Source organism: Coloeus monedula (genome assembly GCF_965178545.1).
Source record: "Coloeus monedula genome assembly, chromosome: 2".
Lineage (NCBI taxonomy): Eukaryota > Metazoa > Chordata > Aves > Passeriformes > Corvidae > Coloeus > Coloeus monedula.
In genome coordinates, this window is record NC_138782.1 from 34,694,560 (window position 1) to 34,834,961 (window position 140,402).

Below are 140,402 nucleotides of genomic sequence, written 5' to 3' on the forward strand. Positions count from 1 at the left end.
CATATGAGGTGCAGGAAATTCTGGGATGTTGGGGAGCAGGAGCAGCGGTGCTGTGTATCCATGGGTGCTGCTGGCCCACCCAACACAGACTATGGGATAGGTGTGAGAAAGGCAGAAGTGGGCTGGGCTGGCTTTTCCTGGCTAGTGCCCATCCCACGACAAACCCAAAGCTAAGAGCAGTTTTGGTCACTTCTGGCCCCCTTGCTACTCACCTCACCTCAGCATTTAAGGCCTCTGCTGGGCATCTTCCTTGTCCCTTTTGCAATGAGGGGGATGAGCCAGGCTACTTTTAGTGGCATTAGCTGGCAGCTGGGGCAGCCCCTGCCTGCTGACCCCTGCTGATACTGGCCTGCCAGCTGCCAGGGCCGGCGAGAGAAGGGATCTGCCAGCTGGCACCCGCAGGGAGGGAGGGAGGGGGCTTCTGGTAAGGCTACGCCAGGGGCACCTGTCATCCCAAAGCCAGGGTGTCACCATGCCCTACAATTGGGCCTGTGTGTGCGTGACAAAGCCCTGCAGCTGGGACAGCCCTGCATGCCTGCACCCCTGTTCTGTCCCCACCTGAGCCCTTGCTTTGCAGGGGATTTGGGATTGCACAGAGGAGCAGGAAGCCGGGGCTGGCAAGCCCTAAGGTACTCCCACCCCACAGGGAGGCAGCTCAGCTCAGAGGTAGTCAAGAGACAAGCACAAGCAGCCCACCTCCATCCAGCCCTTGGGAGGCTCTATAGGAGAGGGCAGCCTTGTGAGGCAGCTGGAGGGGTTGTTTTGTCCTGCTGGCACACCTCAGCTCCTGTCCATGCTCTGAGCCAGGCTGGCTTGCCCCAGAACTCTGTGCTGCCCCACGGTGGGGACACTGGTCCCAGAGAGCTGGGCTGGTCCAAAGGGCACCCATATAAGGGATACTGAGATGCTGGGATGGATAAGTTATGAAAGGTCGCTCCTCTTAAAAATGCTGAGCACCCCTGGGCCATCCAGGCTGCAATGTCCTTCTGGAGTGGGAGCAAGGGGCAGGATGCACAGACAGCAAGTCCTGCTCTGAGCCATGCTATGAAAAGCCCCACCATGCAGCACTCCACTGTCATTTTCCTGGAAGGCTTCTGCTTCTAGCTGTACCTGGCATGACCCAAAGGAAGCAGGGGAAAACATTCGCTTCCCACAGGATCTACCCAGGGAAAAAATATACCTCTTTTGATCCCCTTCCAGGGTCCAGAGTTCCAGGCTGCTCTCCACTTCCACCAGCTCCGTAGTTAACTCCATCCTATCCAAGTGGATCTTCTTTCCCCAGGCTCCACAAGCCACCTTTCTTTAAGAGCAGTGCTCCCTTCCCTCTCTCTTACATAGTGCTGCCCCACGTGTCAGCGTTAAGACACCCATGCAAAGGAAGAGGTGAATTTCATAAAGTCCTAGGAGATGTGGACATCTCCAGCCCCTCAGCAAGACCTGCACCTGGTGGTGCTGCTCCATCTGTACCCCAGGCTGGGCAAGCAGCATGACCTGGGCTTGGCTCCGCACCAGACCATGGTGAGCAGAGGGAGGACGCAGACCCCACATCACACCCAGACCACACGTCTAACAGATCTGTTTATTCCTGGAGAGCACAGTGAGCAGGGTGAGGAAGCAGAGCTGCCGGGCAGGCAGCAGTGGTTATTGCTGCGGGTGCATCCTCCAGTGACAACAGGGGTCTGGGGGAAGCAAACTGCCTGCCTGCCTCTACAGGGCAGGGGACGGGCCCTCACCCACTGCCAGGCTGGAGCCACCCCAGTACCCCAGAAGAAGGGGAAGGGAATGGAGTAGCACTGAGAAGTGCAAATATGTTGGCACTGGAGTCCATCTGCACTGGGCAAAGGAGCCCAAGCTAAGAGGAGAGTCTAAGTGTGGGAGGATGAGGGACTGGGAGAAAAAACCCAACTGTGTGCTGAAGACCCCCCCCTAAACCACCACCCCCTTCTCTCTGGAGGAAGGCATTGCCTCTTGGGTGCTGTACCCCCTAGCCCTGCTGTGGGCCATGACCAAGGGCAGCAGATGTCCCAGGAGATCCCAGGGATGGGAGGGGAGGCCAGGCTGCTGTGACAGTGAGGGCATCGCTGTGCCCATGTGGAAAAGAGGAGCTTCAGCTGCTGCGCTACAGGGTCACATGTGTTCACATGATGGAACATTCACATTCAGTGCTTGAGTTGTAGGGCTTGACCCCGTGGTGGGCATAGGCAGGGGCATGGAGGTGGGAGGGATGTGTTGAAGGCCACGCAGAAAGAGCCAGCAGGCTCCATGCTTTGGTCGCGTTTAGTGGTGACAAGTACAGTGCAAGGGCTTCAAGAAATCGAGTATGGCCATTCCTCCTCCCAGAAGGCCACTCTGGCTCCCTCAGGAACCTGCTGCTTGAGCAAGGCAATACCTGCTGATGCTCCCAGGTGTGGGTGCAGAGATAGGCAACGTGTACCAAAGGGGATGGGTCAGCACTAGAGCAAGCGATATGAGTGTCCTCCCCCTCATGCCCCAGCAGCTGCCTCTCCCTGCTCTGCAGCTGGCCCCCAGCCTGCCAGCATGCAGGGATTTGTAGGTACCCCATGCTGCTTGCCCTCCTCCTGTTCTGGGGTGAGGGGGAGAAAGGGGGAGTGGAGAGAAGCCCAGCCCAGAAGAGGAGAAGGGAATCCCCTGCCTGCCTTGACCCCTGGTCCACTGGAGAAGATGGTGTGAGGCTTGCCGGAAGGCAGGGCTGGTGGCTCAGTGTGGGATGGAGCAAGGGGGGAAGAGTATCCTGTATCCACGGATCCAAGGGGAGGCACTTGGAGTAGGCCTGGCCCATTGGGGTGTTCCAGCTGCAGCGGATCTGTTGTAACTCCTAGCCACACATCGTCAGCAGCAGCCACTGGGAAGGAGTGGGAGAAGGGATGAGCAGGGTGCATTTTTGGCATGTCCTCATGAGCCAGTTTTAACAGCCCTCCAAGAAACACAGAGCCTGCAGTGGTTCTGTTTACTCATCTTGATCTTTTATGGGTTCTTTCCCTACCCAGGGGGCTGGAGGGCTTTCTACCACCCACCCCAGGTGCCCCATCCACCTTAATGCCACGTCCCCTTGTTTCCCACCCCACCTTCCACTGGGCTGAGCTCTCACCTCAGAAAGGTTCATGACAGCAGTGCCAGTGCCTTCAGCGTCCATGCTACGGAAGAACCCTGCAGGGACACAAGCACAAGGTGAGCAACACATCTTTCTGTTCCTGCCCTCCCTGCCCCAGGGCCATCACTCACTGAACATGGTCTCCAGCTTCAGGAGGCAGCAGACAAAGTTGTCAAAGTCCACGCCCATGTCACTGTCTGCATAGCGGGCCACCACTACCTGATGAAGCTTGTTGTTCAGCTTGAAACCTGCAAGGCAGAGAGCAGACAGCCCCCCAGGGAGGCAGGAGAGCAGGGTGTAGTTGTGGAAGTCCATACACCCACACAAAGGGTCCACCAACCCACCCAAAGAAGGGCACTGTGTCCAGCCTCAATAGGAAGAGGGGATGCTCTCCCTGCAGCCATATATGACTAGTTAGCTCAGTGATCCACCCCAGGCCTCTGCTTTGCCAGGATGGGATTTTGCAGGTCAGAGGAGGACAGAGGCTGGGACCATCTTGCATGCATCCCTAACTGAGGCTCCAGCACTTGGCACAGCTGGGATGGAGAAAGCCTGGTGCATACATGGGCCACATCTCACTACAACAGGTTGGCTTCAAGCATGCAATATAGGCTGCTTACACCCTTCTCCTGCTATTTGGAACAGGACTCTGCCAGCAGGAGCCCCCTCCCCAGCCTCCAGCCTAGTCCCATCCTTCTCCAGACCTACCGGCTGACTCTAGAGCCATGCGCATCTCATAGGAGCTCATGGTGCCTGACTTATCCAGGTCGTACTGGCGGAAGATCGTCTGCAAAAAGATCACAGAGGACATGAGGGGAAGACTCTCCTTTGGCCTCCACCCTGGCTGTCCCCTCTCTTTGCTGCCCCAGGAGGGGGGCTACCCCTGTGCAGTGCACCATGCCTCCTCTCCTCCTCACCAGCCAGCTCCGGATCTTGTTCCACAGGATCTGGAACTCCACCAGCCCAAGGCGGGCACTGCCGTCTTTCTGGGGAGCAGAGGGTCAAGGAGGTCAAAGCAGCCAGGAAAGGGGGTGGTGCAAAGGCAAAGCTCCCAGATCCCAGCCACCTGAGGCAAGAAAAGCCTGGACACACTTGCTCTGCCCAATTTTTCCTCCAACCTTCCCCTCTATCCTGCAACATCGGCAAAATAAGAGACTGCAATCCAGCAAGGAAAGGGAACTAGCTGACATGTCATTCCCTGGGGCCAGCTGTGCTGCTGCTGTAGGAAGCATATTGCTGTGCTGTCCTTGGACTGAAGCTGGGCTGGCCTGCAGCAAAAAGGGAAGTTGTAGGGCCAGGCTGGAGAAGGGCTCAGAAGTGCTCCTTGCCTGACCCCTCAGCTGCATGTCCTTGTGCAAGCAGGACACCAGCCATGGCTCTTGTCACTTGACACCTCTCATCCACAACAGCTGGACAGGATGGTTTGGGGTCAAGAAGCCCAGCAGTCCTTGTTCCCTTCCAGGAGTGCCTCAAAGGCTGGGTGGCACAACAGCACATCAGGCTGGGGAGCCTGTGGGAAGTGAAGCTTTTCTTTGAGGTGAAAGTAGAAGGCATGGAATGGGACCATGCTGGGCTTTTGGTGGCAGAGCCAGGGCCCAAGCAAGCAGGGGAAGTGATCGCCCTTTCAAAAAAACTTGCTCCCGAAGCCAAAGAGTATAGAGCAGGCAGCCCTGAAGCCATAAGGACCCCTTCCTTTCCTCCACCGGTTGAACAGCTTCGGCACTGCTGGAGAGCCAAGCCCCAGCTCCAACAGAGAAGTCTTGTTTCCAGCAGGCTGAGCACCAGGAAAGCTGGCCCCAGCCCACAGCAACAAGAGGATACATCCATCAGGTTGACCATGTTGCGGCAGGAGTCCAGGCTGAACCCATCTGTTTTCAGATCTTTGTCTGAGGAGAAAGGAGGAGGTTGAGCACATGCCTCAAAACCCAACCTGCTGAGCAAGCCTGGGCTGCAGGGAGCAAGGGGTGGGAAGAGTAGTGCTTACGTCTAGAGATGACTCTGTTCAGAATAGTCCGAAGCTCAAAGACACTGATTTCCATGTCCTGGAGCAGAATCAGAGTTAGCATCACCCCCTGCCTGCTCTCCACCCCACTTGTGGCCATTGTCCCCCTCCTGCCTAAACATCTCTGCCTTAGTCACAAAACATGAGGATGCCATTACATTTCTGGCACACCCAGAAGAGTTTTGGTCACAGCTGGATGCTCTTCCCCAAATCTACCCCTGTCACACCATCCCTGAAGGCAGCTGGGCTGAGCAAAGATGGACTTGTCTGCAGGATGAGACTGAATGAGCACGGGGTGGGCTGGAACTCCCACGGCCAGGGGTTCGGTCCTGTTCCCTTTCCTCCCCTCCCCAGGGGGCCTTCCAGAGCTTGGCACAGCCATACCCACCTCCCCTGCCAGCTGCTGGAACATGTTCTTGAAGCTGTCCTCTATGTCATCCTCAGTTATTTCCTCCTGGGGTGATGCAAACCAGAAAGAAGAGGTTAGTGGTCAAACCCAGGCTCTGCCCTGCCTCCCAGGCTCAGTAAATGCCAACTGGAAAGGAAGCTCTTCTTTGTTCATCTCATCTTTGTTAATTCCCACATCCCCATCACCCCAGCCCCTCTCCAGCGACAGTGACATCCCAGACTCAGCCGGCCATCCCCGGCCTGTAGCTCCCCCTCCCAAGTCCCGGAGCCTCAGCACCAGCCGATCCAAAGTGGCGGCTCCTACCTCATCTGCCAGATCTGCTGAGATCTCCTCATCCAGCTCCCTGGGGCAGAAAGGGGAAAACAAAGTGATGAGCAGGGTCCCCAGCCAGCAGGCTGCCTGCAGTGGGAAACATCGCACTGCTCACAGACACGGGGTGTCCCTCCCAGGCCAGGACTCACGCCGTGTCCGACTGCTTCTCGGTGAAGACGCGCAGCACGAAGTCGGCCTCCTTGTGTGGTTCAAAGGTGGAGGGCACAATGATGTACTCGCCCGGGGGCAGCCGGATCTGGTTGCTCACTTCCCGCAGGTTGATGAAGGTCTCTGACCGTGCCCGGGACTGGTTTCGCAGGAAGAAGTCCTTCTTCAAGTGCACATTCTGCATGCCCTGGGCCTGGGGGAAGGAATGTTCTTGTGGACCACAATGGGAAGCACCCACAGGGAGTGGTGGGACCAATGTCAGCCCCATCAGGTAGGACAGCCCTGCCCCTGCCCATCCAGTAGGAGCCACCCCTCTGTCCCACATGGGGGTGCCCAGCACCCACTGGCACCCTAGCCATGGAGATCCCATGCCACTGGATGCATCAACCCATTTTTGCCAAGTCTTGTGCTTCCCTCCAAGACAGTGTAGGCTCTGACAGCTCAGGACGTACCTCCTCAGGAACCTGCAGATAGAGGGAAAAGGGGAAAAAATATCACAATCCCAGTACCTGCCCCATCCCTTACAGCTGCAGGGAGCACAGGATGGGGGCATTAGCCCACAGCTGGCCAAAGCTGGTGGAAAAGGTTTCCTTGAGGACTGGGGTTGAGGCGGGACTGGCAGGGCTGAGCCTGTCCCAGGGAAGAAGCCTTGGGGCGGGCAGGGGTTACCTCGTAGACAGCAAAGCCGATGGTGTGCATGTCACCTCCCACCCGCCGCTCCCGCCGACGGTGCTTCTGCATCAGAGCCACCAGGAAGCTGCAGGCCACCTCATCGTCCCCAGGGTCATCATCTTCTTCCAGCAACTTGATCTTAAACTGGGGGTTGATCCAGAATGTGGCTGGGAGGAAGGGGATGTGTGGATGAGATACCTGGTTTCATCAAGCTGCCAAGAGCACGGATGTGGAGGCCAGAGGTACCTGGGTGATTCCTGCAGCCCCCAGCAGTGCTCCCCCGGCGCCACGTGCCCTCGAACACCTGCGTGTGCCATCTGCTGAGCTCATCCTTGGTGAGGGCATCGGGGGTCAGGTTGCAGATCTCCAGCCTGGAGAACTCCCTCATGAAGTCCCGGAAAGACATCCTGTGGGAGGCAGGTAGGGGCTGAGGCCAGGGCACTGCTGTGGGGAGGGAGGAGAGCGCAAGCAGCTCTGGACCCAGCTAGCATTTTAGGAGAATTAAGTGACAGTAAAATCTTTTACCCTAAACACTTATAGCTTATTTAAAGCCTAGTGCTGGCTTTGGGTAAGAAAGGATGTTTATTTTGCATTTAGTTGGCCTAAATTTCCTTCAAGAGAGGAAAATTATTAACTAGATCAGATGAGAAAACACTGGCAAGCTCTCCAGTGCTGGAAAGCCAGCTCATAAAGGCAGGTCATGTGCTTCAGGTGAAGCATGATAGCAGGATCTCTCCCCAGCTCCTCTGCTCATTCCCAGACTGGCTGCTGAAATAGAGCAGCACTTTGCTCTGGCACTCACCAGAACTCTCCATCCTCCATCTTCAGCTGCAGCTCTTCCCTCTCGTCGGGGTCAATGCTGTTCCACTCAGAGGAGCTGGAGTAGTAGGAGAGAGACAATTAGATAGGGACTCCTGAAGGGGCACTGAGAGCAGTTCAGAGCTGGCCCTCAACTCCGCTCTTTCTGATGCGAAGGGCACGGCACACTGTGAGCTTCCCCTCCGCAGTGCCCTGTGCCCGACTGCTGTGTGTGCAGCGCTTGCTGGCCTGACAGAGCGAGACTGCCATCCCTCCTGTCCTGCTTACCCATCACTCCAGGCTCCAGTCCACTCCACCTGACCCCAGGGGTTCCTGATGCGGATGAGTTGTTCCGGCTGACCCCGGTAGTTCACCTGCCAGACACCAGACACAGGAGGTGGAGCCCATGCCACTGTTCAGGCTGTAACTGCTAAGGAATTAAAGTCTAATCTAGGTGACTCACATCTCTGAAGGCTGTGACAGAATAGGCATGGCCCTTCACCAGCTTCTTGAAGGTCACTGCTTCCATATCGAAGGCACTTGTGATCTGAGGAGAACGTGTAATGCTCAAGTCAATAGGATTGAATTAATGTAGTCCTATCCCTACCCCTTCCCTCCATCTGTGGAGAATTCTTGCTTTGCACCGCTCCAGCCAAGAGAAGTAGCAGGTAGCAGCTCCCTGTGCTCAAAGGCTGCTGGCTGTGGACAATTTAAAGACAATTTCCCTAGCACAGAACCCCGAAGATCCATCAGGGAACCACCCAAACTTCAGAATTTAAAAACCATGCTCCAGGTAATTTGCTGATGCAAGACATGGCCAGAGTCATGGGCAGTCCCTTGTCCTGCACTTGAGATGAACAGCCCCGCTCCATCCAAAGGAGCCCATTCACAGCAACTGGGCTGCAGCACCACGTGTTGTGCTGCAGGGCTGCCACACTGCCTCTGGAAAGGGTGCTGTGGAAGAGGGAAAGGAAGTAACCTCCCATGCAGTGTCCCAGCGAGGGGGCTGCTGATACAGCCCTGGGCTGTGAGGCCTCACTTTGGCCAGCGCAGAGCCCCGCTGGTCCCGGCACACCACTTACGTCGATGGAGCAGCCCAGCAGGGACCCCCTCTCCAGCGCCTTGCGGATGATGTGGCCCATGTTGCGCGGCGGCCGCTTCAGGTCGTACATCTCTGCCACGCCGCCCGTGAAGTCCTCAAAGCCCTCGGTGGTGCTGCCCCCCGAGAGCGACTCGTAGCAGCCATTCAGCCTGAGGGGTGCGTGAGGAGACAAGGAGGTAGCACACTGCAGCTGCCCAGCCACCCAGCACAAGCAGGGACAGAGACAGAGGAGCCTCCCTTCCCTCTGCCCTGCACAGTGAGTGCCCTGCCCCCCACCCGCCCAAATGCCCACCACGGGGGTACCCACTTGGCATAGGCCTTCTCCAGCAGAGCACTCCAGAACTCGGTGCACTCTGCCGAGTGGACAAACAGAAGTTCCCCATCCTTGGTGGGCAGCTGGTCATCCACCACCACATCCACCCACTCACCAAACTGCCAGATCTGGGGAGTAAGGAGAGAGCGGGGTAAGGTCAGAACACCACATGGCTTGCTCATCCCTACCCCAGAGGGATGGCCTCAACCCACCACCCTCACTTCTGCTGCAGCCCACCACCTGTGGAGGGCCAGGAGCTCCCAGCCCACCTGGAAGTGAAAGATGCCAGCATAGTCCTCCTGGAAACTCTGTCCGTGGGGCACCACGCGGTGCAGGAGCTCCTCGTTGAGTGTGAGGGAGCCAATGGCAGCCAGCAGCCAGCAGTCGCCTAGGGAAGGAGAGGAAGCTGGTACCCATCACCTTCCTAGCTGGAAGGGTAGGTGATGGATGTTTAGGAGCCCACAGTGTGCTCTCCTTGCAAATGTTTGGGGCTCCCCAGCTCAGAAAGTCCATGGAAAAACCAGAGAAGGTCCAGCAAGCAGAACGCAGGGATCCAAGCTTGCTCAGCCTGCCCACAGAGAGAAGTATTAGCTCAAGGCAACAGGGAACGATCCTCCCTCACCTGGAGCCTGTGCCCCGGACACCACACACAGTCAGCACCAACAGCCCCCTCCTGCAGCCATTTATCTAGACCCTCCTGGAACTCATTCATATGACTGCCCTCCATATCTCAGACAGCAAGTTCTGCACCAGAATTACACTTTGCATGTAAAAAGGCCATTTTATCAAGCAAGCAGTTTAATGCTGCTGCCCCCGCTTCTCAAATTGCAAGCAGCACCACCTCACTTTTCCGAGTGATCTTAACCACAAGTGCTGCTCCAGGCCAGCACTGTGCTTTAAATTCTTTGCCTTGATTTCCTTTTCTCTTTTGCCTTTGAAGCCTTTCACACCTTAGCCTTGAGCCTGGGTAATATGTAACTGGGCTGTGGTTTGACAAAATGCCATTTCAGAGTTTTTAATGACCAAGTGAACACTACCACAGTACTTCAGGCTGTTATGCACTCCAGTTGCCACCTCAAGTCTGTCCTAATTACTGGATATATTAAATGTAGTCAGCCCTGAAAACAGCATGCTGTATGTGCTAAGGTATACAGTACTCCCCATCAAGTGCCCTACTTGCTCCCAATCAGGGCAACACTCTCCGTGGTACCAAGATCTGTTTCTGATGACCACAAAATCCCAGCTGTGATTCAACTCTTCCAGCCTACCCAGCCCATTAACACTTTTCTCCTTGTCTCAGTGCCTTTGCCTTGGGAGACACCCCTGGAGAAATGACAAATCATCACTTGTACACCTCTCGATTCCCTTCTGCCACACCACATTGCTTGGCAAGCACTTTGTCACCACCACCACCACCACCTCAGTTTGCTACTGTCATGCAGCTGCCATCCCTCACCATTTACCAAGCAGGGAGCTCTTTGGAGCAGCTGCTGGCATTGTTGTCAGGTATAGATGCACCCAGAATCTCCCCTGATCTCGGCATGGTCAAATTGTTGCACACATCAACTCATTTCCATGAAGCCTTAACCTAGAGCTGCCAGGAGGAACAGGAGGACCTCTGACTTGCAGTTTCCACCTCACCAAATGGAAAGGGCCAGCCACCCAACCCTCCCCAGTCACTACTGTCTGTGCCAAGGTCCAGGGACAAAGCTTCAACACGTACCCAGAGCCCCCTGGCAGATGTCCGTCCGGGTGGCACCGCCAACGATGAACTGAGGGTTATCCACTAATTCCTGCAGAAGGACAGAATCAGATGCTGGTGCTGGATCTTGGCAGGGCCTGGGCATTAGCAGGGCTGGCACCCACTGCAGCTCTGACTCGAGAGAAACGGTATATGGTCCCTGCAAGATGCACCCCACCTGCCCTCTGCTAGGGATGGCTGCTTGACTGCAACCCCAGGGCCATCATGGTAAGTCAGGGCAAGATCTTCGGCTGTAGCCATGGGAGGACATGGCTGGATGACATTCCCCTTGCCCTCATGGCACCAGGGGTTATGCACTCTCAAAAGCCCCAGTTACTGAGGGTGACACATCCATGCCATGACACCTAGAAACAGCAACACAACCCACCTATTTTGAAGCCCACAGTCTGCTGCCCAGAGAAAGCAGTGCCTGCTAAACACAATGCTTTTCTGAGCAGACACTCATGGGGAATGGCCCTGGCCCCTTGGGAAAGTGGCTCTGCAACATTCCAGGGACTTTGAGCCCTGAGGGGTGCCAGCCAGGGCCAGTCTGCAGCTCAGCAGACCACATCAGTGTGGATGTGCAGGGCAGGGATGCCAGCCCAATCTGAGAAGAAGCAAGCCCAGCACTTACCGACGGACGCCTCCACTCTATTCCCCGTGTCTTACTGGAGTGTGGCCCCAGCTCCTTGAATCCGAGGGCAGAGGGGCCAGCTGGGAACTGGGGATCCCTGAAGAGGGTGCCACTCTCAATGCACTGCTGCTTGAGGGCCTCGTAGTCCTGGCTGAGGTATTTGATGGCGTTGTTGTGCTGGCCAAGCCCCTCGGCTCTCAGGCGGTCTCTCTGCACACGAGCAGCCATCCCGCCAAAGGGCATCATAGCCGGGCACCAGCACCGCTACCTTCAGCTCCGCTCCCTGCAACAGAACAGGCATGGCCAGGCTGAGGCAGGGCCCGCTACCTTGCTCTGCCCTCCGGGGATATCAGCCATCACACAGAGCCAGGCTTGGAGGCTGAATCCCCAATTCCCCACCACTCCCATAGCAGGGACCTTCTCCAGCAGCACTGGCCTGGTGGAGTGAGCCCAGTGACACACAGAGGTGGGCACACACATCAGGAGAACCTCCCAGACCGCATCCCCAGCAGCAGCCCCGTTCTGAGCCCTGTCCTACAGCCTGGCCGTCGCAGCCGTGCCGTCTTTAGGGGACACCGAGCGGGCAAAGCAGCATTGACAGCTGGCTGGGAGGAGGCAACCCCCCAGCACCTAGGTCATGGGTCCTGTCCCGTCCCCGCTACGCCAAAAGGCTGTGCCCGGAGGAATTTCAGACGCTTTCCAACTCCGTCAGGCTCTCCTCCCGGCGTAGTTTTCCGGGTTCTTTCCTCGTCCCGGCTCCTCCTCACCCGCTTCAGCCGGGAGGGCGTCAGCGGCCGCCAGCAGCTTCTCCCATCCCCCGGGGCCTCTCCCTCTTCTTTTCCCTCTTCCCCGAAAGCCGCCCCGGCTTCCTGAGCACTGAGTCAATAGGGCCGGGTAGGGAGGAGCCCAGCGGGGGCAGATAGCTCTAACTATGGGGCCAGAGAAGGACAGGGAAGGGAGAGGCGGGACAGCACACGCACACACAGGGAGGATGACTCAAGTCTCGTCGAGTGCCAGTGGAGCAGCCTGCTGGGAGACACTGGGCAGGGGTTACGGAGTGCAGCGGGGCACACCGGCACCAGGAGAGCGGGGCAGGACAGACACCGCAGAGCCCGCACCCCGCACCTTTCCCCACCCCGGCTCCGGCCCCGTCCCGGGGGTTTGACCAGCAGCACGGCCAGGAGCTTCGAACCAGCATGGCACAGCTGCCAGGAATGTCTGGCCCCGCAGCCCTGCCCCACCGCGTCCGCTGCGGTGAGCAAGTCCCAGCTGCCCTCCCGCCGTCCAGCTGCCCTCGGCCCTGCCCAACACCATGGCAGCAGCCAGCGCTCACACCCACTGCACCGCTCAGGCTGGACGGGGCTCTGGGGCCGTCTGGTCCAAGCCTCCATGCAAGCAGTGTCACCTGCAGCAGGGCCATGGGGCAGGTGCCACCACCATTAGCCCACTGGCACCTGCGGCTCACCCTGCCCCACTCCCCAGCCATCTCAGCTCCTGCTTGGCAGGGCTGGTGCCGAATAGTTCAGAAGTTTCTCCATGTGAGAGAGTGGAGTAGTCCTTGGGTAAATAAGCCAGGAGCCAGCAACTCTCTCAGAGCAGCAAACTCGAATGCCAGTGCTGGCCCGCTCCCTCTGCAGCACCCTATCCCAGGGGAGCAGGGTGCAGCCTGGCTCCAGAGAGGCTGCTTTCCTTGTCCTGAAGTGCTGTGATAGCCAGAGGGAAGGCAGGCAACAGTGAGACGGGTGCAAGCTCTTGGCAGATGCAGAGGGCATAAACTTGGCTGCTAACCCATGGGGCTGTCCTAGCCAGAAGCTTTTCAGAAGAAAAATCTACTCTTCCCCATTACTCTGCCTGCTCTGGGATGCTCTAAACCCACTATCCTTCTCCAGGGCAGCGCCAGCCCTTCTCTCCTCTGTGGTGGTCCCAAATCTATGGAGGTCCTCCAACAACTCCTGCAGCCCTGGCAGTCTCTCCCAGTGGCAAAGCACTCGGTGCCTGCAGAGCTGGCAGGATGGCTCCTCCAGTCCCAGACACTGCCCAGAACATAGGGGGGCCTGAGGGAGGAGGAATCCCAAGTACAGCTGCCCACACTGCCTCCACCTCCCACCTCCCAAACTCCCCAGCACAGCCTGACAATGGCCACGAAACTTCCCCTGCCTGTAGCCCCTGACAGGTTCCCTGCACCCTTTCCCACCCTACCTACCGGCACCGGCCATGGCTGCGGACATGGGGAGCTGTGTGCAGACACAGGCACCGTATGAGTTATTCTTAGCTCTGTGGCTCAAAATACTCAGGAAGGCTGTGCTCAGTGGCAGACGGAGGTCACGCAAGCGCAGAGCAAAGAAAAGCATTTCAAACCCCAGAATGGGAGAGGAACCACATGGGTCTTTAAAGCAATGGGGTCAGCTGCTGACACCTCCCCAGGCTGATGCTGACAGACACTGCAGGTCCTCCACGGAGGAGGAAGGGGTGTGATGAGACAAGCCAAGCCCCCAGGGCACTTTTCCACCACGAGTGACACCCAACTGATGCTTTCCAGTACTCGAGGCACCTCTGATCCCTCCCAGGTGGGAGCAAAAAGTCACACTGGTCCCTGCAGGGTCCCTGACACCTTGTGCCCTTTTGCGCATACTGCAAAACCCTACGGCAGCATCATTGTTGAAGTCCAGCCAAAAATCTTTGCAGACCTCAGGTTTGCCAGCTGCGCTTGAAGATCAACGGAAGTAGGGAGTTCCCTTCCCCAAAAGCAGCCCTGACACACTGTATCCTGCCGCATACTCAGCTCGGGGCAGGACGCCACAGCCGCCCATGGCATCCCACAGTGCTCAAGCAGTTCTCAGGCCCTTTCCAGCCTTCCGGATGACAAAAAACCTCGTTTCCCGCAGGCTCCTCTTTATGTTACCGCATCCCTTTGACGGGATACGGGCTTGGCTTTGGGGTCGGCAGCGCATCCCGGGAGGCTGAGCTATACAGCTTACTCGCCGCCCCGATTGAGAAGCCTCTGGCTCTCTGCGGATGCGTTACCTAATGCAAAAATCCCTGCTGACAGAAAGGGGATGGGAGGGATAGGCAAGCCTGGATAAGCTTAGAGAACAGAGGAAGCAGCCGGGGAGGGGGAGACGGAACGGACCTGCAGCCCTGCCCGCCCAGCTGCGGGCTCCCCCCCGGTGCTTAACCCCATGCTGGGGGTCGGATAAGGGTGAGGATGGGGGGGATGGACTTACGGAAGCCGCTGCTGCCACCGCCCTGCCCGCTTCGGCTCGGCCCGGCCCAGCCCAGCCCAGCCCGGCTCGGTACAGCCCCGCGGAAGGTGGAGTTTCGGCGGGCAGGATGTGCGAGCAAAGGCGGGAGGGCAGTGGGAGGGGGGCAGTGGGAGGGGGAATTAAAGGAGCAGTGACTGCTTGCAGACACTGGGAGGGGATTGATCGGGACTGCTGGTGAGGTTCTGTCTGCTGACACCCTCTCCCAGCTCCCAGGGATGGAGGGGTACCGCCGGGATGGGCGTACTCCTTCCACCATTGTTCTGAGGAAAGGGTTGGGTTCCCACGGAAACCGGGGCTGGAAGGAAAAGAGGAAGCAACATTCCCCTCGGAATGGATTTGCGGGTGACTGCTCCACACTGCCGGCACCCTAGCTTAGCTGGGTGAAGCTCTGTACTGCACTTTGTCCCCGGAACTTGTTGACCTTCTGCTGCCACGGCTGAGTGCGGTGGTCCCCGCGGCCACGGTCAACAACGCTGCCAGCAGCTGCCCCGGCCTCTCTGCGTGCCCCGGCTGGCACCCCACCTCCCAGCTGCCCCTCGCTGCTGGGTGCCAGCAGGGCCCTCTCCGGGCAGATCCCACTGCCCCGGGGCTTTCCACAGCCACATCGGGGCTGCCCCAGCATGCCCTCCGTGATTCATGCTGCAGCTATGCTGGGTGGTACTGTTACCAGTGGGCATGGCCACAGCACGGCTTCGCACCGTACCGTGGAGCCCTTCGTGGTTCAACATGGCTTTGCCTGGCATAGCATGGTTCAGCATGGATTGGCACAGCTTGGCCTGGTGTGGCTTAGCCCAGCATATCTGTCGTGGCTTGGCCTGGCATGAGCAGCTCAGCTCAGCTCATCCCTGTCCCAGGAAAGAAGCTCTGTATTGCCATTCTTCTGGTGCCAGAGCTGAAAAGGATGATCCTAATGGGCGTCACCAACCCTGGGGCTCCTCCTTCCCTGGTGCCTGTTTGCAGCTGGGGAGGCTGTGCCCATACAGCCTCCCTGCAGCAGCTGGCATCGAGCCTTCGGGAGCCTAGGCCGCACAGGGCACCTGCTTTCTACCTCACCCCACCTTACCCCAAGGGGGTAAATCCGTCCTAAGCAGGGAGCAAGTTGCACATTGGAGCCAGGAGCTGTGTCCCTTGCCTAAGGGAAGGGCAACCCAAACATTTAAAACCAGCTGTAGCATGGTCCTGCTGCTGCACCCACAAGGGACCAGTCCAGTCCTGGCCAGCACCCACTAGAACTGCCCTATCCCTATATAGGGGACTCTCTTACAGGCAACTTGTTCTGCCCCCCTTAGTGCAGAGGAGGCCTGGGGTCATTATTTAGCTCTGCACAGAACTGCAGGCAGCACTGTGCTTTCAAAGAGTAAGAGGCCTATAGTGCCAGGGCTTGTTCCTGCATTGGGTTTGTGCCCATCCTTGTGACCCCATTGTCCTGTTCAGCTCCTGCCTTATTACCCTTCAGTGGCCTCCAAAGCTGCTTTCACAGACTCTCCTGGGGCAGGAGACAGCTCCTCAATAATCCCGTGACAAAGGCTGTCCCGTGTCCTTCCCCCTAGGCACAGAAGCAGTTTCCCTAAAACACCTGCAAAATCCCTGTGCAATTTCCTTGTTTCCTTCTCTCAAGCTTTCCTTTGCAGTGATTGCTGCAGGGACTTGGCAGCAGGCATGGTTCTTCTTTCAGTCTTCTTTGTTCTCAGGCATTGCCTCTTCCCTGCCCTTTGGCTACGGGGCCCGGGCATCTTTTGTCCCCTGCTGAGGCGGGGACAGAGCTGGAGTCATTTGTCCGTCTCCCAGCAGCCCACGCCAGGCCTCGCCGCTCCATTGTGCCATCCTCCGAGCAACGGCCACTGTGCACAACATAAGGGACATAGCATACAGCAGTCTCCCGGGAAGCACGCCAGCTCCAGCCTGCACAGAGCGGCAGGGAGCATCCTGGGGGCTGGCTGCTTGCTGGCTGCCCCAGCACTCAGCGGCTGGCTGATGTATGAGCAGCATCGTGTGTTGGGAAAGTGCTCCTCTGTGCTCCAAGGGTCTAGCACCCCTCACTGCTTGTCCACCCAAAGCAGGGGTCCAGGTTTTGAATGGATATGGCAGGACTGGCTATGTAACTTGCTGTTGGAACAGTAGGGGTGGGCTGACATCTGGCATGAGGCTACCAGTGAAACTCCCCTACCACATCATTCCCAAACCATCTTCCTCCATCCCAGCCTCAGTGCATGCAGCTCCCCATCTTATCTCTTAGCAGCAAAGTCTCTGATGCCTCTATAAGTCAGAGGGAAAGCCATTCATGCTGGGAGAGCCTGTGAGCCATGGCTGAGCTCCTGGCAGCAGGGCAGGGCTTGCGCTCACTCACGACTCCCCACTCCTCCTTTTGCACTACGCATGCTCCTGCAGCCCTGCAGCAGCTGGGGTCCTCTCCTCCCAGGTCCCAGCCCCCAACACACTTCACAAAGAAAAGACTGCAAGAACAATAGCTCTTTTTTTTCCTTTTTTCTTTTGTACACAAATATATACAGGGTATTATACACATCTCTACACAGACAGTGCCACTCAGAACACACAGCTCTCTGTGGGCAGGGCCCCGACAGCCACAGAGGCAGCCCCAGAGCATGGCCGTACCTACAGAGACCATAGTATCCCAGCCCACCTGCTGGACCAGGAGCAAGGGCAGTAGGTGGGTGTGAGAAAAGGGAAGAAGGATCAACATTCCTCCCACCCCAGCCTGAGAGTGGACTGGGAACTCTCAGCTCACAGGCTCATTTCATTCCTGGCCGCTACCTGGAAGGGAGGGGCAACTCTCACCATGCACCTTCACAGCCATGTGTGCTCCAGCCCCAGCCGAGCCCTGGAAGCTGGGGTGGCCTGCCCTCCCCATGCACTGAAGACCCACATCTTTTCCTTCCACCCTTTTCTCCAGGCCTGGGATTCCTATAGAGGAGGTGTACAGGAAAGTCAGCTATGTCCTCCCTGGAGCAGGCCCCCACCTGCTCTCTGTGGGTCTGGCCCCCTTCCTCTAGTGGGAGGCACAGGGGAGAAAAGCCATAAGATGTGACCACTGTTCCCAGCAGCTGAGGTGGGCAGGGCTGACACTTCACTTGTTCTGGTCTGTTAAAGTGCTTGGAGCTCCAGGGCCAGCATGGGTGATGGAAAAGGTAAATGACCGTCCCCCCATTCACCCGGCCCCAGAGGGCACAGCCCCAGGGAGCTGCTGCAGCACCCACAGATGACAGGCAAAGGGAGGGTGATAGTGTCCGCAATGAGCACCAAACAGGATGGTGGCAGGGTTTGAGGGAAATAAATATAGCTAAATAGCAGAGGGATTTATTATTTTCCTTTACATTTTACACAAGGGGAGGGGGGAAGCAATTGAGGGCAACTGATACTGACCAGAAGCCTCCTCACAAAGTGTCTTTAAACAGGGTCAGCCCTTCATCCATGTGCCAGGGGCTCCAGTCCACTTCTCCCACCCATCCAGTTCCCTGCCTGCCTCTGGGACACAGCTATCAACAGGGAGGGAGCAAGGGCAAGAGGTAGGAGAGGAACAACCCCCCTCTCAGGCTGGGTGATAGCAGAGGAGCCTACACCAGTCAGGGCAGGTGAACAAAGTCAGCATAGCCCCATGAGGCTTTTGTGCTCCTGAAGATGATGGTCTTGGTTGGAGAGGGCTCCTAGGGGCTGCTCTCCCAGGGCTCCCCCTCTCTCTCTGACCACCTCATCTGGGGGAAGACCCTGCAGTAGCTCAGGGAAGGAAGCCCATGGGGCCTCACTGCAACCAGGCAGTACTCATCTTGCAGGGTGTTGAGGGCCTGTAGCCTGAGACCCTTTCTCCCCTCTCCCTAGCACCCAGGAGACCCCCACACAGCCCCCCACCCCCAAGCCTGACCCTGCTGTGCAGACACAGGGCAGCAAAAGGGGGGCTGCAGTACCACATGGGGGTCAGGTTGATTTGTTTGAAAGAGGAGTAAAATGTGCAAAGAAAAATGCCACTTTAAATGATGCTGCAAACCCCTGCCTGTGCCCCTGGGGGAGGAGGGAACAGGACCCTGGGGGAGAGGCTGCCTGTGCCTCCTCCTGCCCACAAGAAATGCCCTCAGCACCCCTCAACTCTGCGAGGGCCTGTCTAGCTCAGTGCCCCTTCCCCGGCATGATGCCACCCTTGACCACGAAGCCAGGCTGTCACCATCACCACCCCTGTGGTGAGGGGGAAGCCTGTCACCATCCCTGGGCCTGGACCAGCTCCTGGGATGCTGCACCAACTGGATGCTGAAAGTGGTTGAGAAAGGGCACACGCAGGCACAGGGAGAAGGTGCAACAAAAACCAACCCCACCCTGGGTGGGGTTTCCAACAGACTGACCGAAGTTTTTCATTTATCACCTTCCTGTAAATCTAATAAATTATTAGTGTTTCTCACCAGGAGGACAGGGGATAAAGTTGCCTGCTCAGAAGACCCCAAATGTTCCCCTTATGCCCCTTCCCACAAAGCACCCAGCTCTCCTCCTCCCTGCAGGTCCAGGGCAGCACCACAGAGGTTACGGTCCCCCCTCCTCCCCAGCCTCTGGGGTTCTGGGGTCCAGGGATGCGTTGAAGAAGGTAGCAAGTAAAGAGCATGCCTGCCGAGCAGCCGGGCTGGCGCAGGGGTGGAGGGGCAGGGAGATGGAGAGCTTGCAGCAGGGCCCCTGCCCTCACTGAAGGCAGCGGCCCTGGGGGCGGGAGGGCGAGGGCAGTAGCCAGCACCCTCGGGTGCCTCTTCCCAGGTCTCCGTGCGCACAGCCTGCCCTGCTCCTGGGCCTCCTTCCCCTCCCGCCCTTCGAGGTCCCTACTGGTGGATCTCATTCTCTATCAGGCTGTCCTCACACGACTGGAAATCTGTGTCATTCATGCCATCTGCATTGATGAGCTCCTCATCCTGTGATCCCTGCTCCTCCGACTCTGTTGCTTCGCCCTCCGGCGAGGAGTCCTGCAGCACTTGGGCGATGTACTTCTGTCAGGGCCAGGCATGGGGCAGCCAAGGGGTGGGGAGAGAGCAGAAACACATGTGAGTCTAGGGAACTTCTCCAGGAAGCAGAGCACAACACACTAAGCTCCATGCATGAGGCTGAGCGTGGGGATATGCTGGGAGGGCAAGGAAGGGTCCAGACCCCATGGAATGTACCAGGAGAGGGGCAAGAGTGGGGCTTGGCCCTGAAACACTCGATGTGTTTTATAGGCAATAGGGTGCCTGGGCTGGGAAAAAATGTGGCTTCTCAGGCTCTTTGGAGCCCATGTGAACTGGAGGACTGCAGTGCCTTTTTTCCTAGCAGATGTGTCCTCGCTGTGCCTGCCTCTTATAGGGATTCTCCTTTTGGCAAAATGTTGCTGCCCTTGGGTGTCTGGAGACTAGGAAGGACTAGATTAGATGTGCACATCCCAGCCCTGCTCTCGTGAGGAAGCAGGAGGCTCTGCTTTACCTCATCTCTGCAGCCCTATGTAGACCCCCACTACAAAAACAGTGTGGAAGGAAGGAGTTGGAGTGAGCCAGTGAGCCAAGGTGAAGTTCACAAAACCGACTCTGTGGTCTCAGAATGTTGGAAAGGGGAGAGAAGAGTCCCGAAAGCACTTCCATGGCCTTCAAGGCAGTGTCCACGGAGACCCCTTTGTGTTGGTGCTACGACAAGCCTGGTGGGTGACAGCCTCTGCTGGCGTGCAAGCGTGCAAAGATGCAGAATGAGAAGGGAGACTGACCCGGCTGGATTCACTGTCCCAGCCGAAAGAGAGGTGGAAAGTAAATGCACAGCATCTGAGGAGCAGTGGGAAAGAGGTGTGTGTGTGGGGGTTACACTTCATCACCCAGAGCAGGTGAGTGGCACAGTGCCCAACAGTTGCCTTCCACCCTCACTGGGAGGATCCAGGTGCTGACTCAGAAAAATGAGAAGTGAGGAGTGAGGTACTCAGACAGGGAGTTACCTCCCCCTTTCCAAACTCAGGTAAGGAGTGTGCCAGGGCACAGAGATGGGGACAGTGACTCACAGCTGATTTGGGAGCTGGCAGATTGGTGGCAGGTCTCCCATTCTGCCTGTTGTCCATGGCATCCACTTCTGTGTGGTCAATCTGGAGAGAAAAGGAGAAATTGAGACTGCCACAGCAACACACTTGCCGTCCCACCTCAGGAGCAGCATACAGGCAGCAGGGACAGCCTTGGGACTATCCCCTCTGTGAAGCCAGGGTTGACAGGCTCTGCTGAACAGCAGGCTGGGACCCCCCAGAGCCCCTGCTGCTTTGTGGTTGAGCTGTGCTACCAAGGAGAAGGGTCCTGCACCCACCATTCTGCCTCACCTTGTAGTTGTGAGCGCTGAGGTATTTGAAGTGCCCAAAGCAGACGTGACACAGGCAGATCACAATGGTGATCACGAGGACCACAAAGGTGAACATGGAAGTGGGGGCCAGGAATCCTGGGGCAAAGGAAAACCAAAGTGGCGGTGTCAAAAGGACTGTGACCGTGCTCCATGGCTAGAGGCTGCCAGGATCAGAGCCTGGCCAGGGAAGTGGCTCAGTAGTAGGCTAAGGGCTGGCATCCCAGCCCAGTGCTCACCTGTGCGCACAGTGGAGAAGAAGAGAAGCCAGAAGAGGCAGAGGATGGGGGCTGCCACTACCTGATTCACAGCCCCTGAATGGATCTTCTTGTCCAGCTTGGCAGGCAAGTAAGCATAATACAGGTTGTATCGGTCCACCAGGTGCTTAAGCAGCATGTACATGAGCCCTGGGAGAAGGGGAAGAAGATGAGTGGGGCATCAGCTGCTTTCCAAGGCTGAGAGGGAACATCTCCCCCACATCAGCCTTCTTGCCTCCCCTCCATCTCTGACACAGGGAGGCGGAGGGGTATCGCTTACCAAAAGGGACGATGATGGGGCAGGTGATGCTGTATGTCATGACTACAGTGAAGACACACATCATCCAGGCGTAAGCAGCCCCAAACTGGAACTCGTAGGCCTGGTGCTGCAGGAGGGAATGGAGACCCATCAGCAGGAGGACCCTGACAGCTGAGTGGGCATGTGCAACACACCCAGCTCTACACACAGCACTGGGTGAGCCCCACTGCAGCACTCCCCTCCCTGGGTGCAGGCCACAACCCATCCCCTCAGTCCCGTTACATACTCGTTTGACGTTCCTCCGCTCGGCTGCCGAGCGGGCCAGGCAGAGGCGTATCATGTACATGAGCAAACCAGGGATGCGCAGCAGGTCCATGGCATTCCCGATGAAGGCAGAGGCGATGACGTAGTTGACGAAGAAAGCCCCATTGTCTGGCAGGAACACACACCTGGGGAGATGCGGCAAGAGCAGGATGCAAGAGGTGTTCCCTCCTTGCAGGGCAGCATTTGGGAGCCCCCAGTACCTTTTGATGCCAACAAGAACCACCTCCCATTGTAAACAAAGTCTTTCTGCTCAACTCCACTTACTCAAATCGCACAGCAGCCTCAGCAAGGAATTTTTTGTCAAACAACCAGCGGAAAAATACATCCAAGCTGTGGGGGAAGAAGGCAAGAAGAAAAGATGAACCATCAGAAGCAGCGACAGACAGAAATGCACATGGCAAATATGTTGAAGCTGCTCTAGAAGAATCCAAAGCTCTGACCATAGACTGTTTTGTTCCCTCTTTGAGTGTCACCAGCAATTATGTAAACTGGACACTGGAAAAAAATAGAACAAAACAGTGCAACACTCAAAAAGGGATGTAAAGCTTCCCACTCATGTGTGTTCTTATCCCTTTACCCTGATCCTATCAATATTTTTCCTCTCTCCTCTGTTTGGGCGCAACATCCATGTAAGGAACAGGTGACTGACTTTACAGAAGAAACTGGTTAGCTACAAGGTACCCTCCAACAAGACTTTTAAAAAATCTCTTAGGAAAAACAAATCCCATTTTCCTCAATTCTGATTTTTTGATATGAAACCATCCAATCCTCTGGAAGTGGTGGAGTACAGACCTCCACAGGCAACAGCAGGGGGATTGACTCCTCAGAAGGAAGCACTTTATGGTCAAAATGCAAACCTTCTGAGAGCATTCACCTGCCCAAGATGCAAGTTTACGTGCAACAAGGCTTTTTAAATCTGTGTTGCAAACACATAGCCAGTGGGATGAGGGACTATTGTTCTGCCACTATCAGAGGGTTTGTCTAGTCTCAGGAGCTGCCTGACATCACCACTGAGGGGTTGTATCTCAAATATGGAATTTAGATGGGCTGCAGACAATAATATCCTAGAATGGCTTGGGTTGGAAGGGTCTTAAAGATCTTAAAGATCCCTGATCCCACAATGTGTAAAGAATGAACTAGCACAGTTAAGAGTTCCCTGTCCCACAATCACTCCCTAGTTTTTTCTTCCTCACACAGTTCCCTTACTTGGCCCCTGTTCAGCACTAGAGCCCACACCAATGGCTGGCAGGTGATGCATCAGTGTTTCCCAAGGGGCAATTCTATAAACTCTGCAGGAAGATTTGAGGCATACACCCAAACAGATGAGTACTACTGTACCCACACTCTCCCACCCAGCTGAGCAGGGCAACTTACTCAAGTACTGGCTTAAAGGGGGAATTCACTAGTTTTGTGTAAAATTTGGATTGCACACTGAGCACAGAAGTGGAGAATGCCTCCTTCATCAGCAGACCTCGAGCAGACTTTTCACACGTACTCATCTACCAGGCCAACTTTTGCTGCGTTATTTGTAACACCACGGCACATGTCAATGTGTCTGCAGATTGAGTCAATGAAGTCCTAGAGACCCAGTCACGTATGGTCTAGCCTGCTCTCCCTCAACCAAAATTAAAACACCGGTCTCCCAAGGAGATGGTGGCCAGGCCATCAGCGCAGTGAGGGAAGGATGTTGTATAAATAAGAGAACAATCAGGAGTGCACCTCAACCCTCCCTGTGCTCCACATCTCTACTTGTCTTCCTTTGCCACAACCCCTACCTGCTCAGGCCCAGCGACGGCAGCAGCAAGACCATGAAGATGAGGAAGGTGTAACACTTGTGCATGGTTGTCCTATTCTCTCCAGACCTGAGGGCAGAGAGGCTGTTAACCTTTCACTGTCACCCCACCAGCCACACAAGCTGTGCTCCCATGGCTTTTTCATCAGTAAGCACTTCCCAATATCTAACCTAAATCCCACCCTGTCTGTTACTAGTACATGAATACGTCCCCTCTCCCTCCAGCATATTTGAAATCTGTTATTGAGTCTCCTTCTCCCTTGTCTCACAGGCTCTGCAATCACCTTCCTTGACCTGCAATCCCAGGAGCTGGCGACACCCTCCCCACCAGTCTCTGCAACACAGACCACAAAACAAAGTTTACATTGCATGTCTTGTGGAGAAGTGCCTCACTAGCAGCACACTTCTAGTTCTCTGGACTTCAAATGCTTTCCCTGTGGCCAGAAGCCAGAGCAGCTAAAACGATTTTCCCTTGGAACAGCTACATCTTACACATGATACAGGCACACCACCCCTGCCTGCTCACCTGAGCCAGGACTTCCCTCACTACTAGCATTTCACATAGTGACCAGCCCTAACTCTTCCCAAGCTTTCTTCTTGTAGACCTATGTGAAGCTCTGCTCAGACAACCATGCTGCACAACAGCAGCTAAAGACTGGCAGAACAGCTGTCCACAGCAGTCCCCAGGTGCCCAAGAGGTGCATGCTTGGAGTGGAAGACAGAGGTTCAAGCAGTAGGATCCAGCCCGTAGCTTTATGTCAGTAAGAAGTATCTAGCAGCCAGTCAGCTCACTGAGAAGGTAAGAACAGGTGCTGTCTGTCCTTACCTGGTCCAGTGTGCTTCAAAGAAGGCAGAGTAGTATACAATGGTGGGCAGAAGAGCAGAGAAGCACCACAGCAGCAGGGTGGGGAAGAACTGGGTGATGATTGGGTTCTGCAATAAGGTAGAGAAGAAATCACATGTTACATGGTGCAGCAGCTCTTGTGTCAGCAACAGGTACAGTTGCCTTTGCTGATGCCAAATCCCCAGCACTGCGACTGCCACCGCACCCCGTCCAGGCTCAGCACCTCCCTCATTGTCAGGCTGACCAGACCTGGGGATCAAGGACAATCTCTCTCCCTATCCCCAGCCTTGCAGGGGATGTTGTGCCTTGGGGTGGTTCCTGTGTTACCCACCCTGCACCTGTCTCCAAAGTCCTTACATTGAGGTACTCCACGGGCTTGGTGACATTGAACTTGTCCATCGTGGTGATGATAATAGCAGGGGTGGTGAGAAAGAAGAGGAGGATGAAGAGGACCACATTGATCACAAGGCAGCGGATCCACCATATAAAGCCCCGGATGGATAGGTGTTCCCTGGGAGGGAGAAAGAGAGCATCAGGATGGCTGCACAGGGTAGAATACCAGGTGTAGGGCTTCACATGCACACCACAGCCCAGCCTGGTGAACAGCACTTGGGGTGCCAGCCCAAGGCTTTCCCCCTCCCAGTCAGATCAGACCTCTAGCTCAGCCAGGCTGGGCTTCAGCAAGAACAACTCACTCAGTTACCAGAGGAGCAGATGGAGAGGGAGAAAGGGAGGCTGCACCCCTTTCCCACTGGCAGGGCCACTGAGCCCTACAGAGCTGCTCACCAGTAGATGTTCTGTGGGTCAGGTGCATAACTGACAGTCCAGCTGGGGACATGGAGGGACTCACTGCAGGAGGAGGCTCTGGGCTCCCCACGGCACGCACAGCCCTGGCACTTACAAGCATTGAAATCTTTGAGGATTCTGGACAAGAGAAAGAGGGACATGCTGACACAAAAGGCTGGCAGGCACAAGCCAAGAGGATGCCTTAGTGCTGCCATTCTTCTGATTTAAGGCAAGGGCTGGGACAAATCACCTTCTTGGGGAGGACAGGACCATTTACACTCACATGGCTGTGATGGTCTCATTGTGGAAGGTGACAAAGGCCATCCCCAGAGGCTTTTCATTAACCTTCTCCTTCTCCCGCTTGTAGTCATCTTTGAGCTTCTCCTCCAGCTTGGTATAATACTCGATGGCCTCCACCTGAGCAGGAGGACAGAGGTCAGAGGAGAGATGATCTGGGGACCCAAGCCACAGGACACTCAACTGCTGCCCAACACCTCCAGCTCTTCCCTACCTCCTCACAGCCCCTGATGACACAGCAGCACAGGTGGCCACAGGGCTTGGGGTTGATCATGGATGGGGTGTTGTCCTTGCTCTGCAGGTTGGTGAAGTAGACTCGCCCACGCTCAGCTTTCTTCCTGAAACACGAGAGTGGAAGAGAAGGAAGAAAGGAAAGAAAGAGGGTGACTTGAGGGGGGCACCAGCAACATCAGCCCACTCTGCCTTTTCTCCCAAAATAGAGGTTACCTCTCTGCATCTAGGAACATCAGCCGGGCAACATCATAGCAGGGACGGGCCTCCAGGACAGTGCAGTTGGCATAGGCCTCCCTGTGGATGAGATACATCAGTTCATCACAACTGGCACCTACGGCTGTACCCCTCGAGCAAACTCCAAGTGTTCAGGACTTCTCTCTGGCCCTGAAAAGAGTGTCCTGGGCTGAGTACAGTGATGCATACCAAGAGTTTGCAGGGGAGCCTACAGGCTCTGTCCCTTGTAGAGGATGCAAAATACAGGGCAAATGCTACATCCTTTAGGCTTTTGCACAAGAAGCCTTTCTGGACTTTTGCCCTCTAGCAGCAAGGAGCCTCTCCGACCCCACACTCCCTCTCTATCTTCACAGACTTGTGGTCAGAAGGAGGCAGAAGAGTTCCCAAAGGGTACAAAGCAGTTCTTTTCTACCTGTGGTGCTTCTAAACATGGTCCTGACAGTGAGATTCTGACAGAAGAGAAACTTAATTTTCTTGTTAAAGAGATATACTTTCTACAAGGACTGTGATCAGGGCAGCAGCACAACATCCCACAGTCACTGCTCGAGCACCTCCTGCCTGTATCTCATCTGCGAACTTAACTACATTTCAAGACATACCCTGTCCGTTGCTTACCACACTGACCCCTATGGCTCTGCAAGAAATAGCTGGGCATATACCAAGGCACAAAACAAAGGATACTTCAAATTCAGATAAAAAGCATAAAAGTAACAGTGAGAGGCCCAAAATAAAGGTATTCACTGATCTTGCCTAGCTGTCTGCTCTCAATGCATTATTGCCATTCCAGGTAAAATTAGTACTACCCTAATAAAAACATCCCTGTTGCAGAGCAGTCTTTAGGGACACAGTGAGACTTACTCAAAATGCTTCTTGATCTTCTCTGGCTCAGCATATTTTGAGATCCCATTGATGAATAGGGTTCGCTTAACCTGGAAGGAAGAGAGAAAGGAGAGGACAGGCAGGTGTGGATGGTGTAAGAGACCAGAAGAGAGGTTGCAGCTTGCAGCAAGTCCCCCTCTCAAGACCTGCATCAGTGATGAAGAACGGTGGCCCCATCACTTCTAGCTACCAGGGCTCCCCCTCTCCCGTGCTTGTGCTAGGTGTTGTGATCCTGCACTCGGGTGCGCTGCAGATTGACAGGCTAGGGACTTACACTGCAGGTGCCTGAACAGAAACAGGGCTACCCTTCAGAAATGAAGAAGGCAAAAGCAGCTGGAACAACCCCTAAGGAAGAATGGGGTCCTTCCACATGTTTACCCAGTGCAGTCCTCTCCTGTTTCCCCACAAGCAGTCACAACTACTGCTCTGAAGATGATCTGCCTTTGGCCAGGCAGAATAAAAACAGCCAAAACACAACAGCCCTAAATTGCTGTGGAAATTGAGGTGCTTAGAATTTTCTCCAAGGATACCTGACTTGACCACAGGGCATGGGAAAATGTGCCTGGGAGAGTGGTCAGATCCTGCTCACCAAGTCATCCTCTTTGTAGCGCATCTTGGAAGTGTGCCGGCGCATGCTGTACACTGTCAGCAGCAGGTACAGGAAAGCAAAGGTGGTGTGCAGCCACAGCAGGTTGTTCCTGTCACAAGGGAGACCACAAAGGTCAATGCAAGGTTGCCACTACAAGTCTGTGTAACGCTGGTCAGGCCCTGAAGGCACTGGGGCCATGAGTGTAATCAGCATAGCACACAGATGCCCTACAACCAAATTCCAGGAGCTCAGCCTGGAAATTGGAGCAGGGACAGTAGCTTCACAGCAAGGGCAGAAATACAACCTTCAAGGAGATGAGGCTCTGCAGCAAGTGAACATTTATAAAACACCCCTTGAGGGCCTCAATTATCCATCCCACCCCTGCCCACACATACCCAGACTTCAGGTTAGCGATAGTTGTCCTCCCAAAGCTGTAGGCATTGTTTTCTAGGGAGAAAGAGGCAGACACAAGCATGTTCAGTAATGCTGAGTGGGACAGAGCACTGTAGCTCACCACTGTAGAGTGAGCTACAACAAGAGTATCACCTGCAGAATACCTAAAAACCCAAGCCACACAGGATGACCCTGTGGATGCACTACTCTCAAAGCGAGACAATAGTTAGGGTTTGTCTCTGTTAGTCCTGTCCTGCCCTCCACTGCTACCCACTGGTCTGGTACGTGGTGTTGAAAGCAGATGCCCCAGCCCAGCCAAAGGCTCCTTCTTCTCACCTAGCAGGTCCCCTGAGAAGTTCACAGGTAACACGATGCCCACGGAAAGCACACCCACGACCACCAGCAGCCCAATGATGTGCCTCTGGAAGGACAGGTAGTGTACTGCATCACCCCCGCATTTGTCCCGGATCTCATCATCCCTGCCAGGGAGAGAAAGGCTGTCAGGCAATTTTCTACATTTCCTCAAGTGCTGGGAAAAAGTACAGGGTCACAGCTGCCCTCCTGATCTGAGCAGACACAGTACCCCTGGTTCTGCCCTACAAAGCTGTAGCCAGACTCTGGGTTTGGGAGCCCAGCACTCAGCCTTGAAGCAGCCTGGGCACAAACCTGCCTATGCAATGGTTACCCAGCCCTGCTCCCCCATGGCCCTGCCCTCTGTCACCCAGGAGAGGCAACAGAACACACCTTATACCCTTCAAGTGGGCCTTGCCTTCTCTGTTAAGATACAGGGGCTGATGCTATCCCACAGCATTCTGAATAGAAGTGCTTGGGAGACTACTTCTGTGCATCATTAAGCTGAGGGCATCTCCTTGCATTCTCCAGCCCCCTTCTCATAGCCATTCCTCAGACAGCAGTGCCCCTAGCAAGAGTGCCAGGGAGATGAGTATCTTTGCAGAGCAGTGGACAGTGTTTCTGAAATGGGACTGAGGTGGGGCAGCCATGGGTCTGGGTTCTCTCCTCTGTCACAGACTCACTGTGTGACCTTATTTTGACTTTAGGACTCCTCACGTAGTCCCGTCTTTGCTCTTCAGAGAGGGGGCTGCAGCAAGGGCAGAGATTTCATGCAGCTGTACTGTACCAGGCATCCAACAACCCTGCACTGCCCCTCCTTCCTCATGTGGGTCCCCCATGCAGGTCCTGGGACACTTACTTTATCCTGAAGATGGCTGTCAGCCAGGAGCAGAAGCCCTGTGCAAAAAGAAAACAGGATGGTTTCACATCACTCCGTGTCCCTTTATCCCAGCTCCTTCCTTCAAAGGTTCCAGGGACCAGGCTGGTGTCTTTGCACCTCCACATACTTGGCTAGGGAAAGGCAGACCACAAGCACGCAGATGTGGAGAGCCACAGATGGGCCAAGGTAAAGGAAGTGACAGTGCTATTCCATGGAGCACAACACAGGTTGGACTCTGCTGTATGGCTGTCCCCTACCAACTGGCAGCTCAAGCTTCCAGGCAACCCATGGGCTCCTGGCTAATATGGAAGCTTTCCAAAGCCTAGGCAGACCCAGAAAATTCAGCATGCAGGTACTTCAGCCATCATGCTGGACAAGAAAAGCTCTGTAGGGACTGGGAAGGTAGGCTGGGCCAAGGCAGTGCTCCTCAAAGGACACCTAGGGGAGCTTCACCCTCCATCCATCACACCCATTATCCTCCCCTTCAGCGAGGAAAAAACCATTAGAGGTAGACCACAGTGTGAGGAAGAGCTGGCAAATAAGTATTGTTTGTAACACTGAGATTATAGGCTGGACAGATGTCTGTTAAGCCACAGTGATGTAGAGCCTATTTATTTAAGCACATGTCTAAGAGCTGCATAGCTCCTTGAGCTCTACTACTGCACTCACACACTGCAAGATGTGGGACTTAAGGGCTGGGAACAGGCCAAAGTGTTTCTTGTGAAGAGCCCTTGGTTCAGCCAAGCTGTGGGTTCCTGGCCCCTCAAAGGCAAAGCGTTTGACTCTTTGGCTACTCACGTTGTCCCGCTGGTCGAAGTCCACAGAGCTGGAGACAGAGGTGAGGCGCTCGTAGCGGTCATGGTTGTCAGAATGCAGGGCGGAGGCTACGCTAAAATGACAAGTGGGAGGTGAGGGAGAAAGTTAGAAGATGCGAAGAGGCAGCCTGGCCAGGAACCAAGAGCACCCAGGAGACGAGAGGTTAATTCAGGTCAGTTTGCACCAGGTGAGATGGAGAGAGGTAAGATCAGAGGTAGCAGTAAAGAGAGAACCCTCCTTAGATGGCATGCTGAGCCTGGCAAAACCCATGGGCTTAGCCCATGGATGTTACTCGTTTAGCAACTTCTGAAAGGCACCCATACTATGTGGCAGTCCCTGCAAGGAGAGGCTGGCAGAGGCTGCCACAGAGGAGAGGTGAGGTCTGTTTAGCACAGGATTTAGACAGCAGAAAGGAAGCAAGAGCTGGAGGCTGTCACAGTTCCTCTGGCTCTGGCACGGCTGGAGAGGCACTGGGAGCAGCTCCTGTCCTGGAGGACCTCACTCATCTTCAGGAAGAAGAAGAAAGGAGTCTGGTAGGCTGCATCCTGCTACACCAGTCCTCCCCACCCTTAGTGCTTCAGTGCAGGAAGAAGAATGCAGCTGCCTGGAGCCAGGCTTAGTGCAACCTGCTTCCCAGCCACAGCTGAGCCTCCAGCCTGGAAATCCCTTGAGCAGGAGCAGGGCAGACAGCTAGAAGTGAATGTCTCCATGCTAAAGGACAGGAAAGCAAAAGGGGTGAATATCACAGACCACTTTACTCCAGCCAGAGGCAGGGACCTAGATGAAGAACCTGCAGCAGAAGCATCCAAGGCTGACAATAGCCCCCACTACAAATAGAGGCAGAGGGCAGCTGGAAAAGGAGGCAAGAAAATGGTCCAGAGACCTAAATTAAATAGCACTTGCAAGATGACAACAGCAGGCTGGGATCGCGGAGGTGCAAGAGAAATATGACTGATCTGAAGGCTAGAAACAAAGGGAAAAAACCAAATGAAAATATGGACTCCCTGTAGGCACCACAGGCTCAAGGAGGGAAAGATGGGCAAGAACACAGAGAAACAGCTGCTGAGAGACAAATGCTAGAGAGGAGGTAGATGACACTGTGGGAAGGAGAACAAGCAGACATCCTCATGAACATTCTGAAAGGAAGTGGATGAGACACATGGCCTCTCTCAGAGCAGAGTAGTACCTGCTGAGTCCTCAGTTCCTAGCACAAAGTAAGAGAGACAGGGGAAAGGAGATTAGCTGAAGGTCAGGGGACTACAGCAGGGCAGATTAGACAGTGGTGTGCAGCCTTGCCACTGTGCAGCCCAACACTCTGCTCTGCTGAAGGGACAGAGACAGCTTGGACCCAGCTCTCAGACCTTCAGCTCTTTATAACCACAGAGGCCTTGCAGCTGGGCACAGGGAGCGAGGGTGAATTTCTGCTGAGGAGAAATTTCTGCCCTGAGGAGAGCCCAGCATGATGACACCATGAGCTTTTGGCTTCTTGGTACTGAAAAAGTAGAGGGCAGAACAGAAGCAGCATTGGAGGGCACAGCTGAGAGGAGTGTCATGTTATGAGATGACCAGGATAACTCAGCTCTGTGCAGGGGGATGCAATGACAATAATCAGGATGACCTGAAGTGTTGAGAAGACAGAGGATGTAAAACCTCGCCAAAGATGGAAAGCTGAAGAGAGAGCTCCAACAGCACCTTCAAACTGGATGGAGACTTTTTAAAGCAAAGCATTGACAGTGCAAGTAGGGGAAAGCAAGATTGCCCCAAATCACAAGATTAAGGTGGGACCCTGCATGATGCAGGTTTGGTGGAGGCCCTGCCAGGGAAGGAGAAGGACGAGGTCCGAGGCACAGCTAGCCTCAGACCAAGGGAATCACAGGCTCCAAGAGGGCAGGCCAGGCATGCCGTGGAAGGGACTTGCTGTGGTGGGAAGCTGGAGGTGGCTGCATGGGTGGCAATGCCCACAGGGCTCTGTGATCACTTCCCTCATACAGGTGCAAGTGGGTTGCTATGACCTCTCAGTGCAGACTGAGCTGCCAATAGAGACTTGATGGCTACTGCAAGCTCTGACAAGTAGCAGGACAAGGGCACTTGCTGGTTCTCACAGAAAGGGAACACATCAGAGGAAGATGCCCTCTCCCACAAAGAACAATGTTGTACATTCAGGGGCTGGGAGCACCAGGTTTCATACACGTGTTCCTAACCCACTACCTGTCACTGCACCCCCCAGGAAAGAATAGCTGGGATGGGAATGTGCCATTAGCCTTGAAGGAACACAGACAGAATGAGACTTCCTCACTGAGTCCCACAGGTTTTTGGAGGCTTCTGGCTGCTAACACTGTCACAGGACATGCAGTAGCTTTGGGGGTGGTATTTGTGGTGTGTGTGGAGCAGATAGCTCCAGCATGCTCAAATGAAAAACAGGAGCAGGAAGAAGTGGCCCCTTGGAGAGAGACTAGCACTTGTGAGGATAAATGAAGTGGCTCCCCTTAAAGATCCTCAGAGCATGATGGCTCTACTACCTTTGCCTCACTCCCCTCCACAGGATGTTAGCAGTGAAAAGTTGCCACACACACCTGAAGCAGGGCCAACCGCTGGTGAAGCACTCAAGCACGAGCAAGAGGTCCCCTCTGTGCCATGTACCACAGCTACCATCGGTTCTGTTTTCACAACTTCAACTGCTCTGCTCCTGAGGGCAAGGATCAGCTGCAAAAACAGGCACATTCTTGTACCCCCACAAGGCAGTAGCAGGCCCCTGCTTTGCAAGTGGTAAGGCTTTGCAAGTGGGAAAAGGAGGCTGCAGCTTGCTGCCCTGGCCTCAGACACAAATCAGTGTGGCTGGAACAACCATGGCAGGCTGTGCACTGCCAGCTGATCGACCCCTCTGCAGCATATACCACCCAAACAGTCGGCAAGGCATGGGCGATAGTCTTTTCTCACGCAAAAAAGAGGCAAGAAGGAGGTAAGAACAGGGAGGACAGTCCATGGCAGGTCTTAATCGGCAACACCAGGCCAAGGTGACGAAGGACGCTTTCAGCAGCACTGGGGCAAAAGGGGAAGAGAGAAAATTAAAGGTGCTGCCTTGCTGGGTGTGGGTTTAGGTGACAAGGGACAAAGGCTAACAGTTACCCTGGTCCCAGCAGCCTCATGGGGTAAAAGGGAAAGACAGAGTAGTCTTGCCAGATCTTCTTTGTGCACCTGCCTACCCTTGCAAGTGGCGAGGGAATGGCTCTTGTTGCAACCTGGCACAAGAAGGACCAGGGAAAGTAGCCTCCTCTGCACCTGGGTGACCTGAGCATACGGTGGGCTCAGGCAACCAGGTTTGTTTACTTCCATCATAAGGCAGGATAGCTGGACACAAGCAGATAGTGCAGGGCATGTGGTATAACACCCTCTGCCCATGTCAGGACTGAGAGTTCCCTGGCACTGCTGCTCTCAAGGAGAATTTAAGGGCTACTAGGGGAAAACCAGGGTGCATTCAGCTGTGGTAATGGATGACACAAAGGGGAGGGAAAGAAGAACACAAATCCACCGGGAGACACAAATTCATGCCCAACTCCCAGCCATTTACATTAGTTCAGAAGCAAGACAGCTGCAAGAGAAAATGAGAGAGAGGTTGTGAGCAAGAGAGAAGAAATGAGACCCTGAAAAAACAACATACTATTCCCGCTCCTCTCTTTCCGTCTCCCAGCGTCGGCGCCTGGGGGCACAGAAACAGAAAGGGACAGGTTACAACGACGGGAGTAGGTGCTGAGTTCTCCTCTTTTGCAGGGAACTACGCATCCAACGTGGCTCCCCATCATCCTGAAGAAGAGAAACCTGCCAATGGTCAGGCTGGAGAAGACCTTCCTTCCAGAGCCCAGCAATGCTTCAAATCACAGCAATCTGGAATACCCACTGGTCCAGGGGCAGAGTGCTTTGCTGCCACCAAGGGAAGCCGGCTTCACTGGGAATGTGACCAGGCTCCATACCATAGACATTGCAGGGAGCTCCTGAGTGACGGGGTCAGGTAGGAGAGACTATTGGGACTGGCTGGCTGCTATCTGAGCTCCCCTTCCAAGGGGAGTATCTCCTCCCCACCCAGGGAACAAACACACATGCATCCCTCTCCCCTCGAAACTCTCATCCTACCCCATGGATGAGCCAAGCAGCATGGGCTCCTCCCTGCAACTACAGTCCTGTTGATCCACAGCTTGATCCAAAGCCATGCTGTCCCTCTCCCGGTGCCTACCAGCTCTCCCTCTCCAAACAGCTGGCACCCCTCTGCCTTTCTGCCTACAGCCACTGCTCACACTCCCTTGCACCCAAGGTGCTCAAGCATTGCCTTCAAGAAAGTTCAGCCCTCTCTCTCCCCTGGAGGCCAGAGCTGTGGCTTCCTGCCAGCATCTGGATCCAGACTGCTTAACCCTGCTGCCCTCTCCCCATTGGGGTCTCCTATGATTACTCCTTTCTTGTTTTTTCCCTTCTACTATCTCTGTACAGTTGATTTCCCCAGACAGAACAGGAAAATACTGGCAGAGGAACCACAGGGACACAGCTGCTTATCTAACCCTATCCAGGACCGCTTATTTAAACCAGAATTCCTAGTTTGGTGCTGGAAGAAAACAACTCTTTCCACTGTTGTGCAGGGAGTGCTCCCTCTGCTGTGGAGCTGCCATCCCCAACAGGCCCTGGCTTTCACTGACAGACACTGTAGCCCACAAATGCATTGGGCAGGAAGGATCGACACCCAGACCAATTCATCAGCACTTGGGATGCAAGCTAAGCTCGTGTCGGCACAGCAGTACCACACCTGGAAAAGCAGCATACTACTGTCAAGTGCTCTAACAAGAACTGCATCCAGCAGAGTCACAAAGACACCTTCAGAGGCTTAACAAAGCCTTTACTGTGGCAGCCCTCACCCTTCCTGTGACCTCTTGTTCCTCTCCTCCCTCCATCTGCTGTTCCTCTGTAAGGGCCCCTGCACATCTCTGTCACTGAAGGGACCATAAGCGATATGGAGCCAGCAGGGACCACTCCGTGTGTTGGGAGAAGGATGCTGTAACAAAAAAGCCAGTACGTGGGGATTTCTTCCTATTCCTGGAGCTCAGGGGATGCAACTGGCACATCTGCCTCTCCTCTCCAGCTGCTCAGGCACACAAAATAGGATTTATCCCTTCTGCTTCACAGCAAAGAAGGGCACTACTCATATCTTATTCCCCTGCCACTCTCCCACTCTTACCTGTCAGCATCAGTCACCAGGGCCAGGCGTCCATAGTCCCACGCAACTTTACGCAAAATTGAAAAGACAAACAACAGTGCCTGAAAGAGACCAAAAGAGAAGCTGTGAGAAAAAGCATTGTCCAACTCTGTCCTTGTCCTCTGCATGCAGAGCTACAGGAACAAGGAGGGTAGGAGGGGACAGGGTCCTCAGTTAACAGCACACTGAGACCACAGGAAAGCACAAGTTCCTCAGGACTGTTAAACCAGACTATCTGGATAGCTGTGGGAGGCAGAGGTCCAGGATGCAACACACAATAGCTAAGGTAGCCCCACAGGATCAAAAGGCCCTGAGGTTCCTAGAAGCCAAAATTATGGCTGTATCATTTGTGGTTCCATAGCTTCTAAGGAGGAACATGCAAAGCCATTGGGTGGATAAAGCTGCAGGGACTTGGCAACATAAGTGGGAGTTTTGGGACGCAGGACCGACCCAACATCAACCCCATCCTTATGGCTGCAACACCCTTCCATGAGGCTCAGTGTGGTGGTATTGGAGCTAGGTCAATAGTGGCTAAGCCCACAGTGCCTAGGAGACACGATCAGGGCCAGAAAACCAGCAGCAAAGTCAGGGATGGCATTTGGGGCCCTCAACCCTAATTATCTGATCACCGTCCTTGTTTCATGGTTAATTAGGGGAGAAGGTGGCAAAGCAACAGTAGGTAGACTTACGAGAAAGCACATAAAGTCAAGGGCTAGGACGGTGGGCACTCCACCGAAGGGCAGCCCCTGCAGCACAGTGCTGCGGATGCGTGCACTGTAGCAGTAGTCCTTGGTAGTGCTGTTGTTGTTGCATGTGGGAGTTTTGCAGGGGGCCCCTACTGAGCCCAGGGTGGCAATGACGTAGGGAAGCATCTCTACAGCTTCATCGTCTTCCCTGGGGAAAGGAGAGAAAGAGCTGGTTAGACACGTGCCAGTTCGATGACAATGTAGCCCTGCTGGAGTTAGGGGCCAACCATTCCTGCCAGCTCAGGCTTCTCTGTGCTACAGGATTTTCCTGGGACCAGTGTCCAGGGACAAGGACATCTGAGAAGCCTGCTGAGTTCAGTGGTGCTAGAAGAACCCATATGCTTCAGCAGCTGCGGTTCCACCATGCAGCCCCAGAACTCCCTTCCTTGTTTGCCCACTCTCACACCATTTAGGTGCAGCTGTCTCACAGACTACTTTTCTTCCTGAGAACATGGTGTCTCAGCTCCCCCTCCTCAGCAGGGAAAGCATTTAGGCACAGGAAAAAGTGAAAGGGTGGGGTGGTGGGGGCATGAAGTCACGTCTGAATGATAGAAAACTGCTATAGGACAGTTGCTGCATCATGATCCCACAATTTCCTCTGCCTGGCTGCATAAAGCCATTAGCTTTATTAGGCTGAATCATCACCCTCTCTTCACTGCGGGCCTCAGCCTCCAGCTCCCAGGGCACCCGTCAGGGGCTGGTCACACCCCCTGCTTGTTTTCTTTCCTTCCTCTGACTTGGACGCCATTTAGATGCAACCACACAGGGTAGAAAGGAGGCTCAGGCTCTACTATTTAGCTGGTCAAATAATTTATTTATTTCAGTGCCTTCCCCAAACTGTTACAAGACCCACAGTAGCATGCAGGTCAGCATCACTGCTTGGACATGGGGAGGTCCTCCTCCTGTGCAGAGCAGCTCCATAAGAAACACAGATATGGTTATGGTAGCAATGGAGAAATGCAAACTGAGTAACTCAGAGAGGGACACGCTGACAGCAGAAACACAACCACTTTTCGGAACAGGGGTGAGAAAATCCCATCAGTTGCCAAAGAAACAGTGATAAAAGGAAGATCTATTCAGGCTTTTGATTCCTCTTACCCAGCATCCACAAACCACCCCAAATCCTTCACTACTACCATGAACCATGCAGAAGTATCACTTCTGGGCAATGCCCGGGGTTTTTTTTTCCCAGAAATGCCATCCCTCTGGGCTGGGCAAAAGAGCCATCGCTTGCCGAAAGGATGAGAAAGCTGCCAGCATCACTGCCCTTCAAGCCCTGCATTGTTTGGTGACATTAGCAGAAGGGGTGCAGGGCTCTTACCTCCAGCTCACGGGTATAATCCTGGCCATCTCCTGCCTGGCTGCAGAGATTTCAGCATCGCAGCACAACGCTAGCTGGATAATGACCACAAAACAATTCGCTGCGGTGACCTAGAGAGCTCTGCTTCAAAGTGATCCCTCCCAGCTCAGCTCGAACGGGTGCACAGCTGCAAAACAGCTGAAGCACCGACGACAAAGGGCAGCCCGAGAAGCAAAAGCCCAGCTGGGTACAGGCATTGAGAGGGGGTCAGCCAAAGTGGAAAAGCCACAAAGCGGCGTGTTAAGACATAATTCACAGGTACAGAGGTGGAGCAGGGCTGCCTAGAGCAGAACAAGGAAGCAGAAAAGCAGGAGCAAAACAAGCCAAGACATGAGATCACAGTAGGGAATAAATTGGGAAGATAGGATAGTTCACCCTGGCTGAATTAACTAAAGACTCAGAAGCTCTGGGGGAGTGATGGGAAAAAATGATGGGATGAGACTCAAAGGAACATCACACACTTTGGAGCATGAATGGTTACACCTCTCTCTTTTTGGGAACCTTGTAAGCTTTTAGGTTGGAAATAGTATCTTGCAGCAACGAGTTCCAGATTTTGAGAAAGAATACAATCCTGCTGTAATACCACAGCCTTGAGTTCTCCTTGTATAGTGAAAAAAGGCGCAGAAGAAAAGCATTTGCATTTTCTAGATCTACTAAGCTCACTACTAAGTGCTCTCTCCTTCCCAGGACATAAGATGTCTTCTAGCTCTAACCACTCTCCCTCACATCCCTAACATATCCTCTCTTCTGACCCTATGGAACAGGTGACCAGAACCACATACAACATCCTGGGTAAGGGAATGACCTTGACTGCCAGAACAGCACCCTGATGCTCTCGGCATCTCTCCTTATACTACTCCTCACGTGGCTGAGCATTAATTTACTTCTCTGATGGCATCTTTGCGTATTGAGGAAAAGCATCTCTACCATCAGCCTGCAATCCCACTGCCCTGAGTAGCCAAGGTAAATTACAAGCCAGCCAAGTCCCAGAGCAAGTCATTCCTTCCAATACACCTGGCTGCATGCTTCTCATCTTCTCACACCACTTCACTACACATGGTGTCACTTTGGAGTCGCTTCCTCTTGACAAATCTGAATGACTCCAGGGTACTGGCAGATTTTAGGGACCTCGCTACACATTACCTTTTCTGGGTCATTAGTAGTGAAGGACCTCATCCCTCTGCTCTTGTCACATTAAAATTGCTCGTCCACTCCTTGGCTTTGTTTGTGGAACCTCAGCCAATTTCTGATCCAGAACTCTACATCTCCTCCAGTAGACAGTCTTCTGTGAGAAATTTCAGAGGTTTTCTGAACATCCAAGCAAGTTACACAAGTTTGTAAAATGCTACCTATTATTTTACCACAGCATTGAAAGACTTGTAACAGATCAGGGAATTATGATTCTCCTCTGCAGACACCAAACTATTTACCTCATTCCTGCATGTTTTATAGCCCCATTTTTCCAGTCATATTTTTTAAAAGAAATGAGGCTCATATGCTCACATTGCCCACAACCCTATCCAAACATTATTTGTACAAACCATTACATGTTGAAGACAAATTCTGCAAGACTATGGGTAATTTAAGACACCTTTCAGAGAGACGGGTCCCAGAGATTATTTTTTCCCTGAAGCCTACAGGATGGACTGGATATAAACCTTCCTAGCCTCTTCAGTAACCCACCCAGAACACCTAGCAATGGAGAAGATGTCACATATGCCCAAGGCTTACACTGCCTTTTCATGAGCTGAGTCAGGAGGCACAGAAGCAGTCCATACCATCCTTAGGTATGCAACCTCCCACCCAGCTGGTAAGCACAAGAGGCTCCCCATGGAGACAGAGGTGCTTCAGGTGTGTGGGAAGCTGGGAAAAGCTCACAGGAATGTCCAGAGCACTTGTGCCCTTCTACTTCTCCCAGCTGCAAGAATATGTGGCAGCAGGCTAGAGGTGACCTGCCATTGTATCACTTTAGGTCAGACTCACCAGGGTTCTTCTGGGGTTACAACACCAATTAGGCAACTAAGAAAAATGCTTTGGTAACCAACTCAGCAGTCTTCATCAATAGTGCCTACCTAGTATCCTTCACTAAAGGCCTTTCGCAGGAGTCTTTCAGCTGAGCAGGAGACTGGCTGGTTTTCCCAGGCACAGTGCAACCCACGGCCCTGGCAATATCTCTTTCCTTGCATTCGGTTTGCACCTTGGTCTCAGATGCTGACTCCAGGGGACTCTCTGCCCCCACCCTCAGCCAGGCAGGGCATGCTCCAATGTGTCCTGTGCTGCAAGGTGAAGGGCTGGCCCTGGAGGCAGCTGATGTTGCGTACAGTATTTTAGGCAAAGCACAGGCAGGGAGGAAAGGTGGTGCTTGCAGCACGCACAGTCTTATGGTACAGCAGCACAGTTCCCAATTATGAAAGGAAATCCCTTCCAGCAGTGTGAGATGGATAAGGGGATTTTTCTAGCAACAGCTGCTCCTCCCAACTCAAATATACACTGAAGGCAGAGGTGGTTTTGCAAAGCTTTCTGTTCCGATCCTAGTGTCTCCCTCCACGGAAGGACCCTGCATGTTTCCTTACACCTTACGCTGCCACCACAGGTGAAGGAGCATCTTTGACCACACAAACTGTGCTTCACCAGAACACGGTTAAAGGTGCCTTTCCTGGTACCTCCTTCCCCTTGAAGGCTGTAGGTCAGGGCAAGCTTGGCTCAGCCTGGGCAGAGATGCTAACATCAGTATGATCCTGAACATCAACAGGCAAGGTGCAGGGAGTCGGTGGGAAGCTGCTGTGAGGCTGGAGTGGTGGGAACCAGCTCAAGGTATCCAAGCCCTTTCCTGACCACAAGCACGGCTTGTCACTACAGAATATAGTGGGGCCAAAGACACAATAAGAGCAGGACACCAAACTAGGTTCCATGCAAGCCCCAGAGGCTTCCCCTCTTGCACTCTGCATAATTAATGCTGACTTCCCTCAAAACAGCAAAGACAGATTTGCCAAAGGCATTTTCAGCTCTTATTCTGCAATACGGGACTTCATCCCCTTATCTATTAATAGTAGGAAGAAGGGAAAGAAGAAGCTTCTCTCATCTACAGAGAAGTTTGTTCCCTGCCCCGCAGCATAGCCTCTACATCCCCAGCATGTCTACACTGTCCCATGTTTCCACCAACACGTGTCAGGAGCAGAGGCACACAGTTTCCTACCTGAAGTCCCTAAAGCACATCCCACCTGGTGCTGCAGCCCCAGCTCCTGCCTGTTAAGCCCTGTGCAAACACAGCCCTGGGAACTGCTGCTCTTGAGAGCTTGGTGGCCTCAGCAGGGCAGGGCAGGGCAGGGCAGGGCAGGGCAGGGCAGGGCAGGACTTCTCCTCCTTGTCTTTGTCCCTGGCCTGCAGGTCAGTACCCAAAAGAGCACCCAAACAGCAGCCAGGCAAGCCTCCATGCTCCCATCCATCCATTGCAAAGAGAAAGGAAGAAGGCAGAATGGGGCTGGGAAGGCCAATATTACATGCCTTGGTGCTTCACTGCTATGACTCTGGCTGCGAAGCGTGCATCAGGGTGCTCATGGAGTCATCCCACAGTCTGGGCAGGAGGTGACACGCAGCAGAGGTCTGAGGGGCTCTTGCAGGCAGGGGATTGGGAGGTGCCTGCTGAGGAGGCTGCTTGTCCCACACTGAACTCTGCTGCAGCACTGTAATGCCAGGGCAGGCAACAGAAACAGCACTGCAGGTCTTCCCAAACAGAGCATTTCCCATTCTCGCCAGCTCAGCCTGAAGTCCCTGCCCCTCACACTCAGCACTCACATCCTCTGCCAAACCCCTGGCACCAGGGGGAAAGAAAAAAGAGGAAGCACTGTGCTGGGACTCAGGCAGGAGTGACGTGGGAGCTGGACAACCAGCTAACCGGCAGTCAGATGCACTGACATGGGCAAGTGTCTGTGTTCTTCCAGCCACACCACTGATGTCAGCCAGACACAAGGAGGTGACCTGAGAAATGCCTGCAGAAAAATATAAATCAATAAAGTGGATGCTTGAGCTCACAGACAGAGTGACGTAAGCACACAAGCTACGTTCATTTGTTTTCTCACCAGTAAATGTTAAGAACTCCATCTGTAATTAGAACAGCAAGACTGTGCTCTGGTAGAGACACATTTGTTTATGGAAATGTGACAGTCTCACAGCAGCAGGCTGGAGGTGCAGAGACAGGCAACCGGAAACCAGCAGGTCTGTGGCTAGAATACCAGATTTCCAGATTAAAAATAAAGCCACCCAAACCTTGTTAAACCTCTGCGGCATGGCACTCAGGGAGGTGAGGTGTGCTTTGGTTCTCAGACCCAGAGTGTGCTGTGGACCTGGCCTGTACCTTTCAGACCTGCTCCTCTGGGGTCCCCTTGGTCTCCCAAGTACCATAGGTAACCCACAGTGTGACCCCAGGGACCTGAGCCCAGAGGATGTGCCACCCTAAGCCTCTGCCTGCCAGGGCAGTACAGACCTGCCTACACTGGGCACTTGGGGACCCTCACGCAGCAGTTAGCACCTAAGGTTGAGGGAGCCTTCTCACCCCTGCAAACTGCCACCTAGGTTACCTGCACCTCAATGGCAAAGTCCAGCAGAGCTCTTAGCCAACTACTTGCAGCCACAAGCAGACCACAGGAAGAACAGTCTGGCTCTGGTAAGCAAGCAGGGAATAGCCTCAGGACAGGTGGGGAGAAAGGGGCTTACAAGTTAGCTCAAAGCCTCTCCAAGAGGACAACAGTTAAGAAACAGGGAAAGTATCACTCTTGCTGCAGACACAGCAGTGGGAAAGCTGTCCTGCACCATGCCTCAGACCTGGCACAGAGCATTCAAGCAGCTGAGGGTTGGAGAAGTGCTGACGTGCTGGGTGCAGTGAGGAGGAACGTGATCTGCAGGCCAAGGGAAAAAGCATCAAGAAGCAAATGTGCTACTGGTGCATTTCCAACAAGCCTGGGCAAAGCACTGACAAGCACACAACAGGGATCGGCCCTGTATCAGCAGAAAGGAAGAGGGCCTGCCAAAGCCCTACATCTCTTTGTTTCCTTTCCATTTCCTCCAGTCAATACAAAGCTCCCTGCACACTTCACCTCTATGAACTAGCCAACTAGACACCAGGCCTACAAAGCTTTGATCTGGCAGGCTTGGCTTCATCAACACAAAAACTACACCCTTGCCCTGGGTCCCAGGTCCTCCCAACTGACTTTGCATCAGGCCTCAAATATCTACCACCAAAGGGCATCACACCTTTCTTTAGTGCGCATCAGCTTCCAGTCCTGGTGTTGGCAGGTACCGTCACTGTCACAGCCAGCCCCAAGCCAACACTGCTCGGAGCAGCTTGCACACTGCTGACTGTATATCCCAATGCTCAGGACCCCCTGGTCCTGCTCCCAGCACAACTGTAAGCACTGCGAACCACACAAATAACCCTGAGCTGGGATGGTGCCTTGCAGGGATGGTAGTACACTGTAACAGTGAGGAGCACTTGGATCCATGTGGAACCTAGGTTTGAGTTTCATGAAGGTCAGGAACCTGTCCATCTCACAACTCAGTCCCTTTCAAAATCGCCCGGGATAATCACAGAAGCCTTGCCTTTGAACATCAGCAAAACACTTCATGCTGCCTTCACCCAGTGGAAACTCTCTATATTGCCAAGTGATAGGGATTTAGCTCCAAACAGCTAGGTCTTTTTTATGCCTCTTTTTTACAGGAACTCCCTCCAATCTGATGGTAGTCCTTTCAAGTCATATGGTACTCTGAACATAATGTACCACGCCAAGAAGGGCTGTACCACAGCTTGAAACCCACTACGCTGTGGTTCAGGCTCTTCACATCAGAGCTGGCTAACCTGTCCTCAGCCTAAGGGCAATTTGGTCTCTCTGGCTCTGCATTTTGCTCCCACGTTGTGGGTCCCACACTGCTGTCTTCCTGCCTCAATTTCCACATCCCTTTGGACTGGGTGCTCCTGGGCAAGGGGTGTCTATTCCTGCCTGGCCATCAGGGAAGGGCTGAGGTTTGCTGGAACACATACACCCACACAACACCATAATGAAGTTCTGCTGCCAAGACAGCTTGACTGCCTCCACCTGGCTACCAGGAACAAAACAGCCATGGCACTTGGCATTTCTGCACCATGAAGGAGAGGTCTACGGTCCCATCCTGTTTGCCTACTGACCAACACTATGGAGTCTCAATGCCACGCAGACACCCTCTGTGGTGTCTCATAGGGACCTGTCCATGTGTCCTACCCTTGCTGCTAGTCCATGGCAAGGGCACATCTCATCCTCTGCCATCAAGAGAAAGCCCAATCTATCAAACAGGTCTCCTCCACATCAATCCGCTCTCAGTTTGCATGGCAGAGTCACAGACACCCTGATTTACAGTAAACACAATAAACCATTTGAGTGGAAAGACTGATGAGGTTCTGGACCTCCTGCTGTATATTCTGCAGAGCAGTGGCCATATGGCAACCAAGTCATATGGTTGGGAGTAAGTCTCAGAAAACAGGGCTTCCTCACCTATCACCCAACACCCCAGCAGTAGCAACTTCACCAGTTCCCAGCAGACTTTTAGCGAAGACGAGGACAAGAGACTTCACAACCTCACAATACCAGCAGTTTTCAGCTTCTAGTTTATGGATTCCAGTAGCAAAATGGCTGTTCTTCATGGGTTGCCTTCTTGATTATCTCCTACATGTCTATTATCATCATTTATACTACCTGCATACAGCCTGCACTTTCCTTACAACCTATCTGTGGGCCTGCCCCAGGCTAGCTCTCCCATACTTCATTTTTTAAGTGAGAGTGACTATTCATACACAATCTTTACTGCAAATACCACTTTGGTTTTCAAGCACTGTTAAGGAGAGCTGGTTCAGGTGCATGACATCTGGCTTGGCATAAACACAAACCCATCTCCCTGGTGATTTCATATTTACTCTGAATTTTTCCATGTCTTCCCCATTTCTCAAGTGACTAAATACCATCTTGTCCCTTTTGCGCAGGGACATGTTTTTAGCAGGAGCTCTGTACCTCTTGCAGCACTTATTCCTTTTTCCTTCGTTTATCAGTAACCTCACCTCATGTTAAAGCTTCTGATATTAATCCCCTTGTGTATAGGGGGGTACCACATACTTATCTTTCCTCAGGCCTCGTATCTGTCTCCTGCCAGTCACAGTCTGAGTATTCTCATCCACACCCAGCTTTTCCTCCTGAGCGAAACGTGTGTGTGTCTCTCATAAAACCGGGTTTTTATCTAGTCTCTCAAGGTCACATTGACTGCTTCCTCCTCCTCACTTCTGCATGACAGAAGTCCTTACCTCCTTGCAGCAAAGTATTCAAAGACAGAAGAATTTTGTTCACTGGGCACAATTACAATCACTTGCCTATGAAGTATGATCAGCACTTGGTGATGCATGTCACCAAGTACTGGCAAGAAGCATCTCTCTGAGGAGTCCAAGCCACCTCTCAGGGCTTCACAGCTGGTTCCTCACCAGAGGCTGGCGGAACACCCTATTGCATCAGCCTGGAGAGCTTCCCTATTCCTTATTCTGCAGCATGAAAGCTGCTTGAGCAGCCAGCAGTTATTGGGGGTAAACTTCTCTCTCGCCCAGTCCTCCTGCCCTAAGCACTGAAGTGACCAAACTCAGCATGCACAGGATTGAGGCACTCTCCTGGATAGTACTTCAGAAGAGCTTCATGCCCCTTTCTATTGGGTTTGCATGGCCAAACGTTGGTAGGAAGGGGGTGGGGGACAGGGAAGGGCTGCTACAGGAGTGGCTTCTGTGAGAAGCTGCCAGAAGTCTCCTCCATGTCTGGCAGAGCCAATCCCTGGCAGCTCCAAAGCTGGTCAAGGCTGGGCCAATTAGAAATTAGCTGTTCTGCGATAACATATGTAAGAAGAAAGAAAGAAAATAAAAGTTATTGTGCAGTTGTAATTGCAGCCAGAGAAGAGTGGGGTGAGAACATGTGAGAGGAACAAGTATGCAGACACCAAGGCCAGTGGAGAAGGAGGGAGAGGAGATGCTCCAGGCATCAGGGCTGGGATTCACCATAGCCCATGGTGAAGACCATGGTGAAGCAAGCAACTGTGCCCCTGCAGTCCATGGAGGACCATGGGGATGCAGAGATCCTTTTCCAGTCCATGGAGGTGACCCACACTGGAGCAGGTGAATGTCTGGGAGGAAGCTGTGAACCTGCAGGAGGCCTATGGAGAGAGGAACCACTCTGGAGCAGCCTGTCCTTGAAGGACTGCACCCTGTGGAAGAGTGACCCATGCTGCAGCAGTTTGAGGGGTGCTGCCGTCTGTGGGATGGACTCACATTGCAGCAGTTTACAAAGAGCTGTTGCTCATGAGATGGATTCACATTGGAGAAGTTCATGGAGAGGTGTCTCCTGTGGGAGGGATCCCACAATGGAACAGGGGAATGACTCCTCTCCCTAAGCAGCAGAAGAAACAACAGGCGATGAACTGACCATAAACCCCCATTCCCTGTCTCCCTGCACTATTGGGATAGGAAGTAGAGCTGGGGGGAAGGTGTTTTTAAGGTTTTATTCTACTTCTCATTATCCTGCTCTGATTTTGTTAGCGAGAAAATCAAGCAGTATCTCTAATTTGAGCCTGTTTTGCCTGTGATGGTGTTTGATGAGTGCTCTCTCCCAGTCCTTAACTCAGGAACCCTTCATTAAATTCTCTCTCCCATGTCCAGCTGTGGAAGGAAGTGAGAGCGTGGCTTTGGTGGGTGCCTGGCATCCAGCCAGCATCAACCCACTACACCCTTCTTGAGCAATTGCTCCATAGGGACATGTGAAAACTGAAACCAGGCATCAGTTCAAGAACAGTGGCAAAATGGGTCCATGTGCTTAGAGCAGCATCCCTGGAGATGGTGCTTAGTGGCACGTGGAAGGCACCTCTCCTTCACATACCGGTGAAGAAGCTTGGCAGTAGCAGGGGAAGGCCCACCAGCCTGGCTCTCTCATCCAGCAGCAAACACCTAGAATGCAAACCAGGAAGCCTAGAGGGAACCCCCTTCCCTCGTGGGCACTGAGGGACAAGGTGCTAGGGTACTGCATGGGCTCCCACAGGAGCAGCCTCAGTGCTGCTCCCAAAACAGGAAGATCTACTTCAAATCCTGGCACCCGCACCCTTCCTGCAACAGATAAAGGCTGATTCTTTCCCAAGGTCCTTAAGCAGATTGCAGCTTCAAGTGTTTACAATTTGCAGGCTGGGGTTGTTCTCACTTTTCCCACCTTCCTTGAAGCATTCCTAAGGCAGTGCTTGCCTTGCAGAGCTGGTCTACAAAGGACCCACAGTACAGCCAAACAGCAAAGGTCAAGGTAATCACAGCCCCGCGGCAAGCAAAATTGAGCTCCCTTTACGACTTCATGCTGAGTTGTAAAGAGATTTGTCAGCAACAGCAGAAAGAGGAAAGCCTTCAACTGTTCCTCAACAACAGTAGATATTAGCAAAGGGCTCTCACAGCAAGAGGTCTGGATGTGGCCAGCAAGCCAGGACAGTTATAGGAGACCATCTAGGAATTCTCTTTCTGCATCTGCTGGGGAAATCTCAACAGAGTCAGAGTTCCAGCAACAGCAGAACTGCCCAACCCACAGCACCAGGGCACTACACACAGGCATGGCACCCAGTACAACCAAGTGCAGTAGGGCAACCTTGGCCACAAACATGGCCAAACTAGGACAACTGTGCCACAGGAAAAACCTTGAAGCTCTACAGCACACAGTTCCCTGTACGGACTCTGTCCCAGTAGCTACTGAACTCCAGTAAGAGAGACAGATGTTATGAGAGACCAATTTTGAGCTCCTGCTGGGCCCTGAATAAATAGCAAAGGTCACAGCAGAGGTAGATGGACATCAAACAGAGCATTGAGACAGTCCTTGCTCCGAAGCCTGAGAGATCTGTTGGACCTCACTTAGCACATGAGGACCCAGAGATGTCCCAATTCGTCTTCTACGTGATACTTGCTCTGATGCTGACAGAGAGCTCTAATCTGGAGACAGGTGCCCAATAACCTTTACCTGATGGAAAAATGAGGGTTGAACACCTACCTCTTCTTGAGTTTTCAGGGCAGCTCTGTCTGCTTTTGACTGCTGGGGCTGGGGTCTGCAAGCAGGAGTCACTGGCATGTGCCAGTCTGGGGAGGCTGGGCTCTCAGCCAGCCACTAGCATTTGAGAGATGCTGATCAGGCTCTTCTTTTCAATGATTTCACTCCACCCCATTGGGCTTGGCAAGAGGAGCTGGGTCTGGCTTGGGAACACAGGGAACAAAGCGCCAGTTGGGTGCTGGGCACTGAGATCCAGCAGAAACCAAGGAACACTGAAGTGGTACTTCAAGGTAAGCAGCCCGGCTCCCAGACCCACTGATAAAGGTGTGCGAGATAAAGTGGCTGCTTGGGCTTGGAGGAGGGCACTGAATTTTTGGTAAGATGCAGCAGTGTGAGCCTCATGTCATGCAGGCTCTATCTCAATGTTAGGGCAAACAAAGAAAAGTACTTTAACTAGATGAAGCGGCTCCAAGTCACTGTGTATCCATGGGGCACAGCTCCACACAAGCAAATAAAGCCTATGAGAGTCCACTAAAGACTGCAGTTTAGTAACCTGGGTTCCTCCCAGCCCCAGCTCAAGCTAGGGTGCTCACTAAAACCACCAAAATCCTAACTTGCTATCAAGGAAATGGCTTGGAGGTCACCTCAAAAAACAATGTGGAGCTCACCAAACACTGCACTAAGGGCTGCTGGAGGTGAAGGCAGGAATGGCCCTCCAGCCCAGACAGACCACCGTCACAGAGAAGAACTAAGACCAGACACCTGACAGCCCCCTCAGGCGTACCAGCCAGGTGGTCACAGCATTTCCTGGGCTCTGCTGCTCCAGGCTGTGGCACTGAAAGGAAAACAGACGTGGGTGTGTTCCATGGGCTCGAGTTTGGAGCACACCCAGGAGCAGCTAAGCATCATAGCCTGGAGCTGCTGTAAGGCAGCTTGCACACCTGGAGGCTGCTTTCCATGGAAAGCACTGCCCTAAAAAGAGTGCAAATCAGTGGTCAACAGCTTGATGGCAGCTGTAGCGGTAGCCCTGAAAGAGACATGCCCAGAAGAGCTGTGCTATACCCATCCCACCACGTCTGCTGCCCCGCTAAGCCCTTCCACCTCAATCCCTATTCTGGCCATATTTCCTGAAACCACCTTTCCCTCCTAAAGCCTTTCAATCTCTGTGCTTCCACAGATGATTTCTAATGTCAAAAGAAAACAGTGTAATGGGTCCAGGTCCCCCAAACCTGAGGTGACACCCATCTCTGACCTCATGTCTCCATCCTTGTGTGAAGTGTTAAAGTTTGATGGTCACCCTGTACAACCCTAGCCCTCTGCTGGACACAGTTCAGCATCACAGACTGATGTGAAGTGCAGCACCACAGAGGGGGGCAGGAGGGGCCATCACCCAAATAAAATGGAGCCAGTGGACCCCAAAGAATCAGGGTACCTAAAGACAAAAACCCTGTTCTTTGCTTGTTCACAGGGGTGAACATGCTGCTCCATACCCCATTTCTGAGCAGGGACAACACACCACATGTATTGCATGAAAATAAACCATCCAAAGCAGTGTCTGAGGCATTTTCTTTATAGGCATGAAGTTTGCCTGGCCTTCCCAAACACATCACAGGAGCAGAAGAAAAAAAACCCCAATTATTAGACTGTGGCATTCTGAGATAAATTACTAATTAATAACCCAGACGGGATTACCTCTTAGTATTTCTCCTAATGCAACTCTTTGGCAACTGAACAGGATAATGCTTGTTAAGATATTTCTTCAAGGATCTTCACGCAAAAGAAATGACCCCTACTCAGAAAAGCTCCCAAGTACATACTTATCTTGAAACACTTTTACTGAAGTCATCATAAGTACATGGCTAAATTAAAGTGTTTACCCAAAAAGGGACAGACTTGAGCACTGTGCTCTACTTCAAGCATCAGATGTTTTCCAAGACCATTCTCTGGACTCTGGCTATGCGCAGCAGTTACCAACCTAGCCCCATTTGGGTGCCTCAGGCAGGGTAGGGGCAGCAAAGACCAAGAAGCTGAATTAGAATTTTTCTTTAATGATGAGAAATAGATTTCTGCAGTATACTTCATAGCAACCAGTTAAATAAATGATCCTAGACTGGAAAGCTTTCTTCTCTTCCTGAGGAAATGGTTTTGGCAGGCTTGAAAGGCATGCCATTTTGCCCGATTCTGCTTCCAAATTTCATTACTTTTGCTTCTCACTGATTCTTCAAAAATACTGCTCTCCCTTCTCAGCAAGGGGATTGAAGATCCCTTGCTGACAGAAGACATCACTTACATGCCTCCACTTTCCTCAAGCTAAAGTCTGTACACCTGCCATTTTCCCAAGCACACCTTTCCAGTGTGACTCTTTCCACAGCTGATGCCTCTCTGTGTGATCAGCATCTTTCTAAATGTATTGTGCCTGAACACCCCAAGCATAGGTACAGCTAGAGCCAGAGGGAGAGTGGTACTGCAGCCTCCTTGCTCTGCAGCACAACTCCTTTGCATTTGTAGCCTGAGAGGCCAAAGGGTTCTCTTTCAGTCACATCGTGGCCAAATATATATATATATATATATATATATATATATATATATATATATATCCCAGTACTCTGTCATCCTACCTTGTCCTCTAACTTCCCGTTTCCTTCTGCCGCAGCTGCCTCCCATGGTGCCCAAACTGCTCACAGAGGGAGGGGAAAGTAAGGTTTGTTTTGTTTGGTTTTATTTTTTAATTTTTTTAAAAAAATGTAAATAAACACAGTATTTTGATAAGTGTCAGCTGTTACAAGGTGAACTTCAGTTTTCCTGTCTCTATCAACAAACATTAAAACATCCTAGTTGTGCCGTTTTTACATAGTGAGAAACACCCAAACCTTGTTACCAGACTTGCTATGGATCATCAGCATCAGGGCTTGCCTGGCTCTTGGCAAACACAAACACACGATCAACACAACCTTTGTCACCTCCACTGATGCTACAGGATATTTTGAAAAAGTCTCCTGCACTAAAGCACTCAAGTTCCCTCAGAGTAATCCCAAGCAGTCGTATGATCCTGCACTCTTACTGGGGCAGGCAACCTCCAGATACCAAGGGCAGAGACAAACTCCATTAATGCATGATGGTGGAGAGGCTTCCTAACATTTGTCTTTCAGATTATGGCATGGAAAGTCTTGAGCAACACACTATAGATGAGGCAGGAGCCTCTTACAGTACATTTTACTTTTTATCAATGGATAAAGTGTAGTCACACTGCCTCATTTCACATGCCAGTCAGGCTGCTGCGGGATGCCTCTTGCCTGGCTCTTCCAACACACCCCAATCAGCTCTGAGGAGCAAGTCCAGGAAAGCCCTAGGCAGCATTAGATTTACATGGTTTAGAACACAACCTGGACAATGCAGAGTAAGGCCAGACAACACTGCTTATTTGAGCAGCAGACTGAGCAAAGCCTCCTCCCCCCAGACTGGAGAGCTTTCAGATTCAGTTTGCACTTCGCAATCCACCAGGACCACCCTCCCTAGAGCTCCCAGGGAAGCCTGCTACTCCTTCCCCTCCATTTAATACAGGGGAAGGCTGCAAAGTCAGCTCTCCCCTGCCTAAGATCATCCAGGCATGCCAACTTACAGCTCCTCCTTGAACCACAGCCTCCTGCTGAGGGTACATCACACCTCCTCCCTACATTGCTGGGGCTGGGAACGTACATCCCAGGCCAGCCTCCAGAGGCGACAGTGCCCAGCTGCCCCCAGAGCAAACCTGACAGCCACACTTAATCCTCCAGGGCCTGAAATGGGAAAGCACAGGGATGCAGGAGAGCAGCAACTCCTCCAGCCTCCTGTCCTGGGTGGCTAGCCCAGCTGCTGCTGCTGTCCTGCCCACCTGTTCATGCCCAAGACTTGCTACAGTAATCCTGCCACAGCTCTGTAAGCAAGGAGGATGGAATTTCACAACTGGCACCCTGCCCTCTGGTGCCACTCGACTGGCATCCCAGTCAAAGTCTTCAAGAATCCCTGCATACGGAAATCGGGTCGCCACTGAGGCTGCGGTGCCAGCCACCAGGCATGGCTGCCGAAGACTGACTGCCAGCTCTGGTGGCAGGGACATGTCCTGTCAGACTCAACACCGGGAGCTCTGGGATCAACTCTGCCACACGCATCTCTGCTGGGCTCCACCTCATGCACTCCCACTGGGCGTGTGTGTGAGACTCATTTACTGCAGCTCATCAGAAATCCACAGCCCCAGCAGTGCTCTCCAAGTGGCACAGGGATGCGTATGTGTGACTCCTCAGCAATCAAAGAGAGATCCCCTGCTTGGTGCCTTCTACCTGGCAACCCAGTGGGCACTGCAAAGCATCCCAGGGCAGTTACCTGCTCATCTTAGAGAGTCACACAGATGCTGGCCATATATCTTCTCCTGAGTCAGGGACCATCTCAACAGGAGGAAGATGACAGCTACCAAACTCCAAGTTTTACTCTGCTGCTGCCAGCCAGCAGTACTTTAGTCCCTACATGAAACACCTGCAGATGCTCAGGGCTAAGTATAGCCCAACACAGCCATTTTTATCTCACTCCTTCCTCCTGAATCCTACCTGCTTTCAAGTCTCCTCTCTAATACCAATCTACACATCGCAGATTGACAGGATCATTAATGTTGGGAAAGACCTCTAAGATCATTAAGTCTAACTATTAACCCAACACTGCTGTGTTCACCATTAAAGCATGTACCCAGGTGCCACATCCACAAGTTTTTTGAATACTTCCAGGGATGGGGATTCCACCATAACTCTGGACATCTTGTTCCAATGCCTGACCACTCTTTCAGTGAATAAATTCTTCCTAATATCTAACCTAAACTTCCTCTGGTGCAACTTAAAGACATGTCCCTAAGTCCTACCACTTGTTACTTGGGAGAAGACACTGATCCCCATCTGGCTACAACCTCATTTCAGGTAGGTTCATGTGTCCCTCCCTTAGCCTCCTTTTCTCCAGGTTAAACATCCCCAGCTCCCTCAGTCACTCTTCATTAGATTTGTGCTCTGGATCCTTCACCAGTTCCACTGCCCTTCTCTGGACATGCTCCTGCAGCTCAACATCCCTGTAGTGAGAAGCCCAGCAGGGCTGGTAGGGGTGGGAGGCTCTGGATAGTTTATCAGGGCCACGTAAACACAGCTGGAGCTCAGGAAGCATCCCCTCAGCCATACCCACAGCTGCCCCTTGATGAGGGGCCACCAATGCCCCTGCATGCCCGAACTGAACTCACAGCCCAGGTCTCACTAAGCCTGTGCTCACCACAGAGAACTCCTCTCAAGATAGCATCAGTTGCCTATTTATAAAATGATGTTTACTAACACCAAACACACTCCTGTTGGAAGTGGAGGACGAGATGAGTCAAGAGAGCATGAGCAAGGGAATTTTATTTTGTCATGGGAAGATGAGGGGATCGTGGGAGGCTTACTTAGGGATGGGTGCTGCAGCATTGGTTAATCACCTGCAGCTCCCTCACCAATGCAAGGAGACTCAAGGGCATGCTTATTTTTTCACATCAGACCCTTAAGCTCTGGGAACATTCTCCTGTGAAAGCGTGACATCAGATCCAGCACAAAGGAGTGTGCCAGCATCCCCTTGCAGCCTGCTCCAGGCTTGGGAAGCACCAAGTGCCAGCAGGTGCTGAAGCACCAATTTAACATGAAGGATCTGAAAACCTCCTGACAGTTCCTGGGACCCTCTTCCAGCAGCTCAATAAAGCACTGCTGGTTGCTACAGTGCTTTGACAGGGCCTCTTCAGGCAGTGCCCATCTCCAGGGGAACCATGATCCCTCAAGCAGGCGGGTGGGGAAGCAGCCCCCACTGCTCACCCTTGCCCAACCTCCGCTCTGGATGATCACTCCGTTACTCCATTTGCTCAGTGCCCCTGCAAAGATTTGCAAGGACATCTGACTGCTGAGGCACTAGTGACACCAGTCTTCAGCTGTGGGCAGAGATGAGCACTACAAAATTTGCTGTGGGTCTCAAAGTGAGGTAGGGGAAGGAAAGGGATTACAGCCCCAACTCCCAAAGGCACCATCTCACACTTGGAATACTGTCCAAGAATATGCTCCTGAGGAACAAAAGGCAAGAAATGAGTGCCTCCTAGGGCTCCTTGGATTTTACAGACTTTCTCAGGTGTCAAACTATATCCCATCCTGGGTGGCTGCAAACAGACCCCATGTGATATTATTGAACTGCACACCCACATGGTGGCAGATCAGATTCTTGAAGCCCCTCCAGGCCAAACAATCAGTGCCTGTCCCTGGCTCTTTCTAGAGCCACCACCGCATTTTCCATTTTTCCTTCACAGCTGCATCCAGCCATTTCCCAATGCCAGGCTAATTTTCAGAGCTTCACATTTTCCTCTCCATCTTCAAGAAAGTTATTGCTTTCCTGCCCTCAAATAGCTAACACCTCTTCCACCCTACCAAAATCATAATGGGCCTCCTGGCTCCCTTCCCCAGATTTGTCTCCTATGCCATTGCACTCAGCAGCCCCAAATGGGCTGACTAGAATGCATATTTACTTACGGGGCTGGATCAATTTCTGAGTTTTTAACCTTTTCTAACAGGCAAGGGAGGGCTGGTGCCAGGGGCTTTACCAGAAAGCCTCAACTGACTTCTGGTGCATGTTCAGCCAAGGTTTGAAGTCCAGAGGCATGACTGGAGTACAGGACATTGTCACACACAGGGTCCAGGAACTGCTGGACAGCTGCATAACAAGTTTTGGCTATAAACCATCCACTCAGCTTACCCTTGTGTACCATCCCTTCAGCATGGCCCAACAGGGGTGCAGGCTTCTGCACTCTATGCATTGCCAGAGGTGAAGGCACCAGCAACTCTGTCCATGCCTAGGATGATCCTTTGCTCCCTTCATCCTCCTGGCTCACCCCAGTACCAGCTGCTGGGTCGCCACTCTCAGCCAGCTTCCCACATGTCCATGTGCAAGCTCTCGGCTACCCCCACCCCTGCCCACCCACTCCTCCCAGCACTGATTCACTGGCCCCCAGCACTGACTCACTGTCCACTGCTCCCGACCACGCACGCATCCAGCCTGCCTCTGGCATCCCCACCACACCGAGACACAGGGTGAGGTGCCAACACTCTGCTTTAGAGAGAAGCAGTGAAGCAACATGGATCCACAGGAGAACCTGGCTGTGCTCCGCATCCCACCCTGAACAGCTGCATGACTGCAGGCAAGATGCTGATATGCCCCATGCCTCTGTTCATCAGAATCACATACAATTCCTCCCAGGGACATAACACAGCTAATTTCCAGGCACTGGAAAGACAATCAACTTTCCAGATGATACATACTAGCAGCACACAAGTATTTGTTGCTGCCTGTACTCTCATCTACAGTTAGCTGAAATCCCTGTTGAGTTACTAGGAGTGAAGGGTATCTCTTGCAGCGATGGACCTCTGCTCCCATTGTTAAGGAAAAAAACAGGGGGCTGTCACTGCCCTGCTGTCCCTTCTGCTGTAGCTTATGAATTTATCCCTCTTCTGGATGAGCAACACCTGCCTTGTAACTAGCCACAGGATTAAAACGAAAGATGTTTTTGGATGGTTTCCCAGTTGCGTGACAAGAGTAACTGCAAGAGCAAAAGCTTCACGCTGCCCCTGCCAGCTTGGTCAGCTCCAAGCAGCCAGGGAGATGCCCAGGTGGGCAGCAGCGCACCTTACAAAGTTTTGCCACCTCTAGTTTAATTTTCCATCCAAGGTCAGTGCTTAGGCTCTCCAGGACCAGGTATGCTCCCTGCCCTCCACGGAGGATGCAGTGGCACCAACCTGCAAGTTTAACACAAAAAAATGAGAAAGATGGAATAAAACATTCCCCACCCACCTCTAGTCTGAGTAATGGGACCCCACGCCAACCCTGGCACAGCCTCTCCTGTCTGCAGGCAGCATCCACCTTTGGGTGGAGTGAGGCTGCTCTGCTCAGTGTCCCCAGCTGCTGCTCCGCCATCCATGGGCTCTTCATTCTATACCTCATGCAGCTATTAAGTATCTCCTCCTGCTATCTGCCACCTGTCTCCACTGTCACATTTTCTCCTTTCATTCTTTCCTACCTGGAGAGGTAGGGTTCAAGTTTATGCCAGCACATATGCCGGACTATTTTTCTTTTCCCCTGGCATTTACAGTCACCAGATTAGGAGAGTGGAAACCACATCTTGTCTACTCCCTCTGGTGTTTTCTTTGGTACCGCAATACAGGAAAGAATGGGAGGTTCCTACCCCAGCATGACAGGCAGCAACATGTACCAGCAGGTGTTCCTCCTGGACCTTTTTTTGCCTCCTCACTTACCAAGTGACGAGACAGCTGTTCATGTCCCACCATCTCCAACACACACACTTTAGGAAGTACCAGCAGATAAAAAACCCCAAAACAATACAACCCAAGAAACAAAAATCCCAACATCAAACCACTGCTCTCCAGCTACATGTGAGTCTCAAACCCTCCTGGCAAAAAACCCCTCAAACCTGCAGGCAAAAAGGGTATGAAAATGTACACCCGCCTAAGTGGGAAGGCAGAGCAGGAATAACAAGATAGCCAAGCCCTGGCACTGGGATAGGAGGAGAGGGTGTTGCCCCAGAGCTCTTGGAGTCTCCAGAGCCAGCTCAGAAAGGAGGAGTTGGTAGAAAGGGCAGTTGCGCAATCAGAAATGTTCGTTTTGAGTCCAAGGATGCTCTGAAACGCTGGAGTGGGCTGCGAGGCAATTAGAGGATGATTAGGATGACTGACAGGATGAACAGAGGGAAGAGTAGGTGAGCATCTTTGCCCTAGGCCAGGCTCACCACCCTGCAGTAGCTTTTCAGGACTAGGCTGGGAGTTTCCAGCCCACGCACCTATTGAGCCACAACAAGCAGCTCTACCTGTACCACTGCTTGGAAGGGTTTGAGCCTTCCTTCACCAAAAAGGTTCAAAAATTCCTTTTTTTTTTTGCTCCAAGAAGCGCAGCACAAACAACACAAGACAGAATATATGTGCTGCTGTACAAATAGCAAAGCCACCTCTGCCTACACTGTCCAAAACCTGGTTTGTTCTCTGTTTACCAGACAGACACTTCCACTCACTCCCATGTATTCTGAAAAGAGGCTCAACGAAACTGCCCACCTCCTCTACTTGGATTGCCCCATCTCTTCCCCAGACATGCAAGCTCCATCTAGAGATTCTATTTGATCTTTCACACCCAGCCACCCTCAGAGACATCTGCAAGCACAGCTGTGTCAGACACAGAGGCAAAGACCCAAGCAATCAACATGTCTCCACAGGCATAAGTCTGCTGCTGGAGGTGCAGTTATACTGGCAAAACTGCTTCTCAGTGTTTTAAGGTGGTGGAATAAAACCAGACTTTAGAAGCAGGAGCATCTTTTGCTAAAATAATGTATCAGCAGAGCAATCAAAACAGGCAGTCCTACACATCAAGCAGGCCAGAAGCTGCAGGCGTTTTGGAGGAGACACCTAATGTACCCTAGGGATATGGCCCAGACCATGCTCAAATACTGCCACCATACCATGGTTTTAAACCTTTAATTTGCAAAGGTCTGTCCCTCACTCCATACACACCAGAGGAAAGCTGAGCTATGGCTCCTACTCCACAAGACTCTCCTGGAGCAACTCCGGCTGTTCCACCCTGTAGCACTCAACTCTCCAGATGAAAACACAAAGGCTTACTGGAATTATTCCCTACAAACCAAAGCTGTGCTCTCATCAAATGGACTAAAGCTTTAAAGAAAACAAAATTAAAAAGTGAAATACTGGGGTTTCCCCCCCCTTTTTGCTTAAAGCACATCCAAGCATTTGCTTTCCCCAACCTGAAACCATAGTCAGGAACTATCTACTAGCTTTGAAATTCCCTTCCTACCCCAGGAGGTAATAAAACATGAAGACAGAGAGCATGAGATTCCAGGAGCACTATGCAGCAGAGATTTACAAGGGATACATCCTGTCAGGCACACTGGATCATTTTTATTTTTAACAGCATTACAGCGTTAGTGGGTGAAAGGGAAATTGTGGATGTAGCAAGATTTTAGTGAGCCATCCACTGCAGTATCTCACTCAGTCTCCCTTTCGAGGTTTGTTCACTGGACTGAGGAAGAAACATCACCTCATGGACTGAAAACAGGCATAATGACCCTAAATAAACCAGTAGCTCAAAGTGACAAAGCACTGCATTACAGACTGGCAGGAACCAGAGGCAAGAATGATCTTTGGTTTCATTCATCATTTTCACTGGCTAACATGCTGAGTTCAGAGAGGTGTTAGGTGCTGGCTACTCTGAGGTACCTGTTTGGCAAAGTAGCTGGGCACCACAGGAGAAGGGATGCTATAAATCACTCAGAGGCTGAAGACAGGATGGGACAAGGAGAGGCAGGGAACAATTCCAGAGGCGCATGCACAGAGAATGGGTGTAGGTTTATCAGGGCATCACCCTGTGTAAGCTGGGGCCAGGTGAGTGCTTTGTTCTACTGAAGTCGTCTCCTCATAAGGTAGAGGAGTCTCAACAAAAGGCCTTAGATACTAAGGAGCAACAAGCAAGGGGAACAAGAAACCCAGAGAACAGAGGTGCACTGAAAAACCAACAGGCAAAGATCTCACATGTACAAGAGGAGAAGGCAGAGATGATTGCATGGCTCTGAAGGTGACTGCAGTCCCAGCACCTCACCACAGGTTTTTTGGTCGCTCTTCATAGCCTGGCATTTCTACTCTACCAAGCTAATGATACACAGTCATAAAATGTGTTATGCTTATACAGGATAACCAAGTCTCACCTTCATCTTTTCCTTGATTAGATAAGCAGATAGATTTGTGGTGAGAAACATAAGGATATCAATCTCTTCAGGCCTCAGACTAAACTAACTTTTCTGCATTCTATTTAATTTTTCAGCAGCCTTTTCTGAGCACCAACACTGGATTTAGACGTGTATTTTAGTATCTATCTCTCTGGCATCATCTACAGCAGTAGAGTCTCATTCTTAGGGCTACTCATTTTACACCTTCCAGGTGTAAAATGTTTCCTACAACTGCCAGGCTTGAAGGGGCCTTAACATGTCATCTGTCAAGATTCTTTACTTGAAGCACAGCCAGTTGCAAGTCATCCAGATCTACAGACTTTTAGCTAATTTCTTTCAAAACGAACATATACATCCCAACCCCTAAAAAGCCCTTCAAGATAGCCTCCATTTCTGCTTCACCATCCCAACTGATATTATAGGGGACCATAAAGTCTGAACTCCCTAATTACAGGTGAAGTCACTTCCTTCCCCATCTTCATCACAATGACAGTCTCCTAAAAAAGTACATTGCTGTACATTCTTAAAGACCATGAAGTTCCCTCTTCCACCTATTCTTACTCAGGCTACATACACAGCCCTTCTCGCAGTTCTTCTCATCCTTCCTCCCACACCCTATTTCTAAAGACCTTAATTTCTATTGCTTTGCTGGATAGTCTCTTGTTTGCACACATCCTTCTCCAAGAGTTGCATCTCTATCTGAGCCTGGCCCTTCAGCAACACCTCATCTCTGTTGAGGAGAGCACTAATTGCTTCCTGCACCTTAGAGGTGTCACTCCTCACACAGCCTGGCACAAGGCTTTGCAGAGCACTAATTGCTTCCTGCACCTTAGAGGTGTGATTTCTTACGAAGCCCGGCACAAGGCTTTCTTTGTGTTTTTCAGCTCCCCAGAAGAGCACTAATCCTACCCCCAAACTCTGGCAATACCAACATCTTCCCCTGCCTGCCGAGCTAGGATCTCCTCACCAGATAGAAACCCTTTTGCATACAGCTTTCCCATTAGCTGAGGGTCCACATTGGGCATGCTTCCTATCACCTACCCCTTCCTCATTTGTTTACAAGGCTTACACCTGGGTCACTGACACAGGCCAACTTAGGATCTATTACATCTGTCACCCCTGCTCAGCTACAAGGCAGGCCATCCTCTAAGGCAGGGGTGTTGACCAACTTCATGCACTACGTTCCAGACAAATGGATGCTGGTGATTTCTAACTGGCATATTCTCCTACCTCCCTAACAGAATAAACACTGACTGTTTGTTCTCGTTTATTTAGATGGGCTGGATGTAGTCCCATTCTCTTCCCCTCTATTTCAAGGGATCAAATCTCGGAATGTCCCTTCACCAGATGTTTTCTCTGGTGGCTGCTCACCACGCAAAAGTTGCCTTAGTCTGTAAGTACTTTCAGGAAATTTCATAAGGCTTTGTGCATATGACCACATCTAATTTACCAAAATAGTCTTGTTGCTTGTTCTGATTTGTGCTTGGATTTGCTTTTTAAAATTAACTCATCATTCCTGATCTTCTTTGCAAGGTGAAGACAGAGTTCTTACTGTCACATTTTATTTGTTCCTCTTTTCCATGCCTGCAGGAGCTAAGTCCTTCTATCCAACAGCTGCATCAGCTCCTTCTGCCCCAGCTGGGAGTTCACACCAAGCTCTGCATCCACCGCAAACCCAGTTCCTTCCTCCCAGATTTATAACTTTGTGACTAATGCCAACTCAAGCTGCCTTTTCTGTGTTGTGAGTAATAGCGAGTCCTTGGGCAGCGACCGCAGCTCAGCGGACACACAACAACAATTTATTTCCAGGTCTATGCCTCAAGTATGGAGTTAGAGCCCAGGAAAACCAAACCACCCACTTGTGTATGCAGACATCCTCAAGATGTCAGCTTTACCAACATCACCTGAGAGCCTCCAAAACTCAATGGCTTCACATAAAGGGAGTGTAGACCATAAGCACAGAGACGAAGGATGAATCCATTTTAAGATCTTCCTTGGGACCCAAAGGCACTAAATATTTGTTTCAAGAGCACAAGTATCCTGAGGCCATCTTCAGAGACCCTCCCCAGTCTGTGTCATTGCCAGGTGCTCTCTGCCCTCCAGCACAAAACATCAGATGTGATAATTATTTCAAGCAGAAGACAAGGCCTGCTGCCATCTGAGTCTCCTCTAAGTACAAGATCATGCCAAGATTGTCTCTGACTTTGAAGGGACCTGAAACAAAGTCTACTAAAGGCCACTGTTTTACTGGCAAAATCAGGGCCAGGCCAGTGCACAACTCTCCTACCAAATGCACTCTAGTGCAAAATTGCACTTTAAGAATAGCACTCTCCCTCAACCTCTGTCAGCAACACATCAGGAGACAGGTGGATGATTTAAGGGAGCCCATCAGAACAGTTCTTCCATGCAGGTCAACAAAAGAAAGCACACCACCTCCACACAGGCAACACCACATGGCAACAGAGACAGAGGTCACATCACTGGTGGCAGCTAGCTCTCTGCAGAGTGATGCCTTGCACTAAGCTGGGAACAAAGAAAGCACAGAAACCTGAGAGAATATTGCTTGGGAAGGGAGTATCAAAGCAAGCAACTTCTCTGCACAAAAAAATTACAGGGGTGCAGAGGCGATGAGCACAGCCAAGGAAGGGATATGAGTAGCTCTGGGAGCATACAGTCCTTCCAGGTAGTGAGAGGGAACAGACACACAGGAAAGGTCTGCAGCAGCCACTCTTCCAGACAGAGAAAGGCGGGGAGGTTTTTCAGCTTGCTGCTCAGAGGTAGCACGGCTGTGGTGGTTCAGAAAAGCAACAGCAGAACACACTGAAAACAGGCAGCATGAATCCTGCCTGTGACTGCTTCCTCTTGTGCTGATGCAATGTGTCGCCTTTCTAATACACAGTCCTTTAAGAGATCCAGCCCTTTCTTTAATGCAACAGCACAAACCAGAAACCAACAAACCAGCCAACAGAAATGGGAATCTTCAAAACCTTGCTTTAAGCCAGACCTGTACTAGCAACAGACAATTTATCTGAGAAAAACCAGCATGCATAAAAGAAGACCTCTCTCTCTTCCCAGCACAATAACCATGTGGGCAGAGGCTGCTGGCATCAACAGTTAGACCAAAGCACATCAAGAACAGGAGACCTTGCTCACATGTAATGGGCTATGCCAGCAGGATGCCTATCTTGCCCATATAAGCTGTGTAGCCACTCCAAGAGTTTGGCCTGAGAAGAGCATTGGGATACTGGGGAACTGTTTCCATCCCTCAACCTGGCTTTACCAAGGAGTGAAGGAAGGGAGGTGAAAACAGAACAGGGAGAATGGCAGGCAGGCAATTTCAACATGCAGGAGCCATGGGGAGAACAGAAGCCTTTCCAGGACTCCTTAGCAATCATGTGCAAGGAACACATAGGGAGCATGCAAACATAACCCTGTAAAGGGCAGTGAGCACTGTGCAGATAAAAATGGAGGAAAGGGTTCTGCATCTCTCATAGCAAGCCAGCCTCAGGCTTCCTGCAGCTAATCTGTATTTGGAGCAGAGGGCAGACACCCAGCTCCATGCTGGAAGGACATGAAATGAGAAGGCAGTGCCAACCACAGGCCTGCAGGCTCAGAGAAAAGCCATTTTATACCGCAAGCCTTTGCTCTACAAGCTTGGCAGTGACTACACAAATCTCACCCTCTCTCTGTTGCAGAATGCGTACATACATATGCATTTCTTTCTTGTTCCTTGATTTTTATTTTTCTCCTTTTAACCAACTTTCTAGGCAATGCATCAGGCCTGCCCCCCAACTCACTACCCTGGACAAGCCAGAATGCTTCTGACAGATGAAGGCTGCAGGCAAAGAGGTGCCTCCTGAGAGGCCGCGCTCAAGGCAGGTCCTACACACATCAACTTATGGATAGAAAGGTGAGGAGTCCTTCCCAGCGAGAGCCTGAGCTGTACAGGGCATGGGGAAGAGGCCGAGGACTGCAGTTCCTGGCAGCAGGCGCTCCCACAATGAACACAGAGCTACCTTCAGACAGGCCAGCTGCCCCACGGTGCAGTCCTCTGGAACTACAGTATCAGGACCAGCAACACACTTGCTAAGATCAAAGTGGCAGAGGGACACAGGGACTCTCACCTCCCTCCCTTTCTGGAAACCTGCATTTCAGTTTCCAGCTCAGCCTGCAAGCAAGCTCAAAGCTCCCCAGGTTCACTTCCAGAGCCAGGAGGAAGAAGAGACAGCTGTGTAGAGATCAGACATAGCCAAACCTCCCTCTGGCTCATTCAGTATCCCAGAGGCCATGGCCCATTCAAGGCTCTGCCATTCCCTGTCCCCCCTCCCCAACACCTCCTGAGCCATCAGGAAAGACCTGAGACCCTGCAGAGCCAGTTCAGGCAGTAGGAAATCTGCCCCTTTGCTTTGAGGCTCCAAGCAGGGCCTCTGCCTCCTTGTGTGAGAGGCAGCATGGAGAACAGGTAGTGGGCTGGCACACTGGCAATTTTCTGCAGGAGCTGCCGGATTGGGCGGGGAACAGGACATCTGCAGGGGTCAACACTGTGGGCTACCCAGGCAGGAGGAGGCAGGGAAGGAGCAGCCTGAGAGACTGTCACCAAGAACTGCTTGGTTCCCACCCTCTGGAAAGCAGCTGCTAGATTAAAAAAGCCTTTATGGTCCTGTCATTCAAGGATGTGGAGACAAACTCCATTTTTCAAACATTCCCATCATCTTGTCTCACTGTGCACCACAAAAAGCCCCGGGGAAGATCTGGCCCCAGCCTCCAGCAAGCCTTATCATCCTTGCCCATCCCTACCCACGGCAGAGCTCTCAGATGCTTTGATATGCAAATCAGCCACAGGATCCATAACCAGCGCTGTCTGCAATTAACAGCGCACTCGGAGTATCCTACACCCAGTGCCTCCTCCCTCCCCAAGCACCACACGGTTGCGCAGGCTTCACGTCAGACGACACAGGTCCCAACTGTCTTTCGTGGGAGCAGGAGGTGCTGCCTGCAGTCCTTGGATCTTCAGCATACAGCCTCACCCTGGCCACCAGGATGGAGATGGGGTCCTTACAGAAAGGATGCCGGCTGGAGTTGCACTTCGGTGTGGATGGGAAGGGTGAAAGAGGAGCTGCCGGCAGGATGCTGCAGGGCTCCCAGTGACCGGAGGCTCACACAAAGTGTAATTAGCAACAGACAAAATTAGGGCCTGGGCACTGCCAGCTCTTAGGCTTTTATTGCAAACCTCAGGCTACCTGGGATTTTCTGGAAGTTCCAGTTCCCAGAATGAAGAGATTTCATGAAGATTTTTTTTGCACATAAACAATACACCCCCCCTCCCCCCTGCAAGTTTCTAGCCCACTTTATTACTGCAGAAAGCTGAAAAATAAAACCAAGGATATTTTAAGCCCAGAAAAAAGAAATTTAACCCCCCCAAGCAAACTAGAAGCAAAGCACACTCAGGGTTTCTCTTTTCTTGGCCCAACTCATGGCTCCAGAACAATTCAGGATAGTTGCACTGCACTCTGGTCAAAGGACAAGAAAATGGAGCATTGCAAAGACTCGTGGTGATGCCTTCTTGACATGAAAACTGACACCCTCAGAAAATACAGTAGCTTCAGTTCCTTCCAAGGTTACAGGAACAGACAAAAATAGAGCAAACTTAGTGCAACAAAACATACTTGTGAGCCAAAACGGAGCCTCTTTCCAATCCCCTCAAAGGCATCTTCTTTCATGTTTATTTTGCTCTTATGGTATCCAGGTGAAGACTGCAAAATGGACTTCTCTCCCCATAAAGATAGCGTATTCCTACTATTAAAAGGCTCGAGATGAAAAAAGCTTTCCTCAGTAGATACCAGCTAATTGCAGTCATTAGAAGTAATGCTTTGCTATTTCTGGTTGAATGGAGTCCTCCTGGAGTCAGTTACAAGCTGAGTGGTCAGCTCTGTGCTCTCTCAGAAGCATTAAGAGTATTAAAAGCTATTAGGGACAGTACAGTGCGATTGTTTGGAGGGGAGGGGTACTGGTCCCTGCCATGCACTTGCAAAGGCTCTGTCCCACACTCAGGTAGGGCATCGGCAGCACCACCCAAAAGGGACCTGAGCCATGCAACCCTTCAGTGGCTTTGTGACCACTGCTAATCAGATGCTCCAGCCCCACAGCCCATGGCCTTCAGCATATGCTTGCTCCAGAGAAGGACACCACGGAGCAGGACACTTTCACAGGAAAGAGGGAACTCTTCGAGGACTATGCACAACTAAATTAGCCACCGTGAGCACACACACTGGCCTTTTGCTTCTAACTTCTACTATAGAGAGGACTAAGGGAGGGAGGGGCTCAGAACCTTAAATTGCCAAAACGCCTGCTCTCCATCCAGCTGGGAGCTACCAAACCTGCTGAGAACACCGGGCTGACTGCAGCCACATTGCAGACTTTTGGCGTGATGCCTCCTCCAGCAGGTAGCTACACAAAGGGTGCATTCTACGGCAGGAGGAAAAAACATGGTTTGCTGATTTGGAGGAGCTGGTGACTGAAACAAGAGCAAAAAAGGGACTGCTTGGCTACCTGGCCACGGATATGAGCCATATCCGATAGCCCTTTGTCAAGTATTCCAGGAGAGGAGAAGCAGGGCAATATCAGAAACCTGCTCGCTACTCCCACCACCCTTGGAACACCCTCCTGCCTCCCTGCTGCCCTCCATCACAGAGGTGTCTGCAGGAGCGGCGGGGGGCGGGCAGGCAGCTCTCCGAGCACGCACAAAAGCGTCGACCGCAGAAGAGACAGTCGCACCACGGGCATGGATCCGGCGACCCCCGAGGTGCACAAACCCCGTTACCCAACAGCAGCCTACGCGAGGGACAGCAAAGAACAGGCGTCGGGGGAACAGACAAATGCCCCGGGAGGCCTTGGGGCGGCGGGCGGCCCAGGCCGTTCCACGGGCGCCGCGCCGGGCGCGCCCCCCGCCCCGCTCCGCCCCAAGATGGCAGCGGCGCCCCCGGCCCCGGCCGCCCCCACCGCGGGCTCGGCGCAACGGCCGCGCGCCCGGCCCGGCCCGGCCTCAGCACGGCCTAAGGCGCCACCGCGGACCCCCCCCCGGCCCCGCGGGCAAGAACCCTCCGGGCCTAGAGGAGCCGCGGCCGCCGCGCCCCTCAGTGCCCCGCCGTGCCGCAGCTCCCGCCCGCTTACCGGCGGCTCCTTACCCCGTGTCAAGCGCGGACGGGCTCCCCCCGGGCCGGGCCAGGCACTGCGGTACCGCGCTGCTCTCCGCCGCCCTCGGCAGCGAGCGGCGACCGCTCGGCTAGGCTGAGTTCGGCTCGGTTCGGCTGCGCTCGGCGGGGGGCGGGGCCTCGGTGGGGGGCGGGGCCCCGGCGGTGGGCGGGGCGCGCAGCCGCCGGGTCTGCACTGTGGTGGTGGGCGGGGCCGCGGGGCCGCGCGTGCGCGCGGGGGCTGTGCTGGGCGGTAGGGCGCGCGCGCTCCACGCGGAGGTGCGCGGTGGGGCCTGGGGAGCGACGGGACGGGACAGGACAGGACACGACACGACACGACACGACACGACACGACGCGACGCGACGCGACGCTTGGAGTGCCGCGCAGCGTGGCGTAGCTCGGTACCGTAGCGCCCAGCAGGGCCGGTACCCGGCCTTGCCCCGCCGCCGGGCCAGCCTGCTCCCGGCCGTGCTGGCTTTTTCCTGGGGCCGGTGCCGGGCCCTCACCCGGCCCCGTGGCCGAGCGGCTCGGGGCGCGGACGGTCCCTCTCAGCCCCTGGGCGCTGGGGCTGTGCCGTTGCCGTACTCTCCTGTGGGCCCCGGGGCCGGCCGGGCCTTCCCTGCCCCCGGGTTCCGGCTCGGCCGCCTGTCCCTTGAAGAGGGGAAGTCTGGTGCTCTGTGCACAGGGCTTGGAACATGTCCGCCCTGAGCATGAGCTGCTGCTCTAGAGGAACGGAGAAACGCTGTCCCCGAAGATGCGCGGGGCGCGTTTGAGTGGCGCGCAGCGTGGCAGAGCGGTGACAGCGCGCTAAAGCAGCCGGGAGCTGGAGCCTTTGTGTCGCTTGCATACTGTGCTCCCACTGCACTGGGGTCCGTGCCTCCGCAGTGTGGCCTGGGAGAGGGGCACAACGCTCTTCTGAAGTTCCTGCGTGTTCCCACAGTTTCTTTGCTCAGAATTCGCGTGGGGCTGCGCTTCTGGGGTTAGGCTTTTGTGGGAATGAGTAGTCACGCAGCAAAGTTAGACTGAAATTCCTGTGTCCTGACACGTGTGGCATTTACTCATGTGTGTCGCGGGGACTCGGGAAGTGTGGGCGCTAGTCTGTGCTTTCCTGGTTGTTCTCCAGAAAGCTCTTTGGAGGCCCAGTGAGTAAGGGGAGGCAACTGGGGGAAGAGACAGTATGACATATTTCTTTAAAGCATGCATAACTTAATCTTTGTAGTAAAAACAGGTGGGCAAGCCAGCCTTTTTAACAGCAGGACACAGATGCAGATCTGAGCTCTGTTAGCTTGTCTGGTTCCAGAGTTCTCCAGGCTTGCCTGAGAGGGTCTTGTTTGGAAGGAGAGACACGGAGTTAAGGGAAGTTTCTGAATCAGAAGTGAGGATTATGCCACCAAAGCTGCAGGTAGCTCTGTACTACCTTGCAACGTGAGCATGCCTTTGTCTCCAGGTCATGTTTCTCTTAAGCCTGAATTCCGACAGCGTTACGCATCCTTTTCTGGTATAGCTTTATCAGGAAGGCCTAGAGTCACTGTCGTTTTTTGTTCTGTGAACAACTAGCCTAGATCAGTTGTTCCTGACTTTATTTCATGGTAGAGACGCAGCTACACAGCTTCTCTTCTTTGTGTTGCTCTCCTTGCCACAGCTCCCCCCAGCGTGGTTACTGCTGTCTGGGTTGTGATTGCACCTTACTGGGTGGAGCCTGGCCACTGAGGTCGGGGCTGGGAAACAAATCTGGTCTTGTGGCTTTCGTCCTGTTCTTGACACCTCAATACTTCTAAAACCAGTAAAGAGACATTTGAGACGTAATAGAGTGTAAAGTTACAGTAGTGTGGGCAATCCTCTGAATTCGCATGTAATTCCCAAAAGGCAGAGATGGGGGAGGGGCCTTTCTTTGCTTCACCTCAAACCCCACAGGCCTGCCAGAGAGAACTCCTGAGGATAATCCAGTAACTGCTCTTCTGCTCATTTCCTTTGACTTCACACAGATAGTTGTCCTCTCCACAGCTTAATTTTCTGCTGGTGCACTGGGAATAACCCCTCCCTATTTTAGTACAGTGCTGTGAATATGAATGTGTAGGATGATTTTAGGAGTTTGGATATTGGAACAATAAATACCATAAGTACTTTAGCGGTGTGACTTCTGGATACTTAAAATGTCAAAAGTAAGTTTTATTTTAAAGGTGTGCAGCTCTTTTGTTATCTGCCATTCCTGATTGTGGTCTGGAAAATGAAGTTAGTGTGTTTTTCTTCAAAGTTGTTAACAGATGTATCTGTAATGAGTTTCTGTTGGTAACTTGGATCAGTAAATATCCTGTTTAATAGCTAATCCTATTCATAAACGGAGTTAAAAAAGACTTAATTCCTCTTTGTGGATCCTGGCCTTTTTGTCTGTCATTAATGTAAAACCAATTATGTCTTGGTAATGAATATCTTGTGTATTTTTAACACACACAGCCCTTAATCATATTGTTTCCTTTCTGAGGAGAGCTGTGAATGGATTGAGTCCCGTAGTTCACAGTTGGCTCCTGCAGCTCACTGTGGCAGACGGTCTATAAATAGACCTGCAGTGGCAGAGTAGGGGTTTAGGCATTTGCATTGCATGTACTGTCTTGGGTTTATTTCCTGTGTTTTAATGATGGATGATAGATGCAGTTCAAATCTTCATGGTGCCTGCAGCATGTCTGTTTTGATCTTTTAAAAGAGTAAAGGTGATGTTGGTTCCCACTGTTCGACTGTGCAGATCAGGTCACTACTATAAAAGTGAAGAATATTTTTACCTGGTTTCTTTGGCTTTGACAGCAGGCTTTGGGTAGTTGGCCTCAGCATTTGCTTTGCAACATCCATTGGTTTTCCATGGAGCCTGTGTGGATGAGTTGTTAACAGAAAGAGTGAAAAGGAATAGCTGAATGATTATGGAATTACAGATCTTGGGAATATAGGGAGCAGGGGTTAATTCCAAAACTTGTCATTGAAAAGAAAAGTAATACTGGATTGCCAGGTAACAGCACTCTTTAAAATTACATTTACTCTAGGATGCAGGCAAGGTAAGAATGGTACCTTGACTGTTGTTTAGGGTATACACCACTGATAAGAACTTGGTCAGAGCTGTTGCACTGGCATCTGGAGTGTTCAGATGCAGAACTTTTCAGTGCTCCCATGGCTGTATTAGTAGTGTAGATTCATGCAGACCATTCTTGTGAAGCACACCACTGTTTTTGCTGAAATGACAAGAGATCCTTTTCTTGTCCAAATCTCCTGGTGTTTCTTTGGAGATACTGTCACCACCACCTAAGTCTGCGTTGGCAGTAGAAGAAGCCCCACTCTTATGTTGTCCCACATTCCGTTGCAGCAGTGTTGAGCTGGGTCAAGAAACTGAGCTAGCTGAAAACTGTGACTGATTTACAGAAGTGCTAAAGCCAGCATAAGGGAGATGATGGAAGTGTGTGTTGGGGGGACACGGGGCTTCCTTTTCTTGGTACTGTGTGCCCTGATGTTCATTCAAAGTGAGTGTGTAATCCTGTCCTCCTTAGCTGGCAGATGTCCTTGCTTTGTATCAGTTTCCTGAGGTGGTCTGCTCATGTGTTTGCAGACATTTGATGAAAATACTGTACGTGTATTTTTCGTATTTTCCAATTTTATTAGCTGGGATGAAATTTTCCAGAATTTCTCCATTCAAAAGCCGCTCAAGATTGCAGTGAATATAGGTTAGTTCTTTAATATCAAGGGAAACCAGTGAAGGTGATAGCTATAGCACTTGAAAATGGTGCAGTGGGTAAATAACGTCAAGACGTTTATAACTGGTGAAGAGTTTCTTTGTTGTGCAGTGTTGGAATTCGATGTCGGTCTTTTGCATTGAATGGGGTAAGGCTGAAGGGCCCTTGAGAAGAGTGTTTGCAGTAGAAGTTTATTGCATGCTCAGAAGTAATTCAGTGAAGTAGAAATAGGGTAATTTTAGTGAATATTTGATGAACAAATTCCTCACCCTTTTTCTGAATCTTACTTTGAGCTCTTGTCTGAGGTCTGTGATAACTTTTAACAGATATGTGGAGAGGGGCAAAGTGTCTCTGTGACTGTGATTTTCATGAGATAGAGCCACTACTGGAAATTAGGGGCAGCAGGGTAGAAACAGCAAGAGATTCCTCTGCATGGTTCTTTATTGCTGCTTTGGTGCAGCTTTGAGTGGTCAGTGTTATATCAAGAGTTGCCTTTGTGTTAGGCCTGTCATTTTAGGAAAGTGTCTGTTTAAATACTGTTCTTGCCTAGCATGAAAAACTTGGAAATTAATCCTGCTTGAGCAGGAGATTAGACTAGATGACCTCCAAAAGTCCCTTCAAAGATAAATCGTTGGTCAGGAGTGTATTAGTGACTAAGTACTAAGCAAGTGGTGCTGTTTGCCTGTCCAGGGTATTGTGGAGTGTGCTCCTGCCTGTATCGGTTGGGGAGTACCAAGGGCAGACTTCTGGGAATACCTACAGATTTTCCTGTGCTTGAAGGTTACGGCATTACCTCTGACCACTGAAACCTGATGACCTGGGGAGGGCCATCTTCAGAAGCAAACTTGGATCGTATGCATTCCCTGTGCCTAAGTGCAGCTTCCTCTGAGCCTTTTTAAGGCCCACTGGTGTGAGGCAATGTGTGCTGGGAAGGAGAAGAGTGCGGGGGGCACTGGGGCTGATGGCTGTCATCGATTTATAGCGGCTCTTCAATTCTGGCACCAGCTCAGAGTGTTCATGTGGCAGCACCAAGCATGGCAGAGTAAATGGCTTCTGTGCCCTTCCAAGTTCAGTTGTTCAGTAATTAGCAACTCCACAGGGGGGAACTGAGGACAGGAGAGATGAAGTTCACAGCCACAGAGGGATCAAACTGGGACTGGGTTTGGTTGAGGAGCACCTGGAGACAGACCCAGACTATTGGCTGTTCCTTTCTAGAGAGGAAACTGGCATGTTACAGTAGCTGAAGTTGTGATTCACTCTTTGTGAACACACTTGCACCCTTGAATGCTGTTCTTCATGCCATAGATGCATTCTTCTTTTCCCTCCACCCTGAACCTTCCTGCTAATTGGAAGCAACCCCCCTGTTTACTCAGTTGCTAACAGGATGCTTCATACCAAATAATCAATCATGAAATTTCTTAGCTTGTGACACATCTTAATGTGCTGAGGAATAACTCTTAGCTAAGAAGGGGATACTGAGTCATCTGGAAAAATAAACAGTCCTTGGACACTTAATGGTGTTGATGCTTCTGCTGGTAGTTTTGTAACTTCAAACCTTCACTGCTGCCACAGGGTAGAAACAAACAGTGACTTCTCCCAGGAGTGATGAGTGAGTTCAGGGTTTAGGCAGCACTTTAACACATTTTAGATGTGCTGGTCCTGACGTTGCTGTTCCTTTGACATCTGTGCCTGCCTTGTTGTGAGCCCGCAGACCTCTCCTATTGGTCTTATGTAGTGGTGAGGATGAGCAGATGCACCTTCTCCAGCCACCAAGGCTACCATGCCTGCCAGGAAAAGAGAGGTGGGGGTGACAGCGGCATCTGGACTCCCCAAGAAGTGTCCACCAAAGACAACAGAAAGGCCAACTTGCAGCTGCTCGTTTGGGTTTTGTAGAGGAATCCAAAGGGTCATCGTGATTCTGGAGGAAGTAGGAACGGTATTACCCACAGTTTGAATTTCACATGGGGACAGCACACCCACATGCAGAGCAGTACACAGGCAGATGGTGGGCTTAAAGCAAGTCAGCATAGTTGAACTTGCTTAGAAATCTGAGCAGCAGCAAGGCCAGGTATTAGGACCTTGATTGCCAGCAGCACTGTAAATGTCACAGGGCCTTGCTGTCATTAGGATCACACAGCCAGGTAAGGAGATGTGGCATAAACACAGCCTTTTTGGGGTCTCATTTCAGAGAGGGGACAGTGTGGGCAAGCCCTTGACTAATTTGATGATCACCTACCCCAGAGAAAAGTGGCTTTTTTTTTTTTTTTTTTTGGAGATAAATGCAGGCTTCGGTTGTTGCTGTTCTCTTCCAAACCTGTCTGTATGACAGGGTTGGTTTGCCACCTGTGCTTTGCTCAGGTAGCACTGCTCAAAACTGCCGTGGTGCACCTGTCCTGTGCTTCTCATTGTGCTCTCAGGTGACACTTGCTTTGTAGAACAAATGCAAATCCTAAAACTTACATATGTCCCCAAGTAAGCAAACACATTGGAGGGAAAAAAAAAAATAGAAAAGAGGGAGTGAAGATTCAGGCTGGACTTTACTTGGTTGTAATAAGAGCTGTGGCACTATCTGTTGGAGGGGTATTCTGTGGGCATTTTTTTCTCTGTAGAGAAGTGAGCTTTGTTTTTAAAATAAAAGTAGAAAAAATGGCTTTGCAATGTATTACTATAGTTTGGGCCAAAACTCATCAGAACTGTCAGAGAGAGAGATGAGGCCAGTGGATTTTTAGTGTTTGCTTTAGAAAGGAGAGAAGCACGTGTTGGTTACACTGCCAAGGTCACAGCAAGCAGTGTCACCTGGCAGTAGTTGCAGTCAGGTGGAAAGTCTTAGCTGTACCTGAGCTGGCCTGAAAGAGGACTGGCTCCAGGTCTGTGTTGTTTCCTCCCTTTGCTTGGATCTGCCGGCATAACCACCTGGGTCATCACTCCCTAACGATGTTTGGGAAAGTGATCTGGGTTCAGATAAGCCTCTGTGGCTGCGCCTGTCAGTCTGACAGAATGAGGTTAGGGAACTGCCGTGGATGTAGGCAGGGAAGAGGGTGTGGCTCTCAGTCGGAGGTTAGCTTTGTAACTCAGCTCTGCTGCAGTCAGGGTGGTGTACAGTGTACAGCAGCGTTGAGCCAACACTGTAAAGTTACAGGCAACTCTTTGGACAGCCTGAACAGGGCAAGATTGGCAGTGGTGGAACTGTGGTCTCTAAACAGGCTGCTTAACACCTTTGTGTGCTAAGAGAGCGTGCCCTCACCAATGGAGCTCTGACTTGTTTCTTGTCCGGCAAATCGTTTTCTGAAGCTATGGTGCCAGTCTGTAGATTATTTGGCTTTTTGCTTGGTTTTGTAGGTAACCTTAGTAGCTTTTACAAGTAACCATGATGGCTTTTACTGGGCACTGCAGCCTCTGAACCAGTTCACATCTGAAATTCTTAAACCTGCTTCTCGTTACATGATTCACAGTGCACGCAGAAGGGCCCTTACCTCTGTGTGAAGGAAACTGCAGTGCAGTGATACTGAATCCAGCTTTGTAGTATGTGTGTCTGAATTACATTGCTTCCTGAATTCAGGCAGGGGTTGTAGATCTGCTTTGTAGCGTGCTGCAGATGCTGCTACCACTCTGTGTCCTATGGATTGCAGCATCTAAATACTTGCTGAGGCCCTGGTGTGTGATTCATGTAAAGGAAAGAAAGCAAACCAAATTCTGTCCGTTTTCCAGAGTTAATAATTCTTTTGTTTCTTGTGCAGGGTTGGTTACCAAATGGCTCTCTTGAGTAGACAATTTGGTTTATCTTTGACCCATCTAAGCAGTGCAGTGATCCACCGACAGTTCAGGTAACTTTCAAATTTTGCTTTTGTTTTCCTCAGAATGTTTCATGATTGAAAGAGATGCTCTTAAGTATATCAAGAATAAGATATAGCATTTGTAATTCAAAAGGATAATATAATAAAAGGAAAAAATCTCACAGTTGTCCATTCATAGGTTGAAAAGTGAGCCCAGACACTCCATTTGCAGGTTCCTGGCAGTCTGAACTCTGCATTGTCATATGTGTGTAAGGAGGCTTTTAGGCCTTTGACAGCAATGCATAGGCCTGCAAGTAGAAGTTGCAAGTGTCTGTGTTTCTCCTGCAAGTGCAAAAAAACCAACAGCAAGCCCCTGCTGATGCAGAGCCAATTACTATGCTTAAAATTATTCAGGAGTTTATCATTTATTTCGAATAAAAATAATCTAAAAAATTACATTCTCATACTTTACCAGTGTCTATTTTGCTATTTTTCTTTTGTTTCTTGTTCCAGGCTCTAGGCATTTAAAGTTTTGAATTTATGGACTTCATATTTTACAATGCCTTGCACAAAGCTGAGAGCTTAATCCTACAGCAAACTCTGCCAATATGGGGAATCTCTATGATGCTTTGAAGGGTCAGGTCTTTAGTTTAAAGGATGAGAATAGTCATTCCCAGGACTGTGGTCTAGTGAGGGGATTAAGACAATGCTCAGGGCTAGGTTGTGTGATAGTCCTTGGAGCTATCTTGGGAAGGTATCCAGGTCTTCCTGGCTTTCTCTCTAAGTGGGCTGCATGAGAGCATTGGCCAGTATACATTTAAAGCATATATAGGTGACAGTGGGAGGGAGGGAGGTGAAGTCCAATCCACAGAGGTGAGCAGGACTTCAAAAGTCTTAATGGGGAGACCTTTTCTTTGTGGGATATTGCTCCAAGTCTGTGGCAGGAATGAAGAAAAAAGGGAAAGAAAAAGTTATCCCAGTGCAGTTATTCTTGTCTAGTGGTTCCTGGACAGTCACATTTATATGTTTGCTACTGCTGTATTGTACACTTGGTCCCACCAAGGTTATCCCTGCTCCTTCCTGTGACAGCACTTCCCTTTTTTCAGCCTCTTCTCTTCTGCCTTCCCTGTAGTGCAGCCACAGATGGTGAGCAGAGGAGAGAGAGTGGTGTATCACAGTCCCTGCCAGGGGATGAGATGGGGGAGGGTGGCTGCTTGCAGAGATTAGTGACTTCTAAGAGAGAGAGGAAAGCTAAAGTAGGCCTCTACTGTGGGAAACAGATCTTGAAAGGCAGTGCTTGACTTCTGGAGTTTTTGGACTAATGCAGACTGACTCCGCCAGCCTTCACTGCATGTAAAAATACCTGCTTCAACTGATGTCCATCCACCCCACGTTTGGTGTGCATGCTCATCTTTTAAGTAACTTTGCAAATACAGGTCCTTCCTCTTCAAGAAGGGATGATGGTCCCTATTTACTTGACATGCTTCTGCTCTGAAAAACAACATGAATGGTTAGGTTGCTTCCATATGCTGTCACTGAATAGTTCAGCTGGCAGCAGGTTGGCCTTCCTGCAGCTCTGGCCAGCATGTTTCTAGTACCTCACTGCAAAGCAGTTTAGCAGCAGAAAGGACCTTCCTGCTTTTCCAATGGTCTGTGCTTGGGTGTCCTTTGAAGACAAGCAACAAACCACTTGAGTTTGAGCTCACTGAATAAAAGAATAATGGTTTCTGTAAGGGAGTATGTTCCTGCTGTTCTCAAGTATATTCAGAGTCAGACCTAACAACTTAGTGTTGTGCAGTTTATTTATGTTGTTTCTTACTCACCCAAAGCAAACATACAGAAGAGACTGTGTCTCTCCGGGTTCCTTCCACATGGGGAAAGTGGTGATCTCTTAGATTCTAGCTGGAGACAGCTTAGCACAACCGCAGCAAGCCCTCAGAGGTCTTACTGAGAGCAGAATAAACCGGGAGACTCACAGACTTCACTGAAAGGAAAGTTGGTCATAAAAGTCCTTAGTGCTGGGGACTGTGTGCGAGACTGAAGGAGCCTGACTTGAGTCTTAGCTTCCTGCAGGCTGTTTGAAACAGAAGCGAGCACATTTTTTTGCTTGTAGATTGAAGTTGGATCATCTGCAGTTGCTAAAAAGCCCATGAAATGCAAGCCACTCTTCACACCATCTTTTAGCTGTGTTTTGGAGCAGAAAGGTCGTTTTATGTTTGACATTTAGTGAAGAGTGTGCAAAGCCCAAAGTAGCATGTAGCTTTCAAAGAGCATATTGAATGCAGTCAGTGTGTCACCCATATGGTATGTATTTGTTGCTGGCACCTTCTGAGTGGTTTGTGTAATGACAAGATTCTGTGACAGGTTTGCCTTTGCTCCCCAAGGATTATTGAGGAGTTCTGTCTCTCATTCTCTCCTGTCTTTTGGTAGCATCACTGGAGCATGCCAAGCAATACAGAAACTAACCCGTGTGCGAGTGGTGGACAACAGCACCTTGGGGAACACACCGTACCACCGGCCACCAAAATGTATCCACGTGTATAACAAGACTGGAGTTGGCAAAGTCGGAGATAAGATCCTTCTGGCTATCAAAGGAGAAAAGAAGAAGGCTTTAATTGTAGGGCACAAGATGCCTGGCCCCACCATGACGCCTAGATTTGATTCCAACAATGTGGTACTCATAGAAGATAATGGAAATCCAGTAGGGACTAGAATAAAAACACCAATACCCTATACACTGCGAAGAAGAGAAGGCGAGTTTTCCAAAGTATTGGCCATTGCCCACAACTTTGTATGAATGTTAAGAGAGGTCTTCAGCAATCCTTTTATATCCTTTCATACAGTAGCTGTTCCCTGGTCCTTTTCCAGAAACTGGTGGAACATGAAAAAGTTGATGTTCATCAAGAATCCCTCTCAAGCAACTAATTTAAATATAGAAATAGTTTCTTTTTCTCCAAAAGAAGGTTGATTTATTTCACAGAGCATCTGCAGTATGTTTGAGAAATGGTCCTTCACCCTTATTCCTCCTCTGCTGTTAATCTGGTCTGTCATCATTAAAATGAGAACATGAAAATCCTTGTCCTGTATTGCGTATGCTCTCTTTGCCCTTTTTCAGCCTTTCCCAGTTCCCCAGAAGCAAGACTCAGTCCCTGGCCAAATGACACTGGGATCTACAAAATGGATTCACAAGTAATAGAGTAGGAGAGATACACAATGAGCTGTGGGTGCCTTGGGCACATTCAGTAAAAAGTCTAATTTCTGTCTTTGGCTAGGAGAAGTATTTAGGAGCAGTTAGAATCAGGAGGGCATGGTGGCCTGCAACTTCAGTGGTGTGTGCTTGAACAGGGCATACCAGAGATTGGGAAGCAGAAGTAGGGAGGGGAGCTGAAGGGGAAGGTGAGATCCATCCTATGCTCTCTACCTCACTAACCTCCAAAAATTGTGTTCTCTGATTAGTGCAAGGGCTGGGTTCAGATTGAAAGATCCACAGAAAGAAGCTTCCTTTTGGACTGCTTCTTGGGACCATCGTTGGACATCATCCTTGGTGGGCTGTTGGTGAGGCTGGCTGTTGTCCAGTTTCCTAAGCTTAGGCACAGCTATGGCGAATGCTACTGTGTTGCTTTCAGGACCAGTTGGGATCCAGGACTGAAGAGCTGCTTTTCTATGGAGCTGAGCAGAGAAAATTGGTGCTCATGGCCGGTGAAGGGACATCAGTGCAGAGCACTGCTAGACATAGCAGTGCTGGGGAAAAGGGTGCAGGGGGTGCAGTCAGCAGGAGTCTGCCCAGCTTCAGGCCCTTCAGCCAATTCCTCACAGGTCTGGTGCCAGAGGTGGCTGGCTGCTCCTTGACCTTCTGCCTCCCCTTCCTATTAGGCTGGGAAGGCACCTTGCTTTGGCTCTGCATTGCCTCAATCTGAAGATCTAAAGAATGCAGTGCTGAGCTATTGCATACTCCAGTTACTCCTTGCAGATGTGTCTGCCCCATAGTCCCCACTGTGAAATCCGCGTTGTCCCTGGGAAAAGTGAGCCCTGGATCCCCTCAAACTCCCATTACTCCAAGTAACACAAAAGATTATATTATAGGTTTAATTTCATTATTAACCGTAAGTAATGGCAGTGTCCCACTAAGTAAAACTTCTGTGTGAACTCAGTTCTGTGGGAAAGCAGAATCACGTGCTGCTGGCAGCATGTTCCTTGTTTGCTGTTGTCCACAGGCCAGGGAACGTTGGGTCTGCTGCTCCAAGCCCTCTGAGCCCCATGGGCGTTGCCTTTAAGCCCTGGGCCTGTCTCCTGCATAGGTGTCTGCCCAATGGCACAGCAGCACAGCAGATGCTCGCCTGGCTGAAGTCAGTGTTTCCAGTCTGTCTGAATGCAGTCAACTTCCAGGAGGAACTCTGTGTGCTCGGAGATGTTTATGCCATTTTGCTAAGTGGGACAGTGAGCAAACTCTGTGTGGCAGTCACAGCGATAAGTGTGACTGGCCTCCCTCCCTTGGGTGGGGTTTGCTTCTGTCTCACAAGGGCACGGCACAGCCTGACGACTCGGACGTTGTCCGTTGCCTTTTTTTCCTGGTTAAATTTGTTTCTGGATCGTATTTTTTGTAGAAAAAGGGTATATGCTTTTATGCATTTTTAGGGAAAGTGTTTATGCCACTCAATAGCTCAGTGGTCTTGCTTTAGAAAACCTGCAACCTTTGAAACTCCTCCAACCCTGATAAACACATAAACAAATACTTCTATAATTTTTTAATAAATCATAAGCCAGTTGACGAGGCTGTGCTGGCCTTCCTCAATGTAAATCCTTTTGAGAACAGAAGAGGAAGATGGCTTCCCTGAACACAGTCTAGAAAATAGAATTTGAAATGGCACTTGTACGGGGTATTTTGTTTCTGTGCACAGGCTGTGGGTAGAGTCAAAGCGGGATTTATCCCAAGCTGAATACCTCAGTCCTGCCTAGCCTGGTTTATAACTTGTCTGAAGGGACAATTTAGTGTGAGATTTTTGCTTGGCAACAACTCCAGCCTCAAAGCATCAACCAGCAGGACCTGGGCGCCTGCAAACAATCCTTGTTTTTCTTGTCCTGACCATAGGGGCTGTGAATCTCTCATGGGATGCTAGACCCTGCTGTTTGGATATTAAACATTTCACAGAATCTTTGCTAATAACTTTCCAGTATTTTGCTGAGGAAGAGGTCATTGGGAGAGGGCACGAGAGGAAGCGGGCAAGACAATGCAGCATACTTGAGATTAAAATGTGGAGTGATGCTTTAGTTGTAAGTAAATTGATACGTGTGGAACTAAATCCTTAATCTCAGAGCTTAATAAGCAGACGTGCAGACAGCTAAGCTAAGCATATCCCATAGTGCGTCTCCTGCAGTTTTTACCTGTCGTCCCTGATGAGGAATATAGTCTCAGCAGAAATCCCTGGCCCATGTTGACAGCTCTGTGCTTGGCGAATTCCAGGTGCTGCCTGTAGCAGTATCTCTCTGAGGGGGAAGGGTCAGGCTTGTGGATGAGCTCATAGCCTGCTCCCACCCATCCCACTGATGTGGGCCCTGCCATGGCTGCAGGATAGTCAGTCCCTGCTGCTCTGGCTGCAGAGCCTGTGCAGGCAGGGGCAGATGGATGGGGCCTTGCCCAGTCTGATATGAGTTCTCCAGGCTCTCCATCTTTTCCTTTGAGCAGGCACTGCTCAAGGATCCTCATTTCCAGGTCCCCTCTTTTGTTTCGGCACAGGGGATAATACTTGCTTGTTCTCAACTTCCAGGCTGCACTCTGCTCTGTTCCAGAGCCTTCTGATGAGCGAGCCAGTGGTGTCCTGGGAGCAGCTGCTGAGTTCCCTGGCTTGTGGCATCCTTCTTTGGGATCCACTGAAGCTTAACTCTCTCCAAATGGGAGGCTTTTCCTTTTGCGTCCATCCTACTAGGAAAGCAGATGTGATTTCCTCTCTGTGTAGCAGTTCTTCCTGCAGGTCCTTTTCTTAAAGGACAGCTGCAGGCAGGTGGAATGATTTCTCTCAGAGGAGGGAAGAAAAACCAAAACACTTCCTATCTTGGCTGCTGCCAGAAGGTCATTCTCTCCCCTGCTCCCTGTTTATTATTCTGCCATTAACATGATTTGATATTGTCAGTGAAAAAATTTTCCAGTGACACATGCTTAGGGTCTTCTTCCTGGGGTCTTCTTGCCTCATTACAAATGTGCCCCCGGGTCAGTTCCAACTGGGTCCTTGGGTTAGTGTACATTCCCGTGCATTTGGATATAGGATTTGTGTCAGCTAAGCTCCCAAGAGGGTGCCTGTTTGTCTGGCAGTGGTGGTGACTTTGTGCCCACATATTCTTCCATGGGAGTTGGGGAAGAGGGGTCTTTTTTTAGGGCATCCTGCATGGGTAGGGAGGGATGGCCTTTGGGAAGATGCTTGCCAATGAAAGACACATGATGAGGCTTTCTGGATGAGGGCTGGGGTCTGGAAAAAGACAGGCGAGCACTGGGGATTTACTGGCCGTGAGAAGAGGTGTCCCCGAAAGGAAGCGGGCGAGACAGATTATCCTGGAAGGATGCAGCAGGGAGCTGATGTCTTCCATCTGCTTGGAGACTGAGGCTGGGAGACAGGCGGCCCCGTCTCGTGGCCCTGTGCCAGCAGGGTGGATGGACCCCAGAGCTGGGGGAGGCAGCTGGTGACTTTGGGGGCTGGGAGGAGGGGGAGAGAGCCGAACTGGGGGTGATGCAGCCGGAGCCTGGACGACTGGCAGGGCTGAGGGCGGTGAGCTGCACATCCCCGAGCGGGAGGCTAGATGGCAATGTGGGCGTGATGGTGTGCCCGGCAGCCTGCCCGTGCCCCGCGCTCGGCGGGCCCCTGAGCCTGACGGACGGCACAGAATCGCCGCACACAGAATCTCCCCGCTCAGCGCGTTCCCCAGGCGCCGGCCCGCTGCAGCGCAGCGCAGCTCCGCCCGCCGCGGGAAGGTTCTGGGCAGACCGAGCCGACCTGGCCTCTCGGGGAAACACCCGGCGAGAGCCAGGGAACTCTGACTGCGTTTGAGCCCTGTCTCCACGGAAGGTTGTTGAGTGACCAGGGGCGTCAGGGTCAGCTTTAACCTTTCGGTGAGGGCGTGCTGGGCTAGGAAAATCACTGGGAAGATCGGTCTGCAAGCAGCATTCTGACTCCCGTGGGCCTGGTGGCTGGTTGGGAAGAGGAGGGACAGCGCAGGATGCTGGCTCATGGATGGCAGGGGGCTGCAAAACAGGAGTCAGGGGTGGGCAGCAGGGAGGCACAGCCTGGCTCTCTTGTGAAGCCCTGATCTGGGCCACTCTCCTGATGCAAAACAACCCCTCAGAATGCATTGTCACTCCTTGCCAGGGTCTTTCATCTAGAGGCAGATGCTAAATCTCCTTCCCTGAGGGAAAGGCATGCCAAGCCTCAGGTTTGCTGGCTGAGCAGCATTTTCCACCCAGCTGCACACAGAAGCAGTGGCAGGACCCTGCTGAGCCCTTCTGATGAGACGAGTGAGGGCTGTCATTTCTTTAAGTGTCTGCATCTCATCTGAACGTGGCTGTGCTGTTCAGGGTTGACATGACCCAGGAAGAGCAAAGAGGACAGGGAAACAGCTGGACACTTGTTTATATCCTGCAGCTACTGTTCAAGATAGACAAGGGAAGGGGGAGAGTGTCCATCAGGGAAACTCTATGGGCTGGACACTTGTACTGGGAAATGCAGAGGGGCTAAAGGGGGCAAGGAGTTGGGAGTGAGGGAAGGGGGATGGGGTTGGCACTGCTGCCAGGGCAGAGCCCCAAGGTTGAAGCTTGTGTGGTTGCTGCCCAAAGGGGTCTCCTCTGAGCGCGTTAGCACCAACTACAGCCTTGCCAACTCATTTTCTGAGTAGTTTCTCCTGTTCTACAGCATAAGAAATGGGGGGTGAATGACACTGAATCCAGTCTGAATGCTGTTGCAGTGGTAGAGCCTCAAGTGAGCATGCCAGGCTGGTCATCTTATCTCAGAAGCTGTCAGGGATAGAGGATGGAAATTTTCCTAGGCCTGTCACAAATGCACCCTCTAACAAGAGAACAGAATTGGAAAGCTCAGGAGTGTCTAGCCTGGAGAGAAGAAAGATTAATGAGGGCTCATGACAGAAGGATAAAAATAAGGACGTGGAGAAAACACATCAGGCACATCCATTCACCCTCTCTGAGAGTGCAGTAGAGGCAGTGTTCAATCAAACAGGCTGTCGGAGGAAATAAAATTACCTTTTTTTCATTTTTCCTTTCACCCAAAACACAGGTTGCCTCATGAAATTCATTGCTCCAGGGCTTCACTGCTTAACAGAGCTCAAAATGAACCTGGATGCTCACCTCCATGCTGGCTACAGTGAATGTGCTCAGTGTGAATATTACACACACCCTCCCCAGAAGACTGGGAAGTGATGTGCCCAGTTATTGTGGCACAGACACCAAAGACAGGCTGTCCCTTGGGCCTTGGAAATATGAGCTTGCTTTGCAAATGTCTGAAGGCTGCAAACTCCGTGAATGTAACGCAGTTTTTAAAAAATAAACACGCAAGCCCCAAGGTACAACATGGCCTAAGGCAGAGCCTGTGAAGAACATCCAAGGTCTTTTGGCACAAGGCTGTACCCCAGATCCTGCTCGCTCTCTAGCTCAAATGAGCTGCTCTTCATAGCTGTGGGTATGGAGCGTGAGGGGCACTGGTGAGTATTCCCTGGGGCCAAGGTCAGGATGGGGATAAAAATGTCTTCCTCTGATGGACCCCAGTTGTGACTATGGCACCCCAATGTGGTTTCCCACAGTAGATACATCTCTTGGAATTAAAGCATTTGTTGCTCTAGCTTGTAAGACTGGGTGCTGACCCTGGATGAAGTAAATCTTCCTCACATTTCTGGGGCAACATGATGCTCTGATTGGAAGTCATGGTGCTCCCTTCTTGGCTCCAAAATGAATAATGTTTTGTGGATTGGGAGAGCAGCAGTCAAGCATTAGGGGTGGCATGTACTTCTGGGGAGTGTGTTTCACTCAGTGCATTCAGGGGATGGGAAGAGCTCAGATGTTCCCTGATGTCCTGGTCCTGCCAAGCCTGGTCCTGCTCACTCAAACAGGCGCCACATGTTGGGATGGGGCAGAGAGAGGTACAGTGGGGTGAGTGGTGCCCAGTCCACTCTGATGGCCCACTAGCAGCTCCCTGGAGGCACTGACAACAGCAGACCACTCTAGGTTCACCAGGGATGGCAAAAGCTGAACAGACCAGAATGTGTTTTTCACTCTTGCACTTCAGGCCATCCCTAAGGGAGCTCTGCCTAGGGCCCTCAGGTGCTGTTTTGTCCTGACTTTTCACAATTCACCCCAAGCATCTGCCTGGGATGCACAGCAGGCTTGGGAAGGTGGTACCCATCTCCAGTGCAGGAGGGCCTATTACTTCTGCAGGATGAGCTTTTGGGGTTTTGTATTTGTGCTTGACCAGAGCAAAGACAATGGTTGTGTGCTGCCCAGCCACCTGAGGTTTGTTCTTAATCATGTTTACTTTTCTCTTCAAAACAAGGCTCAAGATTCCCTGTGGGTGTCTGGAGAAGGGTAGGAAAGGCTCCAGTTCACTGGAGGCAGAAAACTCTTTGCTTGTAGAAGTAGATAAAGTGAGGAGAGGAGGTGGTAGGATGGTAGATGTTATCTTTGCCCTTGTTTCCTGAGCCTGATGCTTGGCTCTTGGACATTCTTCCAGAGGCTCTAGACAGCTCCAGGAAGCCTCCAATCTGTGTTTCATAATGTTAACATCTATAAATAGCTGGTTTAACTGGCTTCACAAGTCCGACACTTTGCCTTGGCTCTGCCTTGTGGAGGAGGAATAGGTTCCCGGGAGGCCTCACCTGCAGTGGGGTGGGCTGAGGACATGGGGACCTCCAGGGCATCAAATCCAGCCCTGCAGAGACAGTTCCCTCATGAAGGCTTGACAGCTCAGGAAGTGGAACCTGGGGGAGAAGGAAGCCAGGCTGTCCTCCTGCCTGCAAGGGAGGATCTCCAAACACCCATCAGGCTTTCTGGGGAGGGATCCACCCTTCCCCTACTCCCTGTGCTCCCTTCACTGCTGGTGTCTCCACTTCGTCAGCCTGCATTGCTTGCAGGAAAACTCAAGGGCAAAAGACTGCCAATGCAGAGTGGTGGCTGGCAGGTGGTACCTTGTGTGTCTGCGGGAAGTTGAACAAACCTTAAGACTTTTAAGAATGGGGAAATGCAGACTTAATGGGCTGTCCCGTGCAAATTTTAGGTCACCTGAGGCTGAGCTAAACTCCCTTCTACAACCTCCAGCTACTCCTTTGTGGGTGGTTGCAGGATGGGGAAGAGCCCTGAGAAATCCTTGGCAGATGGCATCACAGGGCAGAGAGAGGAAGAGGGTTTCAAGTTCAGAGCAAAGGGGCTGCATAAGCTGGGAGGCATATGCTGAGGTTTTAGGGCAGGTATTCTAGGCTGCTCTGGTTCTGTGCAAAGACTGGGTGCTGCTGAGATATAAAGGGACTACCACCCCAAGAGACTCCTGAGGTGGTGCACAAGCTCTGTGTTTCCTGCTTCAGGAAACTTCAGCAGCCAGGCTTTTACTGACTGAGGGGACAACAGATCCCACATGAATTCTGCTTTTTCCCACATGGACTAGGTGGGGTGGATGGGGGCTGTTAATCATGTCTAGGGATTATAGTTACCTAGTTTATGGTAGGGATGCTACTGTGACCCTTTAAACGATGCTATGCAGAACTAGACCAACAATTTGTGTGGTCCTTGGGGAATGCCTGAAGTACAGGCATGCTAAGAGAGGTGCAGATCAAACCCAGGCTGCATTTATGGCTCCAAAATCTGCCACTTTGTTATGGGGTGGTGAGTGGATTTTAGCATGCAAGTGAGGAAGGTGTTTGCCTTTCTTTTTCCATCCCTCAGCCCACCCCTTACCCTAGCTGCTGTCTTGTGGCCATTCCATTCAGCAATGAATACACTCAGCCAGGCCCAGGCACTGGTGGGACAAGCCCATATGATTAAGCACTCCTTCCTGTACATCACTCTCACCTTTGATTTTGCCAGGCTGTGCCTCAAGCCCACCTCATTCTTTCCCCCTCCAAATCACCTGTATTTAAGGGACCATTCAGGCGATAAGCCAAGTCTGATGGTTCCTATGCCCTCCTCTTGAGATGCACCAGATTTCAAGACAGTCTGAAGAAGGGGTTCCATTGCAGAGCATATACTAAAGCATACACTTTAGCCAGGGGATCTCTGGTCCTAGGGAAGGCAGCAGGAGTGCTGTGCTGCAGTTGTGTTCCCACCAGTGTTGCAGACCCACAGCAAGGCTCCCAGGTCTTAGCTGACTCAGTTTCACACACCTGACACTGAATGTGAGGGCTGGATGACTTAGCTAGGGCTGACAATCTCCTCAGCTTGGATGCTGAGTTTATTGACCCAGTATCTGTAAGGTCAAGTATTTACCTGGTGGAGTAATGCAGCAGCACCTCACTGGCAACACAGCCCCCCAGCCCCGCCCAAGTTCTACCTCTGAGCACTACTCACTGGCCTACCTTTTTAATTAAGAGAATCCAGGTGTTTGAATGGGCTTTGGGTTGACTTTCTACCAAGTCTCAGCCTGGCTTGGGTGCTGGTCTCATAGATGCTGAGACCTGGTGGGGCTGTGGCTGCCTGTGGCTCAGCTGCATTGAGGCATCAAACCTGAGCCGAAAGCCCCTGGTGCCATGCAGAAGGGTTAACAGTCTGCTTGCTCCCTCTGTGCTTCAGAGAGCTTTGTTCATTGGAGTATTAAATTCCACAGCTGTAAATAATCTGCATCAGGAGAGATTATCAAGGCCTTGGGAAGAAGCAGCTTTTATTAATAAGATCAGCTCTCCCTGCAAAGCATCACGTAGTCGCTCTCCACCCTTTCCTCGCTGTCTTGCCAGGCATTGCCAAGGTCCAGTGGCATAACTTCCCCACCTCCATCCTGTGCCACCCATGCTCCTGCCATGCTCCCTCTGTCTTGCTATTGCTGATCAGCAAATATGGCTCTTCACAGCAACTGGCAGTGCAGGCTAGGAATGCTCCCACTTTACCTGAGAGGTACTTGTGGTTTGACATGGCCAGGCTGCTGCTAGCCAAGGTGGGAAGGTGGTGGGACACATCCTTGCTGGGACAGGAGTGTGGTGCTTCTCGCCATCATGGCATCTGCCTCTGTGCCAGGCTGCTCCATGTCTGACTCCTCCAGGGGTATGTCTGTGGGCAGGTGCAGCATGCAGGGCCTGGATGTGGTTTTCCATGGCTCTCCCAGGAGCAGAAAACAGGCCTAGTGGGTGTTTGAATGGAAACACATTCCTGGTGATTTAGAATAATGTGGTTTGGTGTCTGGGAGCTGTTTCCAAAGCATCCTCCGTGAAGGCAGGAAGATCACAACTGCCCAGGGTGGACTAGGCTCTAGCTAGAAAACCAGCCTAGGAGAGGTTTTTTAGGATGGACACCAGGGCTTGGCCCTCTTTCAAGCTGCCCAGTCCCAGGGGATTCCTCACTTCTACGTGAGGAAGAATCCCCTTGCCTAATTCTTCCTCAAACCCTACTCCCCCTCACAAGTAGTTTCCGGTCTTAGCACATTCCTGGCAGTGATGGATCCCCTCTGCCACCAGAGCTTAGAACACGGCAGAGACATCAGGCCTTGTGGTGATTCCCACTTACAGGAGGTGGCTGTGGCTCCCCACTACGCTGCACTAATCCACTTGGTGCAGGGCCCCGCTGAGCTTTCGGCTTTCTTTTCTGGCAGAGCTCGAGACTCAACATGAGGCCCCTGTACCTCTAAACATCTGTAAGCAGTGCACAGACATCCTCCTTCTCTGCTGGGAAAGGGATTGGTATTTGGGAGCAGCAAAAGCTTTGAGTTTGGGGGAGGGAGTACTGCAGTTTGCACCAGGCTTTCAGGACACTGTTAAGCACTGCCAAGAGCACCAGCCCACGGTAAGGCCTTGGAGAAGTGAGTACCTCAGGGCACCTTGCCCTGCCACTTCCCACTTTCCTGGCAAAGCTGCTGAGTTCAGAGCTAACCCTGACGAGCACATCTTCCCCCCCCACATCACTCACCCAGCTCACTTCTCCCCCCCATATCCCCAAAGAAGTCTGTACCCCGCTGACCAAAGCATCACTTTTAATTAAAATGGTTCTCCTGCGATGCATCATCTGAATGTCTCCGGTTATTCCCGCTGGGCTCCAGCCAGAGGGATGTGTGGGGGCAGAGTATCAGGTCAAAATCTCTCCGAACTGCAGCCAGAGAAAGTCAGAGCAGAGAAGGCAGCTGATGGCCTCACTGCCCTGCTGCCAATGGGCTCTCATCAAGGGGGAGCTCTGCCCCAAGAAGGCCTGGGAAAGAGACACGGCCTTTCTCCCTGCAGAGGCATGTGGAACTGTGGATGCCCAGGGGAGGCTGGGAATGAATGCTGTGAGCAGGGATCACCAGCTCCCTGGGCACGGTTGATGTTCCTGCAGGAGAATCAAGCTGGCAGCCATGTGCCATGCTTGGTGGGGTTTGGAGGACTCTCTCCAAGGCCCTGAGAGGAGTAAGGGTGGGACATGCACTGGGGTTTGTAAAAACAGAGAAGAGAGGCAGGTCAGTAAGAGTATACAAAGGATTCCCTCCTAAATGGAGATAAGCTTTTCTATCACGGTTGCAGGGCTTCATTTAGGTTACCTAGGAGATCATCTGGACCAAGGGCTGCCTGCTCCAAGGTGGCTTTGCTCTTAAGAAAAACACCTTCGCCTCCCCCTGCCCCCAGTGTACTGGCAGCTTTTCCAGGGATGAGAAACGAGGGGGGTGCTAAGGATCAGTAACTCCCTTGGGGCACCACATAGAGCCATTCCTCCTACTTCCCTAAGAAGGGTGAGTGCTAGCTCCACCCACACTGCTGCTGGAGTTTCCCGGGCTGGGGTCCTGCAGTGGTGCCTCAAACATGCTGCAGGCTTGGCTCTCAGCAATGGGAATTGCCGAGGTGTTTCAACTCTTGCACAAGTGTGTCCCCCATCCCGACCCGGGTGGGACATATGCCACACGTGGTCACTGTGACCCTCACGTCTCACACGTGGATGCAGCAAGTGGGCACCCTGTGGGGTTGAGGGTGTGCAAATAACGATGTTTTACCCTGGCCCCTGCAGAGACTCCAACCCTTGTGCTTTGGGAAGCAGAAATTCAGCCTTCTGGCAGGAGGTGAGTAAAGCCAGAGAGGAACAGGGAAAAGGCCTTGCTGTGCAGTGGGGAAGACTCTCTGAGGGGCTTGAAACCCACATGGATGTTCTTAGGAGCCTCCCATCTGTTGGGGCATTATTATAGCAGCCCCTGCTGTCATGTGCTGCCATAGAGCAAGATGTCTTGTGCACTCATATGAGCCTGTGTCATCAGCTCGCAGTAAATTGAAATTCTTTTCCTCCTGGACATGCTGGGCTGAATCCATGGGCACTTATGGAAACTGCTGGGACATGTGTGTGCTGCTTTATTAAAGTATGTAGCATTTCATCCCTGCATGGCGGGTGGCAGGAGTCAGGCATGTGCCCGGTCTGTGGTTTCTCCCTGCTCCTGTCAGCTTTGCTCTGCTAAGACACCCTGTGTGCCCCCTCCCACGCAGCCTCCCCACGGGCTGGATCCCGATCCCCGTCCCCGTCCGCATCCCCATCCCTACCCCACCCCCGTCCCGCTCCACGCCGCTCCGCGTCCCTGCAAGGCAGGAGGCGGCCACAGGGTGTCAGGCGGGTGCCGGGCTGCCTTCCCACGGAACCGGGCTGCGGGGCTGCCGCCCGTGGGACCGGCGATCCCGGCGGGCCTGGGGAGCACGCCGGGGGAAGCTGCAAATGAGCGGCAGGGTTTGCTATCACCGACACCCCTGGGCGCGCCTCTCTCCAGGGAAAGGATGGCTTCTCTTCCTTTTCCCACGTAGGGAGGGAGACACGTTTCCCAGGTGCTGTGCGAGTTTTGCCCGGTCTTTCAGGGCAGGGAGGGGAAAGCTGGTGGTCTCCCGTCTGGAGCATCCCAGGTGAGATGAGTTGTGTTGGGCCTCAACCCCTGGCTGCGGAATGCAAAGCAGGGCTTCCCGACGACGGGAACAAAGGGCCTTGGATAGCAGCTCTAGCGAGCAGGGAGTGTTGGCAGACACGGCTGCCATTGCTCAGGGCAGAAAGCAGCTGAGCAGGGGCGTGGGGAGACACTGAGCTCAAGGGGCTGTGGGTTCCCAGCAGGAAAAGGGGATCAGGAGGTTCGTGGTGCTGAATCTCCCTTGGCAGGCACCTGCTGGACCTTGAATCAAGTTCAGTTGTGCTTCTCCCAGCTCTCTGCTTTGTGGCTGCACTGAGTGTGGGGGGAACCCATTTTTCCCATTGCATTTTTGTGGCGGAGGCGGGGGAGCTGGTGCAGAGAGAAAGCAGGCTGGGGAGGATGCATCAGTGAGTGACGTGTGATGCTGGAGCGAGCAGTGGCCCAGCCTTGCTCAGGTGCAGTTCTCCGTGCTGTGCCTCACGTACAGACGCTGTCTATCCTCCAGCTATTTACCACCAGCTCATTTTGCAAACTCTGCACTCACAAGATTTTTTTTTTCCCCTCCCTCCCTCCTACTTCCCTCCCTCCCTCTCTTTCTTCCCTGTAGAGATGCTCAGTGTTCCCCATTCAGCTTCAAGCGCAAGGTCTTCCACCTGCACAGGCATTGCTCACGGTGACCCGCCTGCAGGTTCTGTCGGGCATGTCCAAATTCACCCTCTTCCCTTTCTCCCAGTCCATTAGGGCTTTAGTCCTGGCGGGGGCAACTCTGGTGAGCAAAGAGGGAGGCTGGTGTGAGTTGAAATGCTGCCAGGGGGGACACTTGGCCAGAGAGCCTGCTGCTCCTGCTCATGCACCCATGAGCCTGGAGGTTCAGCCCCTGCTGCCCTGCAGGGCTGCTCACTTCCCACTGGGGTGTGGGGTTGCCATCTTTGCTGACTGGAGATAACTATCCTTTGTTAGAGGAGAGGAGAGGAAGGAAGGAAAAGGAAGTAATGCAGGACTGGGGAGAGTCCCCTGATGTGGGAAGGCACAGGAATTTATTCCTGTGGGTGCTGGCAAGGGATGTGGAATAAGACCCAACCAGGGATTGCCCCATTGTGTGCTGAGGAGGGAGAATAGAACACTACAAGGAGAGGGCGGTGGGAGTCTCGGCCCTCCCCAGTGGGGAATTGGAAAGGAATTGCCGAGGAAAAGGGGCTGCCCCTCAGTGTCTCTTCCTGGAGGGGGTTGCTTGGCCCTGGGAAGGTTTCTTCCTGAGCAGGGACTATGGCTGATGGCTAACTCACCCTTCTCCTGGTAGGTATGTGCTACTTTCATCTCTTGTTTTGAAACCTAAGGCCCGTGACTTGTCTCAGGCTGTTATGTTCTCTATCTGCCCCGTGCCGAGAGAGGGCTTTGTGGTTTTAAGGAGGTGCTTGAAAACACGAGCTGGGGGTTTCCCTAAGGGTGGGAAAACAGACAGCATAGGTAGGAGACTGCTGTCTCTTATCTTCTGATTTCCAGCAGCCTGGGTGGTGGTGGAGCTGACCGCTCAGCTCGTGGCTGTGCACACCCCGAGGCCGAGGAGACCGCCCCAAATACAGCTGGGGCACACCTGAGGCTGGGGTGAGGGGCTGGACGGAGAGACCCCACCTCGGCTTTAAGGGAAAGGACAGGATTGCCGTTCTGCCCCGAGGGGGCTTTGGGGGCGCTGCTGGGACGAGGGCTGGCGCTGGGGCCGGGACCCGCGGGCAGGGGTCGGGGGTGCGGCTGGGTGCCGGGGCAGGGGGGCTGGGCTGGGGGCTGCCCGCGGGCCGAGCCGAGCGGCGGGCTGGCTGTCGCACGCTACGGTAGGTGGCAGTGCCGCCCGGATTTTATGAATGGAGGAGGAGGAGGGGAGGCAGATGGATGCGGGGAGGTGGTGATGGAGAAGCGGGGGGGCGGATGGGGGGGGGAATTTTCTGGCTGTGCTCCGGCCTCCACCTCCGTCCCCCTCACCCCTGCGCCAGGCACCCTCCCCCCGCCATTAGCATAGGCCTGCCCGGTTTACATGTCGGGCTGCACGTTGCCGCGGCCGGATCCAGCAGCCAGCAGCGCTGGCAGCCGCCCCGAGTCAGCTGCTTCCCCGCGAGGAGCGGCGGGAGCCGAGCGGGGCGGGCGGCGGGAGGCGCCCACGGGCACCGCCGTTAAGGTGTCCTCAAGGAGATGGGCCCGGCACCGCCACCAAGGTGTCCTCAAGGAGATGGGCCCACGGGCACCGCCACCAAGGTGTCCTCAAGGAGATGGGCCCACGGGCACCGCCGCCAAGGTGTCCTCAAGGAGATGGGCCCACGGGCACCGCCGCCAAGGTGTCCTCAAGGAGATGGGCCCGGCACCGCCGTTAAGGTGTCCTCGAGGAGATGGGCCCGGCACCGCCGCCAAGGTGTCCTCAAGGAGATGGGCCCACGGGCACCGCCGCCAAGGTGTCCTCGAGGAGATGGGCCCGGCACCGCCGCCAAGGTGTCCTCGAGGAGATGGGCCCGGCACCGCCGCCAAGGTGTCCTCGAGGAGATGGGCCCGGCACCGCCGCCCCCCGCCCGGCTCCCCGCGCCCCGCCGCCCCCGAGCCGAGCCCACCGCGGGGCGAGCGGGACCCCACAGGTTTTACGCCGGGTTGCCACCGTGACTTCGCGCCCCAGGTGGCCCAGTGTTGCTCTCCACGAGCCCCTCGGTGGCCTGTTGGCAATCCCAGGTTGGGGGTGCTGGGAGCAGGCCGGGCTTTGGGGGGCACAGCCGTAGCGCGCTGTCGACACACCCTTCTCCCTGCTGCCCGTTTCCATGGCCGGCCTCGCAGGGCAGTGCCGGGGCATCCTCTTCTTCTGCAGCTTTTTTGTGCCCTGGGGCATGTTCACAGCCCCACATCCTGCTCTCCAATGACCCACCACTTGCATCAGAGGTCCCCTTTGGTGGAGAAAGCCAGGGGAAGGAGCTGAGTAACTCCCTGATAGTTGCTGGCAGAGGCAGGAAGTGAGATCTGCTTGGTGCTTTGATTTAAGGAGAGGAAAAGAGCTTTTTTTGCTGTTTGTTTCTGGGGCCTCTGAGGATCACCTGGGATATGTGTTGGTCTTTTCCAGCTGGATCTGGGATTTCCCACTGTAGGGACCAGGACAATAGCTTTACTGGCACAGCTGTGGGACGAGTGACTGAGTGGAAGAAGTGACTGTGCACAGCCCCACAGCTTCCCTCTCCCCCCGGAGCAGGTGTGGATCATGCCTGTAGTGCACCACGAAACAGCCCTTGCTGTTCCCAGGAGGTAGTGAGCTGGGGCAATCGCTGCTTTCCTATCCACTCTGCCCATTCTGTCACATGGGGAATAAAATTTCCTTCAGAGGCAGCTTTGCCTGCCTGCATTGGTGAGGTCTCCTTCTGGGGAGCATTGGAAATGCAGAGCTACTCAGGGGGAGCTCTGGATGAGACCCTGAGAGAGGTGCTTCTCCAGGAGAGAAGGTCTAACATGCCTTTTCCAAATAGCACATTGACCCAGCTCCTGCTGCGGGTACCTACCCCTGTGTCACCCCCATGCCACTGTGCAGGAGCAGAGCTGTCCTGCATTGTGGGCCAGGGACCCCGCAGAAAGTGCCCACACAGTGCTTGCGGTGGCTGGGCCCCATTTTTCAGCAGCACCCACATTACTTAGGGGATGGGCAAGGATGGTGCTGCAGCACTGACCCCTTCAGCATGGCCAGCTGTGCCCCAGGAATGTTGTCGTGCAGACCTGGTGGTGCCTTTCGTACTATTTGGGCACCAGTTCAGGCCCACCGGTCCTGCTCTAGCCTGAATGATCCCACCTGCCTGCCCTAAATCCCACAGTGGTTTCAGCAGGACACAGCGTTTTTCATCACCCCTTGCCTGAACCAGTTAGGTAGGATTGCTGTGTGCTGGGAGGTGGTTACTCTAAAGGAGTCCTTGCTTCAGTGGCATCCTGGATCCTGCAGGACCCTTCATCCAGAGGGCAGGCAAGAGGAGAACTCTCCATCCAGTGGAGTGAGGTGCCCCTGGGACCAGGAGGGGATGCAGGAGGAGGACAGGAGAGCCTGCAGTGACATAGATGCTTCCACAGTGTGGTGGGCAGGAAGTCCCTGCCTAGTTTTGCACTTCGCAGCACCTCCAATCCGCTGGCATCACAGGCTTTGATGGGGCTCAAGTCCAGGGAGGACAAGGGTGCACCTTGCCACCCCATGTTAGCCTAGCTCAAGGAAAGAAGAGCATCTAAACTCCAGATGAAGCATGGAGCAGAGCCCAGCTGCTCAGCTGTTTCTCACCTCCACCCTGTGACCAGCATTAGTTCTCACTGCTTGGCTGCCAGGAACTCAAACGGTGCCTTGCTTGGACAAGCTGTCAATCCAGGGATTTGTGTTTTCATATTAAACCAGCTAAGTATTCAGAATCAGTTCCAGCTACCACCACGGGGAAAGCAACTCCAAGATACATAAATCCCTGCCAAGCCTGCCCGTGCTACCTCTGAGGCAGCAGTGCCACTGCTCTCTGGTGCTGCTGGGAGTGGGTGAGTGGCAGGGCTCCGGCCGAGCTCACGGGGAGAGGATCCCTCTGCAAACCTGCCAGCCAGTACACAGGGAGCTTGCCCTGATACCACTTTGCTGAGGGCCATCCAAAAGCGTGTCCAGATCTCTGTCTGCAGGAAGCGGTGGGAAAGGAGTGGATAATGCCTGCCTGCAGCCTCAGGTGGAGGAGAGCAGGATGGGGGAGATGGTGTGCAACCCACTATCCTGTGCCCAGGTCCCTGTGTCTGTGGCTTAGAGAGACCCACTCCACATCCATGCGTGGTGCAGAATGAGACCTCACCATGTAGGACAGCCACACTCAGGCCATTTGCTGCGTGCCTGGCACTTTGTCTCGCTGGGTTTTCCCCATGTGGTTTGCGGGACCTGGAGCTTGTTGGCCTGCCGGGCACACCACACAGCGTGTCCCTTTTCCAGGGTGAGCTAGTCTGGCTCTCCCAGTCCTGTTTTGGGAAGCAGGGATCAGGGGAGTACGCCCTGCCGGGCACGTAGGCCATCCTTGGGTAATGACTCTGAGTGTTTGGCCGTCTGATGCAATGAACTAATTAGGAATTTGCAGTCACCACAGCTGGACTTACCTGGCTTGTACGCTACAGCCGGGTGATTCTCACTCCGTGTGACAGTCCTCCAGCCTCACTGGGCACCAGGAATAGCAGCGAGGGGATCACATGGCCATTCTGGCTGTCCTCCCCCAAGCTATGACAGCCTTCTGGCAACCATGTGTGCAAACGTCATGAGATGGCTTCAGTGGCTGTGGAGGAACGTGCTCCTCCTTCCCAGCCCCTGGGACAGGCAGGTGACATGTCTCCTGATGTGCCAGCAGCACACGAGGCTGGGGCATGGTCCTGGCAGCAGGGACCGGTGGTCATGGCACCCCTCCTCTCTGGGATTCAACGAAGATAGCCAAGGGCATTGAGGTGACTGAATGCCTTTGGAAATTTCTCCCTGGTGCTTTGCAAGGATCCTCGTGCCAGGCAAAGAACTGAGCAGGGCAGACCTGTGCTCCTTGCAGCAGGGAAGCATCCTGCTGCCTGTCCTACCTGTACTCTGTCTGTACTACCCCTGTAGTGGGTGTCCAGCAGCTGTGAGGTGGGGTAGGCACAACATACAAGGACTCCACTTCCCAAGTAACACACAATACAGAGAATCCTTCAATGCTGATGAATAATTTTCATACCTGTCCAGGTGCACAGGTTGCATACTGGGCTTTCAGTGCTGATGCTAGCTCAGGGCATGCCAGCATCACTGGGTTTTCTCACAGAGAACCCCTGGAAAGAGCCCACTCCCAGCATGTGCCAAGGGCTGGTGTCAGTGAGGGGACATGCTGAGAACTACCACGGTGTCTGTGAAGGTGGGGGGTCCTGGGGGAGACATGCTGGGCATAAGCAGAAATCAGCCACAGCTGCTGGAAGAGCCTCAGAGAAGAAAAGTATTCAGCCCACGGAAAATGAATTAGTGTTGACATTCACTGAACATTTGTTTAGATTAAGCAATATGGCTCCAAGTTTCTCAGCTGTGCGGAGCCGGTCACCACAGCACTCACTGGATGTCTTTTGGTGTTGCTCTTCATGGCACTGGCCAAGGGACTGAGTGGCAGTGGGGAGAGCTGGCCCCACCCTCAGGAGCCTCCTCCTTCGCACCATACCTTCTCTCCCTGGTTTTCCTTAGCCAGAGAAAGGAGGCAATGGTGGTCTTCCTTTCCAGAAGCGGATTCTCTGGGTGATGCCCTCTCCCAAAAGGTATTTGCAGCAATTGCAAGGAGGCCGTGGTGGGGCATCTGCTGCAAGGACCTACCGAACTTATGGGTGCTGGAGATACGGATGTGACAAGCAGCCTTGTCCCACCTCTGTCCCAGCTCTGCTGGAATGCTGCTGCCACTGGGGTCCCTGCAGTCATCAGGACATCAACTGTTCCACCAGCTTCCAAATGCAGAGTTTAGGAAAGGCTGTGGCTGGGGACTGTGGACTACTCTGCTGGCACCAAGACCTCCTAGCAGCTGTATGTGTGGCTCTGCCAGCTGGGCATGCAAAAATACCTTAGAGGCATGGAATAAAACGTATTTATGTCTTAGCAATCTGTATAAATTGGAACCATCTCCCAACAAGAAGCGCTGAGTTTGGTTTCCCAATGTAAAGTGGCAGCTACAATGAAGAAAAAGACAAAAAAAGGCTGGACCACCCACTGTCTGGGGAGAGAGTGCCCTGGGCCCCCAGGGTGTTTGGAGGGGGAACCATCTGGGTCCTGGGGTCTCTGCAGGTGGGACGCTTGCTGCCTGCAAATGCGAGGAGGCCTTCCCGCAATCCTCCACAAACCCAAGAGAGCCACCTTAAGAGCTCTCCCTCCATAGGACCAAACGGGATCCGCCAGGCGTTTCATATAGCATATTCTATAGCCAAGGAAGCCTTAACAAAGAGCCGTACGCTCTCACGTTTCGCTTCAGGCTTCTCCCTGCTGCAGCTGGAGCTGAGTTTTTAAAAATCTTTGTGTCATTATTTCGTTCCTCTTTTGATTCAGCCATCGAGGGACAAGGAGATGCCAAACGAAAAGAATGGGCATTTAAACAGAACTAGATTGAAGAGGCAGTGTGTGTGCTGAACAACAAGTCTTTTTACATTTCATATGATCTTATACATGGGCTCCATTCAGTATATTTCCCCTCTGTTTCATTTGAATGTACAGAATTAGCCATTCACATCCTCTGGAATTACGGCTCTTTAACATTTCCATTCTGAGCTGCCTCCATATTTTGGGGGTTGGGAATGTTATTAGCTCAGCTGGGGAAGCACAAGCTGAGGTCAGATTCGGTCTTGCAGGCTGGAAATGAGCTTTTTCTTTTTTTGGAAAGTGCAAGATTTGATGCATGATGACTCTGGTCAGAAAAATATACGAGCATACACAAGAATGAGTATGTGCTAGAACATGCATGGATCTGGTTTCAGCGGAGGGGGTCTTTTTCACATTAATCCCAGTGAAGTTATTTCTTTAGACAGAAAAGCGAGCCTTGGTTTTCGGATGCGGGGTGAGCTCCGTGATTGCCTGAGGTCGCACGCGTGGCCGCGTCCTTGTGTGTGGCTGCTGCCTCATTGTCTTTTTGAAAGACAAATATCAAAACCAAATATTTGCTGTGCTATTTACTAAAGCTCCCTGGATACTGATACAAATTTAGAAGAGTTGGCCCAGAAAACTCATTCAAACTGAGCTTAGGGTCACAAGAGGAAAACCATGAGGGATGTGTGCGTGCAGCTAATTTTGCTGATAAGCTCAGGACCTGGCACTGCTGCCCTGAGCAAGGATGGGACTGTGCAGAGGCATTGGTGCATCCTGCAGACTATGCTGCCTTCCCTGAGAGTCCTGCAGCATTCCTGCGGTGTTACTTACACACATCATCAGAAGAAAGAAGGCTGGCATGGGAATGTTTCTCTTGTGAATCCACCTTTTTTCTAGCTTTACTTGTCTGCTGGCACACCTAAGCCAGTGTCCTCTTTGGGGGTGTTCCCCCTTTCCCCAGCATCTACATGCAGGAGGGTTTATTGCCGGCCAGCTGGGCTGTGAAAGGGGGAACAATCTGCAGAGAGGAGAGAGCAGAACCCGCCGTGTCTCTGCTGGCCGCTTTGCGATGCCTGTGTGCTTCAGAGAGGTGCTTCCCTTGGGGGGACCCGCAGGCTGGGGGCCGAGTGGTCTGCAAGAACCAACATCCCAGAAGGAAGTCTCTGCCTCCTCTGCCACTCTTTCTTTACTATATATTTAACTTTTTCTATCTATGGCCTCTGCATCATCATTTCCTCAGGCCACTTCATCTGGTTGTTGTGGAAATGAGGACAAGGTGGCAAACAACAAACACGGGCCTCCAACAGGGCAAATAAACCCAGCAAGGTCGAGTGTGACTCAGAAGACAGCAAGGTTCCTATTTTTCCCCTCACCTGGCTTTCTGTAAGGCAAGGTTTAGCATCTTCTCAAGGGCAGGAGCACAGACCTGGGAGCTGGAACATCGTGCTCTGCAGGTGATTGTTGCCAGCTGACTTCACTTTAATACACAGCATCTGCTGCTAGAGAGGGCTTACCTGAGCCAGGCACAAATCCCAAGTCCCCAGTCGACCACCCCTGAACCAGTCAGACACAACCAGGTTGCAGGCTTTCCCGGAGATCCCTTCAATCACAGCCCCCTGCCTTAATTTAACCTGGTTATTTATACCTTTTCCTGTGTGTGTTTAATTATAGCAAAACCTGGCAATACCGCTGTGCTTAACGGTCTGTTGGCATTTCCATTATGAGCCCAGACTGGAAGGGATTATATAGCCTGAGTGTTTGAACTGAGCCTCAGACAGAGACTTGGCATAGACTTGCAACCCAAATACAGAGATTTTCAATTGGCTAATGGCAGTTTTGAAAAGGGAACATTTTTCACATGCTTAGGCCCTTCCATTTGCCTAAGCTGCCTTCCTCTGTTTTAAACTCAGCAAGCAAGGAGTCATAATTCAGCCTGTTACAGTGGTGACTCATGTTCGCAGCACAGTGATGCCATAACCAGCCAAGGCAAGGCCTTCTGCCTTAAGAGGAATTACACACTGAGAGATGGCTGGGAAAAGTCAGCTCTTCCACTCACCGGAGTCACACCATCTGTGCATCCTAACTGTGGCTGCCATGGCCAGCATGACTTGTCTGACCACGTCTCAGGCTCTGCAGTGGAGACATCTAATGTCACCAAGATGTCCTGGACTTCATGAGCAGCCTGTAGCATTTATAGGGCATCAGTTTTTTCATGCTCAAGTAGATGAATCAAACAGGATAGCTTGATCCAGTCCTAAAAATGCTTTTCCTTCCCATCAGCTCTATGGGGAGCCAGGGGTAATAGGCTGAGGCAGCAGTGTCCACACCGGGGTTAGTCTGGTGGGACCAGTCACACTTGCTGGGAATCTAGAGTAGCTCCCATGGTGGGATGTGGTCCATCCATCTATCTCCACAAGATTTTTCTCTAACAGCATGGAAGGCACAGCAAGATCAGGTGAAAAGCTATGTCTTCTTTGAACGCACAGGAGTCTTTGATACAGAAGAACCAAGTGATTTACCCATGGTCTCCCAGTAGGTCAAAGCAAACCTAGATCTGGGAGCAAACCTAGATCTGCGCTGCACACTGATGCCTCTGCAGTGGGCCTTTCCCCATTCTGAATGCATTAAGTAAGCAAGCTGATATAACAAGCAAGAGAATATCGTGTTGGCCAGACACCAGCAAAGAAAACTAGCTAGTGAATGAAGAGAAGCTTATAGCAAAGACCATGTGTTCCAAACAGCCTTTTCTCCAGAAAGCTTGGTTTTGACCTTGGTGGAAGGTGCTCTGTGCATGTGTCCAGTGGAGAACTGGTGCATCCATTACTGTCTCCAATCTCTTGCCTTTTGGAGCCTGAGGGGAGGGAAGTGAATACCAAATCCTGTACTCAGCTGGAGGAGAAGCATCAAGCCCCAAAGCTGCTGCATTCGCAGCTCATGCCTAGAGGGATGCTACGCAAGGTGCCCTGGCTGCTGCTCCCCTGGAGCTGGGGCTGCACTTCATTCCCCATGAGGGGGTACCAGCACTGGGTGAGCTCACCCAGGCTGTGCTAGGCAGCTGCACGCCCTGACCTGGGAAGGGCTGGTGGGGACTGGACAGAGGAGACAGCTCTGTTCTCACCAGGGCTGTCACCATGGGAACTTTAGGGACCGAGGCCATTTACGGCTGGTTGTAAACCCTGACTCTGACAGCAAAGTCTTTCTTCGCTTTTTCCTCTGGACTTGGCCCTGGCTGTCTCAGAGAAAGCAGGCTCGAATTCTACCTCCGGCTGGCTCTGCACACACATCCCCTGGCACTGAGCGCTGGCCCGCTGCGTGGGAGCTGCTCGAGCTCAGCGAAGTGTCCTGGCTGTCTCTCCCAGAGAAAGTGGAGCAGACGCCTGAGGTTGCTGAGCATCACAGGTCTGACAGCTCTGCAGACACCTGCGCATATGCAGGGGGAGGGACATGGTGGGTTAGCAGTGCGATTGCCCCTTGGAGGAGCTCTCGGATCAATTTGTGAGGCAAATGATCTCTGCTAAAGTCTAGCTCCCCTCGGCAGGTTCCCAGCTTTGAGGCTGGAAAGGCTCATCTTTTGGCTTGGCCAAAACTGAAAGTGCTGTGGTGAAAAGACGGAGAAACAGCTGGCAGGAGCCAGCCTGTGGAGGAGAAGTTGAGGGCAGAAGGACTTCAGCAGCCAAATCTCATCTGGTCCTTCTTCAGATGCCAAATGCTCCTGTGAAAGCCGTTTGGGTTGTGCAGTTCCTGAGGACTACCCCAGTTTGAATGCCTGCCCGGCCTTCCTCTAGAGAGAGAGAGAGGTTAAAACACAGACCTGGTATCGATGCTGCTCTGTCTCCTGGGAGCTACAGTCCAGGTAGCTCATGACCATCTTGTCCTTTTGCAGGCTCAGCACCCTGGTTAGACCACTGATCCCACTGTGTGCCACGATGCCCTGCTAACAAAATGTGGTGGCATGACCATGGTACTGAATGGGAGCCTCCATGGCAGGGAAATGTCTGGCACGGCAGGACATGGGGACCAGGAAGCAGCCCTGGTTCTTCACGGTGAAGGCCTGGGGGAGGGAGGGCATTTGCCAGACTGCCTGGCTTTCAGGAGTTCAGGTTTGTGTTAAAAAGTAAAAGCTCCCTGTAGAATACAGAACCTGCTGTTAGAGCAGAATGAAAAATTCAGTACTCAATACTTCATTATAATTTGGATTCGATGATCCTTGTGGGTCCCTTCTGACTCAGGATATCCTAATACAAAGGGAAAGCTCCAAGAGATACTCTCCAGCCACTCCTATAGAAAGCCTTTCAGGAGAGAGCTTCCCACAGATGCTCCCTTTCCCAATGGCCCTCGCATGCACAAATAACTAACTCTCCACCTCAGTTTTCCCCACAGCTTGAGGTCCAGCTCTGCCCATTGGGCCTGCAAGGACCTGTGACCCCATCAGCACAGGAAGACATCTCCTGGCAAAGTGACGCACTTGGAATAGCATGGACCACTGCTTTCTCCATTCTTCTGCTTCATGCACCCTGATTTCCATGGCGGATGAGTCACTGGCTGGCACCTTGGCTGGAAGATGGACCAGCCACCCCCATGCTGCTTACACAGCCTGAATACAGACTTTCTGCTCTTACCTAGGTATGAGACCAGGAAGAGATGTGCTTCCTAAGAAAAAGTGACTGGATTTGTTCTGGGCTTCCTGTGGGATTCTGGGGGAAAAATGAAAAGGCTTTGCTGCTTTATGAGGGTAAGCGCTGCTTTTTTTTTTTTTTAATGTATGTTGCTTTTGCGTTCTTTTATTTTTAAGAAAGTGGTAGGAAAATTTTCCTCCTTAAGGGAAAAACAAAGCAAAAGCAGAGACTGGTAGTGTTGACTGCTCATCCATGGAGAACAGTGGTCCCATGAAAGGCTAATGTCTGCTTGCACTGGTTCCTAGACCTAATGAAGTGTGACTGTGAAGGGGGCTCCTAATGCTAGTGCAAAGCAAGGCTCGCAAGCTTCAAATGCTTTCCTGGATGGTCTCCAAGCTTTCTGCCCTCCTTTGGGCTACAGCTGAGATTGGAGTCCTCAGAGCTGCGAAGACTTCAGTGCAGCTGCTTCCAAGCAAAACCAGAGCCATCACAATGAAAATAAATAAACAAATGGTGCTATTCTGAGCCTCAGACACATTGGAGAGTTTCATTTGCACCACAGCATCCGGGATGTGTCCCTCCCTGTTTGGGAGCAGTGTCCTGATTTACAGGCTGTTACTTTCTGATGAATTCCCTCCTCTGTCTTCCGAGAGGGAAGCCTGCACACCCCTGGTAGATTCTCAGCTCACACTTAAAGGCCTCTGTTGGTTTCCACTAGCAGGACATCATGGTGCAGGACTGATTCACCCCCTACCAGGATGAGCACTCACAGTGTATTTCCATGACACGCCACTACCCCTCCATAGCTCGTGTTAAAGAAACCTTTTTTGCAGATGTGGTCTTGTCCTGACACCCCCAAAGTCAGCCCTTGTGCTCCCTGTGCACCTTCTGGCTGTCAGCTCTGCCTGCAGTGCCCTCCAAGACCTTTTGGTTTAACTGAGTGCTTGCCTCATTTATTGCTGTAATACTCAGCAGCTGGCTGCCCCCTCCTCCTGGCCCTCTCCTTGTTTCTTCTGGTTTTTGGGATACCCCAGCTTTCTCCAGGGCTGTAACCTTGCTGGATCCTCTGCATCATTGTGCTGTGCTCTCAGCTGGCTGCATTTCTTCATGCTGAGTCTTCATGGAGGTTCACATTCCTCTTCCCTCCTAGATTCAGTCCACTTTCCCTTCAGTCAAATTCCCATCCCAAATCCTCCCTCCTCCCAGCAGTTCCTTTGTTTGTCTCTTGGTCCACTCAGCCCCTTTCCCCACCTGCCTGTGCATGCATTGCTCATTCTGCCTGAGCCAGGATGGGGCGTGTGAGGTGGCAGGAGCTGCCTAGTCTCAGGGATGGACTGGACTTGTGATTTGGATTGCAGCGATCCACAGCTTTGCTTATGTGGAAATCCTGCTCAGCCCCTGGCTGGAGCGCATCCTGAAAGGGAAAGGTTTCAGGGAATTCGGCTGGTAAGCTCTATAAGACTGCCTTAAGGGAGCACATGTGAAACGGAATATTTCAAAGACTTGGCTAAATTTGGCAGCAGCAAAGGGTGCATCTGGACTAAACCAAAGGCCTTCCCTGCTTCTCCTTTTGCCAAACTTCAAGTCTGCATGCCAAAAACATGCAGCTTGAAGAGCTCTTCAAAGAAAAGGTCATCAGATTTCTCTGTAACAAAAGCAAGAGAAACCAAAGCATTTCCCCTTACAATGTTCTTGGAAGTAGATGAATCATTTTGGCTGAAATTATATATTTTATAACTGTATTTGCTTAGATAGTTCAGCATTAGGCAGCTACCCAGCAAGATGAAGTTCAACCCAAACATTTTAGCATGGTCTAGTTAAAACCAGCTGAATAACAGCGCTTGGCATAGGAGGAGTGACTGCAAGTCCACAGTGCTGGGCAGGAGCAGGCTTACCTGCAATGCCTGTCCCTTGTGTCATTGCTTTCATAGAGCTGCTGGAATGGAGATAATGTTTGGTCAGGCTGAGGGAAATTACACTTTGATCTTCTTTTGCCTTCACTTTCTTTTTCCTCCAAGCCAGAATGACAGTGCCCCATCTCTAACCTGTGAGTCGTATGCCTTGGTTTGGAGATGGCACCTGGAGTGGACATAGTATTATTTCTTAGGCATAGCAGAGTTGGTCAGCTTATACCAGTGCTTTCCAGCCCTCAAACCTACACCTCATGGCGGCTCTGAAAGGTGGTGTATCCTGCAACACATCCTTTATCAGCAGGAGGCTGTGTGATCCTTACAGCAGGGTGAGGAGGGGAAGGAAGAGGAGAGCCAGGCATCACAGATCAGTGTGTGCTGGGAAGTGCAGATGTGCAAGAGCAAATGGCTGAAGATGGGGGCTCCAGGGGCAGGCAGGGCTGGACGAGGCTGTACCACTGCTCAGGGCTGTATAATATCCTCTCCCATTTTTCTGCAGCTCGGTGAAATGGTGCTTTACCAACTTCTCTTCTGGTGGTCTGTGGTGTTTCTGTGTTCTGTCAAGCCGGGGAGTCAGCATCCCAACAGAAGCGATGCTGCCAAGGACTGGGAAGAAGTCGTCCTGCAAGGAGCCCAGCACCGGGATGTATAGCTGGGCCATAGCAACTGGCATAGGGCTGCACTGCAGCAGTGGAAGTGTCACAGAGGATGAGAGAAGCCTGAAGTCCTTGTTTAGCACCAGCTGCTGAAACACTGTGCACTGAGAGGTGGGTACAGATGCTGCCTCAGCTCAGGGCCCTTTTCCCTTCTCTCCGTCCTGCACCGCTGCTGTGCCCTGGCACAGGCCACTGCTGTCACAGAAGGCAAGGAAGGCAAGAAGCTGACCCTGCTGTGGTGGTGCTGTGGTGGGTGCAGGCATGGCTGGGGAGCAGTACTGCCCTTTGCAAACGTGCTCTGTGTCCTCAGAGGTGCTGGTTTTGCTCTGCTGACCGTTTCCCATGAGCATTCTTTTTCCTCTATGGAGAACTGAATAGCCTCTGAGCAAGGAGAATCTGGCAGTCATCCCAGGCCCTGCTGTGCCACTGGGGTGTTTGGGGAGGGGAGAGAATAGCCCAAGAGGTGGAGAGCAGGAACTCATGGTGCAGCCATAATTTTCACAACGACCTCCTTACTCTCCACCTCTGCCGTGGGAAGGGCTCTCCATGTCTCCTGGGTGCTCAACGAGGAGCAAACTACACTTTCCTTTCTGCTCATCTGCTGAGTCTGTGGCATCTCTCTCCCATTTAAGTATTTCTTGCCACTGGTGATATGGATGCTTTTGACAAATGAAAAAGAAAGGAGGGACATGTCAGGGCCTGGACAAGGAAATAAATATTTAGACTAGGATCCACAGAAGATAATGTGGTGCTTTGCATCTGGCTGCCACCAAGATGTGATGAGCAGCCCCTGAGGTCAGGAGAGTTTGTCCATCCTTTGCTTGGGTGGCTTGTGGGTGCTGAGCACGGCTCCAGCATTGTGGTATCTCCTGCCAGCCTCGGTCATCTACTGGTGTTGCTGAAGAAGCTGATGGAGGCCGGGGATGTGAGTCACCAGCCTCTGCTGGCCTTCTTCCACGTGCTCCATTTGGTGCTGCTTTGTGTGTGTGAGATCGTGCTCCCCTCTCCCAGCTGTGCGTGCCTGCCTGCCAGCACGCCGCTGATCCCATCTGCAGCTGTGCTGGTTTTCTCCTCTCTTCTAGCTCTGAGAGTCTTGTTCATGGATTAGGGGGAAAGAATGAGGAGGAAGAAGGGGAGGGAGGGAAAATGAAAAATAAATTAATAAACCAACGCAGGGAGAGATGCCCAGTAGAAGTGGGTGCTTTCCCCATGGGCAGCATGGTGTGGCATCATCCCCACTGTGCCTTCAGCCACCAGCAAGCAGAAGATGTCGCTGCCTTACACCTTCCTGGAAGATGAACTGGGGTCCTTGTTGGAAGTCCCTGTGCTTTGCTGGGGGACTGCTAGCTCCTATGGGCACCATGTTAATTCCCAAGGAAAACCAAGGCACTGTCTCATGGCCTTGCACCCAGTTATGCTGGGGCTGCTTCCGAGCTCTGCATGTGTTGAGGGGGTCACCCATCCTGCAGGCAGATGGACTGGACCTTCCTCAATAGGCACCAGCAGCTCTCGACCACAGTGTATATCCTGTAGAGCACAGAGGTGGTGAATACAGAGCTGGACCGCCCCTCCAGCGGGAGCTGGCTGGCAGCTGCAGAGCTAGGACACACACCCTCACGGCCTGACAGCCTTCTTCATTGCAGAAGGTGCCCAGGAAGTCTCCAGCTGTGACTGTTTGCAGGGGAACCATGAGACATCCCAATGGGGAGAGTCCCACATGTCAGGAGGTGTTTGGAGGTAAGTTCTGCTCTTTGCAAAAGGCTGGGGAGGGCCTCGGGGTGGACTGCCCAGGATCCTGATTCCTGTGGTATCCTACAGACAGCATAATTGCCAGAAGGTCTTGTGGGTGGGGAGGTGAACTGAGTGACGTTTTTGAGAACTCAAGTGGCATCCTCCTCTCTCCACTGGGGTGCTGGAGACTTGCGTGTATCAGTCTGAAGCTTTCCTCTGCATATCACAGAAGGCTTGAAGGCTTTGCCAAATGGTCTGTACCCCAGTGTGCCCCACAAAAATCTGCAGTGGGTTTGGCACCCATCATGTGGGGTCTTCCGAGGATGAGCAGGACTGTGGGAAAAGTGGACCAGCCAAAATGGTATGGGTTGTGCTACACACTGTCTTTCTTGTCTGTGTTTTATGGTTGATAAATTTTAAAAAGACTCCACAGCCATCAAAATATTGTCTTCCCCTCCAGAACCTTTCCTGTAGCTGACAGTTTCTGAAATGGGCCATTTGGATTTCCCATTACTTGGCCCTGCTAATCCTGTCTTTTCCTAGGAAACAGCAATAGCCCAAGGGTTGATTGTGCTTTACCTGGCATGGATGCAGATCTGTGGATTACAAGGGTCCCCCACCTGTACAAACGAGATTAGGCAAGGCCCCAGGGACACGGGTCAAACTGGGACAGAGTAGTGGCTTCCCAGAAGAGGGGGCTGGGAGGGCTGTAACTTCCTTAGCAGCTGTGATCCTGCAGATATGACGGGGAAGGCACTCAAGGGGTCTGGGCTGGTGTTTAAGCAGCCTGGAGCGGAACCAGGCTGACTTTACAATTCACAGCTGAGGTGTTTGCTACAGACAGCAGAAGGTATTTTCCCAGCCTTTCTGGCGGTCCCCATCCACAGCTGGAGAAGCGATTTGGATGGAAGTCTCCTGAAGTCAAGCCCGTGTGCTCTGTGGGCTGTGATGGACAGCGGCTTGGATATGAGAGCAGTGAGGCCACAGCAAAGACGTCTTTGCTTTTCCCTGAGGTGCCCAGGGCAGGGGGGAAGGGCTGCTTGTGCCCTGGTCCCCATGCTGAGCCCCTGCCCTCAACCCAACCTTGCGCATCTTGTACACCATGGACTTTCCCTGGGTTGCACAGCCCAGGTGTGATTGTGGCAGACCTCTGATCAGGGACTTTGCCCCCTGATCCAAATGCATGAGGTAATGTGGTGCCACCCCTCAGCCCAAGGCTCTCCCTGCCCCAGCCAGGCTGGCACAAGGAGTGGGCCCCACCCTGGTGCTGGGGGCAGGCAAGGAGGGGTGGCTTTTGCAGCATGTCTAGCTGTGCTATGGGACAGGGTGAAGGGCACAGACCCTGTGGCACCAGCCCAGAAACAGGTCTGTGGATGAAGAAGGGGTGGCTCCTGTGTTGGTGGAAGTGAGAAAGGAGTGCTTGGAGAGAGGGGAACCCCATCCTCTGCAGTGCTCAGCACCTCACAGGATAAGCCCACAAAATTCCAGGGGGACTTCAGTTGCCCTCAGGTACTGCATCCTCTACCATCATCCCGCAAGCAGCAATCTGGGTGTGCCTCAGATAGGGACCTTGGGCAGGAGCACCCTTCCCCCTCTCCTGCCCCAGCAGAAATGGATGCCAGCTGGGGTGAAGGGTGGGGGCAGCAGCCCCCAGAGGCAGCTGGGCTGGGCTGGGCAGGAGGCCCAGGGAGGGGACAGGGCACAGCAACAGGCAGCTGCCGTGGCAGGGTGGCAGCACCCTGGGTGGGTGCAGAGGCCAGAGGGGCAGTCACGAGAAGGGAGCGGGGGGGACATTGTAGCCTTCGTCCCACTCACCACACCGTTCAGAGGGACGCAGAGGGGTTGGGAAATTTGTCCTCCCCTTCCCTGGCCCCTGTTTTGAGTGGTGGGGAAATGCACCCGGTACCACACGGGGACGGGTGGGTCAGAGCTGGCACCCCAGCTCAAGCAGCAAGACTGGGTGCTGGATAAGGAGCCGGTCTCCCGCAGCCCCTGGCGCTGGGAGCGGGTGCGGGACCCCCAGGCGGCCTCCCCGAGCGGAGCAGCGCTGGAGCGGGGCGGCCGCACCCCGCGTCGGGCAGCGGGGTCCCCGGGAGCCCCTGCGGAGGTGCCCCTGCAGCACAGCCACCGCCGGCACGGCCCCGCCACCTGCAGCTCGCCCGCCACCCCCGTCCCGCGTGGGTGTGGGAGGCACCTTCCTCCCGGCTGCAGCTCCTCCGCCAGCCCCTCCTCCCCACCTGGGAAACAGGCTCCCTTCTCTTCCCGGCCGCTGTGCAGACACCCGGCTCCGCACGTAGCAAATGGAGGCGATTTCCTCCTTAGCGGCACCACATGGAAAGTATTGAGCCGTCTGTGGTTTAGGGTTTTTTTTTTTTTTCTTCTTTTTTCCCTTCTCTCCTTCTCTTCTCTTTCTTTCTTCTTTTTTTTTTTTTTTTCTTTTTTTCCTTCCCTTGCCTGACACGCTCTCAGTGTGCTGTTGGTTGCGGTATTAGATCTCCCACTCTCCTCTGATTGCTCATATACATCTGTTCCTGGTCACCTTGCACAGTGCTGAATGTCAGGGAATTACTGAATCCCACAGTGAGTGCAGCTGTGGGCTGACCTGGCAGGCATAGGGAGAAAGGGAACTGGGGCAGTGGTAGGGGTACTGGGAAGCAGGTGGGGTAGAAGAAGGTTTTTGGGAGCCATGGCATGGCTCAGATCTCTTGTGCTGCTACTCTCCCCAGCTGTGGGGATCTCCTTGTGTCTTGCACTCTAGTCTGGTTGGTGTCTTTGGGGTTGGTTTGTTCACAGAGGGGACTTTGCTTTTCCTGTGGGTTAGTATTTCCCAGTGAGAAGGAGGGTGAAAACACCAGAGAGACCCTGGAGAAGAGCCCTTTGCTCATCCTGCTGAGAACTTGGGGCTGGACATAGATACACTGTGTTTTGATTGTGTGAGATGCCCATCAGCCAGTGGGACTGGGATGGCCAAGGAAATCTTGTACTGACTGGGAGTGAGTCTCTTTAAATAACCAAAGCTTGTCACAGTCTGCCCTGACAAGGAAAACAAAATGCTGAGGATCTAGAAAGTAGAGGTGTTGTGGGCCTCGAACTGAGGGTAGCAACCAGCATCAGTGGTCATACATACTGCATTATGAGGATTTCTGCTGTCACTGTTGTCTCAGGACAGAGTCATTGTTCCCACAAACTACAATCCTGTGATTCTGTGACCAGCTGCAGCACCAGGGAGGGAGAGGTGAGGCACCCACAACACCAACTATGCTGCCCATCAGCACAACTCTGCTGTCCGCCAGTCAAGGCAGGGGAAGGTAGCACAGGGCAGGAGCTGTGCAGGACAGCACTGGTGGCAGAGCCCAAGGGCTGTTTGTGTGTGGGATGACTTTTCTCCAGGAAAGGACATCAGCTGGGCAGGTATAGAACATATATAGACACCTCTGAGCTAGCGGTGCCAATAGTTAGTCACTACAAGGACGTGGTCCAGGCTCCATGCTGGGGGTAAATGACTCATGTTGAAGTCTGTGGGACCAGAGCTTTGTTGCTCTTGGCACTCAAGCCAGCTGGATTTAATGCTAGATTGGGTTCATCCTTCAGGACTGATAGAGAGTCCTTTGCAGTATGCTATGCCATTTGCAAGGACAGCACATATGCTCTGTGGGACAAGCATCCTATGAGCCCAAGAGCCATCGTCCCCATCAGTACCCTGCTGTGTGCTTGGGGGAGATGCCAAAGGAGTCAAGAAATTTGCAGTAAATTCTTACAAGGAACTTTTGCACTGGGCACCTCACCAGCTTGCTGCAGCCCTGGTACTTGTCTCCAGCCTCGTACTGCACACCAGCAGGGCTGCCTGCTGTGGCTGTGCTGAGTACACAGACAGATGTCACTGGAGGGCAAGGGACGTGAGGGGGCAGGGTGTTTCAGAACGTGTTCTCAAGTTGAGTACCTGGGCTGCTGCTCTGTTTTATCAGTCAGCGTGTCAAGGAGCTCCCCCATTTCTGTTTATCTGAGCTGGGCAGTTGGAGCAAATCCCTTCCTCTAGGAGATGCTGCTGATTCCTCTTGCAGAAGCCCCTGGTATGTGAGGGCCAGAGCAGTGTTTCAGCAGAGGAGGTGACGGCACTTTTCTTCACTTACCTGGCTGGTGTTTGTCCTCTATACCATTTCCTTCCTCTAAGTAAGAGCCCACCTGACTCGTGTTTTAATCCCTTTCCTGCTGCTGCTCCAGAAGCTCACTGCACACAGGAATTGCTGTGTCTGTGCAGACCTTGCACCATGACATCCCTTGGAGCACACTCCCTGTCCTCCCACAAGCTTCCTTCTCTGAGCTGCTTACAAACTTTCTCTCTTCTTTGGATTATTTTACATCCAAGCTTGGTCTTTTGTCTCCCCAAATTTTAACATTGTCCAAGTTCTCCTTAAGATCCAAGCCCTCTTCTTCTGCAAACTGCAGATCCAGTGTGGCCAGTGCTTGCAGAAGTTTGTGGGGCATGCAAAGCATGAGGGCTTTCAGAGAGCTGTGGGGCTCTTTAGACACTGGGGACACACTACGTTCTCCTTGTTTTGGTACTGACCTAGGCCCTTGGTGAGGTGCTAGGAGGGTGAACACAGGGTGCTGGCTGCTGAACAAGCTTACAAGCTTGTCTGCATCTTCCTTACAAGCTAAAGGGATTTTGCTCTTGAAGCATATGGGGAATCTTTGGGCAGTGGTACAGGGTTTTCTTTGTGCCAGCTCCTCAGTAACATCCCTGGCTGGATCAGCCTTAGACGGGCTGATCCAAACAACACCAATAGACACAGCTCTTGGTGGCCAATGGTGGAGGAGGAGACTGTGGGGTGACAGGAGATGCAGCCCATCAGGAGCCAAGGGAGGGCTCAGGAGATGGCGCTGCCTGGGGGAGGAACCCTGCAGTGCGGTAGGACTGGGTTCTCCCACCCCTCACCACCTCCACTTTCGGAGGAGCATAGTCCTGTTAGTGCGAGCAGCCAGTTCTGCTGTGAGCTCAGGGATGCACTGAAGTGGGACTTCGGGAGGAGGAACCTTCCCTCAGTGTGGCTCTGGCAGTCGGAGCAGAGCAAACATGTCCCTGTTTCCACGCATCCCTGTGCCTCAGGATGCACCTGCAGGCCTTTCCCAATGCCTGACATGTGATACCACACCTCGGTCTTTGGGGTCTCTCCTTGCTTTACTCTTCATCTGAGAAGGGCTGGTCCAGGTCCTCTCTCTCCCACATCAGCTGCCAAGACCCTACTGCCACGCAGGCCCTGCACAAATACCACCCCTCTTCTGGAAGCTGTGCAGCACTGCCCCAGCACCCCAGCATCCCCCAGTTCTGCTCGGCCCCGTCAGCCAGTGACTTGCATCCCAGATGGTCACCTGTGGGGAGCTGGCACCAGCTAGGAGCAAGTCCCACGGGAGCAGGTGAAAGGCACAAGTGGGCTGCTGCCACCCTCCTGCCTAGCTTGCCCCACAGCTCTGCCCTACCTGCCAGGCTCAGGAGGGAGCAGCCAGGGTGTGGAGAGGGGGCACACTGCCTGGGATTCATAGGCAAGCCTTAGCCAGAGCCCTGCTCCTGTACGTGCAGCCTGGCACTGAGACAGGAAGTGAGCCTCCCTGAGAGGCAGGGAGGGAGAGTGGTGATAATTGAGCTTGGGTAATTAATTCACACTCCTGATACATGTTTGCTCTCCTAAATGTGTGTGTTGGCATGATCCCGGACAGGGCTTGGCCTGGCATCCAGCAGACATCCCCCTTTACCTCGGTTACTGCATGAAACCTGTTAATTGTATCTATCTCAAGCCCTGAGCTCAGGATGGAGATTTCACATCAAACAGCAGCCCTCACAAAGTGGATCTGCGCAGCACACTGAGCTCAACTCCAATGCTGTGAGGAGAAATAAGAGACCTCCCAGACTGTGGTTTCATCCCAGGCTCCTTGCAAACATCCTCCTCACCCACCTGGAGAAGACAGGGTCTGCAGAAGGTTGTCAAACTCCGCCTTTAGCAGGCTATGCAGGGAAGATCTCTGCTAAAGGATGTCCCAGCCTTGCCTGCAGCAGTTGGGAAAAAGTGGCCACCTGAAGCTTGGAAACATGTCACATCTGCAGTGGTTTGAAATTGGGAGCAAGTAATCTCTGTAAAATCCTGATCTGGAAATCAGGCAGTGAGGCTCATCCCAAAATATATGTGCTGCCAAAACTCTGTGTGTAGCACGGACACGAGGGTGTTACATATGATGTTGCTCTTGCGGGAGCTGGCTGCCCTGCTCCAGGAGTGTCCCAAGGCTTCCTGCCTGTCCTGCACATGCCCTGCAGACAGTTTATTAATTTCCATTCCACAGCCCAATCTCTTCTTCCTCTGAAACAATTACTGAGAAGTTTCTTTGCAGCCCTCCAGGCGTCCCACCCTCTTGCTGGCTTCTATTTCCATAGCTCTCTCCAGCTTGTCTCCGCAGGACTTTGCCACTAGCCTCCCTTCAGAGGAGCTTCATAGCTGGGGCCCAGGGTGGGGATATATGGAAAGACCGGGGGTGTTTTTTCTTACCTTATAGACCAGACCCGTACCTTCAGACAAAAATGAGAGAAGCCCCTAAAAGGAGCATGGGAGAAAATTTGGGCAGTGGCTTGTTGCCAGGGGAAAACAGGTCTGTTCTTAGAAAGGGCAACATCCTAGAGACCCTCTTGTGGCTGCTTTTGGATGAGGGGCTTCAAAGCAACAAGCCAGGTCAGCAAGCACATCCTTGCTTCTATTCTGGAGTGATTGTCTCATGGTGACATAGGTAATAATAAAAGGCTTTTTTTTGCCTTTGGTGACCTGCACCACTGGGCCATATCTTGTGTCTGGAGTGCAGGAGCTGATTTTTGACCAAATACTCCTTGTGCAAGCGGAGCCCCTGGGGTGCTGCTGGGTCCTGCTGAGGCACAAGTCTATAAAAGATGTCTCCTTCCAAGGATGTACTTCCAAGGATGTACTACTTCCAAGGATGTACAGAGCAGGCAGCCAAGCAACAACCCTGGAACCAGCCACCAGGGATATGAGGAAGACCAGGAAATTCAGTGAGGCAGGTTCACAGCTGGGATAAAGCAAGTGGCTGATCTCTGTCTACGCTTCCCAGCGTGACAGTGGAAAAAGAGGTCTGGATAAGATATGTGGGAAGCCTCTCCCGGACACAAGCAGGTGAGAAGGGAAGGAGCATGCAGGTGCTTGTTGGGGAAGCAAGCCAGCAGGCAGAATTGATCGCTGGTAGCGCTGGTAGAGTGGAGGCAGAACCTGCTCTCTTCCAACACCTTAAGAAAGTGGGGAGGGACCATGCAGTTGTTGGAAGTGGAGGTGCTATGTGCGATGGGTGGGAAGGGAGACTGGTGTCCAGCAAAGCTGTAACAGCTCACTATCATGAGATGTCCCACACGACATCTGTCTGTGTCCTATAAACTCATAAATCACCTCTCAGCTTGAATCACTGCAGCAGCACAGCAATATTCTGCACAGCTTTGTCTCTTCCCTACCTAAACGTGGGCCGCGCCCTTCCCCCAGCTGCCCTTCCCACACTCACCGAAGGCAAACCTAGCTCTTTAATTCCAGTCACAAATTCTGGAAATGATTAGTGGGCTGTCATCACTCAGCCCCACCGGATATTGGGCACGGGGCATTTCCGTCCCCTGTAATTGATCGTGTGCGGGGCTGCCTGGCTCTGCGGCGGGCAGGGGAGAAGTGAGGGAGAGCTGGGTGTAGTGTTTCCCTCCGCCTACCTCTCTCATGGCTCGGCTGGGAAAACTGCTGGACCAAGAACCAGGCAAAGAATAAATTCATTCATGGCTAAAGGTAAGGGGACAAGGCAAGAAGGTCCCCCAAAGAGTTGGGCCTATCCTGTCTAGGAAAAGAAATGAGAAACAGTGTGGTTGGGACAGGGGGGCAACCCTGGGGCAGCCCCTTCACTGATGCGCAGAACTGCACTTTGTGAAACTGCTGTCGCATCCCTCAAGGGGCCTGGGAACTCAGTGGCCCATTCGCCCAGGGCGCCCAGAGGCAGCTGCCAGCTCCAGCCTGATGGAGAGGATGCTGATCAGCGTCGCACCCGCAGCCACTCGGCAGCCTTTGTTCCCTGCTCTGCCTGCCCCTTTCCCAGGGCGCTCTCTGGCTCCTGGGAGCTGCCCGTTTGCCAGCTGCCTAGCGAGAGCTGCTATCTGCCCCGTGTGAATGTCTTGCATCCATCCAGCAGACTCCCAGCCTTCCGCTGAAACGTCTCATTGTGCAGCTGGCTGGACTACGTGAGCCCGGCTACGTGGAGCTTTGAAGTTAACTCTTCCTTTTGACTCAACAGAGCTGTGTGGTGTAATTGTAAAATTTCCCTTCATTGGCTAACCTCCTGATGTTAACAAAAGCTCCCTGCTATGTAAACCAGCCAGATGCTGCAGGATGCTGTCTGCAGGCTCACGTACACTCCTTGTGCCACAGGAGGTGCTGGACTTGCACCTGCAGGCTCCCTCAGCCAGGCAGAGGTTGGAGCCATGTGCCCCACAGATGGGGCAGAGACACTGGTTCCCTCATCCTTTTGTCAGCGACCTCAGATGTGTCTCCCTTCCTTTCAGATTACTTGGCCCTGCAGAAATCCTGGCTGAAATGGTCTTAAATGTGGTTGTAATTATCTTAAGAAGAAGGGGTGAGGTTCCAGATGACTTTGGAATAAAGGCAGAAGGATAGTACCTGTTTTTAAAGGAGTAAAGGAAATGGAGTCATAGGACTTCAGAACTTTCAGGCCGCCTTGAGCACCAGCAAGGGCCCTGGAACAGACACCCTATTTATAAGGCTGACCAAGATAGCAAGGTGAGAAGTAAGAGTCAACATGAGTTTAGCAACAGCCTAATTTCCTTCTACAACAGGGTTGGAGGAGATGAGCAAGATGTGTCCTGGCTCTCATGCTGAGAGTACTTCCATGATCAACCTGGTTGTTGGTTTCAAAGACGTGTATTACATTCCACAGAATCATGGAATATTAAGGGGTTGGAATGGACCTGTAAGATCATCTAGTCCCAACACCCCCTGCCATGGGCAGGGACACCTCACACTAGACCAGGTTGCTCAAGGCCTTACCCAATCTGCCTGTGAACACTGCCAGGGTTGGGGCATCCACAACTTCCCTGGGCAACCTGTTCCAGTGTCTCACCACCCTCACAGTAAAGGATTTCTTCCTAATATCTAACCTAAATTTCCTCTCTTTCAGTTTGTGCCCATCACTCCTTGTCCTATCACTACAGATCCTGATGAAGAGTCCATGTTCAGCTTTCCTGTAGGTACCCTTCAGATACTGGAAGGCTCCTATAAGGTCTCCATGCAGCCTTTTCTTCACCAGGGTGAACAGCCCCAAGTTCCTCCACCTGTCTTTGTTGGGAAGGTGCTCTGGTCCTCTTATCAACTTTATGGCCCTCATCTGGACTTGCTCCAGCAGTTCCATGTCCTTCCTTGTGCTGGGAACCCCGGATCTGGATGCAGCACTCCAGGTGGGGTCTCATCAGAGCAGAGTAGTGGGGCAGAATCCCCTCCCTTGCCCTACTGGCCACTCTGCTTTTGATACAGCCCAGGATTCCACTGGCCTTCTAGGTTGTGAGTGCACAGTGCTGGCTCACGTTGAGTTTTTTTGATTTGCCATGTGGTGGTTGCAGGCACTTTGGAGCTCAGGATGGGAGTTCAGGCAGGGTGTGACACTGGTGAAATGGATATAAACAGGATGCAATTCATAAGCGCAAATGCAAGCCACACGCAGCAGGATAATTTTCTGTATGCATATACAAGGGGGCAACAAGGCCTTCAGAAAAGGACATGGATATCATTGAGGTGGTGGGTGTCATTACTGAGTGACTTGATGACACACAGATGTGAAGAAAAACAAAGCTTGCTGCTAGGCTATATAAACAAAAGTGCCACAAGCACCAGGCATGCTGCAATCATTCCACTTTATGAAGTATTAGGAAAGCCTCATACTTTCTGGATATATTCAGTTTAGGTAATACAGTTCAAGAAAAGCTTACACCTATTAGAGTCCATGAAAGATGATCAGCAGCCTAGTAACCATGACCTATGAGTAAAGTTTCAAAGAACTTAATTTGTTTAGTCTGCTTATAAGAGGAGGAAAGCGAAAACGTGACAACCTTCACATTTGTAAAAAGGGTCTAAAAAAGAAACCAAACAAGTTGTTCTCTATCTTCAGGAGGTTAGACATCAGAAAAACTTTTCATCTCCTTAAGGACTCCTGTTCTCTTAAGACAGAGTGCTTTGCAGAGTCCGCACAATCACAGAATCACGGAATGGGTCAGGTTGGAAGGGACCACAGTGGCTCACCTGGTCCAACCTCGCTGCTCATGCAGAGCCATCCTAGAGCACATGGCACAGGATTGTGTCCAAACAGTTCTCGAGTATCTCCACTGAGGGAGACTCCACAGCCTCTCTGTTGTGGCAATCTGTTCCAGTGCTGGGTCACCCACACAGTAAAGAAGCTCTTCCTCGTGTTCAGGTGGAACTTTCTGTGCATCAGTTTCTGCCCTGTCCTATTGCTGGGCACCACCGAGCAGAGCCTGGAAACATTCTCTTGGCACCTCCCTTGAGATACTCATAGACATTGATGAGCTCCCCTCTCAGTGTCTCTTCCTGAGGCTGAACAGGCCCAGCTCCCTCAGCCTTTCCTTGTAAGAGAGATCCTCCAGTCCCTTAACCATCTTTGTTACTGTCCACTGGACCTGCTCCAGCAGCTCCATGTCTCTCTTGTCCTGAGGAGCCCAGAGCTGGACACAGCACTCCAGATGTGCCTCACCGGGGCTGAGCAGAGGGGCAGGATCACCTCCTTTGACCTGCTGCCAATGCTCTTCCTGCTGCACCCCAGGATTCCATTGGCCTTCCTGGCCACAAGGGCTCACTGCTGGACATGGACAGTTTGTTGTCCACCAGAACCCCCAGGTCCTTCTCCACAGAGCTGCTCCTCAGCAGGTCAGGTCCCAGCCTGTGCTGGTGCCCAGGGTTGTTTCTCTCCAGGTGCAGGACCCTGCATTTGCCCTTGCTGAGTTTCAGACAGTTCCTCCCTGTCCCTCTCTCCAGCCTGTTGACGTCCTTCTGAAGGGCTGCACAGCCTCTGGGGCATTGGCCACTCCTCCCAGCTTTGTGTCATCAGTGAACTTGCTGAGGAGGCATCTGCCCCTTCATCCAAGGATAAATTAAACAATACTGGGCCCAGTATTGAACCGTGGGGGACACCACTGGTGACAGGTCTCCAACCAGACACTCCAACTCCAACAACACAACCTCCTTTTCGAGAAATTTCCAAACCCAAGATGCTACAAGTACTCGTCAGGCTTGCTTGGATAGTGGTACCTGTCCTTGGCAGAGATACAGCTAGATGATGTCTCAGGTGCCCGGTTTTAGATCATGCACCATTACATGGTAAAGCACAGCTGGTCTTTGCAGGGTGACAAGGGCATAACAGTGATTCTCCCAACAATGCCATGTTTTCTAGACACTACACCATATTCCCTATTTCAAAAAGTGAATAGCCTTTCAGGATATATGGCACAACACCAGGAAGCCTAAATGAAGTCTGTTCAGACGGACCTGCCCTTGAGCTGACAGAGGACAGCAGGCTGCTATAATTTTTTCATGGGAAGTGCAGTAGTTTAGTTGCAGTGTGAAGGCTCCTAAATTTGCAGTCAACCAGAAAGGCTTATTACATCATTCCTGTGTACAAGAATCAGATGGGAGGACTTCTTGAACAGGTCCTTCATTTGGTGCTGGGTAGATAACAAGTGAAGATTGAGAGAGGAGGTGGAGGAAGCCTACCCTTTGTGGTGGCTGAAGTTCAACTACTGATGGAAGGCAAGCTGCAAATGTGGAGTATACAACAGTCATTGAATGAGGTTTCATGAGAGCAGGAGAAGGGGGGCTCAGTCTCCACTAGACCTCACAGCAGGAGAGCATAATGAAACTGCAGAGTCCTCCAGGGATTCAGTGTGAAGGTGAACCCACAGAAGTCCATCACAGCCATTGCAGACTTCTGCAGAAGGCTGTCCAGAGCAGATCTGAGCTACCTTCCTTTTCACACAGACTTGTTGCCATTGCCTGCATGGGGAATCCATCTTCTGTCTATGCTGGTTCAGCCTGGTGCTGAAGTGTGCAAACCACTCCTTCAAACTCGAATGCTCTGTGAAAGCTGGCTCAAGCAGTGGGTGCCTCTGCCAGAGGGTAAGCATGTTCACAGAGGCTGGGTGGAGTTTGCATGGAAAAGCTAGACCCTAAACCTTGCTGACACAGAAAAGCCAACCCACCATCCGTTAGTGTAACGGAGGCACGTTTGCAGTGGACGAGCTGAGCGTTGTCTGGATTACAGCACTGAGATGAGAGAGGCCACTGTAGTATAAACATCTGTCAAGAGCAGATGAGGTCTGCAGCAGTGACATTCCCCACAGGTTTATATGATTTTCAAGGACCTGAGGCCAATGATCTGTTTTCCGCTTCTCAGTGATTTCACAGAAGAGCAACGTCAGTGATCTCATGACCCATTAATAAATAATTCCTCCAAACTCCTTGGCTGAATCGCCCTTGTGTAATGTGCAGGATGAAACCAAGGGGAATAGCTTCCTCCAAGATTTCATATTGCAGCTCAAGAGTATTTGATAAGGCCATCCTGCAGAGATTACAAAATCCCTGTGCTTGGAAGGGAGGAGAAGGGGGTCACAGTAGATAATACAAATTAGATCTTGGAAAGTACCTTCTCTGGATGTCCTGCTTAGCCAAGATGAAACTTCCCCAGCAGTTGGTTCAGTTCTGCTGGATGAGGAGATACACATCCATTCAACCCTCAGAAGCTACAACTGGCCCTCCAGACATTCCCGGCTTTCACTGGAAACCAAGTAGATTGTGTCTACACTATTGATTTCTACCAGCCAGCACAGCTTTGCTGCTTGAGGGCATGAAGCAGGGAAACAGCCGCACCAGCCAAACATCTCATAACATCTCATTTTTGTATCTGGCAAATTTGTTCCAGGGGCTGAGCTTGGAGGAGTACCACAGCTTCCTCCCCTCCCTGTCTGACTGTGGTGCTCAGGAGACTGAGTCATCCATTTTTCATGTGGAGCTCCCCATCGTTCCAAGGAAAAGGTCGTGCTTCCGGCATCCCTTGGCATGTGGGTTTCCATTCATTTGTGGATGTCCAGGCAACATGCCATCCCCACAACAAAATGGCTGCTGCTTAGTTCCTCTACTATGAGTTCATCCCTTAGGATTTTGCTAAATTTCTCCAAGTCTTTTGGATAGTCTGAGTAGAGAGCACGCAGCGTCTGGAGGTTTTGCACTGTATTCGAGTCAGAAAGGCTGCCTGTCCTTTTCCCTTGGTTCCTGCAAGTCCTGCACAAGGCAGGACTGAATCAGAGCTTTTGCTGCTCCATATTTTCAGGCAGCAGAGGTGTATCTGTTCCTATGACTTGTCAATGGGCTCTGTTAGCAGGAGTAAAACATTAGAGAACACAATATCCCCTCTTGCCTCCCGGTCTGGAGAATATTAGATCAATAAATATCCCAAGGCAGACCAGCCAAATCAGGGCCTTCTTATTGGGAGAAGTCAACCAAAGCAGACTGGGTGGTCATAAAGTGGTCCACTTGCCCTGGGGAGAACATAACACATCACTTCATGGTGGGATCTGCTGATGTTCTCCTTGGTGTGGACAAAACTCCCCTGTTTCGCAGAAGGTGGTAAACAAGCCCTGGACCTCATCCCTTGGCTCCAGGACATACAGTTGCAAAGCTCCTCTGATCAGTGTGGGAGGAAGGCCTCCACCCTCCTTATGGCTGCCCAGTAATGATCCCCAGCTGCAAGCCTCTCCCTTCCAGGCCTGGAAACCCAGGCTGGCCTCAAGGGTGTGGCACAGGCTGTTTAACCCATTCCCTGGGCAGATGGATGGACGAATGGACGGATGGATGGACGCTGCTGATGCACTGGGAGCCTCTGTCTGCTGGACTGGCTGGTTGGGGTTGCCAGAAAGGTGCTGAAAGGCTGGGGGTGCAGGGTTCATGTGCCAGGGGGAACAACAACAGTTTTGCTTGCTCCCTGCTTGAATATGCCCCAGGGAGCAACATCTTCCCTGGGCTGATGGCTCTGCAGGCACTGAAGTGTGACTGGGAAATGTGCTTCTTGGCAGCAGGATGGGTTCTCCCCAACACCTTCTTCACAGGGCTGTTCCCAGTGGCTCCTGCCAGCACCATGGGGCTGGGGATGTCCATCTAGCAGACAAGCAGGTCTGTGGGTTATTGCAGGGTGCCCTCTTCTTCCACAGCCTGGCATCCTGGCAGCACCTGGGACTTTGGCTCCATTTTTTAAGCAGCTTTTGTCCCTTGGAGAAGGTCGGCAGCAAGGAACCATCTCTGGCTGGCTCTTCTGTGCAGGCGCGGGCGAGTGGCCAGCTGCTGGTGTGATGCCTACGTAGCACCGGACCATGGAGATGGGGCACGGGATTCCTGAGGTGATGGGACTGAAGCACAAGAGTGGAGCGGCTCTGGATGGTGAGAGGATTTCTCTGCTCACACAGCTAATAGACTAATTAGCAAGGAGCTCGAAACTTGGCTGTGTTTGTTGTCAAATGCAGGCCCCTTTCCAAGTGGTGTTAACAGCCTTCCCTTTTCAGTCTGCGTACATTGTACAGCCAGGGCTTTTCTGCTGCTTTACAGAGGATTCTTCATTTAGTAATGGATATAAGCTGAATAGCTGTTGCAGCTATAGGTGACACCAGGGTCAGGAACGAGGGATGGCAGGAAGGGGGCAGAGTCCTGGGGCTGGGAGAGCGGTGGGAGGCTGGGAGAGGGGATGGAGGGGACACTGACCCAGCCGTGCGTAACGCGCAGCTGGGCTGGGGGCAGCGTGGAGCTGTAGGGACACTGCAGGCTGCCAGGGTGGATCGAGGTACTTAGCCAGCTGAACTTCCCAGGGACCTGTGATGGAAGGGCGGGGTGTCTGTAGGTGAGAGAAGAGCACATGGGCAAAGGTGTTCTTCCAAGCGAAAGGTATTGCTCCTCGTGTGGCTTCCCGTGCCATTTGCCCACTTCTAATTAGGATGCATTTAAATTGTTTAAACGATTCCTTTGATAAACACTCCGCTTTCACACAAGAGACAAAAAGTTCACAGAGGCGAAAGGCTGCCGGCACTGGCAGGACGCCGGCAGCATGCGGGCGAGGGGCGGGCGAGCTTCCCCGCCACCCGGCTGCCAATGCAAATCTCCCAGCGCAGCTGAGCCGAGACCAGGGGAAACCGGGAGGGTTTCCGCCAGGTTCCCACAAGCACGGGAGCCGAGGCTGTGCCTGCGATCACGTCTGCCCGCAGGCAGCGGCCTTTGTGGGCGCCCGGCTAATGGTTATTCACTGCCGGCCGGAGCAGGGACTCTTGCCACCCTTCCATCCGGACACCTGGCATTTCAGTTCACTCCAGCGTCCCAAATGATGTGCTTCTGACTCTCCAAATTCAGCTCCTCCTTAGGAGTATTGTCCCTTGGTTCTCCCTGGTGTGCCTGAGACCGAAGTGACTGGGGGCTCCTGGGGCTGCCCTGTCCCCCCAGGCCAGTGCTTTTTGCAGGGAAGGCGAGGGAGGGAGACGAGGGCTTTGCAGGGGCTTGTCTGCAACCTCAGCTGGAGGCAGGGTAGATGCCTGCAGCCCTGGCTATCTGTCAATGCTCCACAGTGCCTGGAACAGGGTTTCACATCCTCACCACACACTCAAATACTGCCCCAGCCAAAGCTATGTAAGCACCTGCCAGCTGCATACAAATATTATCAGGGTGTCTTGGCAAATATTAGGCACAGGGCCTGGAGGGTGCCCAGCCTCCCCCTGAGCTCCATGAAGACTGCTTGCCTGCAGCAGGCCTGGCTTTCCCACAGACATTTACACTGACATGGCACCGCTGCTGCTGTTTTCTTTGGATTGAGGCCAACTGCTTATGGAAAAGCAGCTGAAGCAGCACGGACAGCAGGTAGCGCAGAGCTGGGCTGGGGGGATTGCTCTGCCAATGCAATGGCTCACTTCCCTGGCATGGCATGGTGTAAGCTGCCCAAAACCTCAGGTGTAGGATGGTGGTTTGGCAGAGTCATGACTTCGTGACAAAAGCCATGACTGAGAGTTTGACATATCCACACTCATTCATGTGATGCTTGGAGCCAGAAAAGGCTTCTAAAAACATGTCTCCTCCTGCTGCCAGAGATCAGGAGAAATTAACTGCCTTTAATAGAAGCTAGGGGACCTAATATCAAACCAGGTATTTGAGCCCTCTTACACCCTTGCCACTTACTGCCAGGCTTTTGTCCCTGTAAAATCTCTTGGGAGATCATGCAATGAGCACTCCATGCCAACCCAAATTTAGCCAGCCCATGGCTGCCTGGGAGCTGGTGACAGTGTGTGGTGTGTGACTTGCCATCATGCTGGCTGTGCTCAGCTTCCCCAGCTGAGCCACTGACCCAGCTGCAACGTGGCCAGAGACACTTCTGAGATGGCTGTGCAGACTGCTGGGGTGCTGAGCACTGGCACTGAAAAGCTCAGGATCTCTATTTGGGCCTCAGGGCCAAAGTTTTCCATGAGCATCAGCTTCTAGCCTGGAAAATACGTTTGGCAACAGGGTCAGGTTTCCAGCTGAGAAGAATGAATGATCTCACCACCAACTAGACTATTTCCAGAGTGACATTTCCCTAATGGAGTGCTCCAGTGCTAGGCTCCTCTGAAGCAGCGCTGGTGGCACATGGCAGGGCCAGGCTGTTTCCCCATGTGCTATCTCAGCTTCATCATTTCCTTTGCTTATCCCCCGTGTGTTAGGGATTTCAGTGCAGAGACCTGGCTGTATTTGCATTTCCAGCTTCTTTCTGTGTTTGCCTCACCGGGTCTGGATATCTCCACCAGGTTTCTGAATGCTGGTAATTCCCACCCTTTCATCTCCCTTCTAAGATCTGTTTTAAATTCACACATCTGTTAATTTGGGATCCTGGCCTAGGGGTTGGGCAACCATGGAGGCAGTCTTTGTTCCTGTTAGTTCTCAGTTTAAACAACCCCTGAAATTGCCTTTGAACAACCTCTTCCCCTCTGGTCCTTTCAGTTTATCCCTTAACTTGCCTTCTCCTTTCTGCCCCTTCCCTTTTCTGACCACACCGCTTCTTACGCTTTTCATACCTGCTTTCTACTCATCCCAGCTTCCCAGCTGCTACTTCTTGGCCCTCTTCTTCCTCTTTCCCAGCGACCTGCTTGTTTCCCTAGTGGCAGAGAGGCTGCCATGTCACCCCAGCACTGTGCTCAGAGGTCTGAAAGGAAGTCCAACATGCTTTTGGTGGACCTTGCTGTGCCTTGGCCAACAGGCCAAGATGCCTTTCCACTAGAAGTACAGAAGTGAACAGCCCACACATTTGGAGAGCGCTCCAGAGCTGGTTTGGACCCAGGAGCTTAGCCTTTGTTTGCGTGTCTACCCATCTTAGCTGCTCTGCTCAGGCTACCTGGATCAAAGGCTCGCTCTTCCTCACTGAACACTGCAAAGGCAGCTTGCAGGATGCAGTGAATGAAGGCTGTGCTTAGATCTGCCTCATTTGCCGCCACTGAAGGGAATGTGGTGGCAGCCCATTGCCAATCTAGCTTTTTCCAATTTTATAGACACATAATTACTCAAGAAACCTGGGTTATTGTTTGGCACCCCGTACTTTGCTGTGACTAGAAGGATGAGTTATAAATCTGCTGTGTACATGATGTGTTAGGTGGCAGTCAGGCATGCTTCAGGGCAGGGGTGAGGGGCAGGGGCAGAGCCAGGGCCTCGGGGCTGTCCTCACTGGGAGCCACAGTGAGGACATGAAGTTGAAAAGTGCTGCCTTCACACAGAAGTTGTAACTTGTCAGGCCTGCTTATACACTTAATGCTCTTAAATGCTTTTGCCCTCTGATAGCCAGAGGCTGGATAGTGGCCTTCTACAGTGAGTAACTGAGAAATTAATATAATATTTACAAGCACGATTGAATCTGGTATTCCTGCCTCCCCATGACATTTGCCTCTCCCTGCCCACAGTCTTCTTTGTGTTTCCCCTGCAAAGAGCCGGGGCTCTGCGGCGATGCCCACTGGCCTGGTCTGCAAGTGACACCCATCAAGGGAGGTAACTTGCTGCCCAGGAGCATCTCAGTACTCTGGAAAGGCACCAGCCACCCCCAAACCCATGTGCTACGGCTTCCCCTTGGGCTTGTCTGCTGCAGGATGAATATCTTTCTCAGAGGATCTCAGTTGCTGAAACCCCTCCCCTCTGAGGAGCAGTTGTTTGGGTTGGATATCCCAAAAGTGTGCAAAAGCAGACGCGAATGGCAGAGAAACACTGCTGACAGGCACTGGTCGCAGAGTCGTGACCTGCAGGAGCTGCTGTGGGCTCTATCCCTGCATAGCTACACTGTTGCCACCTCCCTGGAGAGCAGAAGTGCTACGTGGTCTCTGGGATGTAGGGACACCTTGGTTGTGGTGTGGGTATATTCTTAGTTGTGCCAAGGGTGGGTTTGAGGTCGCTACATGCCTATTGTCCGGTGTGTGATATTCCAGGGACTTTCCTACCCCAGCGGTGTCACCCACGTGTGTGTAACTGTTACTGACAGCTGCTGACTCATGAGTGAGCACACCAACCGTCTCCAAAATATCTGGAAACCTCATTCATTCCCAGGAGATGAGGAGAAGGAGACTAAGACTTAACTCCCAGTTGGCCTGTGACATAATGCCCAGAGGTGCACATGAAGAAACCATGTCTTCTGAAATGCTCCACTGTGTCAGTCCCTTCCCTTCCCTTCCCTTCCCTTCCCTTCCCTTCCCTTCCCTTCCCTTCCCTTCCCTTCCCTTCCCTTCCCTTCCCTTCCCTTCCCTTCCCTTCCCTTCCCTTCCCTTCCCTTCCCTTCCCTTCCCTTCCCTTCCCTTCCCTTCCCTTCCCTTCCCTTCCCTTCCCTTCCCTTCCCTTCCCTTCCCTTCCCTTCCCTTCCCTTCCCTTCCCTTCCCTTCCCTTCCCTTCCCTTCCCTTCCCTATGAATACAGGGGAAATTGTGTCTGAGTGTGGAATATGAATGTTGGGTGATTTGGGGAGGCATTTTTGAGTGGGGGGTACAAGTGAGACTTCCTTTTGCTCCTGAATTGGTGGGTGAGAACTGGGAGCAGGGCAGGATGCTCACAAACAGGGCTCCAGGAGGTGGCCAGGATACAGGGGGTTGAGCGGAGGGAGGGAGCTTTGGTGCTCTGTGGGAGCTGTGCCGGGCTGGGAACCGCTCTGAAACTGCTGACACAAGCAGAAGCGAGCAGCAGCAGCATCGTGATCCCCGGCACGGCATCGCACACGGGCCAGCGGGAGGAGGCGCGTGGCCTTGGGACAGTGGAGGTCACTATTTCTCCCTCTTAGGTCAAAACTGGCAAGACGGCTGGTGAGACAGAGCCGAACACCTGCCTGTTTGGAAGCTCCTGCGCACCTGGGTGGCAGCGGTCGGGGATGTGCGCGGGGGCAGGCGCAGCCCGGGGACAAGCAGCCTGTCCTGTCCCACCCGCTCCCTGCTGCCGGCCATTGACGGGGGCCGGTGCAGGGAGCCCCGCGCCCCAGCCCAGGGCAGGGCGGCTGCCAGCCCGGGCTCTCGGCACCGCCGCGCGTGTGCCCGGCCCCGCTCGCAGCCGCTCGCACGTTGCTGACCGCACGTACATGCCCGCAGCCCAGAAGGCCCTGGCAGAGGCCGCGTGTCCCGGGCTGCCAGCCGCCCCTGCCGTGCTCCTTGTCTGCCTGCCAGCCAGTGCCCCATCGGCTTCTTCTCTCCCTCGCTCTGGCTTTCTTTTTTGCTGCTTTTTTTCCCACTTGGCCTGTTGCATAAGGACAGGCGGAGGGCACAGAAAGAAGGGATGCCAGCAGTGAACGGGAGGCATTAGGGGGTGGGAGAAGGGCCGGGGGCATCGTTGCTTGGTCTGTTTGGAAAGAGATGGGTGCTCATGCCACCACTACAATCGCTTCCAGAGAGGTCACTTCCTTCCCTCCTTCTGCTCTTTGTTTCACGCCACAAAGAAGGAGCGGACGGTCTCCGTGCCAGGCAGGGAGCATGTCCCCCATGGGGGGGCAGCGTGCTCCAAGCAGCTGCTGTGCCTAGGATTGTGTCTTTGTCCTGGCTCCCACTGCCCAAAGCAGAAAGGTTCTGCTGCCAGGTGGGGCTGGGACCCCTGGGCCTTTGCCAGCATGGACTAAGTCATTGCTTGCCCCCTTCCCTGTGTCACATCAGGGACTTGCTGTGACACATACAGCTGGGTGGCCTGGCCCAGATTTTGGGGTAGGTGGCTGACCCATCAGGACATTGTACAAAATACTGTGGTGGCTGGTGATGAGGAGCTCTGTGACAGAAGCACCGCCAGATGAAAGGGCCTATATGTTGTCAACTCAAATGATGGATGGAGGATTAAAAGGGAGACACCAGGACCCTTCTGCACATTAGTAGTGTGCAAGGGTTGCTTTCATTCGTGTTTGTTAGTGTTCCCTGTGATGTCCAGGATGACGTCCCTCTCCCCACTGTTCCTTCAAATCCCTGTCTCTTTTTCACCTTGCACCAAGTTCTTTTTCCCCAGCCTTTCCAGTCTGAGTTCTTTGCACTGATATCAGGGAAATCTACCCCTGTATTGTTGTGACCCCAGAAAGGCAAAGGTATTATGGCAGACTCTTGGCCACAGTTCTGTGCAAAGCCCTCTGATGCATTTTTCTCCTTCTCTTTTTTGTAGGTGACCCAGGGCAGAAGGCAACCAGGTAGATTCTGACTCAAGGTTTGAGGGGGATCTATGAGTTTCGCTTTCATTAACCTGGGAATCCTGCTTACAGCAACAGCACATTTGATACTCTTTCTTTCATTTTTGCCTTCCATTTGTTTCCCTTCCAGAATCTCCGTCCAGTTGAATTCTCTGGCTGGGAACAGTGAACTCATCCCTCATCCAGGCAGGCTCAGGTTCTCATGGTCACTGCCCTAGACTTCCCAATCACCCTATTGTTCATAGTGACTCTCCTGCTGTTACTAAGAGAAAAGGTCAGGGGTATGATTTTTGCTCTGCCCTCTCTCATGGTGAATGTGTCTTTCTGACTGTAGCACATGGCATTACCTTCACTCACCACGGGAATGTCTGCTCACATCCAACATGCCCACAGATGTCAGGGGGCAGCTTGCCTCAGTGAGACCTCATGCCAGCAATACACGTTGTGCCAGCAGCCTCTGTGCACCAACGGGACTCACTCCATGAGCGTGTGCTCCCCGTGAAGCTTGCCCTGGCCACGCTTACAGTGCTGGCCACCACAGCCAGCCACATGCTGCTGTCACCTCCCCTGGTGCGTGTCTGCAGGATCTGCTTAGTGACCTTGCCCATTTTATTCCTGGCTTGTTTAGAAATCAGAATGCCTGTTTTCTCAGACACACTGCCTTGTGCTGGCATAGCGGTCTTACACACACTGCAGCACTTGTGGGTGCTGTTGGATATAGCTCTGTGTCCTCAGCATGGAGATGCCTCTCCCTTCCCTCATCCACGTTTCTCCTTTGACATTTGTCCCTTGATTCTTTACCCCGAGGATTTTCCCCCTGAGCTCTTTGCTGGCAGCAATTCCAGTCCCCTCTGACTATCTTGCCCATGGAGATGGTGACCAGTGAGGCCACATGGCTGACTGGGTGGTGGATGTCACAGATCACAAATGGATCCACTGCATTTTCTCCTAAGCCTGAGCCAGTCTCTCATTTCAGAGAAGTCTGCCCATTAACTCTCAGGGCTGGAGAGTACAATTATGTGTGCTTGTATAGCTTGGAGCTTTCTAAGCAGCCCAAGTAAGTGGTTTTCACCTTTTCATCCAGTCACTTCCTGTAAGAAAAGACACATCCGTTCTCTTTGAGTACAGATCTCACAAATGAGTACAAACCTCACACATGCCAGCGCTGGCTTTCTTCTGCCCTCATTCCTGGAGGAGAATCTCCTGGCCTGCACATACCTTTGGCTCTCCAAAATCATATTTGAATGAAGAAAATCTTCCTTCAGCAGAAGGTTTGTGCTTTGCTAACAAAAGGAAATCCCTGAATTTGTTGATGTTCTTGGGAAACTTCTCCAAGTCCTTTTCTCTGGTACTGCAGGGACAGTGTGGACAGTGCTGACTTCTTTATGTGAGCCCAGCGTGTCTCAAGCCATGCTTGAGGCTGCGGGTCGGTAATGAGGCCAGTCATTTGTTTGGGCTCCTGTGGATAATTCTGTCAAGGCCAAGCACTCTGCCAGTGAGCTTCTTTTAAGGACTGATTTTCTTTTACACAGTCAGGACTCAGACAGCCTATTATTAACCTCAGAGCCTGATGGCTTGCTTTGCATTCCCATTCCAGTCTGTGCTTTCACTGATTCCAACATACAGCTACTGCACTTCCACGCACCCCTGTTCCCTCCCTGCACTTGCTTTGAGCCCTGCCTCACCAGATCACCTTTGCCAGTGTTGCATCTCAGTGAAACTTGTCATGTCCTTCAGCCATCCACAGAGAAGAAGCTCTTTGAGGACAGTGTTGTTTTCAGTCATCCTGTCCTAATTACTTGTCCCAGCAATCCCATGGAGTAGGGAAACATGGCCTTGCTCTTCTAGATGGGCAAAGAGACATGGCAGCAGCAAGTGGAAAGTCAATAGCAGGATCAAAACCTGAATGCAAAGCCCCAGGGTGCCAGGCTTAGGTCAGGACGAATGCCACCAATCCTGAAGGAGAACAGCAGGCACAAGTGTGTATTTTGCCCATACCCAAGCAGCTGTGTCACCACTGACAGCAGGAAAGGATGAGAGGGGCTTTGCTAATAAGGACTCATAATGAGGCTGTGCCTGAGCTCAGACCTCCTGCTTAAAAAGTCCCTCGACATGTGAGGAAGCAAGCAGCAGTGACCATAGCAGGGCAAACCTCAGAGACCATGGGAGGTCTGAGGGTGCCAGGCAAAAGAAGGGACAAGCCTGTGCCAGCACATCTCGGTGGAGAGGTGAAGCAGGCATCCAAAAATAGCCCACCCTGCTGCCAAGAGCAGTGAGCCTTTGATAAACAGTTTAAAAATAACCTCAGTGGGAAAGACATTGCAGCTCCCTCCGAACTGCAGATCAGAAATGAATTTGTGTCCCGTTTGCATTTCCATGCCCCTGCCAGCTTGCTGTGGAGCATGTTGCTCATGTGATACCTGCTGCCTGCAGATACTGGCCCTGACTGGGATGTGGGCAGCCATGAGGGACTGGGAAGATGCTCAGCTGCATTTTGCTGCTGCAGCAAGAGTTTGTCCTGGCTGGGAGCAGGAGCAGGGACACAGTCTGATGGGAACATGCCTGGTCAGAGCTACAAGGTGCTTTTTGTGTTGCGGCTTCCCACCCTCCTGTTGACATGAGGGAATGGCTTTTGTGGGTGTCAGGCAGAGAGGGGAAAGTGCAGGGATGTCTGCCACAGAAAACTGGAGCCAGATGAGCCAAGGGCCAGTGTGTCCTGGAGAGCCCTTCCTAGGGAAGGGGGGTTTTGGGGACCGTCTGCTTTGTGTGCTCTCACTCTGCACTGGGATGTGGAGTAGGGACAGAAAGGAGCCCTCCCTATCACCTCTCCACATCCCCAGGGTAACAGTGCCGGCCATGGCCAGGATGCAGCCCCATTCCCACCTGGCTGCCCCAGGACAGCACCACTTCTCTCTAGGGAGATTGGGATTTTGTGGGCTGAATGGGATTTTTGTGGTCTGCTGGTTCTTCAGTGGGGGACCTCAAAGCTCTGGTCACCTGCACAGGAAGGCCTGGCACAGAGCAGAGCAGCAGGGCTAACTGCACCAGCACATGCTCCTGGGCACTGTGACTGCAGTGCTGCACGAAGGGACAATGCTTATGTCCCCCTTAGCCCAAGCCCCCTCCTCTGGATGTGGGACACAGACCCTGCCCTGCTGCCCTGCCCCAGCTCCCTGGCAGGGCCCACTCCAGAGCAGGGCCTGGAAAGAAAAAGTTATGTACTGACAGAAAAATCTCATACTTGGAAAGGTTATTGTATTGCTCTGGTGGGTGGGGGAGAGTGTGATGGAGGTGGGGCGAGGCGGGGGCCGACAATCCTTCTCCAAACGTTGTCACTCTTGTGCAGTGATCCTTGGAGAGCCCTTGCCGTTCTGCTGCCAGCAGGCAGGAGCCAATTAAGGGCAATTAGGGTGGAAGCGGAGAAGGCGCCCCTTTAGCTGCCGCCAGAGTGGCCACTGGGAGCGCTGGCAGGGCTCCACACTGTAAGGTTATTAGAGTTCTCCCCCATATTGTCCTTGGAAGAGATGCTTCGGAGCCGTCTGCTCGGAGCAGTGAGATGAAAGGGAGACACCCTTTGATGTGTTCGCCCGTTCACACAGTGCCTCCGTGGGGAATCAACCCGAGCACTTCTGCAGCACCTTCCACCACTGTTAATCACCCAGGCGGGTTACCCTGCTATCTGAGGTTTCCTAGGCAGAGCATGATCCCCCAGGGCACAGACGTGGCCTCTGCCCCACACGGTGAACGCTTTTCCATGAAATAAGATGCAGCAGGCAAGAGCAGAGAGCTGCAGTGAGGACAGAGGATCTGGGGCAGAGGGCTAGCCCATCTCCACGAGGAGAGGAAGAGAGGCACAGCCAACAATAAGTGGCCTGGCTGCTGCCACACAGGCCATGGTATGGTCCCAGGGCTCTTCCTGGGTGCCTGCATGCTCCACAGCTGGATACTGGTAATCTCAAAGCCTCCCTCTTATCTGCATGTACTGCCATAGGACATCAAACCATATGGAATAACAGTGGTTGAGCTTCTAACAGCCTTGTTGCTTATTCTGTCTCAACATTTGCAAAATCCCCTTCCTTGGCCATCCCTTCCTCCCCTACAGCTCAGGCAGCTGAGGAACAGCAGAGGCAGGAGATGGGGCAGCTCTGTGATGTGTCATGAAGGCATCTACTTGGCTTGTGGGAGAAATGGTCCTTCCAGTCCCTGCTTTATGGGCCTGAGTACTCGGTTCCTCTGGGCACCAGTGTCCTGCCAACACAGAGATCCCACCATGGCACAGAGTTTCCTAATATGTTGCTCACTGCCCCTTTATTCCTTTCTGCCTGTCCATTCCGCTTCTTGGACAGTCCCTCTTCCTCCTCAGGGGTCACACCTCCCCATCCTTATTTTTTCACACTTTACTGCTCCCAGTGTTACTGTGCCCATCCTGCATTGCTCCCTGCATTAGTCTTACTGTCAGAGGATGGCAGCAAGGGTGAGGCTGGAAGAGGAAATAGGTGCAGCTTTTACCACTGGGCATGGGTTGTGGTGGGATGGGAGGAAGGTCCATGGCAACTCACCATTTTCACAGAACCTGTATTTTTCCTGCATCCAGGAGCTGCTGCTAGATGGACTTCGGCTCTGTCGTGACATGGAGGAGAGCAGGAATGCTCTCAATGCCAGGCATCAGTTTTTCTGTTCCAGACTCCAGGCATTATTGGTTTGGGCCCAGTTCCCCAAAGGCCTTTGCCGACTCAGTGGCTCTACGGAGGTGACCCTTTGGGCGGGTGCATTGCTCTGCCACCCTCCCTCTCCGGCTGGGTGGCTCCCTGCATCTCCCAGCCTGCTGCGCAAAGCTGCCCTCTCCAGCACTACGCACAGGGCGCAGTGGGAACAACAGGCTCTGAGCATGCTGCCTCACAGCCGCCAGAGCAAAGGTGGCCCCAGGGCACTTCCCATGGATTTTCCACCCACAGGTGCCACCACCCTTCTGGAAGGAAGCAGTCAGCCTTGTTTTGAGCAGCTGCCTTGCAAATGCATCCTCTCTAGCACGCAGCTGCCTGACCCAGGACAAAGTAACCTGTGGCCTCAAGGAGTGAAATGCAGCATTGAAAACTGCACACAGACAGAGCGAGTGATGCTCTTCACCAGCTCCTGTGACAACCACCTTTTTGCTTTTCAGTCTTTGTCAGGAATAGGAATGATCTCTATAGTTTCTTTTCCTGCCTGGTGCTGCCTTTGCATCTGCTGCAGAGCAGAAATTCGAGGAGATGGATGCAGACCTTGGTCTGCTTTGTGGAAATACTTCTAGTGTTTTCAGGTAAGGTAAAAATCTTTCATTAACAAATCCTACCTGCTGATCACAAAGCACCTGAGATCCTCTCAGATTTTTTGCCAGCATTCCTCATACTTTTGTGTAGCTCCAAACAGGAAACAATGCTCTTGGAAAAGCTTCAAGCAGCTCAAGAACGGGTCCCTGGAAACATGGTGAGGTAGTTACAATGCAGAGCTCAGAAGTACTCTTTCCACATGTGCTACCTCTTGGAAGCCAAGGAGGGATTCCTAGGGCCAGGAAGAGAGAGTGTATGCCACCATGTGGCAGCAGATTCCCAAGCGTGGAGCTCAGGAGAGCTTCAGGCAGGCCCAGCTCATTGCTCAGGCTGGAGGACAGCCTGGCCCCCACAGGCAGAACTTCAGCAAGGAGTTATGACCTTCTGTGCACTGACAGGGAGGTGCTGTACAGGCGCCCTGTGCCATCTCCAAAGGCACCAGCCACCCCCTCCATGAAGGTAAGATTTATTCTGCAATTGAGCAGCCCTGGAATTTACTATGGAAGACAATATTCATCTGAGAATTGTGTTCCAGCACCAAAGACCCATTATTCACAGTGACAGCCTGCAGAGCTGAAAATAAACAAAGAACAAAGTCAAATCAAGTAGCTTTGGCCAGAAACCACCCTGCCTCAAGGCAGAAGACAACTTCTAAGCAAGAGAGACAACTTCTGAGGAAGAAGCTCTTTTGGAAGCACATTATCCCACTGATGCAAAGCTTCTTGCTTTTCTCTCAGGAGCAACCAAAAACCAGCCTGCCAGAGAACTTTGGGTGAGATGGAGGCTTAATTTGATCCAGGCTGTTCTTATCTTCTACATTTCTACATGTAAAACAAAACAAACAAAAAACCCAACAACAAAAAAAGTTTCTCATCTTTCTGTCAATGAAGAGAGCTCTAAATATCTGGAGTTAATATAAAAAACCACTGCATTGTTCGTAGTCTGAATTATGCTGCAATGAGGACTCTGAGCTGTCACTCATATCAACAGGCTCTTGACTCTAAACTCAGCAATGGCCACTCGAGCCTTAGGTTCCCTCACTATTGCGTGTTGCCTGAGCGTGTGTTTGTCCCCTAGGCTCTGTGCTGCCCCCCTAGACAGCAAAATGCCTATTTCTGCCTCCTCAACAGTGTTGTGCTGGAACTGCTACACTGTGTTTTATAAACACGGCACTGTCAGCCTAAAACGCATTTGAGTTGAGAGAGGAGTAGCATGGGGACAGCTGCCTAGCTGGGTTACTTGGATATTTCATTCTCTTAAGTGCTACACTGTAGTTTGAAGGTGCAAATGAAGCTATTGACAAGTCTGAGGTCTTTTGCCCTAGAGATCCAGGTAGTCCAAAGAGCGCTGTTCCCGAAAAAACTTGGAGTAAACTTGTCTTGAGCATCTGGATCCATGCAAGCTACTGCTATATGAAGGTTTAGCTGACTTTGGTTGCTGCACCCTGATTACCCCAGGTGTTTTCCAAATTCTCCAATTCTTTGCTTTTCAGAGGAAATGAGTCTAAGAGGCTAGACTGTGCTGGCAGACCTCCAAGGCCATGTGCTGGTTTGCCCTGGTGGAGACTCCAACCTGTTGTTGCTGTCTGGGAAAACCACATCCGTGTGTCCTTGAGAAGAGCACATAGAGGACCAGAGTGTGGACTGGGGAAAAGTGGACCAGATCTACCCCTTCTGCTTCCCTCTGTGCTTGTGCAGGGTAGAGCAAAGCATCAGCTCAGGAGGCAGGGTGAGCCTGTGGAAACCAGATGCAGCACGGAGGAGGAGGAGGAAAGACACGGAGTCTTCAGGATCAGGATGGGAATATGGGACCCCAACTTGCAAAGGTCATCCAGTTGGACTCATGCTCCAACTCACACTGGCTGGAGAAACAGGTCTTCATATACAGCAGCAAACACTCAAAATAAATCAAAAAGCATTTAAAAATATTGTCCTGCCTGGCTGCTCCAGACGAGTTTTGTAGTGAATCTGGAGGTGCCTTTTTCCTGGAGTGCTGTGCTCCCATTATGCTGCCCACGAGCTGCATGGGATCAGGGCTTGGCACCATGGGTCACCAGGGACAGTCACCTTAATCAGCTTAAACCACAGCTTGACTAAAGCCTCCAGCTGTGCCGCCCATCCCAAGGGAAGGTCTCTGAAACAGAGAGTGACCGCCCTGAAAATTCCTCCTGTTGTCACTTTTGTAAAGTCCTGCTCAGTGCAGAGAGGGACGGAGAAAGTAGTTAGTGGCATTCTGTCTCTAAAAAGCAGAGTGTTTCAGCTGTGATTCATTTTGTCTGGGGATTTGGCCTGTTCTGCTAGTTTGTGGGAGGCCAATTCAGCAGAATTGGTAACCAGTTGTTTGCTGATGCCGCCTTTGGGATGGAAGGTTGTCACCTTCCACCTGGGCAATGTGGGGGATACTATTGCCCCAGACGTGGGGGATACTATTGCCAACAGACCGGGTCACAACATCATTTCCTTCATAATGTCCTTGGAGATGTGCAGAGACGGGCCTCTTTTGTCTGTGGGGCTAGTCTGGCATATTTTTTCTTTCTTTCTTTGAAAGAGCAATAAACACCTTTGGACCACCCCACGGAGGACTGAGTTGTAGCACGTTGTCCTCAATTTGCCTTCTGCTCCCACTGCCTGTTGTCTTTGCTCCTTTGTGGCATGTGTGAGGATGGATATGTCTGTCCCAAAAAGTTGTCTGCAGTCATTCTGCAGTCCCTTTGACATCTGGCAGACCACTTGTGGCCCACAGACCACAGGCCAAGAAACACTGTATGGGGTGATGTCTATTGAGTGGCCCCCCAGAACTCAGGTTCTTTGAAACACATAGCAAGAAGCAGTTTCTGTCCTGGAAAAGACATTGCCTTGGGCAGGCAAGCATGGGGGAAGGCAAGGACAGGGACACCCAACCACGCAGCTAGATTGTCCTCCAGCCCAGGGACCTGACTCTTCAGAGTTACTGTCTGAGCAGCCCAGGTGAAGATTTAGGGGATCCCACTTGCAGCTGTGCTGTGACATGAGATGGGGATGCTGGCAAAGGGCAGGCAGGTAAGGATGCACAGTGTGGGCCTGTGGTGGGAGGGAGCAGAGGGGGAGGAGGGAGCTCTCACCAGCCCCACCACACTCCAGCAATCAAAGTCCAGCCTCTGTAATTAATACTATTTAGCCCAGGTTAGTAGCAGAGGAAAATGTCTCTTGTCAGCCTGGCTTTGCCCACTGGCCCTGATTTAGCAACATGAAAGCATTTTTTCTGATTAACTGTTCACTGAAGGAGATAAAAGAGATGACCATGAAATGTTTTCTTTAATGTGATGAATGTAAAGGGACTGGTAGAGCTGGAAAGGGTGAGAGGAGAGAAGAGAGAACACTCCGACAGCAGATGGGGCTGGGGTGGGAAAGGGGTGTAGGGCAAAGCTGGGGGGCTGGGATGGAGGGGGCTGTGAGGTAGGGGCAGAACTGGGGGGGGTCCACGACTAGGCTGGCAGGGACCCCAGGATGGGAATGAGTGGATAACCAGGATGGAGCTTGGAACTGAAACATTTCTGAAGAGAACTGTGCTAGCAACTGTAATTTTTACAGATGTATATATAGATAGATATGTATATATGCATGAGGTTTTTTAAGGCTTTTCTGAAGTTGCAGTCTGAATGCCAAATTTCACTGCTCATCTCTACTACTAAGTTAAAAAAATGTTGGTAGCTAGGAAACAAAGTGAAGTAGTAAAGCTCCATTTCTAACATGATGTGGTTAGGATATTTTGGGGAACAGTGATGCTGCTTCTACTTTGTAAAACCGTACTAGGGGGTTGAAAAGCTATATATAAAAGCTAAACACAGTTTCCTACCATGCCTTAGAAGACATCTCACTGTCATGTAGTCTTAACTGGCCTTCCATGGCTTTCAATGTGCTTTAAACTATGCATTGTTGACAGCTTACATTTTAAACTCTTCTCAGGATGGACAATGAAGTTGGTCTGACACACTTAAGATTAGTTTCTGGTTTCTGTGTATTGGGTGGGAATAGGGTGGGTACTTGCCAGAATGAAAAAATACTAATTTGGAAGAGAGAGGGAGAAAATCCGGAGAGCATCCCCAGTCAAGCTAGTTTTTGCAGTTGTTTGCAGAAAAAGATTTTGCCCCGATGTTTTTATGTATTTCAGGATAGAAAGGGAGAGTGAAATAAGATGGTTTCAGTTGAGAGGTTTCTGTTGAAAGGTAACTGTGCACAAGGTAGAGGACGAAACTCCTTGTAGATAAGTACCCACTCACAAAAACTGATGTGCCTTGTACAAGCTGATCGTGCTAAAGGGGATGTACCTTTACAGGCAAGCCAGCAATTGTTATCTTCCCAGGATGTGCAGTGAGCAGCTCAGACATGCACAAAGGCCTCAGCTGTGTACGACATTAGGTCTGCAGGTCTGTAAGCAGATCAGATGTCTTCACACCAAGCTCCCCTTTTGAGTCAGCTCAGCTCCTCTCCCAGAGGTCAGAGGAGACACAGGAAAGGTCCCTGAGCAGGCAATGGAAGCACTGAAAGGGAGGTGAGGCTTGAATGCAGATAAGAGGAGTGAAAACTAATTTATCTGAAAAAGCACTGTCTTGTGGGGTATAAAATAATGACTGGGAAGTCCCTTTTATTTACTGAGAGGCAATAATAGCAGAGGGCAGATGATAACACTGAGACGGTGACATTTTAGGGCTCTTTCATCTAGGAGAGAGAGGCATAACAAGCAACGGGGGTTGCAGTTTCAAGCCTGGCAAATGTAAATAAGAAATGAGGCACGTTGCACAGGGGGAGCTGGCATACATTGTAACAGGGTCTGTGTGGAGATTGTGTGTGGCTCACCATCTCTTAATGGCTTTTTGTCCATAAAATGGCTTTTTGGGCGATAAAAACAAATTACTGATCTCAACTGCAGCGATGGCTGAAATTCAGTGGTGGAGCATTGGTCAGGCTAAGAATTCCTGCCTTTTCTTCATTCAGGCGGAGACTTGACTGAAAAATACCCCCCCTTACCCAAGCAGCTCAGCCATAGGGAGTGTCCCAGGGTGGTGGTGAGTGCAGTCACCTTCTTAAGGGGCTGTGACATTTGCATGGCCAAGAAAAGCGTGCATCCCTTTATTGCCTGGGGGAAAGCGGGATTAGTCTGTGTGGAAGCAGCTGCAGGCAATGGCCTTTGAGTGGAGGCCTGAGGCCAGGAGGAGTCCTTGTGGTGTCTGCAGGAACATGTCCACTGCCACACTTGTTGACCTGGGACAGCCACTCTGAGAGCTGTACTGGGCAGTCCCTCCTGTCCTTGACAACCTGCCTTCCTGGGAAAACAAAATGCTTGAGTCTCGGCACCCCGTGCGTGCTTCCAGCAGCTTGTGCCAGGCCCGCTCAGAATCACCATCCCCACTCCTTAGGAAGTCTTTCTGTGAAGGCTCTGTAGACTTTTCAGGACAAGCCTCTGCATCCTTTCTTTCCCCTGCTCACAAATGTTTCCAAGGCTCATCCATAGCATCAGTGCATGTTTCCCTTGGACCTTTCAGGATCCTCTCCTGTTGTGTGCCCCTAGGGCAGAGACCTCCATGTGCTCCCCTGTTTAACCTTGCCTCCTGTTCCCAAAATCTCCATTCCTGTGAAATATCCTAAGCCTCCCATAGGCTCAGCTAATGTGCTGTGACACATCCTGCTAATCTGCAAGCAGCTGCCCAGGCTGCCAGCACATCCCAAGGTTTTGGGGTAAGGGCAGTCCATGATGAAAGCCCTACCTTGCCTCTGGCATGCAGAGAGGGTCAAGTACTGCACAGGAGGTAGAAAAACACCTGCCAGTGATGACTAAGTATTAATGTTTTCCCAGAAAGTGGCAAATCTCTCAGCCTGGAGTCCATCATCATAAATAATTTTTGTTTTAAAAGCAAACAAACAAACCAGTGGAAGTCTCCCAGCAGCAGGTGCTGCCTCCATGTGAAACCCAGCCTCACAACCCATGGTTCGCAATTGCCTGTTTATTCTGTCTGCTATTTATAGCTGGTCAAACCTTTCCATCCTGCCTCGTGTTTCCTGCTTCCTCTATCTTACTAATGAATGTATTTACTGTTAGTATTTTAATAAAACAAACAAAAAATTGTATGAAAAATACTGCCTTTGGCCAGGGTGCTGCTGGCTTGAGTTGTTCGGGAGGACACAGGCCAGCTGGGGAAGCTTGTGCTGTAATGGATGTTGGAGAAACAGTGAGATGGGAAAAGAGGTGGTGCACATCTAAAGCATGGGGCAGAGATCAAGAATGACAGGACTGGGTCTGTCTTCATGGGGTGAACCGCGTTATTTTCACTGGCTTTGTCTGAGCCACCCCTCATCTTGTGCCAGCTGGTTGTTGCTGGTCCCAGCTAGGGAAGCCCCAGCTCCAGCTGTGGCAAGTGGGCCCCTGGCTAGAAGGCATGACAGACACGGGAAAACCAACGTTGTGTCAGTCCAAGGGGAAGCTGTTTAACGCAGAGACTGGCTGGCCGTGCTTGTGGAGAAGTTTGGCTGGGACACGGATGCTGCAGGTGATTGCAGGCTGGTGGCTGTGGCTGCTTGGTGAAGGTAGACAGTTGACTCTGCAGCTGAAACCACTCTGAAAAACTGTGACAGAGAAGCGTCCTGAAATCTCTGGGATAGGTGACACTGGCCAACATGGAATAAATGAATTGAACAACCTGTGTACAAAAAACCACCCACGTGCCACTGAGCCTCACTTCATCATCCACTCTTCTGCAGACGTCCTTTGTACTGCTGCTACATGAGCCATGACTGCAGCCACCTCACTGTGTCAGCTTCACATTTTTCTCCATTAGGCTTGTATTTCCTTACTTACATGCAAGTTTAAGCATTGCTTTATAGCCTCAAGCAGACACCAATCATGTGCCTCTCCCTTATTTAAATTCCTTTTACGGGCCAACGCAGCACAAGATTCTGTAAAGTATGGCTGTAACTGAGGTCCTGCTTTGAGAGTCGGTGTTTTGGTCTGTGTCATGAACTATATAGACCTCATTGGCCTTAAAATCCAAATAATTATCACCCATGCTGATACCACCTTTGTGAAAAGGGCGATTTCTTTCAGTTCATATTGGGTCATTTAGGAAGGAGGCTCTAAAACTGACACTCACTTCTCTTTCCTGAGTAGTGCATGATTAACACTTGCTCTGGATTTTTGAACAAGTGGGATTTGCACCCCTTTGTGGAAGGGAGTGTAGCCCACCTGGTTGTTGCATGAGTGGCTATTTTCTCATTTTAGAGAAGATGGTATTGCAATTCACTGCTCAGCAGGAGACAGGTCCACAGCCTAAGACACCTCTAATCCCCTAAGATATCTCTGTTCTCCCCAGGAATCTCTGTGGCTGGAGAGTGGGGAGAGCCTTGCTGTGAAATGATGGAAGTGGTGCGTGCCTCTGCTCCCAGAAAAAAAGCTAGGCAGCTAAGTGGATCAGGTATAAAGTGTAGATAGAGAAAGCACAATGAGTTTACTTTTCTAAAGTAGTTGTCTACCCAGGGTGCAAATTCTGAACCCTCTAAAAAGGCCAGTTGTGATAACAAATGTTTATAAAAATAATGTAGCTGATCTTAGAGGGGAAGTTCAGGGTGTGTTTTGTTAATCTTAGGAGGTCTGCACAAAATTAATTTATTACTTATTTTTACACTGGATAATTTTCAGGCTGGTTTTTTTTTAACACGGCTGCTAATGTAACAATAGGATGGGACTGAACTGTTAGCAGCCTCAGGCACTGTCCAATGATTCACCAAAGCATTTCACTTGTACTACAGCTGATATTTGTGTGACATTCAGCATGCCAGACTGGAACATTCAATATTTGGGACTCGGATTCCTCCCAGACAGAAAGGCGCTTAGGAGAGGCTTCAGCCTATCTCTGGGCTCCTTCCTTTAACAAAAATCTGATTAAGTTAATTATGTTTTGTGAGAAAAAAAAAGGAATAGAAAAAACAACATATGAGATGTCAGTGAAAAGAAATAGAAAAAGCTTTCTGAGCAAAAGGCTTGAAACAATGGATTCCTGCCATCTTAGCTGTCTCACCTTTCCTACTGGCTCAGCTGTGATTTACATTTCTATTGATAAAAGACTGATCCTGATGTGAAACAGCTCTGCAAATAACCAGAGCAAAATTCATGCATCCTTTCACAATATTCCAGCTCAATATTTTAGTGGAATAAAAACTGAAGAAAAGGATATTTTTTTAATAGATGTTTTCTTTGGAAACTGGGCGATGGGGCTATTTCTTCAGAACTGCCTTGGAAGATGTAGTAGTGCACGGACTGGATGCTCCAGAAGGGTAGGCTCTTTCTGCAAAACACCACCCCATATTCCAGCTTTCTTACCTGAGCAATTTTTTTTAATGCCAAATACTTTTTCTGACAAGATTTACAGGGGTCTTAAAGAATCTCACCAAAAATCAGATTGGTAAAATGTCTAATGGTCCTTCCTCCATCTGGTACAGAAGGGAGTTAACAGCATAACGATGCTAGAATGTTTAGCAGTTCATGTGATTGCACAAACGTTTCTTTTATTCCTAGAAATGGGAATCAAAAAGGGTTTTATGAGCTTGACAGATTGCCCCATTCTACACTGTCCATTGCTCATTTCACCTCCAACGATACACAGCTGCAACATGTTTGATGTGCCTGTGAACCTGAATCAAAGCAATGAACATCTTCTTAAATATTTCTGTAACAAAACCTGCTCAATAGACTAAATTATCTACAGGAGGAGTCCTACAGGAAGCACCTGCACTTTGGTATTTAGTTCAGCATTGTGTTTCCTAATGCTGCTGACCTGTTCTGTGATCTTGAAAAAAAAAGGTTTTTTATTTGTTTCCTCTCAGATCCCATCACTCTTTTGTCTCCTTACAGGCTGAGCGCTTCATAGCAGAATCTGTCTCATCCCCTTTGTTTGTAGGAGGCTCTGTGTGGCTCAGTCAAAGCCCATAGAGAGTGATGTCATATGAATAGTGCTTGTCACCTGGGCAGAACAGTGGAGAGGTCTGTCTGATTTTCCCCCTTTTCTGTTGTGGCACAGGACCATTTTATGGTGTTGTGAAAGCTGATGATGTGAGCGAAGAGATCAGACCTCACCTTGGGATGCTGCTGCAGTTCCTGGTTGCTGGCACAGTAATGCAGAAATGCAGATGAATTTCCTGCTGATGCCTGGACTAGATGCAATATAAAGCAGCTTGAAGGAAGATTTGCTCAATTCCATCTTCAAAGAAGCAGGAGGTATTTTTGTTGAAAGAGGAGCACCAGCATGGTCCCCTGTAAAGGTGCAGGTGCTGCTCTGAGGCATGAGCTCCAGTAAGTGAAGTTAAATCTATGGGGAGCAGCAGAGTTAAAGAAGCCTAGCTTCTAATGCCTTCATTGCAGTGCTAGAATTCCCTATGCCTTCCATACTTACTCTTACAATACCCTCCAGTCCACTTCAAATCCTCTACTGGGCTGTGTAGCAGACAGCAAAGGCTGGACATGGTGCCTGGACACCAGACTCACTAGGGACTCTTTGATGCCTGCTGGGGAGCCCATCAGGGGTGCCACCCCAGTCTGTGTGCCTGCAGCACATCAGCAAGAGCACTTTCCAACCGCAAGGACTGCTCTGAAGAGACAATGTTTTGGGCTGACGCAACGGGCACTGAAGTCAAGCAGCTCACCAGAAGAGAGAGGAGAGAATTTCATACTGAGATGTTCTGAGCTGTAAATGAAAGAAGAGTGTATGAAAAAGGAAGACAGTTTTCTGTAGCTTGGATCAGTCTCAGCTGTTAAGAGTCTAGTTCGTACAACACCTCAGTCCTGGAGTATTTAGGCTTTCTATGTAACCAAGCTACCTGGATTTGGGCTGCTCTGTTGCATGGGGCTTCTTACAGATCAAAAACTTGGTGGCATGTAGTATTTCTTTGAAAGTTTAATGGGGATGAAAACCATATGAAGGTAATGAGATAAAAATCTCATGACATCTGTTTGCACTTTTAAAAATTGCATGAAACTGAAAGCATGCAAATAAGCTCAGCATTTGATGAGTGATGAGCAGTGTTCCTGCTGCTTGTGTGTCAGCCTGGAGCTGCTAATGACTAGACAGGCTATAACTGCAGCTGAGAGAAAGCCATGAGGAAACAGCACCTGGTTAATAAAGCAAAATGCCAGCTTTCAGTACTGCTGGAGTGCCTGGACAGGTGGGGTATGACAGTCTTGAGCAGTCCTGAGAACTGCTGACTCCACCAAGCTGGCTCAACACAAAGCTCATAGTGACTCTGGAGCAGACAATCTTTTGCTTCTCTTTCAAACCATTCTGACACTATCTAACCCTTTTCCTACACCTGAATGCCCAGGGGTTATTCCAGACTGTCACCATGACAGCCAGGTCATCCCCAGGCTTGTAGCTGGTGGAATCAGGCAATCAAATGCGGGATGCTCCAGGTTTCTCTACAGGTGCTGCAGACATTAAAGCATGGGAGGTCATGGCAGGTGTACTAGCCAAAGCCTGAAACTGTGCTTGGAGCACCAGAGAAGAAAAAGTAAGGAGACCAATGGAAATATGCATGTGGAATGAATCCCTCTTTCCATCCTATGTCCAACAGTAGCCAGCACCAGGTTTCCTAGAAAA

At 52.0% G+C, this 140,402-nt stretch overlaps 3 protein-coding genes across 6 annotated transcripts; 1 reads left to right on the forward strand and 2 right to left on the reverse strand.

Annotated features, from left to right (window-relative positions):
* Nucleotides 1-1,565: 1,565 nt before the first annotated feature.
* CAPN11 (calpain 11) lies at nt 1,566-14,593 on the reverse strand. 2 transcript variants are annotated; one of them, XM_082276858.1, is made up of 22 exons: nt 14,488-14,593; nt 11,264-11,546; nt 10,612-10,681; nt 9,158-9,276; nt 8,883-9,016; nt 8,556-8,724; nt 7,937-8,020; nt 7,762-7,847; nt 7,478-7,552; nt 6,922-7,082; nt 6,673-6,842; nt 6,456-6,467; nt 5,985-6,196; nt 5,827-5,866; nt 5,503-5,568; nt 5,097-5,154; nt 4,934-4,998; nt 4,030-4,098; nt 3,821-3,899; nt 3,244-3,360; nt 3,110-3,168; nt 1,566-2,863 (listed from the first exon to the last, which is right to left on the reverse strand). In XM_082276858.1, the coding sequence occupies exons 2-22, from the start codon at nt 11,507-11,509 to the stop codon at nt 2,837-2,839; spliced, it is 2,118 nt and encodes a 705-aa protein (XP_082132984.1). In that variant the 5' UTR covers nt 11,510-11,546; nt 14,488-14,593; the 3' UTR covers nt 1,566-2,836. The 2 variants fall into 2 exon arrangements, with proteins under 2 accessions (XP_082132984.1, XP_082132983.1); XM_082276857.1 differs by lacking the exon at nt 14,488-14,593 and adding an exon at nt 13,467-13,530.
* Nucleotides 14,594-17,019: 2,426 nt separating this feature from the next.
* Nucleotides 17,020-65,325, reverse strand: TMEM63B (transmembrane protein 63B). Of its 3 annotated transcripts, XR_014227377.1 has the most exons (25): nt 65,189-65,325; nt 35,711-35,915; nt 35,004-35,083; nt 33,444-33,482; nt 29,768-29,858; nt 28,949-28,986; nt 28,075-28,217; nt 27,741-27,792; nt 27,346-27,454; nt 26,736-26,806; nt 25,857-25,937; nt 25,624-25,747; nt 25,396-25,529; nt 25,113-25,250; nt 24,684-24,837; nt 24,309-24,415; nt 23,466-23,552; nt 21,955-22,020; nt 21,653-21,815; nt 21,388-21,493; nt 21,090-21,257; nt 20,834-20,949; nt 20,528-20,608; nt 20,243-20,412; nt 19,365-19,502 (listed from the first exon to the last, which is right to left on the reverse strand). XR_014227377.1 is itself a non-coding variant. In XM_082303359.1 (24 exons), exons 2-24 carry the CDS (start codon nt 35,891-35,893, stop codon nt 19,338-19,340), a joined length of 2,496 nt encoding a protein of 831 aa, XP_082159485.1. In that variant the 5' UTR covers nt 35,894-35,915; nt 65,189-65,325; the 3' UTR covers nt 17,020-19,337. The 3 variants fall into 3 exon arrangements, 2 of the variants coding, with proteins under 2 accessions (XP_082159485.1, XP_082159486.1); XM_082303359.1 differs by lacking the exon at nt 20,243-20,412 and having other exon boundaries at nt 17,020-19,502; XM_082303360.1 differs by lacking the exons at nt 20,243-20,412; nt 33,444-33,482 and having other exon boundaries at nt 17,020-19,502.
* Nucleotides 65,326-65,462: 137 nt separating this feature from the next.
* Nucleotides 65,463-75,748, forward strand: MRPL14 (mitochondrial ribosomal protein L14). The gene is made up of 3 exons (XM_082276567.1): nt 65,463-65,596; nt 72,646-72,732; nt 75,112-75,748. Exons 2-3 carry the CDS (start codon nt 72,659-72,661, stop codon nt 75,476-75,478), a joined length of 441 nt encoding a protein of 146 aa, XP_082132693.1. The 5' UTR covers nt 65,463-65,596; nt 72,646-72,658; the 3' UTR covers nt 75,479-75,748.
* Nucleotides 75,749-140,402: the final 64,654 nt, after the last annotated feature.

Bases quoted from the DNA above. Each gene is read 5' to 3' on its own strand.
- CAPN11 (XM_082276858.1), bottom strand. From the start codon at position 11,509: ATGATGCCCTTTGGCGGGATGGCTGCTCGTGTGCAGAGAGACCGCCTG. The intron at 3,169-3,243 runs GTGAGTGATGGC...GTGTCCCTGCAG, and splicing joins GAAGCTGGAGACCATGTTCA to GGTTCTTCCGTAGCATGGAC. The intron at 2,864-3,109 runs GTGAGAGCTCAG...ACTCCTTCCCAG, and splicing joins CTGTCATGAACCTTTCTGAG to TGGCTGCTGCTGACGATGTG.
- TMEM63B (XM_082303359.1), bottom strand. From the start codon at position 35,893: ATGCTTCCCTACGTCATTGCCACCCTGGGCTCAGTAGGGGCCCCCTGC. The intron at 35,084-35,710 runs GTAAGTCTACCT...GGTCTCTTTCAG, and splicing joins TTGACTTTATGTGCTTTCTC to GCACTGTTGTTTGTCTTTTC. The intron at 25,938-26,735 runs GTAAGTCTCACT...TCTCATCCACAG, and splicing joins AAGATCAAGAAGCATTTTGA to GGAGGCCTATGCCAACTGCA.
- MRPL14 (XM_082276567.1), top strand. From the start codon at position 72,659: ATGGCTCTCTTGAGTAGACAATTTGGTTTATCTTTGACCCATCTAAGC. The intron at 72,733-75,111 runs GTAACTTTCAAA...GTCTTTTGGTAG, and splicing joins GTGATCCACCGACAGTTCAG to CATCACTGGAGCATGCCAAG.